The sequence below is a fragment of the Rutilus rutilus genome (genome assembly GCF_951802725.1).
Source record: "Rutilus rutilus genome assembly, chromosome: 16".
In the NCBI taxonomy this organism is placed as follows: Eukaryota; Metazoa; Chordata; class Actinopteri; order Cypriniformes; family Leuciscidae; genus Rutilus; species Rutilus rutilus.
Window position 1 is genome coordinate 7,981,522 of NC_140224.1, and position 144,179 is coordinate 8,125,700.

The 144,179-nt window shown below is 37.1% G+C and overlaps 6 protein-coding genes across 10 annotated transcripts in view; 2 read left to right on the plus strand and 4 right to left on the minus strand.

The window, feature by feature from the left end:
- Positions 1 to 5,544: 5,544 nt before the first annotated feature.
- Positions 5,545 to 8,511, minus strand: cyp26a1 (cytochrome P450, family 26, subfamily A, polypeptide 1). Its single transcript, XM_084433657.1, has 7 exons — positions 8,067 to 8,511; positions 7,681 to 7,905; positions 7,085 to 7,366; positions 6,841 to 6,996; positions 6,602 to 6,736; positions 6,361 to 6,513; positions 5,545 to 6,244 (listed from the first exon to the last, which is right to left on the minus strand). Exons 1-7 carry the CDS (start codon positions 8,253 to 8,255, stop codon positions 5,906 to 5,908), a joined length of 1,479 nt encoding a protein of 492 aa, XP_084289783.1. The 5' UTR covers positions 8,256 to 8,511; the 3' UTR covers positions 5,545 to 5,905.
- A 5,935-nt stretch (positions 8,512 to 14,446) lies between these two features.
- exoc6 (exocyst complex component 6) lies at positions 14,447 to 73,072 on the minus strand. Of its 4 annotated transcripts, none has more exons than XM_084434775.1 (23): positions 72,916 to 73,072; positions 58,080 to 58,251; positions 54,716 to 54,763; positions 54,495 to 54,585; positions 53,980 to 54,025; positions 51,906 to 52,110; positions 50,833 to 50,964; positions 49,724 to 49,792; positions 47,289 to 47,372; positions 47,161 to 47,207; positions 46,934 to 47,054; positions 41,846 to 41,917; positions 41,595 to 41,692; positions 41,386 to 41,491; positions 41,115 to 41,224; positions 35,799 to 35,910; positions 35,579 to 35,713; positions 33,785 to 33,964; positions 33,154 to 33,183; positions 28,624 to 28,765; positions 23,368 to 23,441; positions 18,766 to 18,878; positions 14,453 to 15,947 (listed from the first exon to the last, which is right to left on the minus strand). In XM_084434775.1, the coding sequence occupies exons 1-23, from the start codon at positions 73,044 to 73,046 to the stop codon at positions 15,815 to 15,817; spliced, it is 2,451 nt and encodes an 816-aa protein (XP_084290901.1). In that variant the 5' UTR covers positions 73,047 to 73,072; the 3' UTR covers positions 14,453 to 15,814. The 4 variants fall into 4 exon arrangements, with proteins under 4 accessions (XP_084290902.1, XP_084290904.1, XP_084290901.1 ...); XM_084434777.1 differs by lacking the exon at positions 72,916 to 73,072 and adding an exon at positions 71,684 to 71,832; XM_084434776.1 differs by lacking the exon at positions 33,154 to 33,183 and having other exon boundaries at positions 14,447 to 15,947.
- A 3,578-nt stretch (positions 73,073 to 76,650) lies between these two features.
- adam8b (ADAM metallopeptidase domain 8b) lies at positions 76,651 to 94,405 on the minus strand. Its single transcript, XM_084435151.1, has 23 exons — positions 94,263 to 94,405; positions 93,827 to 93,915; positions 93,575 to 93,681; positions 93,354 to 93,432; positions 92,854 to 92,930; positions 92,546 to 92,729; positions 92,393 to 92,455; positions 91,966 to 92,037; positions 91,239 to 91,408; positions 90,703 to 90,784; positions 90,461 to 90,594; positions 88,960 to 89,137; positions 88,718 to 88,807; positions 85,783 to 85,978; positions 84,449 to 84,551; positions 84,154 to 84,322; positions 83,976 to 84,056; positions 83,786 to 83,870; positions 83,564 to 83,675; positions 82,237 to 82,405; positions 81,479 to 81,514; positions 77,628 to 77,702; positions 76,651 to 77,258 (listed from the first exon to the last, which is right to left on the minus strand). The coding sequence occupies exons 1-23, from the start codon at positions 94,318 to 94,320 to the stop codon at positions 77,202 to 77,204; spliced, it is 2,466 nt and encodes an 821-aa protein (XP_084291277.1). The 5' UTR covers positions 94,321 to 94,405; the 3' UTR covers positions 76,651 to 77,201.
- Positions 94,406 to 112,838: 18,433 nt separating this feature from the next.
- On the minus strand, positions 112,839 to 114,115 carry LOC311305706 (galanin receptor 2a; the record flags this gene model as incomplete). Its single annotated transcript, XM_084433515.1, has 1 exon — positions 112,839 to 114,115. The coding sequence occupies one exon, from the start codon at positions 114,113 to 114,115 to the stop codon at positions 112,841 to 112,843; it is 1,275 nt and encodes a 424-aa protein (XP_084289641.1). The 3' UTR covers positions 112,839 to 112,840.
- Positions 114,116 to 118,792: 4,677 nt separating this feature from the next.
- On the plus strand, positions 118,793 to 134,924 carry tubgcp2 (tubulin gamma complex component 2). Its single transcript, XM_084434881.1, has 18 exons — positions 118,793 to 118,911; positions 119,107 to 119,277; positions 119,348 to 119,476; positions 121,295 to 121,471; positions 121,559 to 121,718; positions 123,984 to 124,191; positions 124,385 to 124,584; positions 125,295 to 125,484; positions 126,487 to 126,632; positions 126,826 to 127,006; positions 128,160 to 128,340; positions 131,187 to 131,359; positions 131,842 to 131,970; positions 132,054 to 132,174; positions 132,293 to 132,436; positions 133,720 to 133,803; positions 133,899 to 134,062; positions 134,684 to 134,924. The coding sequence occupies exons 2-18, from the start codon at positions 119,128 to 119,130 to the stop codon at positions 134,757 to 134,759; spliced, it is 2,613 nt and encodes an 870-aa protein (XP_084291007.1). The 5' UTR covers positions 118,793 to 118,911; positions 119,107 to 119,127; the 3' UTR covers positions 134,760 to 134,924.
- An 864-nt stretch (positions 134,925 to 135,788) lies between these two features.
- The window catches only part of myof (myoferlin), a 33,841-nt gene continuing 25,450 nt past the window's right edge, over positions 135,789 to 144,179 (plus strand). Inside the window, exons 1-5 of one of the 2 annotated variants that reach the window (XM_084435000.1) lie at positions 135,789 to 135,867; positions 136,339 to 136,410; positions 136,507 to 136,562; positions 136,858 to 136,949; positions 143,138 to 143,246. Coding sequence is in view for 1 of the 2 variants with exons in the window: in XM_084434999.1 (XP_084291125.1) it covers positions 136,323 to 136,410; positions 136,507 to 136,562; positions 136,858 to 136,949; positions 143,138 to 143,246 (345 nt within the window). In the remaining variant the exon portion in view is untranslated. Of the gene's footprint in view, positions 135,868 to 136,235; positions 136,411 to 136,506; positions 136,563 to 136,857; positions 136,950 to 143,137; positions 143,247 to 144,179 lie in introns of those variants that run through there. The other variant, XM_084434999.1, reaches the window with a different exon arrangement.

A 144,179-nucleotide genomic window follows, 5' to 3' on the forward strand; every position in this document is an offset into this window, starting at 1 on the left:
CTTCCTTTTCTTAATAACTTTTAGTTTAGTAAAGTACTTTTTTGCAAGGTAGCTTATGATTCAAATTATGAGCGTCTCAGGTCACACTTTATACTAGGTGTCTTTAACAACTTGCATAAAAAAAAAAAAAATGTTCATGTTGTATTGGAAAACACATTTGTTGTTATTAATGTGGGATACGGGTAAGGTTGGCGAACGTGATTTCACGTACAACATGCATAAACATCTTTGTTGATCCTGGAACAACATTTCAAGCAACCAATCAGATTTGAGGGACAAGTTTACAGTTTATGTGAAGTTTAGGTTTAAAACCTTTTACATCTGTGTTATTCACCAATCATTTCCCTCTAGTTTGGTTTAGGGGTAGTGACTGGGTTGGGACAATATTTTTGGACAGGAGTGTTGCTCAAGGATCAACAAAATATGTTGATCTGGGAACATCTTGGCAAAATCATGGCGACTGGGTAAGGCTAGGGGCAAGTTTAGTGGTATTTGTAGGTTTAAAGGGATAGTTCACCCAAAAAATGCTTTTACCAAACTAAACCAAAAAACAAACATGTATTAGTTTCTTTCTTCTGCTGAACACAAAACAACATATTTGAAAGAATGTTACCAGAAAGTTGACGGTAGCCATTGACTTCCATAGTATTTTCCTACCATGGACGTCAATGGCTACCGTCAACTGTTTGATTACCAACATTCTTTAAAATATCTTCAACAGAAGAAAGAAACCCATACAGGTTTGGAACAACTTTTTAGTTGTTTTTCAGGTTTCAGTTGTTTTTAGTAACTTTTCAGGTTTGGAAGTTACTAATTTAAACCATAGTTTTAGATCCCCACTGGATATAGAGTCAAAACAACCTCACTAATGGTTATAGTCATGCAACTTAACCTGAAAGCCACAGGTAAAAGCAATAAATTATCTTCACTTTCAATAGGCACCTGATATTTATCTGCCTAGACTGGAACGAGGTCTTCCAGGAGATTTGGGGAATTTGTTTTCACTTGTTGGATGCTAGCATTGCTGTTATTCTAAGGACTAAATGGTGCATGCTTACTGTTTATGCTCCTGGTGGAGTCAGAAACCTGAGCCGCGTCGCTCGACCAGAGTAAAGCCGCCTCTTGAGCTGTGTCGGGTGTGGACGTATACACGCTCAAACAGAGAAATCATTCATCATTAGCTTTGACCACAGGTTCTCATTCAGATACCTCGTTTGACAAAAGCTCATGCGCGATAGAGTGATCTCACCAAAGAGAGAGTTAAGTGGTGTAAAACTTATATTATGCATACATTTATGCATATATTTCTGTCATGGCAACTCTCTCAGTGTTTGGCATGGTAATGGATATGACAATGTTGATATGTTCTGTCTTGGCGGGAATAGACCTGCTACGCTGCTGCTGCTGCTGTTGATTACCCATAGTAGATCAATACAGGTGGAGCTGGGGAAGGTGGAGGGTTTCTGAAAGCACACTGCAACTGCTACGGAAAATGCTTACCAGTATTTGAAGGTTGAGCAGTGAGCTCATTGGCTACTGATAAAACAGGAACCAATCAGGTGGTGCCCTATAGAGAATGGTGTGATTGCAAAAAGATTGAGTTAATGTAGAGTGCCATGTAGAGGTTCATGACAGAACTTTGTATTTGATCATAACTAAGCAGATGATTTGATGATTGCTGGAGGAAATGTGAATAGGGTTTGAATGGAGATGACAGGGTGGGAAATTGTTGCTATGCACAGGGTGTTCTGGTTTGCTTGGGCTGTGTCCCTACATTACTCCACTAATATAGTCCACTTGAAGGAGTGAATGAAAACGTGTAAGTGACTTCGGACACCGGAAGGCCTGCCGCATTTGCATAGCTTGTGCTTGCTGTTTAATAATTATTTGAAACTAAGTATACTGGCAGCTCCAATAGTAATGAAAAGATTTATCTTGAACTCTGTCATGAAAACGATCTAATATAATATCTATTAATATCTATCTCTAATAATCATTTAAAAGGAATTTATACCTGTATGATATTCCACAGTAGCCACATTGGATCGGCAGTTTGGAAAATGGATGGATGGATCTTCTGACGAGACGTGCGAGTTAATTCGATTCGTGACTCTAACAGTGCATTATGGGTATTCTTTAGGCTCTTTAGTGTACATCGGTTTTACACTCGTTATTGCAGTGCATCGTGGGATTGAATGAGTACACTTGAAAACATGCACGATAGTTTTGGACACCACGACAAATGGCTGTCCCCTCAAATAGTACACTATTTAAGGGTATAGGGGGTGATTTCGGACACAACCTAGAAATTTACTCAAGTATACTTAATAAAATGAATTGAAGTATACTTATTTTTTTGTAAGGGAAACTCCAGTAGCAGGATTGGACACCCCTGCACTAAAACTTCTCCCAAGCTTTTTTCCCCCCTCCACTACTGTCACCTGATGTTTTTGGCTTCTTGCCATTGTTACTTTTGGCTTGCTTAGTTGTGGTTTAAAAGATGATTAATGACTCTAACTTTGCAACATAGACACTGTTATTTAACTGAATTGAACCAACATTGAACTGACTTAAGCTGAATAATGACTCTATTGTCGGCTCTAGAGCTGAATTGAACTAGTTTCATTACTGATGATCTTTGCAACATTGACACAGTTACTGAACTGAATTGAAACAACATTGAGCAAAATTTAGTTGAATAATGACACTGCTATCTTCAACTGCTTACAGCTGATACTGAATGAATGAATTTTACAATATTAACATCGTTATTTTCCTGTTTATCAATGTGAATGTGCTTTGAAACATCTGTATTGTATAAAGCGCTATATAAATAAACGTGACTTGACTAAAGTTTAATATATATTCTTAGAAGTTTGCACAAATCATTAAGCCAAAGTATACACCAATCAAAAAACTGCAAAACTGTTGATCTAAAAACAATGATCTAAAAATAAGTGTGTAAATGTGTCTGAATGATGTGTGCATCACACATGAAGTAGGTCACATATTTCACTCTTTCTTGTACAATTGTAAACTCATTTTCCCCATCAATAGCACTAAAACAGACCTGCAAAACTTCCAGCTCACGAGAAATGGATAAATTAATGTCTCTGTGAGGTCATGCCTCTTTTTGTAAATGACTGAACTTTTCCTGACCCTGCAAACCCGTGAAAAGCCCCCTCTTGATTATAAATAATAGCAATGGGCTGCTAATAGTTAATCCGATTGAGAGCTGGAAAAGTCTGATATGATTCAGCAGGAGGCCAAGAGGGCAGCAGACGTGTAAATGCTTTTAGAAACGTTCTCATTGACCCTTGTGCTAATGAAAAAGTCATTTTCACTTCAGTGTCGGAGAGCCATATCACTCAGACATCTTTAACACTTCCCCTGTGGAGTAAGTTTAGCTGACATTTAAGTTTTTGAATGAATCACTAACCCTAAGTATATGTTATAATGCAGCTTGTTGTGCTAATAAGCAAAGTCGATTCACATTTATTCATATAGCACTTTATACAGTACAGATTGTGTACAGTAATAAACAGGAAAATAACACTGTTAATGGTGTCATTAAGCTCTGTTCAATGTTGGTTCAATTCAGTTCTGTAACAATGTCGATGTTAGGGTTCATTTCCGATATTGTGAGTGCAGTCAATTCGACGATATTTCTGAATTGCAATGCATTGCAATAGCTCTGGCTGCAGTACCATGACTTTTGCACTGGCATCACTTATATTTTGTGCAGAAAATGCATGTAAAAAAAAAAAAACAGGCTTTTCAGCTGAAAATACTTCTTTTATTCCCTTCCCTTATGCTAAATAACAAGCAATTCAGTGTATTCAGGGAAAAAAACCCTGCAATTACACTGATTTACACTGTGTCCAGTTCAGGGGAGTGAATAAAAACAGGCCTCTTTCATTTGCTTGCTATAAATTCTGTATTTACTCACAAATTTAGAGAAAAAATGGCTCTGGGAATAAAACGTTTTGTTGTCGCCCCTAGATGTCAAACAATAGGCCGGACAGACGTTCTTTACAAGGTGATAGGAGGAAAAGTTCAGCTGCATCTCTCCCCAGGCCTGGACCTGCAGCGATAGGGTGGCTGAACATAAAGGTGTCAGCCCTGCGGCGGGACGCGTGTAAATCAGCAGCAGAGAAAAGCCCAGAAACGGCTGAGAGAGGCATCTGCCAGCATCTCACCGCCTTCTCTGTCTCCCTCGCCGTGTCACACAAGGACACGTCCCTTCCACATGACCCCTGTGCGCTGGGAGACGCGCCCCCTCCGGGGGTAATGCGTTTGTGCAAATTTGCCTTTGGGGGTCGTTAGAATAACCGTACGGCAGCGTAATGAGCTTTTGAAACGAGCAATGATGATGACTGTACTGTAACATTTGTCCTTTGCAAGTATACTTAAAACATTATTACTCAAAAAGAAGCGACAGAAAAGCACGGTACCAAAAAAAAACAAAAAAAAACAAAACATGTATCTCTCCCAAAGTACTTGATGACTTGATTTCTGTTTAACTACAAACATTTGGATTGAAATTTAAGAATTAAGTTATTTTCAAAACTTATAGTAAAAATGTTAAGGCAAGAACATTTGTAAGTATTTACAGAGTCAACCTGGTAAAGCCTGACATATGAAATAATAGTCAGAAAAGTCTATTTTTTTCTTAATGGAAGAGTTTATTGAACCTTTTGACAAAATATTTTAATATATAAAAAAAAATTCTCGTTGAGTATCATATTTAATAGATCAGGCTTTTATGGCTCACCTATATGATATATGAGAATATGGAGCTCATACTCAAGGAGTTGGAAAAAATTATTCAGAGGCCCAAACTGAGCAAAAACTGCAATTTGATGCAGTTGCTGATTTTTATATTATCAAAAAATAATAATTTGAGCTTGATCGTAGATAGCTTATGATAATGATAGCTTGTATCGTAAATCAATCAGATATTTTTAAAAGTATAGCAGACCACTTACATATAAATATCAGTTGTCACTCTATATCTCCCAATAATATATCTTAGTAAGAAGATATTTAAATTATATTTTAGTATTTATTGTGGAGGCAGAACACATAAAGGCAATGCAATACAATGATCGTTTAGAGATGAACAAATAAACATTCCTCAAAAGCCTAATGTATCATATTTGATACACATATTTTACATGATTTTAGAAAATGATGTATGGATTCCAGTGTTATTCTTTTTATAAATTGGATATTCACGTATCAAATATGAAACTTTATAGGGTTAAGTACAGTTACAAACAGGGGGTGTTATAGCTCAACGTCATCTACTTCCAGACAGAGAGCAGTTTGGATGTTTAATCTAATTGCCACTGATTATTTACTGTGATGAAGTTCTCTGCATGCAAACAGTTTGACTACGTGTTCTATTCAAAACCATTATCCTTATATTAACGGTTTAACTCCAGGTACTTTCCATTTCATAATGCTTTAGATGTCTGAGATCTCAACGTTCCTGTTTGCAGATTTAAAGCCTTTTCAGAAAACATACCGATTCCTTTTTTTACATGAGAAATGTAATTCTTCAATTTTTTTACATGAGAAATCAATTCTTAAAACATAATACCAGCAATGAAAAACTTGAAACAACTTGTTTTATTAAATAAAACCCATATGATAAAGAGCAAGTTAAATAAGTTGCATACAGTACAAAAGCTATATAACACAACTACATTATAAATATACATCACAGACACTCTGTAGAATTACAGCCATCCATGAAAAGTAGTGCCCTCGTTTTTGCTTTCTTGTATAGACTTATATACACATCTTTTATATAAACAAAATATAAAATATTCAATACATCACAGCTCATCTAAAAAAACATATGTACAAAGCTCATGTTAGTTCAGGACTCATTTCCAGACTAATTTCTGACGTAACTACTGAACTTGGTGGGGAGATTGTCCACAGGGTACACTGTTGGGCCCGTTTTCATTGTCGGGGGTCCGTTAGAAAGAACCCAGTTGCACTGCTGTGTTAGCTCAACTAAAAAGATCTTGAGTAACACTTTGGCGAATTCTTTGCCGACACACATCCTGGAACCGCCTCCGAAGGGGATGTAGTTAAACCTGGAGCCGTCCTCCAGACCTTTGCTCATGAATCTCTCTGGCTGGAACTCATCTTTGTTAGGAAACACCTCGGCGACGTCATGCGTGTCACAGATGCTGTAAATGACATTCCATCCTTTAGGTATCTGGTAACCCTGAAGAGAAAATCAAAGAATTCAGTGTTAAACAAATGGGAGAGTATTTAAATAGAGGACATTTTAAAGCTGTCAACTGTAATATTAAAAATCACCAGTCCTGAAGTTTAACTCACATTCAATTCAAAGGTTTTGAGAGCCACTCTGAAGCCTCCTGGTACAGGAGGGTTGATTCTGAGAGTTTCTTTAATCACACATCCAGTGTACTTCAGTTGTTCCAAAAGCTCCATACTTAAAGAGTTTCCAGGTGAGTAGATGCCCAATTCAACCTGTTGATTAAAAAAAAAAAAAAAGTATGTTAGCCCACACATTGGTTAAGTAATGCAATCAGATTGAGAAGAACTTTTTGGATCATACCTTCTCATGAATCTCCTCTCTAACTTTCTGCACCACCTCTGAATTCAGACCGAGGAACATCACCAGTGAGGTTGCAGTGCTGGCGGTGGTCTCGTGACCTCCAAACAGAAGCTCAGTAGCTGCTTCTTTCATTGCCTGAGGAAAAATAAAACACTTCATTAATGATGTTTGCAGACTGGATCCTACGTCACTTTTGAGCATAAAACAATATCTGGCTATGTCTAATGGGAAATAATTACCTGCAGACTGAAGGGCTCTTCACTTCTCCTGCTGTTCTCAATCAACAGCTGAAGAGCATCTTTGTGTTTTTGCTCATTTTCATTGTCATCGTCTTGAATTTTCTTCCTGATGTTCTCCTCAATTTTGGAATGAATGAAATTGCGCGCTCTCAAACCCTGCCAAACAAATTACAGATTGTTATTACATGAAATTTATTTCACATACTAAAATGCATGTTTAGACTGTTATTATACAATAGCTTACCCTGTACAAGCCACTGAAGGGAACATCAATAGGCAAGGAGAACAAGTTTTTGATCATCTCCTCAAAAGCTTCCACCAGTTCCTGCTCGTCCGTCTTGATTTGCTCCGGCTCGAAACCAAGCAGGATTCTCATGGCTATACGGAACATGAGGCGTTTCATCTCCGGGTAAACCAGCACACATGCATCTCTTTGCAGCCAGTCTTGTATGGCACTCTTCACCTCCTGCTGGATCACTGGGATGTAGTGCTCTAGAGCATCTCTTGAGAAGGCTCTCATAATGGCCTAAACAGGACATTAAAAATTTTAAATAAATCAATGCATCATTTTTCTTTCTTTTCAATACAAAGATTGAGGTTTAAGAAAAAAAAAAAATAATTGCAGAGCTTCTAGGCTCCTTTTTGATGATGGCTTAAATATTCTATATTATTTAAACAAGGAGTATTGAATACATCAAGTTCCTCAAAACCTTTCAAATATAGCAGAGTTCTTGCATGAGTTTGATCTCATCAGTTCCCCAGAGAACAGTGTAGTAGAAAGATTTTATGTAAAGTACTTCCAATATTAATACAATTTAAAGCACTGATTAACATCCTTACCTTTTTCTTGTTTTTGTGTTGAGTGCCATGAACATTGGAGAGGGTGTCAGAACCCAGTATAGTTCTCACTGATGCTGGCCACTGAACAGAGACCAGCTTGTGTTCGCCCAGCAGAATCTGCCTCACGTTCTCAGCTCCCATCACCCTGACAGTCGGGTTCCCAAAGAGGTGCGTTTTGTAGATGCATCCGTATTTCTGGCGTTTCATCCGGAGGAACTTCCTTCTCTGTAAAAGGACAACGTGTTATTGGCACAAAGATTCCAAACGCATGTTTTGATCCACATGTATCCGATATTAAACACAACAAAACATCTGTGAGCATCGCATTTACCAATTAAGTACAATCAGCTGAACTTGTGCAAATTGCAATAAAAGTGCACGCGTACCTGGAGGATCAGCTGGAGCGTTTCTCCAATGAAGGGTAAGCCCATTGTACCTGGCGGCAGTGGTCTACCACAGCTCGGATCGACCCGTCGAATCAATAACATCTCCCACAACTTAACCGCGGCGAGAAAGAGCAAAACGGGAAGCACGATGGTGCAGAGAAAGGTGACTATGAGAGTGTACAGACCCATGGTGAAGCGCGCAACAATCGCAAAAGAGCTTCTGGAGAGGAGACGCGTCTTTACGCGCAGACTGAGAGCGTTCTCGCTTGTGCGCCCTTATATATCTATTGCGCGCAGGTCTCCTCCTGTTACCTTCCTCAGATAAATTAGTTCACACAAAGTTCATCTTTAATTGTGGTGTCATCTCGCCCCGCCCACAGGGCAGAAGCTGCTCCAAACTCTGAACCATTTGTTATAGGCGCATTTTAATACCACCTCCCGTAGAAGGCAGACAATCCTGAGATTTCACTTTGAAAAGGTGTTAATTCCCCCGACACAAAAGGAAGCATCCGAGGCTCTTTTGTTGCCAATATTCCCGTCGTTTACACTCATTACTCTGGGCTTGTGTGCCATCAGAAATGCCGCAGAGGATTTAATTGAGGAGCTTAAACTGTGAAGCTCTACTTTTACATTTTAAATCCCTTAAATGGCCCTCTTTTTGTCTTTCTTTGGCGTGGGGGCCCTTAATAGGCCATTACACAGGTTAGACAGCTTACCTGTAAAGTTAAATTAAAACATTTAATCACTGGGATTTAAAAAAAAAAAAAGTATATATATATAAAAAATTAAGAATATTTATATTAGTGACATTTCTACCCAAAAATATGTCCTGTTTCTAATAATATAAACATGTACAGTTGATTTGCCTAAAAAAAACATTGATACAGAGCTGATTCAGGTCGTTATTCTCTGGTATTTGCTGCTAGATCTGATAACAATATCAGTATACATGGCAATATAATCATGTACTTCTGTCTGTTTATCTAGACATCACTCAGATCAGTGTTTGAAATAAGTTATGACAGATATATGTGTTGTCAGTACTGTGGTGAACTGGATCTGATCTCATATTAGACTTTAACCTGGAACAGTGCCATAGATGTTATGCTGTTTTCATGTGGAGCAGAGTGTGCAGTAATATCATAAATATGAACATTGTCTCATTGCGGGTTCAAACCCGGGTCAGCTTAAAAAGTGACGGAGCAGAGCAAGGTTACGGTACATGAAGAGCAAACACCCACAGCAGTCTGAATTACTGTTTTTACGACAGCCATAACGTGGAAAAAACAAGCTGGGAAGGCAGTCAATTAAAGAGACAGGATGGCTCCAAATTTTTCCCTCTCTTCATTCTTTGATGTGTGTCTGCCCTGCATTTCACCTTTCATCCTGTGTGATGGGATGGGGAAAACTCACGCATGACATATCTATGTTAAGCCGGTATTTTAGGTATGTGTCTATGTAAGCAACTCATTCATATGTTACCCCATTACACGACCGTTGCCATATTTATTCTTCGACATGACCCGACCGTGCCAAATGCCCTAAGCGAACCTTCAAACTTGGCCTTATTTGTGAATTTGTGCAATTATGAGTCCTGTTTTCCCTCGTAAGAGTCGTAGAAGTGTGTGAAATGCTTTGATGAACCTAATAAACTCTTTCAACCGGCGCCAAGAGCAATGCAACCTGAAGTTCAAGGATAGTTCCCTAAAGAAAGCTTGTATAAATTCTTCCTATAGCTTCTTTCTATTACAATTATATTCTATATACAAACTGTGATATACTCTAAAGTGCTGTACTTTAACCCATTTAATCCACTGGTAACATTTGTTACCAAACTTTACCATCGAGTTTGAAAATGGATTTTATATGAATTTATAAATCTGTTTAATTCCATTTTTGCCCTCGGGAAGAAGATGTGATATATGTCATAGATCCATAAATGTATGCATATCCTGTGTCCTGGTAAACCTGGTAAACTCTACATTATGGGGACAAAATGTCATTTTCAGGTCCCCATGAGGAAAACAGCTTATAAATCATACTAAGTGATTCTTTTTTGAAAATGTAAAAACGCAGAAGGTTTTGTGTGATGGGTAGGTTTAGGGGTTGGGTTAGTGTAAGGGGATATAATATACAGTTTGTACAGTATGAAAATCATTATGTCTATGGAAAGTCCCCATAAAACATGAAAACACAACGTGTGTGTGTGTGGCGCCCTGGTATTCCCTACGTTATGGGGACCAAATGTCCCAATACAATTACAAGCTGTAATACCAGTAAATGTTCACCTTGTGGGGACAATGTTTTGGTCCCCATGAGGAAATTAGCTTACAAATCATACAGAATTCTCTATTTTGAAAATCTAAAATAGCATAAAGTGTCCTGTGATGGGTAGGTTTAGGGGTAGGGTTAGTGTAGGGGGAAAGACTATACAGTTAGTACATTATAAAAACCATTACATCTAACCATTACAGTCCCCACAAAACATGAAAACCCAGCATGTGTGTGTGTGTGTGTGTGTGTGTGTGTGTGTGTGTGTGTGTGTGTGTGTGTGTGTGTGTGTGTGTGTGTGTGTGTAAAAATCTGCAATTGGTTTCATTGAGCTATCCAAAGACCCAAATAGACTTTGATGACAAATAATGTCATCAAAATGTTTTTTTATGTTACACAATATTCAACTTTTTTTTCTTCTTCTTTTTTTTTTTTTACGTCAGTTTAATTCAAGTGATTGCACTTAAAAATGTAAGGAAACTATTTTTTTTTACAGCGCATGTGATATAGTTGGAAACACTTGGGATTATGAACTATCTAATAGTCCTGATTTTACATGCCAAATGTTCTATTCTTTAACATTTTAGTCTAAAAAAATCACTTTCATTTTGCATTCAGATGTTTTCAATATAAACTGAAGCTAAATCACACAGTATAAGTTTTCATTACTAAAAAGACTCCAAAGGGAGTTGCCTCAATGCTTTTCCCCCCTCTATTTATTTCTCATTTCGTTGTTTATTCAGCCATCTTGAGAGTAATCTGAGTCATCGCTATCGATACGTGTCTCGTATGAGCTGTAATCTTCAACACTGAGTGTGTGTTGATCTCAGTGCTCCTTCCCGGGTGCTGGTGACCCGCCGGTGACCCTGCAGCGCGGACCCTGACATCTCTGTGAACTCTGGCCACAAAGCTCGCCAAGTTCACTGTCCATCAAATAACGAGATATGCAGCCTGAGCAGCAGTAATTATCCACACTGCCATCTATTCTGTGCTGTCCGTCACAAAAATCAAATCAAGGGCATCATTAAAGCCACTTACAGTAATGTTCTAATTGGGTCAAGAGATAAACAGCCTTTCACTGGTGTGCGAGAGAGAGTTTTAATTGGAGCCTTGGATGTTGGTCGTCGCCTTTATCACAGTTTCTTCATCACAGAGGTCCGCCGCCTATATTTAGCACAAGGAATAGGCCGTTTTAAAAAATGGTGGTGAAAACGAGTCTGCAAATTATATAACGATTTTAAGAAGGGGAAGAATTTTGTAAATTAATTTCTGACAGGAATTTTCGGGGCACAAGATGTGGGTTCGTAACGAATGAACATTAACTATTCGTATTTTGTTAAACGCCAACCATTTGAAATATGTTTTAAACAAAACACTTTTGTGCGCCCTGACTTGTAATTTAACTTTTGTGTTGACTAAAAATGTTGGCTGCATGTAAGCAAAAAGTAGTACCAAGCCTTTAAGGGAAAGTTCACCCAAAAAGTAACATTCTGTCATAATTTTACTCACCCTCAAGTTTTTCCAAACCTGTATGAGTTTCTTTCTTCAGCTGAACACAACAGAAGATATTTTGAAGAATATGGGGCACGTATGGTACCATTTTTACCAAATGGTACCATTTTTATTTGTTCTCCCCATACTATGGAAGTCAGTGGTGCCCCACAACTGTTTGGCTACAAACATTCTTCTAAATACCTTCTTTTGTCTTCAACAGACATACTCATACAGGTTTGGAACAACTTGAGGTTGTGATTTGAGGTTTAAATGATGACAGAATTGTACTTTTTGGGTGAACTATCCCTTTAACAAATGGCGTCAGATTCCTCCATCCCCACATAATTCGGACCGTGATGAAAATGAATCGTTTTCTATATGTACGCTCGGTCGAAATTACTTTATATAGCCTACCCTAAATCATATAAAATTATTCATAGTCAGCTATTTCCGAGTATATGATAGGCTACAACCGGCATTTCTCTACATTGGATGACGTGTACGCATCCTGCTGGAGCTACTGTTTTTTTTTTTTTTTTTTTTCGTTTTTTTTTTCTGGAGCTACTGGTTGTTGTTGTTGTTGTTGTTGTTTCCCCGCATAAAATGACTCGCATTAGTGACACGTGGCACAGCATAGGTAGTGAATTTGTCTTTGATTTATGAGTTTACATGACATATAGACCAGCGAACGCTGTTTGAACCGTGAGCACCGCAGGAGGGGGTCACGAGAGCACAGCCAAACAGTTCACTAAAGGGTCAGACTGAAGACTGACTTTAAGCTAACCTCCAGCCTCTGGAGCCTCATTCTGTCTTTTATTTGCATTTAAAAATACTGCTGCTATTAAAGGCTCTTTCCCTGCCAAACAAAACAAAACGATTAGATGGCAGAATATATAAAACGTTCTTAACTGTGTCACCAATGGGCGAAAAGAACTTATATGGGAATTCCTGTTCTGCAGTGGCTTTGAATGCTCTTGCTTTTGTATAAAATAAGAATGTCACTGAGGTGTAATTTAAAGAATTATTTCTATGAAAGAGTATAGCGGATTAAAATGCTCCTGACAAGATTATAGGCACTTAAAAATGTAATTATATTAGCTATACCTTGATCAATTATAAAATGGGCTGAGCTGAAGCTAGCCTTGCTCATTGCTCAGTGAGAGAGTTTACTTTAGGTGTGTCAACTTGAAGTTCATTTTGATCATTTTTATTTAAGTTTAAGCATGACCAACTTATGTAATAGTGTTGTAAACAGTCCCTGTTTCACATGTACATACTATGTACTTATTATAGTAATGACACTATAACTACTAACCCTGAACATACCCCTAAACCTAACCTTAACCCATGTATTACCTTAGGCTACATTACTCAGTACTTTTTTTTTTATGACTGATGAAGGTCGTGAGCCCGAAACATTGCTAATAAAATGTTGATACTGATATTGTGCGGGAGTTCCTTGTTTTTTTTCTAAGGCATGTTAATAAAAGCAATTTAAATGTCCTAATTGAACTAAAGTTTTAATCTGAGCCCTGTTTGTGAAACCAGGCCTATATACTGTAAAAAGTGATAAATTGAAGTAACTTAAAAAAGTGAAGAAACCCGTTGCCTTAAAATTATTAGGCTAAATGTTATAAACTAGATGCGTAAATGAAAAATTGGAATTGTCAAGTTCACATACCTTCATTTTTTTTTCAATTACACAGTTTATTTACTTAATATTAAGGCAAGTTAAGTTAAGTCAACTGATCACTTTTTACAGTGTACGTAATATTTTATTTTATATTACAAATAGGCTATAGCTTTATTGTCTGGGTGAGTGACAAGGGTACAACAATAAAACATCTAAATATAAAGGCACTTGAAAAGTAACGAAAATACAGGATGAGGGCATGGAAAAAAGTTTTCAAGTCACTTATATGGGAACTTTCATACATCAAAAATGAAAAATTGACAGCTGAAATAATCCTAAACCTAAATAAAAACACCCAAAGTTGTTGATGAAATACCCTAAACCATTTTTATAATGCACTGCTCAACAAGCTATTATTTTCTAGTGTAGACTACTGAATAAAGCAAAGATGCATGAGATGCTGAGAGGAGGACACTTTTCGGGACAGTCATCTCAATGGCTAAAAGTGTCCCAATCCCCCTGAATTCACGCTACCTATCAGAGCCAGTGCAGCATCTCTCCACTGAGCGGCCAGCCCACAGAGCCCCTGGGGAAGGGCAGACGGCTCGAGTGAGTCCCGTGCGATGGTCCAGCCCAGGGCCCAGAGCTGCCGGTGTTGTGCTGAATTCCGACCCCCGCCCCATTATTACCCCCGAGTCCCCAGTAGGTTTAGGATTAGGGGTGGGGTTAGGATTAGGCAACCATAGTGGCTTCAATGAGGGGGTTAATCATTTGTATATATATATATATTACTTCAAATGCATTCTTCTAAAACAAATCAATTAATAAAATAAATATAAAATTGTAATATAATAATTCACAGTAAGTTAAAATACACTTTATATATATATATACACACACACACACACATATTTATTTGACAGAGCGACAAGACTGTGGTTAAGATATTAAGCAGCAAAAAAAATGGATCAAATGTATTTTTGTGATAATATTTTATTAAAGCACACAAATAAAAATGAGTGGGCTTTGAAAACAACTGAAGTCACTTGGGTTTGTGTGACTCCAGGTAATGCCAGAGAGAGATTTATGGATATTGTGATTCTGTCTGCCTTATTGAAATGTTGAATATCAGGGTGACACTTTATAATAACTTTCATTAACAAACATTATATAATGCTCAACGGATCATTGGTCAATGTACATTCAAAGTCTTGAAACCATGATTCATCTGTTTTGATATTTCAATATTATGGAACTACTGATTTGGTAAGGAAGTCTTTTAAATTATGAGAGTTATTTTAAAGCGAAACCAATATTAGTGTTGTTACAGCCATGAAATGGAAATATGGAAACACTCTCAGAGCTAATGACAAATGTTTTATCTTTACATTCCACCCCCCAATTTTAACAAAATATTGTGGTATATACAATGGTACTCTAAATACATAAGCATACAGTTGCTTTTTAAAACTTAAATAATTTTCAGTGCAAAATGCATGTTAAAAATAAATTTTAAGAAACAAAATAAGTGGATAACGAAATATTGTGATTTATTTTTTTCCAATGCAACTTTGCACAGAGTCTGTAGCTGGACCAATTATTGCTTATTTATTTTCACCTTAAAATGAGATTGTAAAGCATTTGAACCCAAAGCTTTCTATTCACCCTGAGAAAATTAAAATTAAATAGAATTCTGTGGCGCATCTGTACATCATCATTCAGTGAAATGTAGCTGACGAGTTTAGATTCTTTTACATGAAGTGCTTGTTGTGCGCACAAGTTTGAACAAAGTCTGCCAATTTAAAAAGAAAAAAAATGAAGCATTCTCATGCAAACGTTTTTTTTTTTTTATCATTTATAAGTCACCTAATCCGAGTCAAATTCAACTCAAGGCAAACAGATGGGAAGCATGATTCCATTGCAGTGTTAAATACATTTAAAAATATTTACAATAAAAACTTCATCCTTGTTACACTAGGGAGAATTTCATACAGGTTGCAATATGACCATCAGCATCAGCAGTCACACACACCTCCGCTCTCTCAAGTGTAGTGTTACAGTCATTGCACTTTCACAACGTACAAAACATAATTCTCAACCTTTAAAAATACATTACAAAAAAATTACTGCATAACTTCTGTTTTTTTTCTCTTCATCAATTTACATTATTAGCCTACAGTGGTGAATATTTTGGCAGAAGACATGGAGGATGCAGTCAAAATATACCACAGTACTTTGAGAGTTGTTACCTTACAGCGACTTAAAAAAAGGGCCAAAGCAAGAAGAATAATATAGTTTATAAGTTACGTTGTCAAAACCAGCCCAGTGTTTGGAGTTCATGTGAACGACTCTAGGAATGCTGGGACATTCCATTCACCAGACTTCTCAGCTGCTTCACCACCGTCTCGATCAATTTCTGCTTGTCACGGTCGTTCTTTCTGAACTGGGAGAAGATGTTGTTCTTTTTACTTGTGTCTTTCATCCTAGAAAAGCAATATGAGACGAAAATATAACAGTTTATAACAGCATTCGAGCTTATGATGAAGACGTACACATATACATACACAGAGTATCTCACAAAAGGGAGTACACCCCTCACATTTCAGCAAACATTGTAGTACGTCTTCTGAAGGGACAACACTATAGAAATGAAACTTGGATATATTTTAGAGTAGTCAATGTGCTGCTTGTATAGTAGTACAGATTTACTGTCCTCTGAAAATAACTCAACATATAGCCATTATTGTCAAAATAGCTGACAACAAAAGTGAGTACACCCTAAGTGAACATGTCAAAACTGTGTCCAAAGTGGCAATATGTTGTGTGAGCACCATTGTTATCTAGCACTGTCTTAATCCTCCTGGGCATGGAGTTCACCAGAGCTGCACAGGTTGTTGCTGGGACCCTCTTCCACTCCTCCATAATGACATCATGGAGCTGCTGGATGTTAGACACATGGCACTTCTTCACCTTCCGCTTGAGGACGCCCCACAGGTGCTCAATAGGGTTCAGGTCTGAAGGCATACTTGGACACTCCATCACCTTCACCTTCAGCTTCCTCAGCATGGCAGTTGTCATCTTGGCGGTGTGTTTGGAGTCGTTATCATGCCGATTGGCCCAGTTTCTGAAGGGAGGGCATCATGTTCTGCTTCAAAATGTCACAGTACATGTTTGAATCCATGTTTCCCTCAATGAAGCGCAGCTCCCCAATACCAGCAGCACTCATGCAGCCCCAGACCATGATGCTACCACCACCATGCTTGACTGTAGGCAATACACAGTTTTCTTGGTACTCCTCACCAGCGCGTCGCTTCTGAGCCAAACAAGTTTATCTTAGTCTCATCAGACCACAGGACATGGTTCCAGTAATTCATGGACTGTTTGCGGGCTTTCTTGTGAGCCAGCTTCAGAAGAGGCCTCCTTCTGGGCAATGGCCATGCAAACCGACTTCTTGTAGTGTGCGGCGTATGGTCTGAGCACTGACAAGCAGAGCTGACCAGCTCTAAAGCAATGCTAGCAGGACTCATGCCTCTGTTTTTTTTTTAAGCCAGAGTCTGCACCTGACGCACAGCAGGAGGACCTGACTTCTTTGATTGACCCTTGCGAGGCCTGTCCGAGTGGAACCCGTCTTGGAAAACCTCTGTATGACCCTGGCCTGCACTGTAACTCAGTTTCAGGGTGTTAACAATCTTCTTATAGCCTAGGTCAACTTTGTGGAGAGCAACAATTCTAATTCTCAAATCCTTTTTTTTTTGCCATGAGGTGCCATGTTGAACATCCAGTGGTCAGTATGAGAGAATTGTACTCAAAGCATAAATTTTAACTGCTCTAATACAAGTTACACAAATTTGTATGGTCCTGTCAAGCAGACAAACCATGAACATGATGAATAGGACATGTGGCTTTGCATGGTTAAACGACGTACAGCTATTATCACTTAGGGTGTACTAACTTTTGTTGCCAGCTATTTTGACTAATGGCTGTATGTTGAGTTATTTTCAGAGGACAGTAAATATATACTTCTAAACAAGCAGCACACTGACTACTCTAAAATATATTCAAGTTTAATTTCTATAGTATTGTCCCTTGAGTAGATATACTAAAATGTTTGCTGAAATGTGAGGGGAGTACTCACTTTCATGAGATACTGTGTATATATATATACATACATGCAGTCATATGTAAATGATAAAAAAAAATCCTGAGTAAATGCATGTTTTGCGATATATATGCTACATCAAATGCTGAATATTCAGAGCGGTTAGAATCATTAGTAATGATTTAGTTAAGATATGGTGATGCATGACTTATGTATCATGATATGTGATTTATTCATATTATATTATTATTCAGCCACTCTGTACAGTATGTATGCTGAAATGGGTGTGGGATGAATAAATGATGGTGAAATAAATGATTTTTATTCTAAGAATGATATTCATGCAGCATTTCACATTTCTATGGAGAGAGAGAGAGAGAAATCCATGTTGGATCTACGTACCCCCTGTTGACTCTGGCATTGGTTAGTAAAAAAGAAAGAAAGAAAGAAAGAAAGAAAGAAGACGAAGATTATATTTTAGATTGAAAGGACAAAGCAGAGCTCCCATTGTTCAGATCACTGCATCTTTTGTTCACTGATGTATGAGGTTCTGTTCCAAAACTAGTGAGCTGCCAGCTGCCTTCTAAGGGTGTGTTCACACTTGGCATGTTCGGTTCTTTTAAAACAAACTCTGGTGTGATTGCTCTGTTAGTGAGGTTCATTTGAATAAATGTGAACGCTGCAATCCGAACCCTGGTGTGCAACAAATAAGTGGACCAAGACCCATCTTTTCAGTTCTAAGCGATGCGGTTTGGATGCGGTTTGACTGAAATATGAACGCAACATGGACCAAATACAGGATGTGATGTCACAAGATGCGACCCAAAAAGGACGAGCGCATTTAGTCCAGCAGTTCCGTAGCAAAATATGCCATAAAAGCCATTTTTTCGAACCAGAACTAAATGTATAATTTTCATAGGTGGAGGGTGAACCAAATCCAGGATAAAGCTAAGGAGATGTGCTTTTCCTTTAAAAACACAAATAACAGATTTCCATGTCCAAGTTACATGTCACCGCACAACCTACACATCCCAGCATAAAGGCTCCTGATATCTTTTTTGGTTTGGATCAAAAGAACCAAGAGAAGTGAACTACAAGTGTGAACACACCCTATGGCAGCATGATAACCATAATGGTTATGTGGAGTTTGATTTTAGCATTTCTTCACTGAGCTGAAGGAAAGAGTAGAAAACAATACGTACTTCTCCAAAAGTGCAAGTGCAGTGGAGGGGTTAACCCGCAGGTACTTTGAGGTGGGTTGTCCGTAGTCTGCAAGGTACGTGGACCAATCCCACACCATAAACAGATCTAGAAGCTTCAACACAGGAAACAGATGGTCCATATTAGCAATGATTAAAAAAAAAAAATCAACAACAGAGTCAAGAACAGAACTTAGTGTGAACCAATAGAATAGGTTGTAAAATAATACTGAAGATGAATAAATGTCATTTGCATTTGTTTTCATTAAGCATATTAATAATCATGGCTGCCACACATTATGACCAATGAATTTATAAAATTATTAATTATTTTATAGAGATTGCATAGAGAATTCAAGCCTGATCACAAGAAACTAACAATATTAGAAGTGCACTATAAAAAAGTCTATTATTTTGTGTTTTCTGAATAAGAATACTCTCTAAACATTTTGCTAACAATTTTGCATGTATTTTTGTTTTGTTAAGTATTACATATTTGATATGTCAGGTTTAGGATCATATAGTATAATAGGATGAGAATATTGAGTTCATATTTAAGGAAGAAAAGATCACCTCAAACTGAGCAAAAATATGCAATTTGGTGCAGTTGCTGATATTTAAATGGCAAAAAAAGATAGCTATTCTGATAGCTTGTAATATAAATCAATGAAAACTTTCTAACAGTAAAGCAACTATTTACATAAAATATAAGCTGTCACTCTCCCAATAATGTCTAATTAAGATGATATTCAAATGTGTAGATTTACGATCAAGTTTTAATCGTGGGGGCAAAACATATAAAGCAATGCAATATAGTGATGATTGAGATATTAACAAATAAACGTTCCTAATTTATATGGCCTAATTCCTCATACTTGATACTTACATTTTATTGTTTTTTCTAAAAATAAATCTGTATGGATAATCAATTGGATAATCAGTCCAATAAGTGTTCATCTTGAAATATTACTAACAATATATAGTTATTGTTACATTTACTTTTATTTTTTGATTTTACAGCAAAAAATACAAATGTACAACAAAGTCTTTTACTTGCAAAAAAGTTTTACGTTTTCAGTTGTGAAGTTTCCTAAATTGTTTTTAGTGAAGTCGTCTTTTAAGACAGTGCTTAAAAAAAGAGCCAGAAGTTGTCCAAAGAGAAGTGTGTGAGGTCATTCACTAATGGTGGGGGTTAGTACTAGGGAACTTATTGGGGAGCCGGGAGCACTTTAAATGCAAAAGGAAGAGAAATCCCTCCGTGACCTCTAGATAACCCACAGAGGAGCTAATCCTGGCTCCACGGTGCTCTGGTCAGTGGGCTCCCTGCCACTTTGCAACTCGGATTCAAAGCAAGGCTCTGGACACATTGAACTTAATTTGCTGGAGAAGGGCCAGATCACTCACCTCTATGTATGCAAATCAATATCAATCAATGGGGGACAATTCCTGGATGGCTCGTTCATTATGGAGGGCTGGGAGAGGAGGGTTCAGGGGGCTAATAGCACTTCACACCTACTATGTGGTCCGTATTGAGGAGGTCTGTTTTTCGGACCGTTATTTAGTGCTGTTTGCTGCTCCTGCTGGGCTGTGACAATATTGCTGCTAAACACACTAAGACCCTGTGGAGCATCACGGGCAACAAGACTATCTGCTAGTAAGTGTCAATATATGCAGACCCTGGGCTGGGTGATATAGCTAAATCAATTGAACTTAAACTTTTTTGTAGACGCTTTTGTCCAAGGAGACTTGTACGTCAGTCAAGGTATACGTGATATGAGTTCATGCATTCCCTGGATATCAAACCAAGCTTGGACTGTTATGAATTCGATCTTGATGTTTTTCAGCCTTTTTAGAGTATCCGATAAACAGTGGAATCCCAAAGTCCGGGACCACGCTCAAAATCTGGGATGCAAAATCAAATTTAAAGCTGAAAAATATTCTATCAAAAATTCTATACATTGCTTCTGTGCCCTTCTTTAGTACCATTATAATCCCAGTAAAGTGTATTTCTTCAAAAGATCCCACCACTACAAGCCCAACATGATCTGACACAGTTCACACACAGTGAGTGTGAGAAAAGTTGAAGATAATTAAGGGGGCATTTATTTTTACAGCGATTTTGTAATGATTCAATGTTGTGTTTTGATTGCCAATTGTTGCAAAAAGTACCTAGTTACTGGACTAATAGAACAACTGCTCTATTGTTACACTACTAAAAAAGAGCAGCGTCGCTACTTTTAGTTACTTATTCGTGACGCCGGTGAAAGTGAAGAACACTAGGCCTGTTCAAAAATGTGCCTTAAGACATTTCAGTCCCTGTTAAGTGATGTGAACAAGTGAATTTTTTACCAGTATTAGCATAAGCATCTGCAGCCCTGCACAGTATCACCTTACAGACAACAAGGACTTAAGGAAATGTTTAAAACATGACAGAGTAAACACGAGTCTCCATTAGCCGCCGCGTGATTGGCAGGGACACTGTGACCTCTCTATTCGGTGTCGGCACATGCTCAAAGGAAAAAACGTTAGCTACGCCACGCCAGCCTGCGATAAGAGCTCTAGGGCAGATCTGCGTCATATTGTGTGATGGGAAGGTTATCTACGCTGGGGGTTGGGGTGAATAGGTAAATCGCCAGCGCTCTGCTCTCCTTATCTCTGACCCCGTTTGAGCTCCGCTCCGTCCGAATTGGAGCCAGAGCTCACTGAGTGCACTTGAGAGAAGCTGTCAGCAAATCCTCCAAGAAACCAGGCGAGGATCAAAGCGGCGTCATGCTAATGGTAATCGAGAGGTCTTGGCGAGTGGCCGCAGTCGTGACACGCTGAAAGACGCCACTCCGACCAGAGCGTGGGATGCAGATAAAACCAGAGCTGCGCGTTTCTTCATTTCCCATGAACAGGTGGTATAATATGTGATTCACAGTGAGGTTTGAAACTGAAGGGCATTCTGAAAGGAGGTCTGTTTTTCGGACCGTTATATGAAACATCATATTCACTATGATTGTTTTCAAAGCCTTCAATTTGCACATTGTTTGTAGGACAATGGTGGGCAGGATGTGAAATACATTTTTGTTAAATAAATACAGAAGATAAGGGTGTAACAATATGTCGTGTCACAATATATCACAATTCAAAAATGCAACAATATGTATCGTGGATAGTGACAATCTGTGTTGGGTGTAGTTCACTCAAAATGAAAAATACTGTGTGAGAAAAAAATTCAAGTTTACAGAGTTTCAGAGTCAGTACTACACTAAAGGTATGGTGCGGAGTAAAACCAACCTAGGGTCCTTTGCACCATGACCTCGAGCCAAACACCCCCCATTTATTGAACATTGAACATTATTAAAGTTAGAGCTTATTTAGGGAAATCAGCCGGATGGCTTAGTGCAGGCGCTAATGGATCCAAGGATGTATCTCGTAAATTACCCCACAGAACCTATTTGTTCTACTGTGTAAGTTTGGTACCATTCTGGGCATTATTAGTGGGGTAATTTACGAGATACATCATAGGATACATTAGCGCCTGCACAGCCATTCGGCTGATATCTCTACATAAGCTCAACCAAGGGAAAAAAGGCTTCTGGGGGGGGTGTTTGGCTCGAGGTCATGGTGCAAATGGTGCTAGGTTGAAATTACTCCGAACCACACCTTTAAACTACAATATATAATGTTCAATATAATGTATAATATTGCAATGGGGGAATATTTGTGGGTCCTGATAATGCCAAATGTCTTATGTTACCAGTAAAAAGTGGCCTACATTATTTAAAAAATATCCAGTCAGTAACAGTGCAAGCATATTCGTCTGATATAATTCTGTATTTTCAGCTTCAGAATCATGAATTCTTTTATTCTGGTGTCACTATTGTCCTGTGCAGATTGGGTTACCAGCACCAAGTCCAAGCCTATTAGTTTCCACACCCAATGTAATACCAAATTTAACATTTTAATCAACAGTAAATTTTTTGTTAACATTTTATCATATGTCTTGGAGTCTCGCAATAACATTGTATCGTGATATGCATCTATGTATCGTTACACCCCTGACAGAAGATAAAATCCAAATAGAAAATCATGGAAAATACCAAGATATATTGTATATCACCATTCAGCCAAAATAATACAGAGAAAATATTTTTGGCCCATATCACCCAGTCCTACATGCAGTAGGTCAAGATGTTCTTGACTACTGTGCGTGTGATTTGAAGACACTGGCCTTTAGCTTTCAGAAGCCATATAACCTCAAAAGAGGTATTAGAAATCAGAGGGGATTTTCCAATTAGTAAAGCCACACCCTAATAATACTTCCTTCTGTGACATAGCTTTGTAGAAGAAACCTTGACACGACCTCGGTTTACACCTTAAGCACCTCAGGCCCAGATTAAAAGTTCAAACTCCAAGCAGCACACAAAAACAGGAGCAAACGTTGAAAAAGCATAATGAACCCCACTGCGACTAAGTGATTTCCCCTCCTGAAGGTAAGAGTGTTCAGGTTGGAATAATCCATTAGTGCCTGTTAATGCTGTACATTCTCCACCCTTCCCCTCAGCTCCACTCAAAAGGACTGTTGATCAAGAATAGTCATGTCTGCAGAGAGGTCTGTACCTGTCGGAGGTCAATGAAGGCCAACTGCAGCGTGTCGCCCTGGAATCCTGGCACGGGCTCTGAACTGGCAAACACTGCAAGTGGAATACAAAAATAGTTCATATTAATTTGGGTTATTTAAACAGTTGGAGCACATCATGTAAATATCAAATCAAACTCTTGAACAATGTTTACAAAGCATTATTATTTCTCTAAAATGTTAACCATATGGCTAAAAAAAGCCAACATACTGATCTACTATTTAAACGTCTTCTAGTTGTTATTACTTCATCTATTTGTAATTGATCAGACTTCAGGTTTTCCAATTGAAGATTGGATTGATTTCCGATTGAATGATGATACATTTTTGGAAAACCATGGATGGATGGACGGATGGACAGATGGATGGATGGAAACTTTGATGTTGATTCAAAAAGATAGTTAGTCAGTCAGTTAGATTTGATCAACTGGTTTTGGAAAACCATAATTCTTCAATATTAGTTAGTTAGTTGGTTTGTTTGTTTGTTATCTTTGATCATCTGTTTGGGAAAACCATGGATGATCAAAAACAGATGATCAAAGATAAAAAACGAACTAACCAACTAACCATCTAACTAACTAACCATCTAACTAACTAACCAACTAACTAACCAACCAACTAACCAACCAACCAACTAACCAACTAACTAACATTACATATACAAATATGGTTTACCAGTTGATCAAAACTGACTATCTTTTTGAACCAACATCAAAGTTTGTTTAAAGGCTTTACTATCTAGTTTTTTTATGCAATTAAAATTATATGAGAAAAAAGACAACCGAGCAAAACTAGCACAACTATGTTGAAGATCTGTCAATTATTCAGATTAGACGAGAACTTCTGCAAGAGTCTCTGACCACTGAATGCTGGATCAACAATCAAATTATGAGATGAACAGTTCAGACAGTGATCGGCACAGGTACACAGCTAGCATAGATAATTTCCTCAGAAGCTTTTATGGTAACATATAAACAGACCCACTATGATTAATCAATAGTCAATCATTGTATGTTCATATGCACTTGAGCTTCAGTAAGTTTTTGCATAGTTGAGCTGCAGTCTTCACCTGTATATCCAAGTATACATGATGCAAAACTGTGCAAAATCATGCTCAAGAGGACCCAGGTTTGAGTCTGATTTAGGTCATCTCAAAACTCAAGTCACCTCTCTGTTCCTCTACTTTCCTGTCAACTATCCACTGAGTCACTATATAGTAAAATAAATTTAAAAAAAAAATCAAACAAATCAGACTGTACACTCACAACATGGGAAAAGTATTTCTGTAGGTGCATCTTAACTCTTGTGCTTTGACTAGTGTAAGATGAACTGCCGCTAATGGGACGAACACCATTCAGACCTTAGAGAAGGGTCAGGCGATCCCTGGCGTACCTGTGCAGTTGAACCCTCACAAACTCTACTTCACCCTGAGACATCTGTGACCCGAGGCCACAGGTACGAGCACGCACACACCGCCTTTTCACTTCAGCTGACAGTGATGTAGCGTGACTGAAACCTTAAATGGTCGAAGAGCAGAAGATGCGATGCTAGAACCAAAGAGCTGTCTACATATTAACATTATTGATGAACACTTTGCTCTGACATCTCTATTGTGCCATTTAGAACTAAAGGCTTATGTGCTTCCCTAGGGAGATATTTAAGAGATGAAACCTCAACAAGATCAGGTTCTACATTTCACAAAAAAATTGAGAATACCATAGAGACTTTGGACTTGGGACAGTGTCATTTTAACCCCTTAACGCCCACTGTCGCGAATTTGCAACAAACCCCTTCCATTCAGACTGCAGGCGAGATAGCGTGTGTTTTCCCCCAATGCCTGTTTGTGCACATTCGATACATACCTAGGAACATTTTGCACGCACTGGTTTATCGTAGGAGCGGTCGGAGTGGGAACTACATCCGGTTCACCGAAGCTAATATTTTGTTTTGCAAAATCCGCATATCAAGTGCGCAAATGTGGAGAAATTTCCCAAAATGAGTTAAGTTGTGCTAAGATAAAAATATGTACCAGCTTATTGATTGCTTCTATAGCTATGTTATTCATATAGACTTCATGTGACGAATATTTTTTACGTACTTTGTAGATTTCTGTTTGTAGCAAATTTGCGACATTGGGCCATAACGGCTGGATTGGGCTAATGGCTACATATTATAATAATGCTGTATTTAGATGGTTTCAGCCAAAAAAAAGTATTTTTTTTTCCCCACAAAAAATAGCATGTTAGGATATAACACTATAAGAATATATAATGTATGCACTGGAGAAACAAGGAAAGAGTTAAACAGAGTGTAACATGGAATGTATAAAAACTACTGTCAATGTTAGGGAGTAGGAGAGTGTTTTGTTTCTTGCTGTTGTCAAGATTCATTAATTTGTCAAAGTTTATAAGTATAAAGTTTATAAGTTCTAACAACTTTGTGCCATGAATAAAATCTACATTCCTGAGATGGGAAAATGTGTTTTATTAATTTTTCCATTTTGTAAAAAAATACCCTAAATGCCCACTGTCGCAAATTTGCAACATACCAAAATTACCCTAAATGCCTGTTGTCGCAAATTTGCAACATACCAAAATTTCTATTTATTTGTTGTGCAAAAGTGAAATTGATAATCTCAACATTATTTACCATCTACTTAAAGTCAAAAACACACAGAATTTTTTTTTTTATATACAGCTTTATAAATTCAGGCGTTAAGGGGTTAAGGTCAACCCCACTAGTGGTCGAGTGTACTCAAAATTGATTCAAAAATTTAAATATTTGTAATATATAAATATGAATTTACGTTACAAAATAGCCTATGGTCTTATTCTCACCAAGGCTGCAATTTAATGGATAAAAAAAATTGAAATATTGAGAAATAGTTTCAACTAGGGCTGTAGTCAAGACCACCTTTGTCGAGTCCAAGACAAGTCCAAGACCAGGACTAGTCGAGTCCAAGTCAAGACCGAGTCCAAAGAGGTTCGAGTCCGAGTCAAGACCGAGTCCAAAAAGGTTCGAGTCCGAGTCAAGACCGAGTCCAGGACAGGAAAAAAAAAAGTCTGCTAAAAAAATATAGGCTATAGCCTATAGAAATTAAATCACTATGAAATAATTAATAATTTTAATTTTATTTAAAATAATTGACAAATTCAAAGAACAAAAAAAATAAAAAAATAAAATAAAAATTATATAGGCCGGAGCACACACATTCGTTTCGACTGTCTGATCAGCCTCACATTCTGTTCCTGTCAATCACGCGATGTCAACCAATTAAACTGCATGAGGGAAGGCCGAGCCAACTCACAGACACACACACACACACACACAAGAGATGCGGATAAACCGCGGATCGGGCGGATGACGTGACGAAAAATAATATTTTAATTAAATTCAGGCGGGTGGCGGCTGAAGCAATCAAATGAAAAAAGTTTGCCACTAAGCAAACCTGCAAGTTATGAGCTGGGTTATTTTGTTTCGATATTAGCTATATTTTAAAACAGCCAGTCATTGGAGCCTAACGTTACCACTCGTGGAATAGGCAAAGTAAGAAAGGTAAGAAAAAAAGTCGGAAACCTTTGCCCATTAATTAGATGTGCAAGGCAAGCAGGCTAGTTTTCGGGGTGTTATGGACAATCAAAAATGTGAATATTCACGTTGCACTAGCGGTGGACTTTCAGCGAGTTTATTTAAACATTTATTTTTTAAAGAGCCGTTTGTGAGTCAAAAGAGCCGGCTCTTTTCAGTGAGCTGATCAAACGAGCCCGTTCACGAAAAAGAGCCGGCTCTTTTCAGTGAGCTTAGTGAAACGAGCCGGCTCACGAAAAAGACCCGAAATGCCCATAGTTATTAAGTGGCCAGTGTTTCACTTTCCCTCCAATAATATTTTGTTTTAATATCGCGGCGACGTATGTGGGATTACTGGGAACATAATAAAGACTCCTGGACTCGTTCGAGACCAAAAGCCATATTTGGCAAGACCAGTGGCCGAGACCGAGACAAGTCCGAGTCCGAATACCAGCGAGTCCGAGACAAGTCCGAGACCATAGAAAAACGAGTACTACAGCCCTAGTTTCAACATTTAAAATAAACGTTTTCTATTTTATTACATTTTACAATAAATGAAAATAAATCTCGCACACCACTCGAACTTGCAGAATCATCAACTGGTTCCCATCAACAGTAGCGAAACGTTGTGTGTTAGTGATTCAGCCAGTTCAAGTGGTGTGCGAGATTTTTTAGTTTACGTTGTACATTTAATCAACTACAGGTTTGGGTGTGCAAGGTATTATATATTTTTACATAATATTTTACAATGTAATTTATTCCTGTGATGCAAAGCTGAATTTTCAGCATCATTACTCCAGTCTTCAGTGTCACATGATCCTTCAGAAATCATTCTAATATGATTTGCTGCTCAAGAAGCTTCTTGAAAAACAAGAAATTTCTTATTATCAATGTTGAAATGTAACATCTTAATGTCACTTAAAAAAAAAAAAAAAAAAAAAACCCTTTAATGCATCCTTGCTGAATTTAAGTATTAATTTCTTTCAGAAAACATCTCATTTTGTGTTCCACAGACTACAGGTTTGTCATATGGCTTTGAAACAGCATTAAGATGTAAATTATTTTTCTTTTTGGGTGAACTATTCCTAATATGGGTGGGTATTGCATGAAAATGCAGCAAAAGAATGAATGTTGACTAAGTGACTAATGTTGCACTTAGTGGTTCCTAATCAGTTCGTATCAGAACAGGTGTGGATTTCTAAGAGCAGGTGGAGTGTGGGTAATCAGGAATTTCTCTTGAAAGTTTATAACTAAGATAACTACTTCTGAGAACAGCTGATAATATCAATAATAGTTGCTGCATGAGTGCATCTACCGCCATGCTGCGCTTCACAGAGCAAGAATCCGACATGCCTGCCTGTTAATGTATAAGCCATTAATAACTCATAACTCTGCTTTGAAAATGGTTTCTGGTGAAGCACAAACTTTCAATTTCAGAATGGACATGTTTTGTAGGGGTGGCTGTATAATTAATTAGTGAATTACAGCAGAGGGGAAGATATATTCAAAACAGCTTCAGACGACTGAAAATTTAATATGGAGATATTTTATGGTTCTTTTATAGTGTACAAGGGCTGGGAATGACAAGAGGGTAAATAACTTAATTATTGGGCTAACTGTTGAAATGACGTGGCGCTGGCATTGTAAATATGCAATTATTAACTACTCACGTTCACACTGTATGACGTCCAGGTTGAACTGCTGAATGGCTCCCATGCTGATCTGTTTGAGCTCAGTATCCAGCAGCATCTGCATCAGCGATGTGGCCAGGTGTTTACAGGCAGACATGCACGCCGTCTGCGCCACCTTACCCTGAGGAGCCGCACACAAACACACCAACAAACCGTTACTACAGGTGTCCTCTTCTACACACGGCAACAGTGTTGGGATCAATGTCTTAATGAATTCATAGTATGAACTTGAAACTGTCTCTGAATAGCTGTTTCACCCTTTTTCTTAAGCAGTCTTTTTCTTAGACTACTGTTCAGAAGTTTGTGGTCGGTAGGATTTTTTATGTTTTTGAAAATAGTCTCTTATGCTGACCACGGCTGGATTTTTATCAAAAATACACTAAAAACTATGGAAGCTTGTTTCCGCCAATGAATAATAAATAAATAATAATAATTGCGACTTTTTATCTCACAATTCTGACTTTTTTTCTCACAATTGCGAGATATGAAGTCAGAATTGTGAGAAATAAAGTAGCAAATCTGAGAAATAAAGTCGCAATTGCGAGATATAAAGTCAGAATTGCGTGTTATAAAGTCGCAATTCTGGGAAATAAAGTCGCAATTGCGACATATAAAGTCGCAATTCTGAGAAATAAAGTCGCAATTGGGAGATATAAAGTCAGAATTGCGTGTTATAAAGTCGCAATTCTGGGAAATAAAGTCGCAATTGCGAGATATAAAGTCGCAATTGGGAGATATAAAGTCGCAATTGGGAGATATAAAGTCAGAATTGCATGTTATAAAGTCGCAATTCTGGGAAATAAAGTCGCAATTGCGAGATATAAAGTTGCAATTCTGAGAAATAAAGTCGCAATTGGGAGATATAAAGTCAGAATTGCGTGCTATAAAGTCGCAATTCTGGGAAATAAAGTCGCAATTCTGAGAAATAAAGTCGCAAATGGGAGATATAAAGTCAGAATTGCGTGTTATAAAGTCGCAATTCTGGGAAATAAAGTCGCAATTGCGAGATATAAAGTCGCAATTCTGAAAAATAGTCGCAATTGGGAGATATAAAGTCAGAATTGCGTGTTATAAAGTCGCAATTCTGGGAAATAAAGTCGCAATTGCGAGATATAAAGTCGCAATTCTGAGAAATAAAGTCGCAATTGGGAGATATAAAGTCAGAATTGCGTGTTATAAAGTCGCAATTCTGGGAAATAAAGTCGCAATTGCGAGATATAAAGTCGCAATTCTGGGAAATAAAGTCGCAATTGCGAGATATAAAGTCGCAATTCCGAGATATAAAGTCGCAATTCTGAGAAATAAAGTCGCAAATGGGAGATATAAAGTCAGAATTGCACGATATAAAGTCGCAATTGCGTGTTATAAAGTCAGAATTGTGAGATATAAACTATTCTGAAAAAAAAAAAAAAAAAAAAAATTCAGTCTTTTTTCTGCCTTAGATTTGGACTTTATATCTCACAATTCTGAGAAAAGAGGTCAGAATTGCGAGATATAAACTCGCAATTGTGTGTTATAAAGTCAGAATTGCGTGATATAAAGTCGCAATTGCGAGAAAAAAAGTCAGAATTCTGACTTTATAACATGCAATTCTGACTTTATATCTCGCAATTCTGACTTTATAACACGCAATTCTGACTTTATTTCACGCAATTCTGACTTTATATCTCGCAATTCTGACTTTATATCTCGCAATTCTGACTTTATAACACGCAATTCTGACTTTACAACACGCAATTCTGACTTTATTTCACGCAATTCTGACTTTATATCTCGCAATTCTGACTTTATAACACGCAATTGCAACTTTATTTCACGCAATTCTGACTTTATATCTCGCAATTCTGAGAAATAAAGTCAGAATTGCGAGATGTAAACTCGCAATTGTGAGATAAAAAGTCGCAATTATCTTTTAAAATGTTTTATTTTGTGGCGGAAACAAGCTTTCATAAAAAACAGTAATGTTGTCAAATAACTGTTTTCTGTTTGAATACATCTAAGCAGAACAGCTGTTTTTCCAACATTGACAATAAGAAGAAATGTTTCTAGAGAATGATTTTTGAAGGATCAGCTTCAGAATAGTTTTTTTAGTTTAGTCTTTGCCATCACATGAATAAAAATTCAGCTTTGCCATCACAGGAATAAATTACATTTTAAAATAAATTCAGACAGAAAACAGTCATTTTGAATTGTTAAAAATATTTTACAATATTGCTGTTTTAACTGTATTAATAAATTAATGATAAATAAATGCCACCTTGCTGATCATAAGACTTCTTACAAAAAACATTAAACATTAATAAATTATTATTCTAGATTTGTAGTATATATATATAGACACTGATCATTTCCATATAATGAAAGTGAATGGGGAATGGGTCTGTCAAGAACTAAAAAGACAAAAAAGAACATAAAAGTTGTCCATATGATTCATACTGTAAGTTCCAAGTCTTATGTCAAAATATAGCTTTGTATGAAGAACAGATTTAAGCCCTTAACCTTAATTCATTGAATTTTTAAAAGATCGGCCTGGATATTGTTATAAATTTCACCTTTTGTGTTCCACTAAGGACAGACAATTTGGAACGACATTTTGGTGAGTAAATACTGACAGAAAAGGTGAACTATTTTTGGCTGAATGTATGAAAGTAAGCATAGCGATAAGTGTATGTTGATTCATTTCCAAATATATACCATAATATCCTTAAACAACCTAAAATCAGTGGACGTAATGGCACAACATGGAGATGACACAGGCCTTCCAACTCTTGAAAATCTCAATTTTCAATTCAGAAACGCACACAAAAACACACAGTAAGTCTCATATCTGAAGCAGTCGCTCATGCAAGCCGACGTGGCTCATAATCAGCAGGGTTGAAAAGAGGAAAGAGGTGAAAGACCAGTCAAACTCGGCAATAACAGACGTCAAACACTCAAACACACGTAAAACTCATGCAACAGCTGCTCCACCAGTACATGCCGACAACTAGCAAAGAAATGAATAAACAATTCCATTTGGTTATTCTACCCAAAGCAAAAAATGCAAACAAAGCTCTCCGCAAGAAACAAGCCTCTCATTATCATGTTATCACATGTTAATTTCCATTAGACACATCATAGATCGCTATAAACAAGACTAAATATGTATTACTTTGTGTGTAAGCAACATACAAAAATTTAGCACCACATCGAACAACCAATCCCATTTACCAAACATATGCATAATTAAAAAACAAAAAGCCCAAAACTTCACAACCTCAAAAATCCATGTACATTCCTTTTTATTTCTAGAGATTTATATAAACAATGCAAATTGAGGCGATAAAAGCAGGCCCTATAAAACATAACATTTCACCCTTGAAAAGATCATTTTTGACAAACAAAAAAAAACATTGTGTCCTAACCAGAATGGCATAATGTCAGAACATACTTTATGTTTAATATATAGTTTTGTGAACCATACCATGATTTCAAAATATATAAAAAAAAAACACTATAAAAGTATCTCAATAATCCTAGAATAACACTGTTGTGAAGTGGACCTTTGGACCAATGAGATATAACTGTGGTTGGGACCAATCACAACACCAGATATAAAAACCAAGCGATCAACAAAATATCTTGTCATTTGTCGCATCCCATTGTGTTAGAAAAATGCGAATTGTTTTATTTAAGCATGAGCTGAACAGCTATCTTGTTTTAAAAGCCCTTTATGCTGTGTTCATATCTCTTTAAACCACAAATGCAATCGTTAACGGCCTATATTTATACTAAGATTGCTTATATTAGTGAATTAGAGTGAATTAAGTTAGCTGCGCTAACATACAGATTATGTAACATCTAAGTATACTTGTTAAAGGTAATGACATACAGCTGTCCTGATAGTGTAGTAGGTTATAATGTTTCATTATGCAGCATTAATAAAGCAGCATTCTGATTTGAGACACACTCATTGTTGAGACTATCATCTTAAAGGGACAGATCAGACAAAAGTCAAATACAGTGCGAAACACAATAGAAGATATTTAGAAAAATGTGCTTTTGTCCATACAATGAAAGTCAATGAGGTCCAGTGTTGTTCGGGACCCCATTCACATTCATTTAATGGGAAAAATGTTATTCAAAATATTTTCCTTTGCGTTCCGAAGAAAGAAAGTAAGTCAGGTTTGGAACAGCATGAGGCTGAGAAAATGGTGACAGAATTTTTGGGTGAACTGTCTCTTTAAATACTGGTACTAGTGAATCTCAAGTAAGAATGTCATGCGTGTTCTGCAGATACTGGTATCAGCTTCAGACAATCATGGGCAGCAGATCAGGGGTAGCATGCCAAATGATCTGGTTTACATTCTGCATTACACGTGAAAAGGGAAGCAAAACAAGGTTGGCAGCAAGTCCACAGAGCTGACATGAACATGCAGTTTTAATGTTTTTTTTTTTTTTTTTTTTTTTGCCTCTGAATAATTGTACATTTTCTGTTCCTCCTCTACAGTTCGAAGAGGGTCTACTTACCGACATTGCAGCATGATCATTGTTGTTATTCTGAGCGGAAACCCCAAGAAAATAAAACACGGACAGGGAAAGAAAGTATAGCGATAATAAATGGACAGACAAAGGAAAATCAGAAATACCAAGCATGCCTGGCAGAAAATAAATCAAAGGATACATTCACTTACAGGAAATAGGTTACATTGTTGAGAAACCAAAGCATAACCAACTTAAACTGGAGGTTAAAGCAATTTGTTTAAGAGGACAGTGCAGCTGAAGAGAAACGCAAGCAAGCTGTATCGTTCTGTTTTAATGGATGAGTTGGGAGTTATCTGTGCTGATTATGTGAAGGAACATACAGAGATTAGACTGGTTTTGGGAATGGATGTCTTTTTGAATATTATATTTGTGTAATGACACCTATAACACCAAACACGACATTCCTGTGCGCTTATGTTAAGATTTACACCTAATGTCAAACAGTGGAAACTAGAAAATGTGTCAATTCTGGAAGGCTACTAGAACATCTGCCCAGTTATGACCATCTAAAAAGCTAAAAATGCTTTTGACGCCACACTTTACATGAACCCACAGGTGGAGAATGATCACAGAACAATGATGAGACTGCGTGTGAATAGGATGACGTGGAACTCACCGGAAGGTGCGTGAAGACCTGGAAGGTGCTGCGCAGGAAGTTGATGAGGTCCATGAGGTATCCGCTGGCCCTGCCGTCCGACTCCGACATGCCCCATTCGTAATCAGCAAGCTGAATGAACTCATCGATCTTCTGATTGAGTTTAGTGTATATCTCTCCTTCAGCTGCATGTCTGGCATCCTAAAAATAAGAAACCATGCATTTAACTTCATCCAGATGTGTACAAACACTGGCACAAACAATTGAATTCTGGAATGCTTTTAAACAGTATTGAAAGATTCATTTTGCAACCAATACATGTCTGCTTTTTTGTTTAAAGGGGTGGTATAATGCCCTTTTCACAAGATGTAAAATAAGTCGTTGATGTCCCCAGTGTGTATGTGAAGTTTTAGCTCAAAATACCCCCCAGATATTTTTATATAGCATGTTAAAATTGACATTTTTGAGGGTGAGCAAAAATGCACCATTTATGTGTCTGTCCCCTTTAAATGCAAATGAGCTGCTGCTCCCAGCACAGTGGGTGGAGCTACAACAGCTCCTTCTTAGCAGCTTTGATTACGTCACACAGACATGTACTGAAAATCCCAAAAACTTGTAGCCTTTTATGTTCAAACCGGAGTCAGACAAAGATGGAGAGACTTAAGAAGTGACAACATGTAGACAACATTTCCGAATGGTTAGTTGATGAATTTATGTAGCTTATGTGTAGTTATCTTCTAGTCATTGATTAGCTTATTCTGTCTTGATCATCTATAAATCGTGTTTCGGGGGCGGGGTTTATGTAAATATTAGGGTTTGTGATGTCACTAACCTGGGAAGAAGCTTGTGCAGTCCCTACCAGCCGATTGTTGTAGTCCTTAAAAAGCAATTTCTTTAAAAGCAAATATCTCCCTTTGCTTTGAACTTTGAGCGTTGCAACTTTGCAGATGTTGTTTATGCTCAAACAGCAACATTACACACTAACTAAAGTTAGAAAAGTGAAATCATAATCAACCACCCCTTTAACTTTTCATGCTAAAATCAAACATATTGGTTTCACTTTTCACTTGGATGGTCCCTTTAACACATTCTGTTGACTACAAGTAGCGTTGCATCTACATGTCTACTAAGTCTCATTAGAGTGTTAGTAGAGTATTAGTAGACTGGTAGGGTTAGAATAAGATGAAATGTAGATGTAAAGTAACTTCTAGTCAGTGGGTCAGCTTAAAGTCAGTTATAGTCACTTATCACTTATAGTCAGTTGGGGAGCATCACAATAACGATTTTGCAGATATTACGCAGACAATCTACTAACACTCTAATGAGAGTTAGTTGACATGTAGTTACAAAGTTACTTATAGTCAACAGAATGTTCAAAAGGGACCATCAAAATGAAGTTACCAACATATTTTGCACGCATATCAAATGGTACACATTTTGTGGATCTTTAATGGTAAAAAAAAATTCTAATGCAACTCCAAGATGTACAACAACAAAATGTGGAAAGGGGGGGGGGGGTGAATACTTATGCAACACATTAACTTAAGCAATGCCAACATGCTGCTGCGTGCTCAATGACTCAAAAAGAGGTCACCTGATAACACCTCCGTTTAAATACATTTAACACACTGGCATCAAAACAAGCTCTTTATGAAGTTCATGAAGCCCGAGGCGGCTCATGTCCCATGCTGTCAATGACAGCTTTACTTTGAGCGCACTGCTCCAGACGGCTGATCTCTGATCAGAGTGTGCCCATGGCGGTAATACGAGTGAGTGAAATGTGTAATTAAAGAACATGTCTGTGAATGACTTTACCTTGAAGGTGGAAAGCCCGTAGAGTCTTGTGGTGTGAACCGTTTCCGGGGAAACATTGGTGATGTTTGTGATAAAATCCTCCAGGTATTTACACGCGTGCTCTAAGTGGGTGGTGTTGATGATAATTTGAACTAGCTGCAAAACACAACAGAAAGGAAGACTTAAGTTATTTTCACACCGGGCTTTGCGTAGAGAAAATAAGTCATTGCATCAACACTACCTCCGTTAATCCTATGTGTGGCTTTTTGATGAGGTTTTGTAAGCAGCTGCTCAACGTCCTCGTCAGCAGCAGATTGGTGGATTTACGGAGCATGTCGTCAATCTCGGTTGAGCTGAAACACAAGTTATCCAAGAAATATGTTCAATCATTGCACTCTTAGTCCATAGTTTTGGCAAGCTTTCTATCCACCTTATTCCTGACGAGCCTACAGTGTTTTGAATTATGGGTGGCACTTTCGTTTTGGGGAACTTCCATTCATAAAGCTGATCCGTTCTACAAATAAAGCTGATCCGTCAGTTTGACTGAATGAGCTGTCAATTCTCCATGTTTTATTTTCAGACATCATGAGTCTTTTATTATTCAGAATAACGTAACACTTGCTATTTTAACGTGACATGTTATAACAAGAATATCTTTGGCAAGTCGGTGTATTCTTTTCATCATGATTCTTTTCTTTTTTTTCCCTTTGTAAAAGTATGAAAAAGGACAACATACTGCACATTTGTGGTCTGTTCTCCCGATTTAATATACGATATATCCCCCATTAATAATTCACTGGAATGCACAAAGAATCTCTCGTTATTCTCCTCAAATCCTCGCGTCTCTTTCCAGTTTTGTTTTCACAGGTAAATACAATTTATTATCTGTCAAAATGACAAAAATCACTTTGAAATAGTATCACGCATTTTTGATTAAGTAAGCAACATGTGTTACATAATACAGTATTTATTACTAAAGAGATATTTAACCTGTCCGTTATTTCATTGGAAAGAATCACGCTTTTGGGGTTATTTATGGTCTGTTGAAAGTACCTTGTTAATGCTTTTACACTTTTAAATGTCCTTTTAATGTTCGATGGTTTAAGGGGGAGTAGAATAATGTCATCATTGTACCAAGATTTTAAAAAAAGTATTGTTGCGTTCATAGAGTGAGCCTTTTCACGGATTGTTTGCCGCTTAACGGAAGTTACACCCATAATTCGCGCAAATCGTCATGGGGCGTAGGAATAAGGTGGATACAGGATACTTTTTTAAATGACGTCTTGTTCTATAATTGGGGGTACGTCTCTCTCTCTCTCTCTCTCTCTCTCTCTCTCTCTCTCTCTCTCTCTCTCTCTCTCTCTCTCTCTCTGAGTTGTTAACCACAGGACAAAATACACTGCATGGTCGTAAAGGTTGTTTATTATTCGCCGACGTGTAATGTCTTTGAGAACTGTCCTTATGAAAAAAATACTTAAGTTTGATAGATCTATAAAATTGAAACATCTCGATTTTAAGTTGAAAGGGATCGGTATGTGTAGGAGGAACATAAGACCTTTGTTCAGCAGTTGCTCCTCATCAGTACCTAAAGGGATGGTGGATAAGTTAAACACTAGACTTTGGTCTTGTACATCCTTTTCCTTCTCATGGGTCGAGTGTCCACTTTTTCTTCCCCTTCTGGGGAATATTGGCCTATATTCGTGTGCGGATCTTTTTTCAGATTTTTGAGTTAATTTTGGATCTACGCACCCCAAGAATATATTACTCATCAGTTTGGGACTAATGTTTGGCGCTACGCCTTTCCTTGACTTATGAATTTACACATGGTTTGTCTTGAAGCATATTAAAAACACCACATAGACATATAAACAACAATAGAAACTTGGAAAAAAATAAGCGAAATATTTTCTTAATGTAAAGAAAATTACATTAAAACTTAATTAATTTTTTTTTTTAATTCTAGAGTATTTAGATTTTAGAAATAAATGTAATATAGATAATGTAGACTAACTTTTTTTTACTCACTATTTTAAACTTGAGACTTCAAAAATGGACACTGCAAACACTGTAATTTAGAGTACATCAAGGCAATTTCAAGCAAACTGATATTAATATTTGTGTGAGATAATATGCTTTCCCTTAATTGATAAATTAGATTTTTCTGAAGATAATTGTTAAAAATATGTATAATTATCATCAATGGACATTAAAATGTACCCTAAATTGTAGAATGATTATTATTTCAATTTATTACAGCTCTCTAGAATAAATTATTCTGATTGTTCAGTTGCAGCATTCTGTTTTTGAATAATTTTGTGTATATAATAAATTAATGTAATGTTTTACCAGGCCACTGATTTCCTACATAACTGTGCTAGTTTTTAAATCAACCACAACACTTACACTCTTTCTTCCAACATAATGAAATCGTTTATATTCAAAACAACATTTCATGTCCATTTATTTATTTATTTGGTAAGTAGACAAGGAATATGGCTTCGCAATGGTACTTCTGCAAGGGAGAGTAAAATAAAAACCATTTGTAGCAATGTAGTGTTTTGTTGTGCTGCACTGCTACTTGCCAGAAAAATTATCTTGCTAACTGAAAGCTATATTGTTTTAAAAACAACTGAGAAATGTAATAAAAAATTATTCGCATGGCTACTTTGAGTTAGTTACTCCCCAAAATGACTTTCTTCTATGGGAAGCAAAATATACTTTTTTTTTTAACATTGGACCCCTTTCACTTTCATTGCATGGACAAATAATGTTTGTTCTTTTTTTTGTTCTACAGAATAAATCTCTTTAACCAAGCAGAGTATGCTTGCCGTCTGCACCAATCAGTGTTGACCGGGTCCACAACTTGCCCTACTGCTGCCCAGAACGCTTGTAAGGTGTGAGTGTTTACAGGACACTGCTGGTTGGTGTTGATTTTACAGTTGGGGACTGTGTCTCAGTGTGAGGTGTTGATTAGGAGGAGTGATCAGGTGGCAAACGCTCCATGAAGAGGTGCAGAGGTCGCTCATTATCGCTTGCTTAAATAACAAAGAAACCATTAGAGAGGAGTGTGAAATCGGCAGTCGTTTGCATTGATTAGCTGAGGGAAAAAGACTGTGTTAGATCAATCCATAAGTGTTCTGACAGCCTCGTGTGGGTCTCCTCACACTCTTCTCACTGCTCAAAGCAAAAGAAGTTTCATCCGTTGGCTCATGGTCTGTGGAAATGCCTAGTGCAAATATTGGTCAAAATATTGGCCATGGCGAAGCACTGGTCAACCACTAAAGACCCCGATATTTAGTACTTTGCATGAAATTGAAGAACAAACTGGTGTGACGTAATTATGAACAAAATCAGGCCAAACTAAGTTTGTTTCTGGAGTTCGAAACAGAACAGCTTGCCAAAGCAAACATTCCAGAAGTTACTCCAGCTAGTAAACACGGTTATAACTAGGTTAATTTCTTCTGTTCAGTCCGTCGAGGTCAGATGAGAGTAAAAACATGAACACACCGGAGAGCTGCTTTATAAAATGTTGTAATTCTAATTGAAAGAGACACTAGCTATGTTTCCATCCACCTATTTTTATGCGCATTTTGGGATATTGCATAAAAAACTGCTGGATGGAAATGGAAATAAATTCAAAAAATGAGCATAAAAAAACGTATGCATTCAAGTTGAGTTGGATAAACTTTTTATCCGATAAGAAAACATGCTCATAAACCACGACTGAAACACATTTATCCAATAAATTCCTTGATGTGCATTAGGGCTGTCACGATGTTAGATTTTACACACCCCGGTTATTGTAGGCAAAAGAATTCACAATATCGCGATATCTATAGAATCTATGGGGGGGGGGGGGGTTTCAATCTGGTTTCAATCTGAAGCGAAACACTGTCTGAAGGTTTCCTGAAGAACTGAAAAGCTCGTAAACCTATTGTTGCGCCGGCGCCAATAAAGTCATGCAGATAGCAGATTTAAACAAAAAAAATCAAGTGCACCCTTTATTAAATATATGAACACAGAAACCCCCTGTTGATAGGTTATTTAATGTCACGTTTCCCATTCCATGACTAGTAAAATAATAGCAATTTACTCTCTGTAAAATGGCGCAATCTCCCTCGTAAACTCCCTTCCAGAACTGTCTTACAAGACTGTTACCAAACAGCAGCATCCGCCTCCGAAAACAAGATAACTTCATTGCTTCTCGTCTGAGTGCTATGAGGCACAAGCAATTTATTATATACTAAATTATTATAAACAGTGGCTTCTCCTACTGCACCAACTTTGTTTTTCTAAGTGATATTTAGCGGCAGTTTTCAGGAAGTGACGATTTTGTTCTCTTCGGCTCACTGGATGGAAAAGGTGCTTTGTTAAAGTTAAAGTTAATTCGCAACTTTGGATGGAAACATCGCTACAGACAGTTTTATCATGTTTAATACAGTAAAGCTGCTTGCTTTAAAGCAATCTATTGCATAGAGTGCTACATTAATAAAAGTGACTTGACTGGATTGCGAAATTGCAGAGCTTGTAAAGACATATCCATGTCTATATGATCAGATGCTTTCTGAACTGCTGTTATTTTGTTGTGTGTTTCTTTTGATATTGAGAGGAAAGTGCGCAGCACATATTTACATATTCACTTAACGTCGGAGTCGGGATGTTCGCTAACAGTATACCACTGCAAACGTATTTCACACTTCCTTTTACCCCCTAAGATAAGAACAAAAAGAACTGCGCAGTGCGTGGGCCATAAAGAAATAGTTCACTTCAAAATGAAAATTCTGTCATCATTTACTCACCCTCAAGTTGTTTCAAACCTGCATGAATTTCTTTCTTCTGCTGAACACAAAGGAAGATATTTTGAAGAATGTTGGAAACCAGACAGTTGATGGAGAAAATAATCGGAAAAAAATACTACGGGGTCCATCAACTGTTTGGTTACCGACATTCTTCAAAATATCTTCTTTTGTGTTCAGCAGAAGAGAGAAATTAATACAGGTTTGGAACAATTTGAGGGTGAGTAAATGATGACAGTATTTTCATTTTTAAGTCAACTATTCCTTTAATCTCTGCTGCTGAGCAACAGGGCTACTCGCATGGAAGGGATGGTGGGAGGTAAAATCCACCGGCTATGTGCACTTCTAACCCTCTGGGAAAGAATTTGAGGTGCCAGTGACAAGCACAACACAGACCCCTCACAACAGCCAGCCGAATGCCACAGAGCTTAAAGAGAACAAATATTGTCAGAAGTGATGGCTGGAGGTGGAAGGGAGGGTGGTGGTTTTAAAGACAGTCCAGACCCGTAAATAAGGGCTTCCCATGAAGACAGTCACGTCATGATAACAGCTCTGCAAGCCCATACTGACAAGAGATGAGCGAAGGACTGAATAACCGAAACTCTGCTGCTAAGTGTTTTCTATTGGGATGTTTGGCTAACAAGAGCAACTCTGCATCCAAAGCAGAATTTCCATCAGTATCTTCATTTCAAGCATGCTGGGATGGAATGAGACTGAAAAGTGTTGAATGTCTGCTGATGAAGATTGTGGAGTCTGCTCACCTGCGATGGAGTGACTCTGAGAACTTCAAGCTGGCGTAAATAAACTCCTTTACTTGAGAGTAGATTTGAGGCACTGACTGTGACATGGGCAGCTTCTTTGGAAATTGTTGCTGTTTAATGAAGAAAAAAAAAAAATACATTTGTGCTTTTTTGAATAAAAAAATCATCACTTTTGGTAAATATATTCATTCTGAGACTATTTTGACACTAAACAAGGCACTAAGTACTTCAATTAATTAGCCAAAATGGCATTTTTGAGTGTTTGACATACCTTTTCTATCTCTGCATCATGGAAGGGGAAGCGACTGACCACAGCCTTATACTCTTCTTCATTCTCCACTGGAATGGGGCTGTAGTTGTCCTGCTCAAAAATATCCCTGTTTCAGCACAGGAAACACAGATGTCATTGCATAACACAAATATAACCACATTGATTCACTAACATCAAAAACAATGCAGTTGTAGTTCAGTTCAGCTCACCTGAACACCAAGGCCCATTTCTTGAGCAATGTTTCATTGTACTGATCTCGGACCTCAAACAAAAGGTCAAAAAGTCTGTTCACAGGGAAGCCATAACCCTACAAAAGCAAAAATAATAATAGTGAGTAAGCAGCCCAAATCTAGAAAAAAATTGACCAGAATTTATAGATACATTTAAGATTAATATAAATATCAATAAAATGAAATGTAATTGGAAAGCAACATGGATATGCCTTAACCAATACATGTACCTGTAAAGTGTCTGCAAATATAACTATCAGGTTCTTCAGTTCTAGGACCAGGTCGGGATCACTGCAGTAGGACTGTTGGGTTAAAAAAGTAATAATGATAGGAATGACAACAAAATGGTGCAACTTCACATTAACATTCTTCCCAAATATGTTTAGAACATAAAGCATCTCTGGCTGAACCTCTCAAAGAAATGTGCAGGTCATATATTCTTATAATATATATAATCCTGGAAATGTGAAAATTCAGCTTTTACATCACAGGAATAAATTACATTTTTTAATTTAATTAATTGACATTTAATTAATTAATTGATAATTCATTATATATATATATATATATATATATATATATATATATATATATATATATATATATATATATATATATATATATATATATATATATATATATATATATATATATATATATATAGTGCAATGCATAAGTGAATACACCCATGCTAAAGTTGACTAAAAAGAGGAATAAAAAATCATATTTTGGAAATTGAACTTAATCCCTTAATTTAAAAAATTAGGAAAAATCCAACCTTTAAGGACACCAATTTTCTTTGTGAATGAATAATGTATCGTAAATAAATAAATGTTCTTCCTTAAAATACATGGTGCATAAGTGAGTACACCCCTATGTTAAATTCCCATAGAGGCAGGCAGATTTTTATTTATTTATTTTTTTAGGATACTATGCATCCTGATAAAGTTCCCTTGGCCTTTGGAATTAAAATAGCCCCACATCATCACATAGCCTTCACCATACCTAGAGATTGGCATGGTTTTATTTCAGTTAGCCTAAAAGCTAGTTTGATTTGCATTGAGAGATGATCTTATGGAAAGTACCCCATGCCAATCTCTAGGTATGGTGAAGGCTATGTGATGATGTGGGGCTATTTTAATTCCAAAGGCCAAGGGAACTTTATCAGGATGCATAGTATCCTAAAAAATTTTTTTTTTTAAATACTTAAAAATAAAAATCTGCCTGCCTCTATGGGAATTTAACATAGGGGTGTACTCACTTATGCACCATGTATTTTAAGGAAGAACATTTATTTATTTACGATACATTATTCATTCACAAAGAAAATTGGTGTCCTTAAAGGTTGGATTTTTCCTAATTTTTTAAATTAAGGCATTAAGTTCAATTTCCAAAATATGATTTTTTATTCCTCTTTTTAGTCAACTTTAGCATGGGTGTATTCACTTATGCATTGCACTGTATATATATACACACACACACACACACACACACATACAGTATATACACACACATATTATATAAACAAAACTATGTTAGAATCGCGATTAATCAAGTTGAAAGCACTAATATATATATTTGATTAATTATCAATTAATCATACAAATCTTCTTTTTTAAGGCCAATTTCTTAATGGTCTTAGATTCAAGCTTAAATTTCTTTCTTTCTTTCTTTCTTTTTTTTTTAATTTTGGGATTAAATATGAGCCATTTCTTTCATTTGATTCGCTGCAACTGCACAATAAAAACTTGTGTTATCCATCGATTCACACAGAGGAACCAATACTCACTGAACCACATTTCTGTGGATCAGATTAGTTTAGGTTCGGCATTTCACTCTAAATGGGTAACTCACAGCCAGTCACTTATTGATCAAATACACTTGTGTCTTAATGAGTTTTTAGGTTACATTAGCATCTAAATGAGGCCGTCCGACCCTCCCCCCACTCGCTGATGGAGGCCTGTCCATGAGGTTAAATAGGAGAGAGCAGTACTTGACCCAGGCAGGGGAGTGATGACTGACAGGGTTAGTGAATGTCTGAGCACACAGACCTGCCCACCCACTGCTGTATGAAACCACACGGCACCGGGCAGCACCATTCCCCAAAACAGCAGCACCGATGATCTGGAAAAATCCTTGAGAATCTGCTTTTGGATTTTTCCATGTGTTCACACTCATGAAACACATTTCATTATCATTAAAAAAAAAACTATCCAAGCTATAACTGCCATAGAAACGTGTTGCTGCCCCAGTTTTTGGCAATCTAACGCAGTTCTCAGTCCATGGAAGTTTGATTCCACCACACAATAAAGAATTAATTTGAGTTTATATCTCACAATTCAGACTTTTTTTCTCACAACTGCAAGTTTATATGTTACAACTGCAAGTTACTTGTAGCAATTGTGATATTTTACTCAGAAATCTGAGTTTGCATCTCTGACTTTTTTTTTGGAATTCTATGTTTACATCTTGCAATTCTGACATTTTTCCCTCAGCTTTCTGAGTTTGTCTCGCAATTTTGTCTTGGAATTCTGAGTTTACGTCTCGCAATCCTGACTTTTTTTCCTCAGAATTCTGAGTTTACATCTTGCAACTGACTTTTTTCCCCTCAAAAGTCTCAGGTTATGTCGTGCAATTTTGACGACTTGTCTTGGAATTCTAAGTTTACATCTCGCAATTCTGACTTTTTTCCCCTCAGACTTCTAAGTTTACATCTCATAATTTTTACTTTTTGTCTTGGTTATAGTTTACATTTCGCAATTCTCACTTTTTTCCCTCAGAAGTCTAAGTTTAGGTCTCAGGTTTTTTTTTTCCCACCATAAAATTAAAAAAAAAGTTCTGCCTGTTTTTCTCGCAATTGCAAGTTTATGTTGCAATTCTGAGATTTCTTCTCAGAAGTTTAAATCCCATGGCGGAAAAAAAGCTTCCATGCAATCAATTACTGATGAGTGTTTTTAAGTAGTTAATGATTCACAGTAAACTGCAGATGTGAGTTTGTCCTAACGCTATGAGATACACCATACGGCTAGCATCTTCAGCATTCGCAAAGATCTCCAGAGCTTTTAACCATGAGCCAGACGAGCCTCTTCCAGGTTGGTGGGGTTTGATAATGAGGGTGGTTGTACAGGAGCTGCAGGTTTGATTTACAGCCCCTTGCACTAGTGTGATTCTCTTGTTAAACATTTAGATAGGGCGCAGTGGCCTGCCTCTCAGACGTGGGGAGTGAGTGCGTAAATCACACGGTTAAATAAGCACTGGTCAAGCTGCAACACACGGCGTCACTCCACACTTCAGGACATGATGTACTTCATTGACAAAGCATGTGAACATGAACACAAAAACACACACATGCAAATATGTCCCTGAAAGAGGAACTAAACAAAGACCTTAGAAATGGACGAAGTCAAGCAAATGTTTTTATAGAGAGTTATATCTCCTCCATTGTCACACAATGTTGCTTCAAGAAAACAACCATATTCAGGCATTTCCTCATGACATACACATTTTAAACATGAAACCATATTTTCCAAACTTACAAGTTTTGCTGTAATTAAAAAAAAAGAAAATGCCTTTTTGATTGTATAAATGCAGCCTGACCAGTGAGTTACACACTCTAGGTTCCCACACATTTTAACCAATGACTCTCTAAGACTTTTCCAGTCATTAATTATGACTTTAAAACATTTTTTATAGAGGTTTCTGGGGCTTTTCATTTTGCATGGCAGGAATTAATAGATTTAAATGACTGTACAAGCATCTCCAAAAACGATCTATTTTTTCTTTTAGGCAGCTCAGGAGCTAAGAGGGCTTTAGTCGTGTCTTTCAGTGAAGTTTATTTTCAAAACAAGGCATTTGGAATGATAATTGGAAGCATTTCCTGGTGAGCCCTTTCAGTGGCCATCCATTCAATCTGATCTAATGGAGAGGTCAGTTGGGCCTAATGAGGACAGATTGCAACAATAACAGCAGATTAACTGTGAATATTCTAAACTGCTGGGGCTGAGAGTGTGTTTGGAGGGCCAGTCAGTTGTAAATCAGTGAGGGATTATGCAAATACCCTGCGGCTGGAGCTCACAGCCTGAGTCCTGTGGCCCGAACAAAGGGGTCAAGCCTGCTCTCTCCCACTGCTAGCTAACTTTCAATCACAAAAAAAGAGACTCTGGCCAGAGTACGGCAGAAAGAGAGAGATTGAGGGAGGGTGGGGGGTGTCAAATCCTTACATAAGACTCCTTAGTGCATCCCCCGCATACTCAGACTCATTTGAGACTAGTGTTGTCAGAAGTACCAGTACTTCGGTACCAAGTTGATACTTAAAGGGATAGTTTACCCCAAAATTTTAATTAATCAATTACTTACACTCATGTTGTTCCAAACCAATTAGACTTTCGTTCATCTTCTGAACACAAATGAAGTTATTTTAATGAAATCTGAGAGATATTGTCCCTCCGTTGACAGTCCACGAAACAACTACTTTGACATCTAAAACAATTAATAAAGAGAACGTAAAACTAATCCATATGAATTGAGCAGATTAGTCCAAATTTTCTGAAGAGAATCAATCGCTTTATATGATGAACTGGTTGAATTTAGGCTTTTATTCACATATAAACATTCATCAACTCACACATCAGTTGTGGTAAACGGAAGCTCAAGCATGTTCGCTTGATGTGCGAGAACCAATGAGGTTCATTCTCGTGTTACACACAACGTTTAAGCTTCTGCAAGAACTAATGAGGTTTGTTGTCGTGCGTCAAACCGTTTCGGGTGAGCTTCTGTTTATGTTCGCTGGTCAATGTTTATATGTGAATAAAAGCCTAAATTCAATTCTCTTCAGAAAATTACTAAACCACTCAATTCTCAAATGTGTTTATGAAGTTTTTGAGGGGTCAAAGTGGTATTTGTGCAGACTGTCAATGGAGGGACAGAAAGCTCTCAGATTTTATCAAAAAGATCTTCATTTGTGTTCTGAAGATGAACGAAAGATTTTTGTGTGAGCTATCCCTTTAAGTCTTGCAGTGTAAATGCAGTAGACCAGCCATGTCCATGTCAATGTGTTTCTCTTTGTTTTTCATTTGATTAATTTTTCATTTGATGTCTTAGTTGAACAATATTTGAAGGCTACAATAATGTATGATTTGCTTATAATTATTTAGTATTAATAATTTCCTAATTTCATTTTGTCATTTTTTATTTATTTAGTTGCGATAGTTTTTGCTATGGTACCGAAATTGATACCAATAACTTACTGGTATTGGTACGGACTACTGAAATTTTGGTATCATGACAACAGACGAGACGAGTGTGTGTGCGGGACTCACAGAGTGTGTGCGGAGCACTGCGATGATTTTGGACAGGGCCATGTTCCACAGCTCATCTGTGAAGGCTCTGGTCACCAGACCTTGTGTGGCGTGTAAAATGTGATCTTCCACCACAAAGAACCTGCAAAGCATGATGGGAGTGGGCATTACATGGTGTAAATCAACTTTGTACATAAAAAATGAACACACTGCCCTGCACTTAACAAATAAATCCAGATTTTACTTACCCAACAATCTGATTAAAGTACTTTCTGTAGCCCTCCACTGTTTCATGCTGGAGGAGAAAAACGTACAATTAAAACATATAAAAACAAATTAAATTGACGGGATTGTTTAAAGAGCAAAGAATACTAACCATGTTAGATTGAGGCTGCAGTACTAGTCTTGCTTGTTTTTTTCTTTGCTTCCTATAGTAATTTTCAAACGTTTCTCTGTCTCCCTAAAAAAAGAATATGGCATTAAAGTGGGTTTAAATAACAAATTATTATCCATTTATACAAGAGCATTTAACGTTTGACTTGCACAGCATCTAATTGTGCATTTTACCCCTGTTACTTGTAGCACGTTTCACTGCACTTTCTAAGTGAAATGTCCAGTGACTGGCACTAAATAGCGTGTTCAGTTTACTCAAAAACAGTTCAAACGTGACTGCGGCAACATTGGTAGTTTGAAAATGAAATGTCCAGTGAGTGGTGCAAAAAAATGTATTGTGCTTTATCATATTTGAAATTAACATACCCTGTACACTAATTCCTACTCTAAACCTAACAGATAGTGTTAACAAAAGCAAACGTGAGGGGGAAAAACACATTTGCTGAACCAATCATGCCACTTTAGCTTGCTTCTACAAGGCTTTGAGCTTTTTCTCGAGTGTTGTGACTCGTGTTTCATGGGACTCGAACCTGAGCGCTCTGCATCGCAAGTGAAATACTGTACCAGGTGAGTTACCGGGCAAGAAAAGCCACACATACGGAATTGGTTATGTGATGCAAATATCAAACTGTATTAGTGTACAAATGATGCACTATGGTTAAGTTATTTGAGGTCATAATAGAGTATTACACAGGAACTGTCTTTATTTATCGATTATTTGTCCAGTAATCATAATTGATTTATCGGTAAGCCCCACCCCCCTTAGTTGCTGTTGCTATCTCGGACAAACAAACAGAGTTTCTAACTGTCTTACAATGACAGCTGTCAGTGTGAAAACCTTGTCCCAAGATGTTTTGGATCAATTTTGGACACAGAAGGACCATCTCTCTTCGAGGAGCATTCAAGTGGGATTTAAATATGCCATGGAAAGATATATAAAAGATTTTTAAATAAATATGGTAGGTAACAAGATTCATTTGGAAGCGAGGGTTTACAGCTCACATCGCAAGTGGGAGAAGACTCATGTCACGGTCGCAGATGGCTGCTTTTGAGCCATCAGGTGTTTTTGACCTACTGTACATGACGTGAGAACAGTTAGCTATTTAGGTTTATACGTTAGCATTGACTCACTAATTTTAATAATAACTTAATGAGAGTATGACAACCAGAAAATTAAAGTTTTCATCTTCATTGGGATTGGGGTTGAATCCTTAGGGAACCAGGTTACTGCGCTCACATCATTGATGTTATAAATAAACCGGGCTTCAGTCATATTGCGCAGATAATTGGTCCGTTCGCGCAAATCTTATCACACTTTTAAAAAGCACTGGTGAACGCGGACCCAGTACAGTGATTCAATACAACCCATCCCCATCCTCTCAGGATACCTGGAATCAGTGTTGCAAGTACCCCAGGCACATTGTTTTACCATTTTTGTCGCAAAAACACCATAAAACCGATGAGAGCTTAGGATCTTCCAATGTTTCTCTATGGTGCTGAAACCTAAAGATGTCCGATTTCCGGTCCCCGTGCAACTGATATTCAACTGCCATTGGCTCATCTGCGTTCCAGGGGAGGGGCTTACCAATAGGTCAGTTGTGCGAAAAAGGAATAGTTGTTTTGCTGCCTCTAGTGGTCATTTTATCTGGAAACTGGATTGAATTGTATGTATAGTTAAGTTTTTGTGGTTCATCAGAAATTTATCAGGCAGAGTCAAATATATATCCAACGAGCATGGGTTGGTTTAAACATACAATCCCTCTGAATGTTAAGCACCTGTGCCCCCTTTCTCTCTCTGTGTGGCTGAAGAGTGGCCCTCGGCCCCTGCCAGCACTTGTGAGCTCTCGGGTAGCACAGCGGTCAAAAGCGCTCGTGTTCTCATTAACTGAACCATTGAGGGGAAAGCGCTCGACTCATCCTACGCCCAGTGAATGCACCACAGTTTGTGCACAATCTGAATGCCAAAGCGAAGAACTTTTTCACTGCTTTGTTTTTATGGCGAAAAGGGGGTTACTGCTCGGTCAATCCCATTAGATGCTGCAGTCTGACCCCTTTTGTGTGTGTGCTGATGGACTCTGGATTAGTTCTGACCAGATGAGCGATGGCACCAAGCGCTAACAAACTCGATTTCACCTCTCTATAGTTTGCGTTTGGTTTAAGGCAAAAATAATATTGATGGCATGACTGTCAAAACTCTGGAAATCCCTTTGCTTATTTAAGCCATTAATGTTTGAGGAGCCACTTGGGAGAAAGCATTTCAGTGAAAACGCACTGTCAACTCAAAGGCTGTGCACCTATTAGAAAAAGATCAACAGGAATGTTTCTCAATAAAACAAATTTCATAACATGGGCAGTTGTTTTATTGGTTGTTCACTGTGTGCACTGTGTGTCTGTAGTGAAGGAGACTCTGGGAATTACCAAAACAGTGTAGATGTGAAGACATCGGTAGACTGGTGAAAAATCCACCAGATCCTGCGCCGTCAAGACCTTAAAAAGAAAACGAACAAGGTTCAAGGAACATTTATTGACCTGAGTGGCTTTGCTGGCAATAGATACCACTAAACAATGAAGCTTCAAGTACGTTTTAAATCGATCAAACAACATATACAAAAACTAAATATTCCTTTAATAACAGGTCCTGTTAAAGGCATAGCAGTTCATTTATGAAACAGATTGCTGTTTACACCTCGTATTAACATACGACTTGAAATAAATGTCTCCAGTGAAAGGTTATATATTTTGCATTAAAATGTTTTATTTTACTAATATTTTTAATACTCGCACATTGACTATTTATGTCGAATACACTGTCCGGCCCAAAAAAAGATGTGTAGCTTTTCATTTCTTAAACAAACATGTAGGAAATGTAGGCAGAGTCAAATATATATTGACTCTTGCATTGTCAATACAACATCTTGACCAAAAATTGATGCACCACATGATGGAAAAACATCACACCAATTGTTTCCATCAAGAGGTGCATCAATTTTTTGTCAACATCGTGTATTGACAATGCAAGAGTCAAGCACTCTGTAAAGTCTATTCCAGCACATCCCAAAGACTATCAATTAATTTAAGGTCTGGACTCAGAGGTGCCAATTCATGTGTGAAAATGATTTTTCATGCTCCCTCTGAACCATTCTTTCACAATTTGAACATGATGAATCTTCACATTGCCATCCTGGAATATGGCCATGATCTTTCTTCCTACATGGTTGTTTAAGAAATGAAAAGCATCAATAAGGGTTTAAAAGAACTGTTGCAAAACATATAACATGCTAGAAACATAATAATCACTGCAATAATGATCCAACCATAGACTCTTAAGCATTTGCCTATTTAAATCCAAACAGCGATTTTCTCTTTTTTGGCCGTGCAGTGTATCATTTTTGGGATGAAATTTGGACATTTTCCCCTGAAATCTGGATGCTGATGCCAGATATTAAACAGGGCCATGGTATAGTGCTTTAAAAAACGTTTATTTGGGACACAATGACGTGTCCTCAAAATGTGACTGTACATCATACCTCCTCATCCATCTCCTCTTCCTCCGGGCTCAGGCCGTTGTGATGGAGGGGTGTTCGGCCGTTCAGAGGTTTGGCACAGCTCAGAGTGTCCTGCTTCTGCACTGTACTATTAAACGTACGGTGCTGCTGAGCCTGTGAGAACAGGGTGACGGAGAGAAGACCAACAGTAACTTCAACAGCCTACAATGCCAGTCACGTCATATGTATTGAACTAGCGACTCACAACTTTAGATTTCTATTAGCTACATGTGCGACAAATTTAGTACACCTTTCAAAACCTAGTTAGGTGTCTACATAGACAGCATTTTAAAGCATCACGGTTTCGCTCAGGCTGTTCCTGAGGTAGGCAGCATCAACATACTAAAGCCAAGCTCTACTGAAATCAATCAAGTCTAATCTCCTATGCACTTTGCGTGATATGTAGACGCACATATGTAGATGTACAGTTACGTTAGATTCTTGAAAGTATCTTAAGTCGGTAACCAGTCAAGAACCAGTTCGAAATGAACAGATCAAAAAGAATCGAAAGATCCAGAGGATAACCTTGAAAAACTTCAGTCAGAACCAGATCATTCTGTTCCTTTTTGTCGGACATGACCAAAAAGCAGACTTATTTTGTACGTCTTATTATGATCTCTGTCGCGTTCTCTTTTTGCAAGGAAGAAGCTCCGATTGGCTTCTCTTTTTTTTTAAACAGGTGATTCCCCGGAGGTTTGAGATTTAGCATGCTCCATGTCAACTTTTCTCGCTCATTGTGACAACTAACCAAAGCCACTCCCACACCATAAACACTTTAAAGTAGTCGGAGCAACTTTTCTCTATTTACGGATATGACGAGACAAGCACAAGTGACGAGTGACGCAAGTATGCAATTTTGCACAAAAAGCATCCCGCTAGGTCTAAAATATAAACACTTATAACAGGCTTACCATAGTGAATCAGGGGAAATCAAGTCACATTTTGGAAGAAAGGTTGATGGTGTATTGACTTTAAACAAAAAAGTTACCTAGTGCGGCTTTAATAGAGTAGGCAAATAAAATAAAATAAAATAAAATAAAATAAAATAATCCCACCTGTCTCATTGCGGTTTCACCAATCTTGTCTGAGTGTTTTCGGATACTTTCCAAGAAGTCTTTCAGGTCGGACATGGAGATGTCCTTAATCTCCTCTCGGAGTTTAGGAAGTGTCTCAGCCATAATTTGGCAAAACCTGTACTTGCTCACTCTGGGAATATAAATGTTTTCTAGCTGCTCCATGGTTTTCAATGCAGAGTAGTATCTGAAATGGAAAAGATTCATGTCAGTCACCACTTTACTAGTCCATAAAACCCCTTAAAATCAATGATATTTCTATATGATAACAGCTAATATTATATATATATATATATATATATTGCATTTTTGAGTTAATATAACTGGTTGTGTAAAATAGGCACATAACTTCATATAAAATACGAACATAAAATAGGGCCCTGAATCTAATCAAATTGAAATGTTTGAGGTACTGGTAAACATTGTATCACTGGCTAAGAGAGAATCGATGTCAGATCATATCATGATGAAACACCCATAATCCAGAAAATCTTTCATGTTATTTGTCAAGAGTTTTTATAGTTAACTAAAGACCATTAATGGCTATTAAACCATTTTGCAACTTTGCTGTATTAATATAAAGTGTCTGGGTATCACAGGTGGGCGTTTATCAGCATTGCACAACAACACTACCACAACAAACTTTGGGAAGACTAGACCAATAACTGAATCTGTCGCATCAAATAGCTGCAGAAAAAAGTTTATAAATGCTAAAGAAGCTTATTAAAAGCTTGTGTTCTTGCTAGCCTGTGCTCTCCACATGCATTTCTTTCTTTATTTTTTACTTGTATTAATTAAGCATGGAGGCCAAATATTCCATCTAGGAGGTATTTTTCCATCTATATCTACACCAAACTATTTATGTTTTCAGAGTATATGCAACATGGACTCAAATATAACAATTTTGCACAATGTATGAATATGCCTGTCCATATTCAACGCATTAATAAGTTTATTAACTTCTACAGCCGGTGCCTCTGAATGCTCCCTGACCTCACCGCTCTGAAGTGCGCGTGCGTCCGTGTGGAAGGCCAAAGTGGCGCCCTTCCCAGCGAGTGTTACATGTGAACTGCGAAAGAATCCCTGCCTGATTAGACCATGTCCCAGCCTAGTCATTAGCGCGCAGTGGCGACACACAGATTAATGGAAAAAAACATTGCGCTAATTGCCTCAATTTGGAGGATGCCTGTCATGGGCCTGCCGGTACAGGACAGTGCTGTGAAGAAGGGCACACACAAGGTCAATTGTCTTTGCGTTTGAATAGTTTATTTATTCATGATGTGTTATGACTGACTAAGTAGACATTAATGGACAAAAAGGGTCATTATTTTCAAGTTCAATGTGACCTTACATTCATCCCTTCTTTCCAGGAGAAAAGATCGAACACTTCTTCATGAAAGGGGTTTGAATGCATTCTTAGCAGAATTATAATAGTTCAATAGATTTTTTTTTCATGAGAACACTGGCACTTTCCACACACTCCTTTACTTTTTAAAGCAAAGGCACAAATATCATGTTCTATGAAATGAAAACTATTAGATAATCTTAGATCAATTACTATTTTACATAAATGTATAACTTTTTTATTATATACACAACATGAAAAGTAGATCACTTTAAATAATGAAGTTTAAATGTCTGCTCAATTCATTATAGAAATCATTTTTTAGTTATTTTAATAGCCAAATCACATATTATTTCAATGCTTTAGGTGCTACCATCACATGACTTTCACCCTATTTCTAATTGTGACACCATGGAAGTGACATCATTTGGACCCTTTCTTCAGCAAGCTTTATTTTTCAAAAATTGTACACTAATTGTAGTTTTGACTACATTCATTCAGTTATTATGACAGATATTACATGGTCATGAGTATAATTATATAGTATAAATATTATAATGCTAGAACATCAAATCATTCAAATAATAGTTTTAAACTGCAAACCTCAAACTTAAAAGCTCATATAATATTTAGTTAGACATCATGAGGTGGATGAAAAACACTGTATTGTTATTAGGCAATAAAGATAAAAATTAATTAGGAATATGTTACCTTTTTGATTCAAGCTGCTCCTTCAATTTGCTGTACATTTCCAGGACTGTAGAAATGTAAATAAAAGAGGATAATATAGAAGAAAAAAAAACATTGTATTAAAAGAAATCAAACTGAAACATTTTGTTCATTCAGTGAATTGAAACCATTTCCTAAGATTCTTTTATTGCTTTTCGAAAGAAACGGACTAAAGAAACCACAACCTAACTTAATTTATCTACAGCATCATCCAACAACAGGTTAGTTTGATAAAACCACTGTAACAACAGAGCATCAAATTCTCTTTCTGTCGGTCCTAACAGTTTATTAAAGTCAGAGAGACAGTAAGACATAAACACAGAGCACTGTTGAATGAGGACCTGGACTCGTTACTGTAATAAGAAACCTGGGAGCATTCACATTTACAGTTTCTTGATTGATTTTACTCGTCTTTTGACGAAATCTCTAGAGCGTTTGCAAGCCATACGGCGAGATTTTAACGAGCGCCTTTCGGTTACGCGAACGCGCCGTCTCACCGGGAATGCAGAGCTGCAGCTTTTCCACCGTGGTGGCCATGTTCCTCTGCTGAACCCGGCAGCGGATGACCTCCTCCGTTTGGGCCGTCACCTTACATAAGGGAAGGTCAAAGAGTGTGAAGCCCTCTCAATTAACGAGACAGTTCTCTCTGCTCTATTGTCTGATAATCGACATTCTTTTCTAACGGCAGACATGCTAACAAAGCCAGACTGTGCCATACCTCCCGTCCGGCGTCTTGAAGTCTTCGATTGGTGTCACTCACTTGGCCCTTAAAACATAATATCACTTTTGTTAGACAAATAAGCCCACAATTCCCTGTTGTAACTGCTCACCCTTGTAATCAGATCATACTTCATGAGGAGTCAAGAACAAAGCCATGCAAATTCAAATTAAATGTGCAGCGGGAACTTGAACTTTTGGTCGGTAGGGAGCTTTTATGGCCGGTAATCACTTCTGACAGCCCTTTCTAACAGATTCTGTGACAAACTTCTCAATTTTACTTGGGATTTTTGAACTTTGGTTGTTCCTCTGGCTCTGTCAAACAATTCAAATCAATGACCCAATTGACCATTGGTCCCTTGTTGGTAACTTCAATGAGCTCTATGTGCCATTCATTGTCTGGGACAAAATGCGGATAGCATTTTCTGGTAATTAAACATTCATTTTTTTCTTCCTTTTTTTGGCTGAACACAAACGCTGGGTGGCTGATTAACATCAAATGTGAAGACCTCCACACCACTGCGCCAGTATAGTGCCCCAGGTGCAGGGACCGCACGGCCGCAGACTTTCCCACATATCAAGTCTCATTAGGTCATCGTAATAAGGAACCGCTTTTTGAGTTTATTTAAAATCTCTTTTATTCGCGAACAAAGGGGGCCAACGACCTCATTGATGCCGTATGTGCTCTCTTGTTATCTGAATATGCTTTATATAATTTGGGTCTAATTACGAGGATTGGTGAGCCACTCCTGTGCCGTTTGGTCACCATATTTCACTCTGGGAAGTGGAAAGGGAGCTAAAGAGAATTGGCGTGCGATTCCAGTGCGAGGTCTGGAGCGCGCTGCTGAACCTCATGAACGCGCAATGACCGATTCGTCGTGGATGAAAGCTAGACACTACGGGCGTCTCTGCATCCAATGGGAGTTTGTGGAAACCAACAAAAAACAGCACAATAAATATAAAAATTCAATTGTGCAACAAACTTTGTTCTGGAGAATGGTGCTTAACCTTTCTTAATACAATTTCAAGGCAACAATTGTCTACTGTATACTCTACTGTAGAAGAATATATGTTCTGTTATGCAACAGCCATTTTAAAGGCTAATACTGTCTAAACATGGATTTAAAATGAAATACCCCTCTCTATGGGCAAAATACCCAAAAGTACTTTATAACAACATTATGCACAAACAATATTGCAAAATAATTGCCTTATGTCAGTAAAAATCATTATGTTTTTTTTTACATTGTTTTTCACTAAATGAACATAATGGAATAATATTTCATTTATTAGCCTATTATTTTCTTTAGCACACTACCGTTCAACAGTTTGGGGTCAGTGAGACTTTTTAAAAATATATATTTTTAGTCTTATTCAGCAAAGACACGTTAAATTGATTCAAAAGTGACAGTAAAGACATTTATAATTTTACAAAAGATTTCTATTTCAAATAAAAGCTATTCTTTTGAACTCTATATTCATCAAAGAATCGCAGTGAATTAACATATGAGAATGATTTCTGAAGGATCATGTGACAAGACTGGAGTAATGATACTAAATATCCTAATACATTTATTTAAAATTGTTTTATTTCAAAATATGTATTTTTCATGAAAGAAAATGCATCCGTGTTAAGCCTAAGAGACCATATAGAAATATTTAATAATGCTTACCGAACCCAAACTTTTGAACAGTGGTGTATTTGTACCATTTTAAAAATACAAAGTAATAATAAGTAATATTATCTACATATATTTCTTATTACAGCATTTTTAGTGTGTAAAAATGCCACAAGAACTAACAAAGCATTTTGAACTGATTCTATGGAACTTCATAAAAAGCTTTTCAACAGGATTTAAAATCAGAGCAACATTCACTTGCCAGAAAAATCTATTTAAATAGTTGTGGTTATCACCAGCTCTGTCTGGTATAATGGTATATTTTCCAGTACCATGATTTTACCATCTGAAACTATCATAATACCATGGTATTGTCACAATATATAGCAGGGAAAAATGTATTATTTCTCAATAATAATGATAGGGGTGACCCCGAATAGTCGAAGATTCGATGCTTCGATAGGAGGAGCCTGATTCGACTACCGATCTCACGGTCGAATCTTCGCGGAGGTGTTATGAAACGAGGATCCTGTCACTTTGGCTATATGAGGGCGCTCAATGTCTGATTTCACATAGAACTACCGGTTTTCTGTCAATACGTTAATATTCAGCCTATTATGACAATGCTGTATATAAAAATGTGCAAAGAAAGAAGCTTTTAATAAATATTTTTTAACGTGCGTGAATAAATCCAAACACCCCGTGACAGATTTAAGTTTCACTTTCGATCCTTGACCGAGACAGAGGAGCGTCTTCGCGGCAAGGATTTAAATCTTTAACAATGTCTGGGATAAGAAAATCTAAAGTGTGGATGTACACCATCAGAAAGGATATTCTGGATTTAGCATTAGGAAAACCATGATCGCACTTCTGCCGGCCAACGTTAACACGTTTCACGCATAGACTGGGTTTCACTTTAGAATGTATTTTATCCGCGCGCACAATTTGAAAAGACTCCAACGGACACAGTCAGAGTGAAAGACTGGATTTGTTCTCTCGATCAGGTAGGGTACAAGTGATTTCAAAACTTTTCAGCCGGTTCTAATTTGATTTTTGGATGCTGTGAACATTTTTAGCTAAAAAGACTGCCTCCAGTTTAGCATTTATTGTTGTTTCTGCAGTTAAAAAGACAAAGTTGAAAATTCTGGCTACTATCGTTATTTTAATCATTTCTTTATTTTAATTTTATTTATTAATCTGTCAGGGTTATCTAATCTAACTATTTGTGGCTTGTGCTTTGAATATGTTCCTCTGCACTTTAGGCATTTTGCACACATTTGCTCATCTTGTGACTTGATTCTGATTTATTTCGTTTTGTATTTTTATTTATTAGAAAGGTATATTCTGTTCTAATTTAATTTAGTAAATTAATTGTTTATTTTTTCGGTGCATCGATGTTGTGCTGTAGGCTGGCCTGCTCGCACAGGTAATTTAGCCGATTTAATTTGATTTGCATGTGAAATGCAAATCCTGTCTGCAGTGTGGCCGTTCAGGAGTTATTTATATTATTTCTTAGTTTTATTGATCCAAAATGTTTTTATACATTTTTTTCTATCTTTGTGTGATTTTCTGTAGCCTACATCGCGGCTTTGAATTGTTAAAGCCCCGCCCCCATACACATGATTCGACTATTAGTCGACTATAGGCAAGACATGACGATTCTGATTCGACTATGAAAATCCATAGTCGGGGACAGCCCTAAATAATGAATAGCTTGAAATAATTTTGATCATGATTTCCACCTACCATCAGTTTCTCAGCATCCGCTCGGACTTTCAGCAGTTCTGTGATGGCGTCCACGAATCCCTGATGATGGAAGTTGCACATTTTCTCAATCTCTCGGTCATGGTTGCGTATTCTGGCATCGAGTTTCTCCATAAACCTTTTGTGTGCGTTGGGCTGATCATCGTAAACGGATCTACAAAACAAACATCAAATTAATACATTAAACTATTTCAAACAACAAAGAAATCTTCATTAAAGATACATCGAAGTGTCCCAGAATTCTTCATGAATGAAGAGAGATGTGTCATCAACATGAATACACAGTTTTTCATGGAGAAGCACTCAACTTTTATTTATAAAGCACTTTCAAAACCATCTGAATGGAACAAAGTGCTGTCAATAAATAGTAAATAACTCTAAAATATATAGAAACATAAAATAACGTCAAAACATGACACCAAGAAAATCATACAACCAATCACTCACAGTTCTCAGACCTTATCAAACGGCAAAAGTCCTTTTTAAAAATATCCATGCTTGACGAGGATTTTAAAGATAATGGCAACACACATTTCAGAAAATGTAAAACACCTATTATTTTAATGTGATTAAAGGGGAGAAACACACTCGGCGCTGATGTCCATATCTTGTGTTTCCCCTGCAGATAACACACACTTCTCCTTCAATACTCTGCAGGTGGTGTTCTCAGTCTCAGAGCATGTGTGTATCAGTAGCTGTGGTAGTGTGTGTACAGCAAGGAGAGCTGGCGAAGTGAGGCCAACAGATGGGCCGCTTCTTCAGTGTGCTGTGAGATCACAGAGTGTTTTGCCCTCCTCACAGCTCCAGATGGCCAAGAGAGCCGTCTCTCTCAGTGAAGAAGAACAGAATAATCCAAGATGATTCAGGGTCTTCTCACTTCCTGACACAGACGGGAAGTGTGAAGGGATCTGACATTGCACAAGTGCTGCATGAATTCTCATTTACAATTAATGTGAGACAGTGAACAGACTTGCTTTATTGGTTTCAAAGCAAAACAGAATGTTCAAAATGTTCTCTCGTTTTTTGGGACTTATTACCCATTAGTGATTGATTGTGTGGTATAATTTGCGTGTATAATTATATTCACACAATATAATTGATTGTGTGACAAAAGTGCTATAAAATGCCATGGTATTACCATGATTCATAACCCAAAGGGGGCTGTAACACATTATTAGAGGATCCATGAAAAATTTGAGAGAGAAAAAATAATTTCTTCTATAAATGTATATCAGATCTTCTATCTATATAAGATATTAATTAAATATGTTAAAGACAATATTTTAACAAATTCCTTTGGTACATTGCAGGTTTATTACAGTTAACTATTAAAAAAACAACATTTGTTACCTGAAATAAAAGAAATGTTAAATAAAATAAAACAATTAATTTATTTTAGATAATTGCCAATGCAATATCTCATTCTCTTTTAGTTAAACTCGATGTACTAAAATAAACTAAAACAATAAAAGTTATAGACCTAAGAAAGTAACAAAATTACTAAAACTTGAGCTAAAATTAAAAATGGAAAATATTAAATAAAAAAATGATTTTAAATATACATATAAACTATAATAGTATTTAAATGATCCTAAAATAACAAATTCTTTTAATTTTGTCTGTCTTTACAATTTATTTATTTTTAAACACCATTTAAATGTTTTTATTTTATTTTGACATATATTTTATACATGAGAAAATGTAGCTGCCTTTAGAGATGGGGCTGGATGGTGGATGCATGAATAGTTCTCCAAGTGCGCCACCCTGTGTGCAACAAGGGAACGATGCATAAACAAACCAGCACTGAACATGACACGGTTACTAATCACAAGTGACAGAAGTGATGTACACATGTAATAAGTAATAAAGCACAAAACACAAAAATTCATTAATATACTGCCATGCATTAAATAGACACAACAATATGACAGTCCCAACAACATTCAGAAGGGGAACGTGTTTTTATACTTCGGAGCAGTATATAATACACCATATCACAAACACATTGCGGTAAGCGGATAATTGAATTAAGCAATTAAAATTATATCCCTATCCTGTGTGCATAAAATAAAATACATTCGTTTTCTTGTCTTTATCAAACGCCCATTCAATTAAATTTTCTATTCACATTTATTTGTATAGCTCTTTTCACAATACACATCGTTTCAAAGAAACTTTACAGAAAGTGCATGGGTCTACATTACATTTTAGAGTGATCTGTTATCAGAGATGATTGTGTCCAAGTTATACATTTCAGAAATGTACATATATATCACACAGTTAGCTAACAATGTATTAATTTAACAGCGTGTTAATTAAGGGCAGAAACAATGAGCTCATGGAGGTAAAGAATACATTTTGTTAACAAATGTTTAGGATTATTGTGTCGCTGCCACATTCCCTCCAGCACACCTTTCTTTCCTTCAAAGCGGTGCGCTTTCGTTCCTCCCTAAAAGCCCAGCCAAATAAGTGAGTGTTGTAAAATGCAGTCTCCTGTTGCTAAACTATGGAACGTGTTTGATATTAAAGCTACACTGTGTCATTTTTTAAGTTGATTCTTAGCGAAAAACACTTTGTTCTTTCAAAATGATACGTGCTCATTAATGTGTAATTACTTCTACCAACTAATCAAGTATTCTCGTAAGCGTAGAATCTGCCATTTAGAATACATACGAGCGAGTCGCTCGAATGGCGGCAGCCATGTTGCGCCTCCATCTTGAAAATACATTAGCCAAAGAGGGACATACCTGGAACCTTTCGCGTTTTGACACTCAGTGGCACCGTGACGAATGCGAGGGGAGATTACTCGCGACTGCCGGCAGATTTTAAATAATACGGCCACCGTAGGAGTTAAAACGCCCTCGGAATGGGAGGGGCTAGTAATATTATGTTGGTAGTCATAAACTATTTCACCGCTAGATGGGAGAAAATCCTACACAGTGTAGCTTTAAAAAGTGGTATTAAAAGCGCAATCAGCCACAAAAGAGACACTAGCTGCTTTTCCATTACCCTTCAAATTGCGCAAATTGAAATTGCGAATTGAAAATACGTCCAAAGGAAACGCGTCAATTTCGTACAAACTACCATATAATCGCAAAAAAGTTTTTACGCTCACATGAGGTGGTTTTCCAGGCAATTCGAAAAAACGATATTTCGCAAAACTACAATGGAAAAAAACATTTCCCCCGCATTTACAGGTCACCTGGCCTACGTAAAAGTCGATCTTTCTTTCTACTGGATTCTAAAAAAAAAAAAAATGCCACAATTTATCAAGACCTCGAACAGATTGCCGCTCCCAAGTATAAGGTGCTTTCCTTGTCATTAACACTTGGATAACACACCTACCTTCGATTAAAAACAATGGCTAGTGCAGTGGCTGTGATATACTTAGACCTACTAACATCCGTTGCCATGATTTTTAGTATGACTTTAAAGGTGAACTAAGTAACTTTTTTTACCTTAACTGAACAGCTTCGGAGTCATTGGAATGGTTATATTACTTATTTCGGGTTGAATGGTGGTCGTTTCGCACCCCCCTGGTGCCCGTGAGCAGAAAATACGCACTTGCAACCCGCCGCCCGCCGCGTCAGGAAGTCTCGCGTGATATCAGGTCTCGCGATGTAAACAATTGCTTTACGGCCAAAAGAAATCTGCTAAAATGCCGTCATTATTGCGCTCCCTCACGCTGTTCGAACCCGAATGAAGAAGACGTTTTAAAGAATATCCCATCTGCTTTGATGTCGTTGATCTGCTAGCCTCTGGTGTCTGAGAATAGCCAATGAGTTTTTACAACAGTGTTGTCAAATATCTATTCCGAAGCTGTGGGGGGAGCTCTAGAGAGAAACCTGCGAGCAAAAAGCGAGAATACAGCGAAGAAATCCCGAAGTTACTGAATGCAGCTTTAATAATATGAAAAATTATGCTTTAGTCACATAACAGCGCTTAATGGAAAACGCAATAGTTCATTTCGCAATCGTTTTTTATCAACATTTAGAGAATATCGCAAAAGTTTTGCGAAAATCTGTAATGGAAACTGCTGCTGTTCCCCAGGCGGCTTTCTGTGCGAACGCTCTGAGACGGAGCCGAATGCGGATAAGCAAATGGGCTTTGTATAAGCGAGTAGAGATATAACACTGTGGGTTATATCTTAAATAAGCGTACACAGTTGTGTGTAACAGTATATTGAATCTGTGCATTCGCTCTTAAAGTGACAGCAGCCTAATACCTGCTGCACTCTCATTAACGTTATGTTAATGTAATTTCATTCTGTTGTATTTATTTGTCTGTTTTGTTTGTAATTACTTTCTGTTTGTATTTGTATTGTATTGTATTGCTGACTGTTACCTTGTCTAATGTAATTATTTTGAGGACCTTTTTCTTACATTAGTTAACCCAGTGTTCATTTGTGCTGAAGTATTGATAATTGTGAAATTTCACTGAGACTTTGATCATATAGCCTACCAATGATCGTGTTAAATAATTGTGATTTCAATATTTTTAATACCAAAAATAATTTGCCATTATCGAGCAGCCCTAGCTGGCGTTGTGCAAAGGAAGTGCAGGTTTGTGCAGGAAGTGAGACTGGAATAAGGCAGTTCTCTGATTTTTTTTAGACTTTGCAGACCTTTTACATTCATAAAGAGCTAGGCCTAGTACAAAGGACATGACAGGTAATATCTGAAAAAGCTAAATGGGGCCGGGGCACTTTAAAATACAAGATAAATAAGAAGAACAAAGTGTGGTGACATGATGTGAGGCTAACAAAGTTCTGCTATTCATTTGCTTCCTTGTTTTATAGCGGTGACTGCCGTAACTGAAAATACAAAGGAACTCATTACAAAACATTATGAATCATGATGAGAATAATAAACTGAACATTTGTTCAAAGGTAAATGGTTTGTCTCTCTATGACTCTGATGTGAGTATCAGCCTGCAGAAGCAGGTGCTTCCTCTGTTCACAGGTTTGTTTGTGTCAGAGAACTTGCTTTGAAACTATTTCATGAGACATACAATGTAGGAAATTACATGGGAAATGAAGCATCTGAACAGTGGCAGCAATTAGCATGGGGTCATATGAAACAAACTGCATTAAATGATCTCAACCAAAACTACAGACAAAAATAAATATATTCATAATAACAAATTAGCTAAGTCTTGGACGGCTCACGGCTAGTAGAACCGCCAGCTGGCTCTATCTATCTGATGCCAAGAAGAAGGTTCGGACGAAATCCAGGTTGCCATTGGCAACACAGTTCTCAACGTCTAGACTGTGAATGGACTGTTTAAAGAACCTTTCAAATGGCCCAACTACACAATGTTGCTAGTTCTGAGTGAATTTTACCACAATGTGATGCAATTGCTCGGATGTTCTGAGTGGCTACTAGCAGGGATGAGAACATTTCATGTTCACAAAATTTTTCCAAAAATCTATTTTCTATTTGAATAGACTAGAGGATATGCTGAGCGGACACCAGATTTTTTTTTTTCAATGGTCCACAGGGGGCAAAGATTATAAACCAAACAGATTGTGTTTATTTCTTGTTTTTGTCAATGTTTGTTGTTTAACGAAATTAGCCTTTTAAAATAAGTCATATTCATTCATTTTTAGTCAGCTGTACTCCAAATACTGTACAAACACACACATTTACATGTGCCAACAAAAATATGAAAACCATCTTTGTTTTGAAAACAATATATTCAACAATGTGAATTCTTTAAGATTAAGTTTAGGTTGTGTATATATCCGATTAATCTCATATAAGATGCGTTTGGTTCTCAATGAACCTTCTGTAAAGTAGGCCTACTTTTAGTTTACCGGTGTTCATTCACTGTTTCGGCTTCAGCTCATGCAGCTCAAACTGGTCAATAGAGTGCATTAGAGCCCGTCCACTAAGAACCTTTTCCGTTCATTTTTCCCATTGAGATTTAAAAATAGTCTTTGTTAAAGCGTTATAAGTCATGAACCAAACCAACCAGATACGAGGTGACTTTTAACATAAACTTTAATTTGAGGTAAAAAGTATTTGAAAATGGGATAAAAAGACAAAGATAAAAGACTGTGTACTTCATGGATTTATGAGGGAAAGAACAACAATCCCATGAAGTATTGGGAATGACATAGGGTGCTTTCACACTAGCACTTTTGGTGCGCACCCGTGTTCGATTAACTAATTGATGACATATGATTGGATAAAGCTGTGTGTTTGTTCTCATTCACTTTCCTGGCAAGCGTGACTGACGCACTGCAAGCAGAGAAAATCACATATTTAATCAACGGACTTCCACGACACAAATCGGCACAATCTCAAATGATTTTGTCTCATTGTAAAACTTAAAATACTCTATTTATGGTTATACAGATAAGATTAAGTCATCATTCGAAACTGAATAAAAAAACAAACAAAAAAAACATTGTGCTTTTGTAAAATAAAGAAAGAAAACAAAAGACAGGATGCCGCTTTCTACCATTCCGGTTTCCTTTCGATGAAGTTTGTGGAGAGCGTCACAAAAATGAATCGAAACTCAGCGTATAGGCTACTAGCAAGCTCTTGCGTGCCATCTGAACTCTTGTTTTGGGTTGGTGCATAGATCATGGCTGTGTCCAAAATCACCCCATATACCCTTAAATAGGGCACTATTTGAAGGGACAGCCATTTGTAGTGGTGTCCAAAACCATCGTGGATGTTACTGAGTGCACTCATTCAATCCCAATGCACCGCAATGCGCTCTATGCACGAACGCTGCTGACGTATTTCCGGTAGAATCTCACCCACGTCTTTACTTCTGCATAGCGCGTTCTATAGCAAAAATGGCTTCCGACGCAGCACGCGATGTAACTGGGCGGGCTGAGAGAAAACGCGGAAGCAATTGTGCATAGAGCCTATAACAATTGTACAACTGATGTACGCCCAACGGCTATCGAATACCCATAATGACGTGTGAGAGTCGAGCGCTGAATGAATTCCCGCGTCTCGCCAGGATATGGCGCCGCAGCGGAATCAATCATCCATCCATTTTCCAAACTGACCAAACAAATTGTGCTGGTCCAGCGTAATATCATACAGGTATAAATTCCTCTTTAATTGATCAATCTAGGGTTGGGCGATGTCCCCTAAATTGGCAGTTGACGATGTTTACAGTAAAACATCGCGATGGACGATGATATCGTCGGGGGGGGGGGGGGGGGGCAAGGTCTTTCACTGTGAGGTTGAGTTACCAACTGATGAGCATAAATCCTCTTTGTGTGTGTGCGTGTGTGAGAGAGAGAGAATGCACACTGTACTTATATCTACTGTGTTTACGGGAATACTCGACTTGGCATTTTGATATATTTCTGTGTTTATTTGGCCGTTTAGGCGCGCAACCGAAGACGAAGGCTACTATGCTTGTCCGTGTTGCGCTCGGAGCGCGCACACAGCATCCTGTCAGTAGAATTAAGTTCTCTTTCGCGAATTATCGTGCTTTTAATATTTATTTTAAATATAACTTTAAGCAAAATCGTCAACTGAAATCTGCGCGGATTATCAAAAATACGACACATTTATAGGACATAAAAGGGTCTCTGCGGCTAAAGAGAAAGTACCAGCGGCCAGCGGGTGGAATGTTTCGAAATGTCTCTGCACAGCAAAGCACCCGTTTCAATAAAATGATATATTAAAGTTTATATAGCCTACTTTTACATTTTCGCTGCTGTTCTAAAATGTTTGTTGCCATTACCTTAAACAAGCTGCAGCTGCTTGAATCCCAGTGCAGGAGCTGTAGGTTACCACAGAAACGTAAGCGGTTAACGTTAACGTTGTTGTGGTGACTCGTGACACTCGCGAACAGCACTGCATGCACTTTTGCCGGTACAACTTGAATATTATTACTATCATAAACTTTTCATTAACTTCGGTAGACTGTACAACAAGGGAATTGTAATTGGCTGCTTTTTCTACAGAGAGCCGATCTCTGTTGATGTGCCTTAATTTTTTTTATCGATCGTTTGTTGGTAAAGGGTGAGAGACCTTGCGAGCCACATGATTTTTCCCAAAGAGCCAGGTGTAGCTCGCTTGGTAGGTTCCCAACCACTGGTATACACAAATCAATAGATTAAATAACGTGACCATTTCACGAACTGCAGTGACACTGGGCTGGTCTGACAGGGTGGGGGGCGTGGCATCACGATGGTGGCTCTCCATCGTGATGTCGGTCAGCCATCACGATGGACGATGATATCGTCCATCGGCACAACCCTAGATCAATCTTTTCATTACTACTGGAGCAGCCAGTTTGCTACGTTTCAATTCATTATTAAACATCAAGCACAAACTATGCAAAAGCGACAGCCCTTCCGGCGGACTCAGTGTCCGAATTCACTCACTCATTTTCATTCACTCCTTCAAGTGGACTATATTAGTGGAGTAATGTAGGTAGGGAATGGTGAATGAGGGTATAGGGGGCGATTTCGAACACAGCACATCACTTTGCCTTCTGCTCTTCTTCCTGTTGTGGCGGTTAGCGAACAGCGTTATATTACCATGTGCGCTTCTTCTGGATAGGAGTGTGGATCGCCTGACTGACTGTATTCGTTGTCTGACTGTAGAGTCAGTACTGAAATTTTAAAAAACGTGACAAACCCAGCATTTCCGCATTTGAGCGCTGTTGAACGGATTCTTAAACACCTCTGATTGGCCATTGTGTCGACACGCTCAACATATATGTCTGTGATTGGTTACAATGATCAACATTTCAAAAACATGTTGTCTTTGACGCTCTTCATCGAACGCTTACACAGATACACACAAGAGCACTTGAAAGTGGCATCTAACAGCGGATATATTAGGGATCTGTTGATAGAAGCCTGCTTTTAAATGCTCCCGCCAGTATCCATGTACTTGGTACCGAAGTCGGTACTTTTGACAACTCTACAGTCAGACAACGAATACAGACATCTGACTGTATGCGTCCCATGACAGCTCAGGATGAATACATGTACCCTTACACCCCATCAAATATCAAATGTAAGTATTTCGACAGCATAGCAAGCAAACATTTGACAACCCTAGCTAGGTGGAATTACTGGCCCAAACGCTGAAATGAAAACTATGCTTGAATTGTAAGGCGTAGACCAACTAAGATGTATTCAGCGTTACAAAACAGTTTGCCCTATTTATTTATTTTTTGTACATGCATCCCCTGTGCGGTTACTCTTTTCCTGCCACCCAGATGGAAAATGCTGAGGGCGATTTTCTACTGAAAACACGCAAAGCTTTCTAAAATCGGTACCCACTTCCACTGCCTTTCAGAAGGTCATATTGCACCCCGTAATGGGATATCCTTTCTGCGAATCTGCACACACGCACACAGAACTACTATCAGCAGGACCATGGTCACAATGAGTTTCCTCCTTCCTGTTATTGAATTCAACAGACCAAAGAGCAGCAAGTTCCGGACAACTGCCAGGAGGTACTGAAGGAAACACAAACACAGAGCGAGTAAAAGTCAAGCCTCTTCACTTACGGCTCAAACACAAAACATAGAACATTATACATCTGCCACAGGGTAGTTAATGAAACCAAACTAAACCCTATTGTAACACAAGCTTGAATGAGTGTCATTCACTGTGTTTACATTTAACAATATAGGCTTAGGAAATAAAGTTATTCCAGGGTTTTTGCAAAAAGCATCATTCTGAAACATCATGTAAACGTGAACAGTGCTCTCGTTTAAAGCAACATCAAAGCACTTTTCCTCTTCGGTCCCCCTACAGGTTGGAAGCGGAATTGTCCATTATCGCTGTCGTAAATAATTTAGCCTACCGCAGCCTACCGTCGCACACACGCTATTTGTTTATCCAGCACCGGCTTTGGAAATAACGATGTCCACAGACAAGTTAGAGTATGTTGCATGATTTTATGAAGGTATGATGTATTGCGACATCAGAAACGAAGAAAAACTAAATAATGACATAGCTTGCTTTTGCTATTGTAACGCTTGCCTTGTTAAAGCAAGTCAAATTTGTAGTTTCTTATGTCTCATTCGAACTACAGATCCGCTACCCGATCTGGCAAACATGCATAGTGCGGTTATAGCCGATAGAGGGTCGCAAAGCGAATGCAGAAGTGCCGTTCACCCTGTTACGAGTTGATGAACCACTGAAACGATTTTGGAAACATTATTCTAAGGTACAAAATAATCTTTAGTGTTGCTTTAAGACTAGATGGTTTACCACACCCAGGTTTTTGACAAGAGAACACAGCACATGTGGTCATATAAACACATAAGTGACATTTATTACAGGTTTCTATAGATAATCTCTAAATTAAATGGCTGAAGTTATGGAAAAATATGGAGAAAGCTGCTTGATGATGGCAGCAAACAAATATTGATAGGCTAGTTCACCCAAATATTTTTACTCTGTCTACATTTATTCACACTCAACGTCAATCCTAATTTCAAATCCACAAGACTTTGATTAATCTTCAAAACACAAATTATGATATTTTAAATGAAACCTAGGATTCTATCCATCCGTCAATGTAACCAAAACTGAAAATATTCAAAAAGGTTTGTCGTAAAATGAATCCATATATATAGTAAGTGTATATTAGGGCTGTCAACATGGCTGAAAATCTAAATTCTAGTTACTTATGGTTAATATTCGAATTATATTCAAATTTAAATGGAATAATTTCAGTTTTGCGGAAAAAAAGCTTTTGGCTTGTCTCCTGAGGCCACAATGAGCAAAATATTAATGCACTGCATTAAATTGTTTGTTTATTCAATGAAATAACTGTCTGTAAAAAAGTGCATAACGTATAAACTTATGTTCATAAATCAAATATAATTTCATAAATTACATAAACAATTATTATGAACATAACAGCATCATGACGTATTTATGCATAGTTTAATACAAAGAGCCGAAGCACCGATCACAGAGTACTTATTTTGCATTTAAAAACATGACATACAGTGGAATAAAATAAAAAAAAAGTTTAAAAAAAAAAAGTCTCGAGACATGTTTTTATTTACTTATGTGGCAAGTAGCCGTGTAATAAGCGGGATAATGTACATCCAGTCGGTTGTTATTTCAGAATAAACCCTGACAGGGTGATCAGGACGGATGTACATTATCACTTACATGACATGTCTTTACATAACTTTTTACTTGATAGTTATGGTCGGCACTTGACCTTTTTAGTCATGAAATAAAAAAATATGAATAATTCATTTTAATCTAATATGACTGATTCAGTGGGGAAAATCAGTTGCTCCAAAATCCTCCTTTTTTAATCAAACTGTGGAAAAGCTGAGGCACATCACGATAAAGCACTTTCCCTGCACACCTTTGAGCTTACAAGGTGAAATTATTAACAGCAGGTGAAGCTTTCCTTCAAAGACTTGATCATATCTGTGGAATGAGAAAATACAGCTGTCGCACTGGTAATGATCAGTGTGAATGTCAGTACAGAACGTGTGGCCTCAGGACATGATAAACAAGCTGGAATGTCGACGAATTTGCATGTCCTGAAGATCTGCATTCTGGAGGCCTTTTTCAACAGCTGGTTTGGTTAACATTCAAATGAATGAATTTCTCACTATCGTCACAACTGTGTAATATGAGCCATCTAGACCTTCTGTTGCCACAACAAATTGCAAACTGAATTATGGCTTCCAGAAGTTTAAGTTATGGCCCAAAGGGCTACTGAGTTTTCTGACAATATTCACAATCATATTCAGATATAGATAAGAGCTTCCAGTCATAGTGAAAAAAATGGTCAGCTGAATTCTGCTGAAATCAAAATTTCTACTGTAATGATCAAGCCAAAGGCCTCACAATGAGATGCAGCGGAGTGCTACTGAAATCTATAATTTCATAAATGCATGGTGTGATGTAGCCAAACTTAAATAAAAAAATCATAACGACTAAAGATAACAATCTCATGATGGGATACAGCCATGCTCCACTGGAATAAAAAAAAAACTAACAAAAAGTCATGTCAAGATCATGATTCACAACATCACAAATATTAGGCTAATGAAATAAAAATCAAGACACAGATGTCATCATTCATGATTTAGCAACTGAAGTGCTACCGAAATCATGATTTTATCAGAAATCATAAAGCCAAAAATCACATGAATGGTAACAGCTGAGCGATAACGAAATACTTTTTTTGAGAATTCATAAAGCCTTATGTCATGATGGAATCCAGCTGAACACTACAGAAATCATGATTTTATCAGAAATCATAAAGACAAAGACGTCATGACAAAACGCAGCTGAGCACTACTGACATCATGATTTCATTAGAAATCATAAAGCCAAAGACGTCATGACGAAACGCAGCTGAGCGCTACTGAAACCATGTTGTTGTTGTTTTTTTAAATCATAAAGCCAAAGATGACATGATGGGATCCAGCTGAGCGCTACCGAAATCATGATATTATCAAAAATTATGAAGCCAAAAATGTCATGACAGGATACAGTTAAGCACTTCCACAATCATGATTATTATTTTTTTTTTTAGAAATCATAAAGCCAAAGATGTCATGATGGGAAATAGCTGAATGCTACCAACATAATTATTATTAATTATTTTAATCATAAAGCCAAAGATGTCATAATGGGATACATCTGAGTGCTAACAAAATCAAGATTTTATCAGAAATCATTTTAACTCTAAAGTTATGGGATGTAGCTGAATGCTTCTGCTTCTGAAATCAAGACTTTATGAGAAATCATGAAACCAATGTCATGACAGCATGTAGCAAATGTCTACTGGAATAAAAAAAAAGCATCATCATGAAATCATGATTTCGACTGAAATAGTCAAGCCGAATTTCTCATGATGAAGTCCAAATGTGCTGAAATCATCAAATTGTGAATGACATCATGATTTCTACTGAAATGATCCAGCTACAGCTGAGCTAAGAGCAGAATATTAATATCCAGCTCAACCCAGACTCATTTGCTAACGCCACACCCACCCATATTTCGTCAGCTTTCATTCTTCCGTACTTGAAATGTGTTTGGAAAAAGGAAATAGAGTGTATATTGGAGTATTTAATCTGACAGCTGTCCATTTGGAAAAACTAAAGCTATTTTGCTTCAAGCTTTCCACCTGTCAACAGCTCCATCATATCCATAATGCAGTGAGACCGTCACTGGGCCTGTGCTGCTTCACCTCAGATGTTTACATCTTATATTATTAAATCACAACAACACCAGACAGATAGATAGACAGACAGACAGACATGTCATGGTACATTATGACAAATATTTCACATACGCTATAACATCTTCATTACTAGCTGAATGACAGGAAAACGGCGGTCAACAGCCTGTGTCATTGAACGTGTGTGTGTGTTTGAATTAGTGTCAGGACAGCATACAGCGACCATTCAAATCATTCATGTGGAAAAACACAAAATCATATCGAATCGGTCATCACTTTATTTTATAGCTTTATCAGCAGTGGCAAAGTCCTGCTGAGCTGCATCTTTAGCAAACAAAGGCCTGCTTTCCATCCATTAGACATGAGAAAACATCACATCACCATCTGAAGCTTAAATAAGAGCAGATGATGCACATCTCTCACCGTAGCGTCGGCCCCACACACGCCGTGTCCGTGCTCTCGATCTCCTGTAATATTCGTTCATGTTCGGTGATAGTCTCCAAGCTCTCGCTCTCCGCCATGTTGGCTCTAATCGTCACAGTGTTCATTTGTGACAATGCCGAGAGAGATGCAGTAACACGAGTCCGCCGACAGGGGGAGCCAGTCTGCGCCAGTCTGGCAGGGTCAAGCTAAAATAAGTGGGACCTTATCAAAATGTGTGCAACTATCTTTTCTCTTGACCGTAGATGGCACAAAGTCTAATCTCAACACCGTTTATGAATGGATTAATTTTGTCATTTCATCTGAATATCAACTTTTGTAAGATTTAGTTAATCAAAAAGATTGAGGTTAATTGGTATAATTTAGTGTCTCTGGAAAATGTTCTATGGTATTAAAGTATGAAATCAAAATGATGGTTTTAGATTTGTGGGGAAAAATATATATTTTGAAGAAAAAAGAAAAAAAATTAGACCTCATCCTTGCTTGATGAAAATATTATTATTTCAAAAAAATAAAAAATAAACTAACCCCTCAAACATTTGAAGCAAAAATAAATAAATAATTAAAAATTGGTAATTATAAGAAATTTCTTGAGCAGCAAATCGGCATATTAGAATGATATCTGTAGGATCAGACATTGAAGACGGGAGTAATGGTCTGTAGAGGCTACCTTTCAGATTACTGGGATTCTGCTTTGTCTGTTATTCTTTATTCAGTTATTCAACTAAATTGTCAGAACACCATTGCCTCTTTGAATACTTTTACATTTTGTGCTATGACAACTCTGTTTACTTCCCTTATCAACACACTGGCTATGCCTCATCATTAGTGTTGGGTAAAGTTACTTTTAAAAGTACTGCCGAGTTATTCCCTTTAGAAAAAGTAACTAATTGCATTACTTAGTTACTTTTTATGGAAATCGATGCGTACGGCCATCTGCCGGAAGCTTTTAGTCGATAAAGTTTTAAATATGGATATTTTTCATACACGAACGCATCGCTTCACTTCAGAAGGCCTTTATTAACCCCCCAGAGCTGTGTGGAGCACTTTTATCATGGATGGATGAACTTTGATGGACTGATGGAAAAAAATATACGGCCATTCACTGCCATTATAAACCTTCACAATTTGGTTTCCATAAAAAACACTATTAATGTCAAATCATAAACGTTCCATATGGTAACGCAATGCAACCATAAAAAAACACTCTTTACCTTAAACTCGTTCCTAGGGGCAGGTCTACTGATTCCAGTTCCGCAAAAACATTCCCATAGACCTTTCCTTCTCCTTTGTCCTCTTCTTGGGGACTTGTGGGAGTCTTGAGACTGCTACTGCTGCCGTACATGTCTGTTAGTCTGTGTGTTGTGTTGGGAGAGGACATACACATACTACAGTCAGCAGAAAACTGCAACTAAGGAAAAGGGACAGACCTTGTGATCCCTAGTACTTTGAATCCAACAAAACAGGCTTAAGTGCTGTGCTGTTAAATATTTCCCAATTGTGCTTCAAGATTTTTTCACACTGCTGGACTGGGATCTTTATTTTATGGTACATAAAGTCATAAAAAAACACAGAAAAGGAATGTAATATTGTAAAAATGCTTTACAAATGTTTATGACAAGTTCATTTATACATAAATAAATGTATTATAAGTATTGCAGCATATGTCTTAAATATATCCACTTTAATTACCATTCAAAAGTTTGGAATTTTTTTTGTTTTTATGAAAAAAAGTATCTTATGCTCACTAAGACTGCATTTCTTTTACTGCATTATTCAGCAAATTAGAGGAATAAATAACATTTAAAATATATTCACATAAAAAACAGTTATTTTTTTAATTGTAATAATATTTCACAATATTACTGTTTTTATTGTATTTTTGATCAAATAATGCATCCTTGGTGCGCATAAGAGACTTTAAAAAAAACATTTAAAAATCGTAATGATTCCAAACTTTTGACCAGTTGCACAGATTCTGCTCTTGAATCTGAAACGTGAACAAAGAAAGAACTAAGCAGAGAATAATTTACGGCATTACAACAGTGTTTGATTAAATGTACGGTTGTTAATTTTACATCATCTTACAAATTACACAGATTACAAAACACTGTTTGCTGACGATGTCTCAACAAATGGTTTCCTCACTGCTTCACAATAACAAGAAAAGGTTGTGACCTAACTTACAGGAAACAACTAGATTATCCTTTTAAGGTGCTCTTTTCTTTAACTTCTCTTTAAAAGCAACACACCTTTAACCTGTTTTTCTTTCTCTTGTTTTTCTTGTCAGTTTGCGACTGGGCTGGGGAGGGTCACACTGCCTAAAAGCAATCTGTACATTTTTGTTCGTCACCCTGTCCTAAGTAATAGGCACATTGTTTCTTAACATGGGCTTATCTGGTTCTGGTTAGTATTTAACATTTAATATATAAAAAATTTAAATGGGTAACACTTTAGTTTTGGGACCAATTCTCACTATTAACTTTGCTCATTAGCTTGCATATTGCTATAGGATATTGACTGTGTATAAAGCAGATATTAATGCCTTCTTCTACATGGCCATATTCTACATCTCTTAAAGGTTGTATCAGTGATTTCAGGCCCCCAAAAAAGATCACATTCATCTAATCTTTCCTAACGATCCGCTAGCTGCCCGCCCCATAAGCATGCCGTCAAAAAAAAACGCATCTCTGTAGGCAGCCTAGGCTCTGAGATCTGCACACAAAAACAATTGGTTTCACCAACCACTCAAAACCAAAACAAATAGTGTTCCAACCAATCACCGACAGGGGGAGGGTGTTGTGAGGTTTTGTGCTCGTGCACGGCTGCACGTGAAGTCAGAGCTGAAGAAGAAGCTGGCTCAAAACCTCACAACACCCTCCCCCTGTCGGTGATTGGTTGGAACACTATTTGTTTTGGTTTTGAGTGGTTGGTGAAACCAATTGTTTTTGTGTGCAGATCTCAGAGCCTAGGCTGCCTACAGAGACACGTTTTTTTGACGGCATGCTTATGCAGCGGGCAGCTAGCGGATCGTTATGAATGTGATCCTTTTTTGGGGGGCCTGAAATCACTGAGACAACCTTTAATCCTACCCAATTGCTAAATAACAACTATAACATGGCGAAGGATCCAAGGAGACGCTGGAGAACACGAGGGAGACACTAACGTTAGAGATCGAAGGAGAATAACAGGGTTGCCGGAGAACAAGTCAAGTCACCTTTATTTATATAGCACTTTTTACAATAGCCTACAGATTGTTTCAAAGCAGCTTTATAGGTAATAGGAAAATAATGCAACAAAGTTTGATTCTAGGATAAAATAGATTCTAATGCACAGTCCAGCTTAAGTAGCCTACGTTCAGTGATGGTTCATTTTTGTTGTAATTTTAGTTCATTCATATATAGCCTATAGCCGCTCTGGAGGAAACCGATATGTCATCGTCCAGCTCAGTTCAGTTCTCATATGGTGTCAATGCAGGCAGATCAATAATATTGTTGAATATTAAGTTCAATGTCCCCAACTAAGCAAGCCAAAAGCCAAAGGCGAAAAAGGCGACAGTGGCAAGGAGCCAAAACTCCATCAGATGACAGAATGGATCAAATAAAAAAAGGCAAGTTCTCCTGTGGCCAACGAACGAACAGTGAATGATTATGATTCAGGCAGCATTACAGGAACATTCAGAATATTATCCACTCCAGTTCCATTTGGTTAAAGATCGGAATCATCACGCGGGTATGGAGACGGGTTTGTTGAGGATCAGTGCCGATGGCTGTCGTGTCGATGAGGCCTTCACAGGGGAGAGTCAAGTTGACACAGCCTCTGCTGACACTTCAGGGATGCGTTGTGGTCGTGGGGCCAAAATCACCCCTAAACCCTCAATCAGTATTCCCTACATTAGTCCACAGTTCACTTGAAGGAGTGAATGAAAACAAGTGAGCGAATTCGGACAGCTGTTGAGCGTACATCGACTGTACACTCGTTATTGCGGTGCAATTTGGGATTGAATGAGTGCACTCGATAATGTCCATTACGGTTTCGAACACCACTACAAATGGCTGTCCCTTCAAATAATGCCCTATCTGAGGGTATAGGGGGCGATTTCGGATTCAGCCTGTGATGCAAAACCATTATTACTTCAGTCTTCAGTGACACATGATCCTTCAGAAATATTTCCAATATGCTGATTTGCTGCTGAAGAAACATTTCTTATTATTATCAATGTTGAAAACAGTTTTGCTGCTTCATATTTTTGTGGAAACACGATTAAAAAAAGAAACATTTTCAAGTTCAAGTTCAGAATCAAGAATCAGAATCATTTTTTTTTTTAGTCACTGGTCATATAATAAAATCTTCTGTGTTTGTATTGATAATTATAATTCAGTGCTGAGTGCTGACATACAAGTGACTTTGTTAATGTACATTAGAGAATAGCTGAATCACATCACATGAGGATAGAGTTGTGATAACAGCACAGTTTACAATCACAAATAATACCACTGTTTTTCTTTAAGTAGCCTATTGTACACTTCTGTTTTATGAACTTTACTCAGATAACAAGCATCTAAGCACAACATCAAGACAAGCACAGACAAGTGTATCACTTATCCTTTCCAAATGAGCCCGGGATGTACAGTATTTCCATTTTCACCCACAGGAACATTAAACAGCTGCACCTATGAATCACAATGAATCACACCTCACAAAGAATCAAAAAGGCACCCGTGATTCAGTGTACTGCCCGTATCTCAAAGGTTAGGGAAACATTCTTGCACTAAATACAGGATCAGTCATGTACAACATTATCTGGGCTGGTCAGGAGTTGTAGAGAAGGTTGTGAGGGCATTATGGGTGCTCATTGTGTGTGTGTGTGTGTGTCTGTCTAACTTTTCAACAAGTTTTTTTTTTGTGTGTGCAATTTTGCCAAGAAAAAATATGCCAAAACATAGACGTTACATTAAGAATTTTTTTATTTAAATGTGTACAAAATCAAATCAAACTAGAGGGAATGTAGCCTCTAGTTATAACACGTGGCACACCAGAAAAAGAACACCATATTAGTTCAAAGTTTTGTCTGATTAAGTTTTGAAACTTATAGGTTCCCAAGTGACCAAACCAGTAGAACATATTTCTTGTTTTGGTTTCATACTTTAGTTGAGTTTAAGGCATATCAGGATATGTTAAATAACTTTTATTCAGAATTAAATACACGTGAAAACAGTCTGTAAATGCTCAATTAAATTAATTACTGTATAAAACATTTTGGCCTGTTGATCATTTCTCCAACCACACATTAAGATGTATTACATAAATATACCATCATAAATACTACTTTAAAAGATAAAAACCAGCTCTTACTCAAGGCCAAGCACAACAGTGTATGTGTGTTTTTCAAAGCATGGTTTAAAAAAGCATTTTGTGATTCAGCCACCCCCACACTATAAAAGTGAACAAGAAGGACTGTAATTTGTTTGAATGAGTCACATGATGATTTCACGTCTGGTCATCTTCTTGGAATAGTGGGTGGTCTCAACACAACCTTCACTGTATCACCTGTGACCTGCAATGTAAAAGGTCTACAGTTTACTAATAGGTGAATGCGAGAATTATTTTACACTCTTAAAAATAAAGATCCCAAAAGGGAGTTTTCACAGTGATACCATTGAGTAACCAATTTTGGTTCCCCAAAGAACCTATCATTGAAGAGAATTTTTTTTTCTTAGTATGAAGAACATTTTAATAATCTAAAGAACCTTTTTCCACTACAAAGAACCTTTTGTGAAATGGAAAGATTCAGGGTGTTAAAGGTTCTTCATGGAACCATAGGTGCCAATAAAGAACCTTTATTTTTAGTGTAGCTTATATTAACATTACAGGACAAACTGAGCGTACAATACAATCACTTTCAGAGTAAATGCAAGTAACTTACTTGATCTTTTCTCCAGGATCCTGTTGCTAAAGATGGCTTAAATGGTGGAACAGGAGGTGCAGTCGGCTTGATTCCCTACAATTACATAGAGGGTTTTTGAGATGAGAAAACGTATAAACAACTATTGTTTAACACAAACATATGTTACAAATCCTATATCCTAACTGAAATTTTACATAAGGTGGATAATGTGTCAATTTTGCACAATTAAAAGTCACATTATCAAACTGAAAATACAAGCTTATGCAAACTGGGGAATGAGTCAATTCTTTTCAGTGGTAATTGACAAGACTATGCGTTTGTCTGAACAATGTCAGAATGCAGGAAAGGGGTTGCAAAAAGGTGGAAAATAAAAGAGCTTGATTTATTTGCAAGCAATATCTTTAATGAACACAAACTCAGGATAACGCTTCTCTCAGGATCTCAAGAAAGAGAACACGATGAACGGAACAACCACATTAAACAAAACACAGGGCTATAAATACAACGGTAAAGCAGAAGAGACCGGGTGACACCTGGAGACAAAAGCAGAGTCGGGGTGACAAGAGGCTGAAGTGGAGCCAGGGTGCCGGAGGACTGAGGCAGAGTCGGTGTGACTGAGGACGGAGGTGGAGCCATAGGGATGGAGGAGCCCGACGAAAACGAAGAGCTGGACGGCCGAGGCGTAGACAAAGGCCCAGAAGTTCATGGCAAAGACAGAGTGACGACTGACCAAGACAAAGCCGGAGCAACGAGGAAGCCCCATGGAGCCCGTAAGGACGGTGGTCCCAGGTGGAGCCGACTGGTCGACGGGCTGAGGTGGAGTGACAGGCTTGGAGGTTCGAGGTGAAGCCAGAGGGATGACACGCCAGGGTGGAGCTGGCGAACAGGAAACCTAAGGTGGATCCAAGCTGCTGATAGGAGCCAGCGAAGGAGATTCAAAGGGCTAAAGGAAGCCAGTGGAGTACAGGGCCGAAGAAGTGAATAGCACAGGCAGAGGGTTACGAGACGGCCTCCTTGGCCATGACAGAGCAGGCAGTGAGTCCAGCTCGGGCACTGGGACGAACATGGCCTCTGCAGTATGCTCCTTTATGGAAATGACCACAGCTCACAAACCTTGTCAGACTAGGCTTTCTTAAGCTCTTGGTTTACGGTGGGCTCTGACTTCACCTCCTCACGGGGTTTCGGCTCTTTATCCATTTACACTTACATTTATTCATTTAGCAGACGCTTTTATCCAAAGCGACTTACAAATGAGAACAATAGAAGCAGTTAAACTAACAATAGGACAACAATATGCAAGTGCTATGACCCTTCCCAGTTTAAGTACATGTACTTTTTTTTTTATATAAATAGATATAGAATAGAAGAGAAAGTGTTAGTATTAATGGATCAAGTGTTGCCGAAAAAGATGCGTCTTCAGCGGTTTCTTGAAAATGGCTATGGACTTATCCGTGGCAAGCTCGGGCTCTGAGTCTGCAGTGGTCTCAGTTGTGTGGTCCACTGGGGGCGTGACTGCTGATGCGTTGTGTGCTGTGGGCACAAGTGGGGCTGGGTCTTCCTCACTCTCTTCTGTGTGGGGGAATCCACACTGATTTAACACCCACTCAAATGGTGGAATGTCCCTCTATGGCCATCTCCCAAAAACATGCAGAGGCTGATGTTGTTGTGCTGCACAAAGGGGACCAGATCTAGAAACCTCTGTGTGTACACCTTGAGGGACTGATCCCTCTTTGAGAATAGGCTCTGAACTGCAACTACCTCCATTTGTTAGGTCAGATCTTCTATCAGCAAGGGGTTGCAAGAAGGTGGAAAATAAAAGAGCTGGGTCAATTTGCAAGCAGTATCTTTACTGAACACAAATTCAGGTTAACAGTTTTTAGGACCTCAAGAAACAAAACACGATGAACAGAACAACCACTTAAAACTGACGAGATCTGACAAAAGCGGAAAAAAACAAAAGGCTATAAATACACAGGGACAGACTAGGGACTAAACAAGATAATTAACTAGACACAGGTGTGACACATGAGGGCAAATCAAAAACCATGGCAACTGATGAACAAAGACAAAGGAAACTGAACTGGGAAGAGTGCAAAAAGAACCAAACTCAAACCCAAAACAGGTGTAACATTAGCTGGGTTTCCATCCAAACGTGAAGCGAATCTTTTTAAAGTTTGCAAAAAAACAAAAACAAATGCAAATTAGGTGTGTTTCCATCAAGTTGTTCAGGTCAATAAAACACCAACAGCGGACACAGCCAATAAGTCATCTCCCATTATCTGCATTAACTCAAGTCAAAAGCCACCTCAAGTGAGCGTATTAAGGGATTTCCCCCAAAAAAATTTTGCGTTTCCATCACTCATTTCTGATGCGATACTTCAAAATGCGCATTACATGGGGCCAGTTGTTCAAAGGTAAGCTGATCGGATTTTGGTTATCGGATTGGATCAGATCTTGAAAATGGGTTGTTCAAAAGGGAAAGAAGGAATCTGAAATCAGATTAGATCCAATCCTAGTTTTAATCTGGATCAAACCTTCAGTTTGTGTTGTTCAAAACTTGTCAGTAGGATTTGGATAACTTTGATCCAAAAAAACAGGATTATCCTGATCCCAACAGGGGGTAGGATTTCAAGGTGGATTCCAGCAAGAAAATGTAGTAAAACTTTAAAATTGGTCAAAATACAACATTTGTATCATGTAATATACACACACACTCATATTTTTATTTTGCTTTTGATTAGCTTAACTGTTAAAGTAATACATCAGAAGTAGACATTAGGCCTTTCGGTAGCCTACTGTAAAGTAAAAAAGAGATTTTGGCGCCATTAAATAATCCCCAAACAGCTGTAAAAATCAAACAAAAACATTACTGTATATTCAATTCAAAGTGTTTTATCACGGTTTCTAAACTACATTGGCACAATCATAAGAGATGAACCAGTCAAACGATCTTTGCAAGCGGACATTGAAGCATTGAAATATATATATTTTTTCCTATCTCATATTTTTTACATGACCATGTCCCTTTGGGGGTTCCGTAGAGCACCAGTAATCCAGATTTGGTAATCGGAAAAAGTTTACATCCAGATCAGGGTGCTCCAATCCAATTTTGCTTTGAAAAACCGGCACAAAAGTAAGATGGATTACCTGATCCTGGATAGCAAAACATGGGTTTTCCAAATCCAGATCATTCTGATCCAGATTAAACATTTTGAACAACTGGCCCATGGTGATGTAAACAAAGCTACAGACAGGGCTGAATGGACAGTCTTTACTTGACTAAATGAAAGGACTAAATGAAAGGAGTAAAAAGTAGTATCCATTATTCTTCTGAAAAGTAATTGTGCAAGAGTACAAGTATTCAGTTTCAATTTTACTTGAGTAAAGTACAAATTCCCTGCAAGAATACTTAGGTAATGAAGTAAAATCACTCAAGTATTTTACACCCCTGATTACAACATTTTGGAAATAGCATGTTGCTATGTTAACAATGTGTTTAATAAGTACTAATCTACTGTAACTGCACTATACTACTTTCATGATACATTTATTAGTGCATGTGATGATTTTGGAGATTTCTATATTTAAAATATATGCTAAATATATGCTGTAAACAGGAAAATGCTAAAATAATTTACAAAATGTGCAAGAAAATGCATTTCTAATAATAAAATACAATTTGGGTAAAGTTTTTTTTTTTTAACAGTAGATTTAAATGGGAATATTCCATTTCCTTTCATGTTCAACAGAAGACAGAAAGTCTTACAGTTGACAGGATTTTTATTTTTGGGTAAATTTTAAAAATCATTAATTGTATTTTACACAAGAACAAGAAAAGGCAAATTTCTGCTATCAACCGTTCATCTTACCTGTTTAACTGCAGTCTGCTGCGGTTTTTCTGGAGGCTGCAAGCAGAATGAGAACAAACTTATTTTTATCTTTCTAGAGAAAAGCAAAAAGACTGCTTGACTCTTTCCTGTCCCGGAAAGGCATGATATGTGAAACTAAAAAAATTTAACCTTTTAGTCTGTCCATATGCCTGTTGTATAAAACTGGAAAGCATTGCTGTAAAAATTGTGGACTCAAATCTTTGAACAATACTTGAGTTACGTTTGATTAAGTAGTGATTAACTAGATATCCATGAGAAGAACTTATATTCAACTTGTTCAAGATTTAATCAGTAGCCTACTAGTTAAAACTTTTGGACAGACAGAAATCCCAAGTCCATTCACAATTTACACAATTTTTGATTTTGGGAGAGTTTTTTTTCAGCAGGCTATTATTCTTGTATGAATAATTTTAGATTTACCCAGCCCTAAATGGCATGTAAAAACTGTGACTGGGGTGCATTACATGTTGGCCAGAAGGTCTATTTTCAACTAGATGGGTGGTTCCAGACCAGAATAAGCTGCAATGTGGCTCACTTCATGCAAGACATTATGCAAATAGCCATAAGTGTGGTAACATTACTAATTTGACTCTATCTCCTAACTCCAGTTCTAAATTAATTTCACATTCAAATGTCTTAAATGGGGGAAAAACTTTTACATTTCATGCAGTGAGAATAGATTTTTTTACTTTAAGATGATAATGAATGGGCAGCATAATAATGAAGGTTGTACTAACTAGGGGGGCAGGACGAGCCGGACGGGCCGGACCCACTCTAGCAGTTAGAGGGGTGCAGGGTTGAGTTACGGTGGTCCCCATGAATATGGGCTGGCTGATCTGAGGGTGGTCCTTCTTGGCACTGTTGTTCTCAATAAGAAGGCTCAGCTGCCCTGAAGATGGAGCTTTTCTGTAAACAAACAGAGACGTAAAATAAACAGACAGATTATAATTACATAAACTCACAGCTAGCCACACATTCTGACCAATGAATTTCCAAGGCACTTCCAGGAAATCAGCTGGATGTAACACTAACATAACATGTTTTAAAGATACACTCAGTAATCTTGTAATCAGCAACTTGCATGTTATCTGACAGCACTTACTTTCAGAGTTTAAGAACTCTGGCGCAACACATTTTGAGGAACAAAATCATGATGAGTCAATACTTATTTGATCACACATTTGATGATGTCTAAAATATTCCGAGAAAAACAGCTAAATGATATACCCACTGCCATAGGGTCCAAAACAATCCATCCAACCATTTATTATCAAAACCACTTGTCATTTAGGCTTGAACAGTAATGGCTCCTTGACTGAGCCTAGTTTCTCTCCTAGTTTTTTCTCCACTACTGTCACCTGATGGCATTTTTGGCTCCTTGTCACTGTCGCCTTTGGCTTGCTCAGCTAGGGTTTAAAAGACTATTAATGTTCTGTAATAATATCGATTTAACTAATGACATTATTAAGCTCAGTATGGTTCAGATTTAGTTCTCATTTGATAACACTAACTTAGCAACTTTGACAGTTATTGAACCAACATTGAACTGACTCAGTAATGAATAATGACACTATTGTGGGCTCTAGAGCTGCTATAGCTGAATTGAAATTGTTTCATAATTGATGAACTTTGCAATACTAACGCAGTCACTGAAATAAATTAAAACAGCACTGAGATAAAATGAGTTGAATAAATGACACTATTATCTTATTCTGAAATTGAATTTGTTTCATAATTAATGAATTTTACAACATTAACACTGTTATTGTTCTGTTTATTAATTTGAAGCTGCTTTTCTGTATTGTATAAAGCGCTATATAAATAAATGTGACTTGACTTATCATGGTCATGGGGATGCTGGAGCGTATCCCAGAGTTTTAAGCCAAAGGCAGGGAAACACCCTGGAAGGATGTCAGTGGGTCAAAAAAAATAAAATAAACACTTTGCAGAGCGGTTTTATGACCACTAAAAAATACGAATGGTTGGGGGAAAAAGTTAATTTGAGTTAATTTAAGACCATGAGCATGATACATTTAGCAAAGCAAATCAAATTACACAACTCACGTTTTGTGGCTGATGATCCCTTTTCTTTTTTTACGATAAAGCACTACTCCACATACTAGCAGAAGCAGAGCGATTGCAACTGCTACTGAGATGCCAATGATCTTTCCTTGTCCTAAGAAATTGCAAACAAGAGTCAAATTTGTAAAAATGGTACATTACTGCAGGTCATTTAAACGCACTTATGAATTTTTCAGAAAAAAGAGCCAGTTTGAGTTTGATTACCGGATGGCAAATCAGAATATTTGACTTCACAGAAAGGAGGTGCCCAACCAGGCTCACAGTGGCATTGATTTTTGTGATTACATATCTGTAAAATAAGAGACAATAACACTCTAAGCATGGCTTTTTATATTATAAATTATAAATATGCCATTTTCCTGTTGGTTTCAATGAAATGGAGATTTGATCTCACCCCTCTACCACTGCATTTCAGTGAGCAGTGTTCATTACTGCCGTAAACATTCAGGTCTTGGCACATATAATCATAGCAAACCTGTTGAAACATAACCGAGTGATTTCATAGAATTTGTTCTTCCTACAAGACAGAAATACCTGCTGTGATAGTTCAAATAAAAATTTTACAAGCTTACCTTATTATGTTCACATTTTGTGCCAGTAGGAACCATGCTGAGGGCGTCCTCCTCTGATTGGTCCCCAGCTATGTTGCACATGTCCCTTAATGTTTGTATGACAGCTTTCTGACCAGTAATAGGGTATTCGTTTCCTCCATCACAAAATATCTTTCCACAAAGCATGCTTCTATATAAGGAAAAAAGTAAATCATGTCAAAATCTAGTTTGGTCTACACCGGGTGCTACAAATACTGATGCTGGAAAAGTCATTTTGTGAGCTATTTTACATAGAAAATTATAAAAGATCACATACTCTTTTGTACAGGCTCTGTAGCCATTTTTGGTTTTTCCACAGTGAGAATCATTTTTTCCAAATGTGTTTCGTAAAAAGCATGCATCAGAAGCCACTTTGGAACCTATTGAAAAAAATCAGACAAAACGTTGAAGCAAACATCAATTCTTTTAGTTTTGAAGAATGAATAACTGGTCCTTTTTGGAGATTTGGTTAAAGAATCAGCTCATTATAGTCAAACTTTCTTTTGTCACATTCAATTCAGACTGTAAAAGCATTTATTTTGCTATGGTAATTAGAAGCAGTGGTGCAGTGCACAGTACTTTGAATGAATGAATGAATGAGGCATTTATATAGCGCTTTTATATGTACTACTGTACACCCAAAGTGCTTTACAATCATATCAGGGAATCTCTCCTCCTTACTTTAGTAAGCTCCCAACCCTACACCCCAGATTTGAACCCTGATTGTGCTTTTGAACAAAGTACTTACTAGGCCTAGGTTACTTTAGGGCAGGTTATTAAAATTACTTGAACTTATTACTTCAATAATTTAACAACACATTTGCATGTTCACGGTTTTCTGATGTCGATGAATATGACATGGAGACAAAATATCTAATCTTTTTAGCCAGTGTTTTTTATTTTTATTTTTTATTATATATAGGGCTGCACGACTTGGCCACAAATTAATATTGTAAATATTTTGTCATATATTACGATTTGAGCTGCGATATGACATTTCATACAGTACGTATCATACATGACATTTGCATCATATCACACATGTAATAATTGCAGTGTTAAAAATTATTCTTCAAAGTACTGAATAAAATAAAGATCGATGAAGTGCATTTTACAAGAAAATACTATTTCAGTCTTTGTCCTTAAAAATGCAATGTTTAATTCAATGTGTTACTTGCCATTTATTTGTAATTAATTGTGACAATTTCTTGAAATTTCTATTCATACTTGGGTTTGCGCTTTACAAGAACCAACAAACACTACAAGTTACAATACAAATACTTATTTCTCAAATTCTTCCGTTTTAAAAGTTCAAAGCCTTGAGCTTTTAACGTCAAATCATCAAGCTTTTATTTTGGCAGAATATTGATGAAATGCTGTAAACGTCTGTCCACAAAATTTTGGGCAATTATGCAAATGTGACAGTAAATAAAATGAACCTAGTGCACAAATGCATGTTAAACTCACAATGCACATGAGTTTGTGAGAAGCAGCATTTACTGCATTTACTGTGAACTGTAAGCAGCATTTCCCTAGTTCACTAACCCTGTGCTAGGAAATGTCTATTAAAAGATGACATAGATGTTGGAGAAATTTTGGACTCATGCTTACTTGTTCCCCAAAGTTTTTGGCAGTGCTGGAGGTGAGTGGGGCATTGGCCATTGTAGCAGTAACCCTTGCCAGTGCTGCAAGGTATGCCATTCATCTTAAAATCATCCTCTGGGCACTGCTCTGAGAGCCCTGTGCAATACTCTGGAACGTCACACTCATTTACAGCTGCTCGACACATGCGTTCAGCATCTTTTATCTAGCATGGAAAGAGAGAAAAGAAATAACAATAATTGTAAATAACAATAATTTTTAACCACAGCCTACTATCACATTGTCTAGAGTTAATGTTAACACAACACATATCATTAACTTCTAGAAATTTTCATTTCATCCCACACGCTTGACAATAAATATAAAAAAGGCATTGGATTACTTGCGCAGCCGTGTCTCTCTCACTCATTTTGAAAGTGCACAAGTTAGAATAATACAATAATAGTTACAATAAAAGATAATCGAAAATATTAAATATTACCCTGTACCTCACTCAAATGGGCCGGAATTCGCCTTTCCTTTTAAAACACTTGTATTTAACCAGATGTCCTGGTGCTCCGTATTCCAAATTTACTGCAAGACACTTTACACGTATTGATTAATTTGCTTGAACTCTGATTTATGGATTTTTGTTACCTAATATTGCTTTGAGTTTGCTTGATTTTGCATTAAATTCAGCGATCGAAGAATCAATACACTGGGTTTGTTTCTTTTAGGGTGGGTTTGCTATGTGTTTAGATCTGTTTCCTTTTCAGTTGGTTAACTTGGTGATTATTCATTGTTTGATTATCAGTTACACCTGTGGATTTCATTGATTGGTTTGTCTGTCTATTTAGGCTGTGTGTTTCTTCTGTTCTTTGTGTGATGTCGTCAATATTAGTTTGGTTGTTCTGTTCCCGTGTTTTTGCATCTAGTTTTCCTGAAAAGTGTATTTTGAGTTTGTTTGCATTAAACGTCCACTGCATGTGATTAGATCCAGCTCTTTTATTATGTTCCTAGTCGGCCAAGAGAGCCATTCCTGAAATGTCTGCCTGTTCCATGTTGAGACGTCTATCTGTATTCTATCGGCCAAGAAGGCCGTCTCTGAGAAGTCTGTCCATTCCGCTTTGGCCAAGGATGCCATTCCTGAGAAATGTGTGTGTCCAGATTGTTAAACCTCTGCCTGCACTGCCCAGTCCTTCAGCCCTGTCCTCACTGTCTTACTCCAGGCCTTCGTCTCCTCCTACTTTGCCCGATGCGAGCATCGTGGATCCGCCTTGTACTGTTGTTCGCCAGCTCAGCCCTGGACTGTTGACCCGACTGTAGAACCTCCATCCCCTTCACTCCACCTCTGCCAGTCAACCAGTTGGCTCAACCGTTGCTCCTCGCCCCTACGGCTCCGCTTGGGATCATCGTCCCTACGGCTCCACCGGACTTCCTCATCCCTACGACTCCACCTTGATCAGTCGTCGCTTTGCCTGTGTCACGGACTTTTGAGCCTTCAGCTGTGCTTTGTCCCTCCACCCCTTCAGCTCCGTCAAGCTCAACCTTCCTTTTGGCTTCACCTCAGTCCTCAGGTGCACTGGCTCCGCCACAGTCCTCTGGCACCCTGGCTTCGCCTCAGCCACTTGTCTCCACGACTCTGCCTTGTTCTCCAGGACCGTCAGTGTTACCGGGGCTCTTCGGCTACCCCTGGGTCTCCATCACCATCGGCTTCGTATCAGACGGTCGTTGCCCTGTTTCCGTCTGCCAGGACTCCACCGTGGCTCCTCCCTCCCTCGACTCGGCTTGGGCTTTCGTCCTGGGGTTTCTGCTGGGGATTCCACACTGGCTCTTCCCACCATCATCTCCGTCCTGGTTCCTCCTGTCATTTGCTCCGCCCTGGCTCCTGTATTTGTCCCCTGTGCCTGCCCAGCGCCTTCTAGGCCCCCTCCCGCCCTCATCCATTGGACCTTCTTGATGGTGGGGGAAATGTAAGGGATTGTCTGGGTTTGTTTCTGTTTAGAGTGGGTTTGCTATGTATTTAGTTGTGTATAGCACTAAAGTATAGCACTTTAGTTCTGTAAAAAGAGGCCATTCAAAGGTTGTTCATTCGAGTCACTCTGAAAAAAATTTAAGTGCATTTTACCACTCTTACACCACCCAAAATACATCTAGTAAAGAGTCTATTTGACATTTGCAAACTCTTTTAAGCTTTCTAGCAACTGTTCAACAACACTTTTACCTCTTTACTGGATCTTTGCTTTTCTGAGTCACCCTTTTTTGCAACAGTTGGTGCCATTGCCCAGTTGGTTGGAGTGTGTGTCTTGTAAACATGAGATTCTAGGTTTAGTGGTACCTATGAAGGGGATTTTAGGTGGGCTCTATGAATGTTCAGTGAGGCCCTTCAAAGGTTATGGAGTTAAACTTCTGGCAATTTGGTAAATGCATTTTGCCCCCTTCTCCCACACCAAAACAAAAATAACATCTAGAACAAAAGCTTGCGTGACATTTGCAAACTCTATTATGTCTCCCACACACTATATGACAAGTCAAAGGCAGCACTCAAGTCTGATTTATGGATGCTGGGTTTCAATCCCAACAGTGCTTCTCTACCAAATACTTTTCTCTCTTGGTTTACTCTTGGAAAGAAGGCCACTTTTGAACCTGGCTTTTGTTCTGCTGAGACTCAATGAATAGCACATTGGAATTCTAGAGTGTAGAATGATGCAGTTCAAAGGTTGTGGGTTTGAGTCTCATCAGAGTCATGACTAATTTCATAGGTGCATATAATTCCTTTAATAAAGACATTCTATAGTGTAAGTTCATAGTGATATTTTGTAATAAAAAGGGCTTGAAGAACTTTTCTAGAAGTAGCACAGAATAATTTTCTTCCATTACTCACACAAGCTTACTTCATCCCAGTCATTTTATCCAAAATGCTCTACAGTGAAATTAAAGACACAAAGTCACTTATGGACATTACCTGGCAATTCTCACAGCAATCTCCGTAAGCACAACGTGAGCCTTCAGTGAGTCGGCAGGTCTTGGGATCACAGCATGGATTTTCACATTCCTTAGAAGACGGCAAATCACAGTCATCAATGAGATATCAGATGTGGGTAAAACGTGAACCTACATTAATGCATTAATGATGTCATTTAAGAAGGATAATTTCAAGGCCAGGGTTGACTGAGTCACTACAGACACAGGATGTGTGCGCAATACCTCCACTGTTCCACAGTCACACTCCTCTCCAGGGTCCAGGAAAGCATTACCACAGACAGACCCACTGTAGAGTTTGTCTGAGCTGGGGATGTCCAGCAGGCAGCTGGGGTTGGCGTTGTCTAGAAATACACTCAGCTGTTCTAGGCTACAGTCACTAAACATCTCCGGGAACTGCGTGCTAGATAGACAATTTCAGAATATGTCATTTTCAAACAGTGCACACTTTAAACTGCTACAAGGCAGAGCAGTCCACATACATTGTTGTTTTTTACAACGATCCATCTCCAACAGAAGCCTCACATTGTGTTTTCAGCATAGTGAAACTTAAAGGTTTAAAGAGTTTCTTGCACTTGTACTTGTACATGTACTACCCTTGAAAAAAGTACGCTTAACTGTACTGAATGTGCGCTTGCAGTGTACAATGTTGTAGTGTAAAAGTTTTTTTTTATTATTTACTTGCATATAATATAATATTAATGAAATAAAAGGCCACTTAAGTGTATTTAAAGGAAGTATATGACGTTTCACGTTTTCATGAAGTTTCTTAACACACTTAAGTACACTTTTAAAAGGCGCACTTCGTAATTGTCAAATTAAACATTTTACTTTAGAGTACATTTTAAATCATTGTGTTTTAAATAATAATCTTTTGTCATACTCTAAGGATAGGATAGGTAGACTTCATTTATCCCACACCGGGGAAATTCACTTATTACAGCAGCTCCCAAAAAAAAAAAAAAAAAGTACACTTATTTTTTACGCGTTGACTAACACACTAAAGCACATACAGTATAAAATACTTGATTATAAATTTAACAGTAATTTGTTGTTTGCTGTTACATTTAAAGGTAATATGGCATTTTAACTGTACAAAACTTCATCATTACAAATGTGGAATTACAAATATATTTAAATGCATGACATACAAGTTTCAAAAGATATTACATTGAAGTATATTTAGGTTTACCATAATTGCTTGTCAGCAGAACACTTAAAACATATTTCAAAGACAAAAGTAATTATGAAATTATATATAAAGATGTACTTAAGTTCTACTTAAATGTGGGTAAAAAAAAAAAAAACATCCTATGTTCAACTAATTGCATTTTATATTTAAACTATAATAGATTTTAATTTAACTGTAAATAACCTTCAAATTGTAAAATATTACATTTAATTCACACTTAAGTATATTCTAAATATATTAGTATATTATATTACTTCCATAATAAGTCGTTTTTTCAAAAGTGTTATAAAGTGGTTTGCCGGGTGGTTGCTTGGGCATTGTAGGTTGTCGCTAGTTTGCTTTTATGTGGTTGCTAAGATTTTATAAGTGGTTGCCAGGGCATTCTTGGTCTTAGGCATTGATCGGTAGTTGCTTATGTAGTGAGTGTTTGGTAGGTATACAGATGGCAGGCAGTTACTAGACAACCAGATCTGACTTCTAAATAATTAAAATAATCAGTACATTTAAAAGATGTTACACACACATACTGCTTACCCCACACGCTCTGTCATGATACAGAAGTTTGAAGAACCACACATGCAGTGATCTACATCGTGGGACATGCCCATGTTATGACCCATCTCATGGGCAATTGTAGATGCCAAGCCCAGTGAGTTTAGATTATGATCCTGAAAAATAACAGCATATAGCCATTTAAGGAATAATATGTAATTATAATGTCTTTATAGTCTTTATATAGTCTTTATATAATCATTACTAACTCAGATCATGAATACCTGATTGACTCCCACTGAGCTTTCCGCACACATTGCAAATTTGTTTGCCAGACCAACTGTGTCCCCCAAAAAATCAATTCCACTGGAAGAAAAGAAAACCAACAACTAAAACCATAGCACTTTACATTATGATCTTGTTTCTTAACATTAGTTAATGCATTAGCTAACATGAGGTAAGCAATATATATTTTTTACAGCATTTATAAATCTTTGTTAATAATATTAGTTAATAATACAATTGTTCATTGTTTGTTCAGGTTAGTTCACATTGTATTAACTAATGTTAACAGATACAAATGGTAGATAATTATATTAATGTATTTGTAAATGTTGAAATTAACATTACATATGATTAATAAATGATTTAGAAGTATTGTTTATTGCTAATTCATATGTAATGTCATCAACTAATGATAACAAATGAAACCTTATTGTAAGCGTTATATTAAAGTACGCTATAGGTTCTGCTATGCTATAGTGTAGTGAAGGTCTTAGTCATCCAGCTGAGTAAATGGTTAATTAGATCATATACTCACGTCACAAACTGAGCGTTGTCATGCCTGACCCTTTTAAGCAGATTGCTCTTTCTCCACTTAATAAACCGACTAAGAGTGTCATCAGAACTCACACTCACTACAAACTGGTCCTGTGTTGTCCAAACCTCAAGTCCCACTAGCATAACCCGAATATTAAGGGGTCGATACAACTGAGAAAAGAATAAAGTGCTTATTATATATCTTTATGACATTTATTAAAGGGGACCAATTATGCCCTTTTTCAAAATATAAAAAAAACACATTATTTTTCATATTGTTGCAGCTCCTCTCTTCCCAGGCTGTCAGTAACGCTCTGTTTAGTTCCTGTATTTGTAAAGCCCCTCATTCTGAAAAGCGCAATGTGCTCTGATTGGACGGCTGAACCTGTGTGTTGTGATTGGTCAAGCTCTTTGAGCGTGTTTGGGAAATGTCACGCCCCTTACCTTAACAGAGAGTTTCAACACACTACTAACGATACTTAACCAGGCTCTTTTTTTGCGTATGCCTTGGGTGGGAATTATTTAAATGAGGAATATTGTGACGTGTACATTTCCAGAAATAAACTCAAGATTACAATAACTCCCTTTGGAGTGACTTTGTAACAGCAGCATTACACAATACAGAAAGTTGAAAAAACACTTTTAGCTGATTTTCAAATATTGTAAATCAAAAAAGTAAATATTTGTAGGTTTGAATATATATTAGAATAAAATATATGAATATGTACCTTGTCAACGTGATTTGCAACCTCCAGCATCCTGGCTTTAATATTGTCCATGTTAGAACCATAGGTTTTGTACTATAAGAGTAAAAAAATAGCAATCATTTGTTTGCCTTTTTTTGGAAAATTTACTTTCAGCTTTTGCTTGACGTATCGTGACTAGCACTACTGGCCTCAGTATGAAATATGTCAAAATCTATAAGGCATAAATATTAGTGATTCACTAATATATTATCTAGGCCAATCAAATATCAATCAATATTTGTATATTTTTGAGTAAATTGTAAAAAAGGTGTTTATTTCATTTCAGCATTTTTAAAATATCAGCAAGATTTTATTGCCTGGATATTTGCACCACCATCAGTCATTGAAAAACGGTTGATATATACATAAAAATACTTAAAAACTAAAATATTTAAGGTAAAATTCTCACCTCAGAGTTATCGACCACAAGAAACAATTCCACAAATCTTGGAGTGTGAAAACGCTTCACTTTCTAAGAGGATATATCAATGTTTTAGAATCTATATATAATTTCTTTCATACGCAGAACATTTGCTAGAATTGTGCTAGAAGATGTTATTACCTGTCTGCTGGACTTTAAGGGGACAGCCACTGGTGGTTCATGCTCATAAATGGCGGTGTTTGGTTCACCACAAGAGCTTCTCTTCCACCTCAGATGTTGGTGCTTATAGAGCGCATGATCTCCATCAGTGTGGTTGGTCAGGGGTTCAATCAGGTATACTTGCTTTTTCACCCTAACAAAACCTCTATGGACAGAAGACAGAATGCTGCTGTTCAAGAGCATACAAACATGGCATCTAATACTACTGCATATCCATTAGGAAATGTATGAAAAGTGTCTAGTAATGAACATGATGTTGTGCATGATACCTGATTCCAGAACAGATTGTCACACTGACTGAGGAATCTTCCAAATCCTGAATATGGCCATGATAATAGCAATTTTCCTGATACAAATGATACAAAAGTTATATTTATATGTATATCTAAAGCTTATATCAGGGCACTTCAACCAATCCTATGTGACTTTAATACATGTTTATAATAGAATACTAGCAGGAACTACGCACTATGCAATGTATATACTATTTTAAATAGCATGTGAACAACAGTTTGCTACATTGCTGTAACATGACCTCGCATGTTTAGTTCAAGCGATTTCTGATCATCATCTTAGAAATTCAGATATGTTTAAAATCCTATACATAATTAATTCCAATTCTTTTAGCACGTGGGAAATGGAGTTGAGTGCAGATGTTGGTAAAGGTAGTAGTTTATCTACAGTATGGATCTAGAAAATACTACAGTATATACTGCATAAATAGTATGAAAAGTTTCTGTTCTGGTATTGTTCTATTACAGTAAGTTACCTTTAATTTTGGATTGCTGCTCACAATCAATCCATCATCTTGATAGTATATTTCAGTATAATTATGTCCAATGAGTTGCCTAAACCACAGTGAACATTTGTTTAGGCCGACTTAAGAGTACAATGATGTATTTCATACTATTAAACATCAAAATGAAATGTACAGACATCTTAAGAGAGAAACTTCAAGTGAAATATAACACACCCAAAAGCAACACTCACCTGTTCTTTTCCAAATGAATCATGTGATTTTCCCCTCCAAAGAATAATTTGTATGTAAGTCTATCAGGATACTTTTCATGGCTTTGTGGACTTTTATCAGACTGTACCTGCATAGGATTGATATGTTAATCCACACATAAACAGCACAACTCCACTGTTGCTTTTCCACAAATCTAAGAACTAGACAGGTTGTTGTTTTTTTAGGCATTTCTTACTGCTGTAACTAATATCCCGGTGGTATTACGGATGTACCTTACTGAGGCTCAGTCTTTTAGGTCTCACCACATCAAACTGCTCTACGTGAGGTAAAGTATGGATAACGTTACTCTCTGCAACACATCCTGATGAAGAATCAAAATATATTTCAATGTTTCACAAATGCACTATCCAAGAGTTAACAACATCCTTGATTAATGACGTTCTCTTGCTAACAACAAGAATAAAGATAATACACTCTTTAAAATCAACTTAAAGGACAGAAAAGTTCCTCATACAATATGTATACACTATATTACTATAAGTATATCCCATTCGCATGAATGTAAATTGCCTTTACATGAATAAATTATTAAAATAGACTAAAACGACCGGTTTAATCTTTCAGCGCAAATATGCTTTATACCGGTAATTACATAAATTAATAAGTAAAACAGATTTCTACTTAATTAAAAGAATATAGCGTACGTACCCCAAAGACAAAGACAGCAAAGTAACGTTACATGAGCTGTGAAGGTAAAACAGTGCATGGTTACTGCGCGTTATGGAAATGGAACATGTCAGGGAAAATGCATGCTAAAAGATAAACTTGAGATCCGCCCAAGTGGGATGCACTTTTACTTTATCAGGACAGACCAGAATAAATAAGTAGAATGGCCATTAGCACGACACTGAAGTTTTGAAAGGGGCGGGGCTAAGAGACGTCATGAATGATCAAAATAATAATTATTTTAATTTGACTAATTTAAATGCTTATTTTAATTCTATGTCAATGCACAATTTCTCAGTGTCATTATGGAGGTGTAGATTATCGTCCATACTGCTGCTGAAATAGATCCCTGACAACGTTGTCACGTGGTAACTAATACTTTTCTCGACGCTGATCTTGGTGGACCAATCACAACCGTTTGTGATTACAAGAAATATATTTTTAAATCGTCTTGTATCGAACGATGGGTTGAATTTGAATGTTTAATGCTTAACTTTTTTACATCAAAATCTTTGAAAATTAAAAAATTAAATAATTTTAGGTTTTAGTGTGCAAAACAAGACCTGAGATTTGAATGCGTCTCAATGAAGCAATCGGTGATTTGGGCCTCGCTCCGAGCGCCCTTCTATGAACAGTTGTGTTTCCTTTTTAACCACCCAGTGGGGTAGACCGCAACATATCCCGTAACGACAGTGACTCATGATATTACAGGAAACACATGTAATATCAAATGTTTAATATGTAGGCTAATTATAGCTTTTACCTTTAGAGTTTGTTTAATTCCTACGTAATATTATTATTACAATTGATGTATGTACGTGATTTTAAACACTATGTATTAATGTAGACCTGGACACAGTCACCTTCAGTATTCAGTATTGCCAGAATTGACTGAAAATAAGGTTCAAATAAATCCAAAATGTATTAATGTTTTCTTCTCCCCCAAAATAGGCTGAAAACACATCAGTGCATGTAGGCTTAATGTTGTGACTTGAATAAATAAATATGTATAAGCCTATATATTCCTTGATGAAAAAAAAAAAAATTCACTTGCAAAACACAACCACTAGAGGACAGATCACAGACACAAATTTCTGCAACACATCACACAAGTAGACCTATCCTTGGTGTCTCTGGCAGTCATACAGTAACAAGCCTCTTACCTTTCACACTAATTCACTATACATTTATTTAGGCCTATTTATTTATTGATAGATTAGACACTATTTTATTTGGTCTCTTCTTGAGAAATTGCTCTGTTATATGAAACAGAGGAAATTGTTTTCTGTTTGCTGATTGATTGTTGAAGGATTTATATTTTGGCATTTAGTCTTTGAATGCTCATTTTCTGAAGACGACCAAATTTAGAATAATAATATCTTGGGGCAGTGGCTGGCCAGTGCCAAAAAGCATACTCTGTGAATGATGTGAAAAGCAAGAATATTGTTTAGCCTGCTCTCCATACACCATGCCAGAGAATCATTCAACAGTAAATCAAGACAAACGACAACAAAACAGATGGTTCCACTAAATTAAATGTCATGGAAAAATAAAAATGTTTGTCTTTATAATCTGGTGTGGCACTTTACTTGAAAAGTGAATATCAAGGGAGATATTAGCGTAAAAATGGCTGTCACACCCGTGTGTAAAGAGTTGTACATTTTGTACCAGCATTTTTTTTAATAGAAGTTGATGTAAAGGTAGCCTATGTTACATTGCTTCAGCTATGAATTCTTAAGTAGCTATATGCTGTGCAAAAGATGCTTTTTATGTTTTTATTAAATGTCCCTTTTAGCTATAGTTTCTTTGCCAGAAGCTTGGATTTTTGTCCAATTTCCTAAACTGCAATAATTATCATGAAATTGCAGCTGGCGTTCACTGACTCATTAAATGTAAAATGTGTCATCAAAAGTTTTGCAATCAGAGACTAGGCTTTCTGAAGAAGTCCATCATATGCACAAATCCTGCTGATGTCAAAGATATATTATAATACATCATATTACGGCAGATGGAAATTATCCTTTCAGAAAGCACAGTGAGTAATCTGCATTTTCCCAAGCTGAGGAATATTTGTGTGAGCTTTGGCACTGCGGTTCAGATCCTGTCACTAAGGTTTTAGTAGTTCTTTTATATTATTTTCAGACTGTATTGAATGGGGCCATCTGGCCAATCAGAGCAGAGTATAAATTGCGGAAAGGAGGGATTAATTGAGAGACCAAATTGACAAGTCGTTTGATAATCATTGAAAAATGTGGTGATGTGCAATGTACATTATGAGAAAATGAAAGTGTTTTTTGACCTTTGATGCATGCAAATCTGTTGTAGAAGGAGACCTCCAAAATGAAATTAGGAACCTTTAAAATAGCATAATAGGGCACTTTAAAGTCCCCCGTTTTTAATGTTGTTTATGTATGTGGTGTTTTTAATATGCTTTAATGCAATGCTTCTGCAAATACATCAACACCACTGCTGAATATTTTCTCTTTAAAACTGCAGTGAATCAAAGACGCGAAATCGCTGATGTTTCTGACATCACAAACTACCTTGTAACCAATCAGGGCAACGTGTGCCGGGGCTAATTTGCATATAAATAGAACCGCATATATTAAATGAAGCAAGGGTGTAGTTACGTACTACGGAAGCCCTGAACCGCAAGGTGAAAAAAAAAAAAAAAAAAAACTTATCTCGTTATTTCGACTTAATAAGTCGTTATTTCGACATAATATCTCGTTATTTCGACATAATATCTCGTTATTTCGACTTAATAAGTCGTTATTTCGACATAATAAGTCGTTATTTCGACATAAATATCTCGTTATTACGACATAATAAGTCGTTATTACGACATAATATCTCGTTATTTCGACATAATATCTCGTTATTACGACATAATAAGTCGTTATTTCGACATAATATCTCGTTATTACGACATAATAAGTCGCTATTTCGACATAATATCTCGTTATTTCGACATAATATCTCGTTATTTCGACATAAATATCTCGTTATTTCGACATAATATCTCGTTATTTCGACATAATAAGGGGACATTCTAATATGCATTAAGCTACATTTAACGTTCTTATAATGAGTTTCTATGGGAGGAAAATGCTTAACGTCAAATTAAACGCTTTGCGTTCATATTCTGGACTTATCTGATTTTTGTAGTAGCCTATACTTTATTATGATTTTAGTATCATATTGATTAATAAATGCACGCACAATTATCCGTGAACTTGATAAATGTTGCAGATATGTTTTAGGCTACTATCCACAAACAAATTGCTTTCAATTATTTGTGCAAAATTCAGAATTCAACGAATGCAGTGCAACAACAACAATAATAGTTAAATTAATATTAGTATTATTAATAATAATAATAATAATAATAGTCGCAGTAGTGCTAGGCTAAGGCAGTGCAAGCCAAGTCAAGTAAAACAGTTTCTTTGCGTTCATAGTCTGGACTTATCTGATTTTTTTGTAGTATACTTTATTATGATTTTAGTATCATATTGATTAAGAAATGCACGCACAATTATCCTTGAACTTGATAAATGTTGCAGATATTTTAGGCTACCCATAAACAAATTGCTTTCAAATGTGCAAAATTCAGAATTCAACGAATGTGCAGCAATTTGTACAAATAGAGACATTTTTGTGTATAAAAGACATTTTTGTTTTATTTTGTAGTAGCCTAGTGATTATAATTTGCGCGTCCATTTATTGACGTCTGAGTCGATCTCATTTGAGTGTATTCGGCAATTTGCTTATAACGTGGAATTAAACGCGTATATTCTGAGCTCATCAGATTTTGTTGTACATATACTTTATTAGTATGATTATTTACTGTGTTTGGTCTGTTAGTAAATATGTTAAGGTTTGTATTCATTTCGATATGCCACTAGAGGGCAGAATAAGACCGGGAATTATAAAATGCATTGTAGTTATGTTGACCAACTGTTTTCATAACACTGGATATTCTACTAATTTATACTTTTCTAAAACGTTGCATATTAATGGCAATTAACTTTGGCAATTATTACACTAATAATAATAAAAATGATAGCCGCAGTAGTGGTATAAGGCAGACAGTGCAAGTCAAGTAAAACATAGTTTCTGATCTGGCCAATAATGACCAAGCATGAAGCAAAATAGGCTATCTGCGATTGACTTGTGTTAAGTTAACAAATAAACCAAATCTAGATAAACTATAAAGCTGGCTGAAAGAGCAATACTGACAACAAAACTAGCACAAAACTATGTGTAATTGCCAAATGTTAAACAGTTTGAGAATTCATGAGTAGGCCTACGGTTTATAAACTGAGCGGACGGGATGGGTACTTTTCAATCAACATCTCTACTACATTCATAATCTGGACATCTGTTGGGTACGCACTGCGCAGTGTAACGAAATATTGTCTCTGCTAGTGTCTCAAGGACACTTCTCTTCACTTCAAAATCTTTTGTTTATTTGTGATAATCTTAGCACTTTATTATTATTGTCTAACCTGTATTATGATATTTGACGAATTGCCTTGTTCCTTTTTTTGTAAGTTTTGGACAAAAGCGTCATCTAAATATGTAGCCTAAAATGTAGGCCTATTTTATCCAAAACTGTAAAAGCGTTTATAAAAATAAAGCATTGATAAATCATATTATTAAATTATATTATGACAAACATATTACTCTATTACTAAGTGAACTCATTTATAGTTATAAACTCTAATAATAATAATAATTATTATTATTATTAAATTTTAGTCTACATATTTAGAAGACGCTTTTGTCAAAAACGTACAAAAAATGAACAAAGCAATTCGTCAAATATCATAATACAGGTTAGACAATAATAATAAATTCCTAAGATTATAACAAATAACCACAAGATTTTGATGCCCATCATTCATATTAAATCGTCTATTCCAACATATTCCACCATTATTGTGGAGCGCACACTGCATGATAAGTCCAGAATTCCACTGTTGATAGGAAGATGCAAGTGATCTCGCCGGCATGGAGGCGCCGGCGAGATCACTTGCATCTTCCTATCAACAGTGGAATTCTGGACTTATCTGATTTTTATAGTAGGCCTAGGCATATTCTATATTACGATTTTAGTATAATATTGATTAATAAATGCACGCACAATTATCCGTGAACTTGATAAATGTTGCAGATATGTTTTAGGCTACTATCCACAAACAAATTGCTTTCAATTATGTGTGCAAAATTCAGAATTCAACGAATGTGCAGCAATTTGTACAAATAGAGACATTTTTGTGAATAAAATACATTTTTGTTTTATTTTGTATTTATACACACACACACACGCACACACACACACACACACACACACACACACACACACAGTAAAATACATTTAAAATTCAAAAGCATATGAATTATGTTGTTAAATAAGGTTAGATGTTAAAAACATGGTTAATTTAATATTCGGTTTAAAATTTCGACTACACACTGCATTCTTACAATAGCCGTTCTTACAATATCACTATGTGTAATTGCCAAATAAGTTATTTGCCATTAATATGCAACGTTTTAGAAAAGTATAAATTAGTAGAATATCCAGTTATGAAAACAGTAGGTCAACATAACTACAATGCATTTAATAATTCCCGGTCTTATTCTGCCCTCTAGTGGCATATCGAAATGAATACAAACCTTAACATATTTACTAACAGACCAAACACAGTAAATAATCATACTAATAAAGTATATGTACAACAAAATCTGATGAGCTCAGAATATACGCGTTTAATTCCACGTTATAAGCAAATTGCCGAATACACTCAAATGAGATCGACTCAGACGTCAATAAATGGACGCGCAAATTATAATCACTAGGCTACTACAAAATAAAACAAAAATGTCTTTTATACACAAAAATGTCTCTATTTGTACAAATTGCTGCACATTCGTTGAATTCTGAATTTTGCACATTTGAAAGCAATTTGTTTATGGGTAGCCTAAAATATCTGCAACATTTATCAAGTTCAAGGATAATTGTGCGTGCATTTCTTAATCAATATGATGCTAAAATCATAATAAAGTATACTACAAAAAAATCAGATAAGTCCAGACTATGAACGCAAAGAAACTCTGTTTTACTTGACTTGGCTTGCACTGCCTTAGCCTAGCACTACTGCGACTATTATTATTATTATTATTATTAATAATACTAATATTAATTTAACTATTATTGTTGTTGTTGCACTGCATTCGTTGAATTCTGAATTTTGCACACATAATTGAAAGCAATTTGTTTGTGTGGATAGTAGCCTAAAACATATCTGCAACATTTATCAAGTTCACGGATAATTGTGCGTGCATTTATTAATCAATATGATACTAAAATCATAATAAAGTATAGGCTACTACAAAAATCAGATAAGTCCAGAATAATAACGAGATATTATGTCGAAATAACGAGATATTATGTCGAAATAACGACTTATTATGTCGTAATAACGAGATATTTATGTCGAAATAACGACTTATTATGTCGAAATAACGACTTATTAAGTCGAAATAACGAGATATTATGTCGAAATAACGAGATATTATGTCGAAATAACGACTTATTAAGTCGAAATAACGAGATAAGTTTTTTTTTTTTTTTTTTTTTACCTTGCGGTTCAGGGCTTCCGTACAGGGCTTCCGTAATTTCTCATTGAGCCAATGTTAACACACTATTGCAACAAGAATTTCACGTGGGCCAATTGAAAAATTTAGATGTTATCGGTCACTTGAAATTTTTGATTTGGGAGGGTTAGAAATTTTTTACAGAGCAAATGAACAATCTATATATGTAGAATATCTATTGTGTTAATTACTTAGATGTTTGTAAGTAAAGCGTATACTTTAAAAGTGCGGTTTAACAATGTTACATTTGTGAAGTGAAATGAATTGCGAAGGAAACTTAAAGTAAATAGATATTTACTAGCCAAGCTAATATTACTAATTTCCTTTGTTACTTTCACTTAACTTAGTTGAGTTTACTTAATTTCACATGTGAAATTTACATAAAAATATGCATGTGAAATTTACTTAACAAATATTCTTGCAAAAACTTGCCAAAGAAAAAAATTCAGTGCAGGTATGCATCCCTTACAGGTGTTTAAAGCTACACTGTGTAATTTTTTTTAAGTTGATTCTTAGCAAAAAACACTTTGTTCTTTCAAAATTATATGTTCTCATTAATGTGTAATTACTTCTACCAACTAATCAAATATTCTCGTAAGTGTAGAATCTGCCATTTAGAATACATACGAGCAAGTCGCTCGAATGGCGGCAGGCTCGGCAGCCATGTTGCGCCTCCATCTTGAAAATACATTAGCCTAAGAGGGACATACCTGGAAATTCAAGCTTCGCCCTTCATGTTTTGACACTCAGTGGCACCGAGACGAATGCGAGGGGGAGATTACTCGCGACTGCCGGCAGATTTGAAAAAATACGGCCACCGTAGGAGTTAAAACGCCCTCGGAATGGGAGGGGCTAGAAAGTAATATTCAGTTGGTAGTCATATACAATTTCACCGCTAGATTCTACACAGTGTAGCTTTAAAATAAATGATCCTATCAACATCACTTACCTTCCTCAGATAGTGGCAATTGCACATCCAAAAAACAGGCAGTGAGATGATATATTACAGAGTTCCCGATTTGCTTGTCATGTGGTGTGTTATGAAGACTAGAGTTTTGGGAGTCTTTTCCCAGCTTGGCCTAGACCCTGTGTGCCTGACAGCGGGATTAAAATGACATTATATTCTCCACAGATGGGCAAAGACTTTCGAAACTGCAGCCTTGAGGATTTAGGAAATAAACCAGAGAAAGTGAAGCCTTCCATTGCCTCTTCTAAACGCATACATGATTTTAAGGTAAAATTTCAACGAAGTCTATCTTAATTGCTGTAAACAGCTAGCATTACTTTTAAATTTCAATACTTTTGACTACATTTACATTTACATTTACATTTAATCATTTATCCAAAGAAACTTACAAATGAGGAGAGGAGAGCAATAGAAGCAATCAGACCAACAAGAGGGCAACAGTATATATAAGTGCTGTAACAAGTCTCAGTCTTGCAATACACATAGCAAGGTTACTTACTATACTATTATACTGTTATAGTATTATACTTTGCTATAAGTGACTACTATTTCAAATTTTGACTGTACTTGCAGATAATATAGTTGGCATGAAAGCTTTTCTTCCCTATTGTGATATAGGGATACTTGAACGGTATGAAACGGCTTCACAAACAAGAAAAACATTTAGGCCGGGTTTGTTGCGGTTTGCTATTGGTCAATCTGATGTGAGTGACAGATTGTCCTGCCCTTGCACCAGTATCACTTCATCGGAGAAGAGATGAGGGAGGGGGAGATATTTTGAATAAAGAAAATAAAGTAAAAGCACTGATTGTCACGTGTATGCTCTGTTTTGTTTAGTGTCTGTGTTCCCGTGTTCCCATCACCCTCTGTGCATTTAAGCCCTCAGTTTCCTGTGTTTCATTATCTGGTATTAAACGTGGTTGTGTTCATTATTTTCCTGCGATCTCCTGAGTTTTAGTTTGTGGATTAAATAAAGACTCTTTTGTTTTCTACTCCGTCTTGTGCATCATTACAGCCACACCCTGACACTGATTAATCATTTATAATAAACACTGCAATATTTCATATAAATTCATCATTCATTTCATGATTGCTTTAATGAAGTATGTACTTAAAGAGAGTACGCTATCATCACTGTGTTTAGCACACTTAAGGAGACTTTTAAAAGTGATGATGTCAAATTAAAAGTTCCAATGTTTTAATAATCTTTCATCAAGCTTTAAAGTACACTTATTTTGATGTTTTTATTAAACTAAAGCACATGTGAAGATTATAATTGTAACTGTATGTTATTTGATATTACATTTAATGTTAATATACACTCACCTAAAGGATTATTAGGAACACCATACTAATACTGTGTTTGACCCCCTTTTGCTTTCAGAACTGCCTTAATTCTACGTGGCATTGATTCAACAAGGTGCTGAACTCATTGTCATGTTCAAGAAACCAATTTGAAATGATTCGAGCTTTGTGACATGGTGCATTATCCTGCTGGATTTAGCCATCAGAGGATGGGTACATGGTGGTCATAAAGGGTTGGACATGGTCAGAAACAATGCTCAGGTAGACCGTGGCATTTAAACGATGCCCAATTGGCACTAAGGGGCCTAAAGTGTGCCAAGAAAACATCCCCCACACCATTACACCACCACCACCAGCCTGCACAGTGGTAACAAGGCATAATGGATCCATGTTCTCATTCTGTTTACGCCAAATTCTGACTCTACCATCTGAATGTCTCAACAGAAATCGAGACTCATCAGACCAGGCAACATTTTTCCAGTCTTCAACTGTCCAATTTTGGTGAGCTCGTGCAAATTGTAGCCTCATTTTCCTATTTGTAGTGGAGATGAGTGGTACCCGGTGGGGTCTTCTGCTGTTGTAGCCCATCCGTCTCAAGGTTGTGCGTGTTGTGGCTTCACAAATGCTTTGCTGCATACCTCGGTTGTAACGAGTGGTTATTTCAGTCAAAGTTGCTCTTCTATCAGCTTGAATCAGTCGGCCCATTCTCCTCTGACCTCTAGCATCAACAAGGCATTTTCGCCCACAGGACTGCCGCATACTGGATGTTTTTCCCTTTTCACACCATTCTTTGTAAACCCTAGAAATGGTTGTGCGTGAAAATCCCAGTAACTGAGCAGATTGTGAAATACTCAGACCGGCCGGTCTGGCACCAACAACCATGCCACGCTCAAAATTGCTTAAATCACCTTTCTTTCCCATTCTGACATTCAGTTTGGAGTTCAGGAGATTGTCTTGACCAGGACCACACCCCTAAATGCATTGAAGCAACTGCCATGTGATTGGTTGATTAGATAATTGCATTAATGAGAAATTGAACAGGTGTTCCTAATAATCCTTTAGGTGAGTGTATATTAAATGTACTAAATTGCAATTTTCAATTAAATAACATTTAAATGCATGACATACAAGATTGCATTCTACAAAGTACAGTTAAATAAATAAATGTTTGTCAGTTGGCAGTACACTAATCATATTTCAAAGACAATAGAAGTGCTCATAAATTACATATAAAGTGTATATACAATCTATATTTAAACAATACATTTGCATGTAATGGCAATCATGCAATCAAATGTCCAAAGACATTACATTCAGTTTGGATGTATAGTCTTTATTTATAGTATAGTAAGTTATTTCCATACTATTTTTAAAAGTATGGTATTTTTCACACGCGTATGCATCAGAAGCAAACAGATTGAGAGCTGAAATTGCTTCTGTATCTTGAGAAATGCTTCATGAGAGTTTAAAACAATAAGTTTTCCCTCTATTTAAAAAAATAATCGTAAAATTTTATCTTAAGAATTTTTCAGTGTCAAGCCAACAAAATGAAATGTGCCCCAAATAACCCACTCATCTTTACCCCTCTCTTGCATTGATTGTAAATCCAGAATGCCAAATATAAGCAATTTATCATGCTGCAGAGAAACCACTTTACAAATTCAAATGTCTCTGACACTGGACCAAGACTGCAGCATTTGCAGCGCTGTTTAACATTCATCTTTTTCTGCTTCATTGAGGAGCCTGAGTCATTCATTTTCAGACTTGAAATATATATGGTTTCATATCAGCTTCTCACTTCTGAGACAGACGAGGCAATGAATGTTTTATTGTGCTGGTTCTTTAAATGACCTGACACATTAAGAATCCTATTTGTTCATGTCTGTTCTAAAATTAGTACGCATGAAGAAATGATTGTGATGAAAGAATCATTAATTTGTACTTAAAAGCATTTCAGTGGGAATAGAGCTCAGTATCTTTCTGGGAATTAATTTCTTGGCTAATATACAGTAAACTTTGTGAATTTGTGAAGTATAAAATGAAGTGAAGTATTCAGGTCAAAGATAAAGCTAACTTGTAATATTCAGCAGGCAAATGCATAATAACATAATCACTGTGAAACTGAATAAACATTGCACAAAATAATGATGCGCAATTATGTAAGTGTGCCTGATTTATCTATTAAATTCACATTTATATGCAAATCTACTCCTTTGTGTCATAAACCTCATTCTCCTGCTTCTGTGCAGCTCTTTGCAAATGATTCCAACTCAGTTATGGTTGATTAGCTCTCAGGTTAAGTTATTAAACTATGCACCTCTTATTTGACTATACTCTCAATTATCATGATTAGATACCATTTCCAATTTTGATTGTTGTAATAAAGCTATGCAATTATCCTGGAAAGATCGAGAGGATAGATGATAGAATAGAGAAAATGTGACTTTGGGAAAAGTTTGTTTGGGGACAGAGCAATTTTAATTGCAATTAAAATAACTAGATCCATGAAGTCACTGCATGCAAAATAAGAATAAGTCCCCATGTAGTCAATAATTGTATCCCTTAAAACTCATATTTGATCACAAACATATTTAAGCGTTTTTTTCCTGTGATTTTTTTTGCCTTAAAATAGCTTGAATGTAAATCTACACCCTTGCTTCATTTAGTATAAGCTGACCCATGAATATTCTAATTAGCCCCGCCTCCTCTCACTCACACCAGGTTCACTCTGCCAACTTACTGAGGTAAACGCTTCACAATAGTATCGCGCTTTACAACATCGGACTCATAACGGTAATTAATATGATTAGCCTTTTGCTTTACTGTTATCAAACAGCTAATAATGTGGTTCTAATGTTACACAAACCATGTTCCCGTTCGCATCTCAGAGTCAGACAGCTGCCTTCTAACAATTATCAGAAACGCTTTGAACAATTCAGAATGTCAGTGGAGAAAGACATATAGTTCATCATAAGTTATAACATCGTAATATACATGCATACACCCGCTAAATTGCTAAATCTACATGATTTTTTATATCAACTGAAAAATATACCAGGATAACTTGGCTTCTCGCGACTCCCCTGTTAGTTCGCTGTTAAAGCCCGCCAGCACGGTGACGTGATTGGTTACATGGTAGTTTGTGACGTCAGAAACACCAGCGATTTCAAACCGCGTTTTTGAGACTGTCTTTGGTTCACCGCATTTTTGAAGAGAAAATACTCAGCAACGGTGTTGACTGAATTTGCACATGGTTTGTCTTAAAGCATATTAAAAACACCACATACGCACGTCCGCTTAGAGTTCCGCCGTTTGCATTCCGTCAATATTACGTTATTAGGAAAAAAATATATATATTTTTTTAGAAAATCGATTTTTGACATTTGTGAATCGATTCAGAATCGTCCACGTCCGCATCGCGATGCATCTAAGAATCGATTTTTTCCCCCACCTAGGAATGGGGGCCAATCAGGGGCCAATCAGATTTCAGCAGGGGCCAGGGCCAGGGCCAGGGCTAGTGGACTGAGACACTATAAAAAGAGATTTGTGTCCACTTTAAAGACCAGCTAAGTGAAAATAATACAATTACTAATAACAGATTAATATATTTTATCTATACTTGTATCCCATGTTACTTTCAACCAGCATCAGAGAACCTTGAATATGCGAATGTGTCGTTAAAGTAATTCAGGTATTAACTTAAAATTTTAGGGGATACTTTAAAGTAATTTGACATAGTTCGGCTGACAAAAAAGTTTGGGAATCCCTGCCCTACTACATATTAATAACATACTACATATTTATAAAAGTTGGTCTTCAGCTGGTCAGTTGCTATTATTATATGACAGAAGAAATAATAAGGGTCAGTAGTTTCAAAGGACCTTTGAAAAGAACCCATTGGGTGGACTGACACATTAAATTAGACTCAGCAGCCGGTCTTAAGAGATACGAGGTAGGAAGCCCATTTCTGGTTTCACAGATGGATAGCTTTAGATGTCAAGATGAGAGAGAGTGTGTGACTGCAGCAAAAGTCTGATGAGGAAGCAAACTATAATTTATTGAGTGTGCTCACAAGTGTCTCTTCCATCCTCAGAACGTGGCAGTAAAGAACAACCGCACTGAATAACAAAAAGACTCAGGATCATGCAGGACATTTCAGATCATTTAAAGACTGTAAAGAGTGTAAAGAGTAGCCTACCTGAAAACTATACTTGAGAAAAAGTACAGATACCTTACAGCGAAAATGACTCATGCCAATACGACTACAGTAAAAGTCTTAGAATATCAGAATTTAACAGTACTTAAAGGCCCACTGAAGTGCCTTGGAACGGGCAGCATTATTCAATGTGTTTTGGCCATTTCCAGCTCACAGCTCAGCCAGAGCCATTGAGCTCAATAAAGCCACAGTACACTCCTAATCTATAACCGTTTCTCAACCTAATATCCTCCATATTGTTTTAAAATATAGCATTCTGTGCAGAAGTCAAATGGGTCCGATACATTTTGCGGTCTGCTATCATGTCTCTGGACCGGAGCAGACTGTGTGGGCATTGCAGCGGATCGCGTGAAACCAGACTTCATTCACCCCAATGGGAAGCATATTTACACTGTCTGAATCGTTCCCTACCCCCCTATATAGTGCACTATGTGGCATTCACCATGTAGAAAACAGTAAATCTGTGAACAAGTGACCAATTTTACCTGCAGCTTCAGCGTCTAATGTAGGGGGCGGGACGCTTTAGATTCTAAAGGGCATTTGATTGGACAGAAAATCTAATGAGAAGCTTAAGTGCAGAGTGATCCAGAGTGATCCATATTGGCGGAAGTGAGAGACTAAGTTTTGAATGTTTATATCTGCTAAATGAGAATGTTTTCATTGTTTTGGAGCACACTAGGTCTAGATAACCAGTCCATCCAGGATTTCATGATTTTTATGTGTGATTTTTGCGATCAAAATGACTGATTTTTTGGTGGTAATTTCCAGAAATTTGTGAAAAAATTTGCGATTTTTATATTTTATAATTAGGACATCACATTTACCATAATAGTATGTCAGATGCACAATAGTCATACAAGACACAAATCACAAACAAAATGCATAAAGCTTCTAATCAAATTCTCATCAAATTAACTTTTAAAACAACCTATGGGCAATTTTTCTACCTGACCTATGTAAATATTAACAGCAGGTATAGTAATTTATACTGTAGAACTTTGTGTAAATCCTGAGTTGAGGGGTCCTGAGCTGCAGTAGGCAACCAGTACTTATAGTGCAGCGTTTTGCATGGCGTCCCCACTGCGCAGGCTATAGCTACGCAATACGAAGTGACCGTTCGAAAGGGAACTACTCGGTTACTATCGTAACCTCAGTTCCCTGAGAGTAGGGAACGAGTATTGTGTAGCCGGCCGCACTATAGTAACCTGGCAAGTTGTCGCTTCAGTCGTTAAACCTGCTAAAACGGCGTTTTTCGGGGACTAATATCATATCATAGACAGTAAAAGAATAATATAAGCTAAGGCCGCACCCCCTTGGCGGGCTCTGACGTGTAAGGGCGTGATGCTAGCTCATTGGCGCACACGTCAGAGGCGCCCGCGCCATTGGATGTGCAGTTGCCGCAGCACAGCCAATGAGTGAGCCAGACACTCACTGTGCTAGCTGTGCAGCTGCAAAATGCGTTTTACATTACAGGCTTCAGTAAATCGAGCAAAAGGAGTTTCCCCTTTTCCCGCAACATCTGTATCCACGTAAAAATGCATTGAAACTGTAATTAAACTAGAGATATTTCAATTGGGTGATTATAATTTAATGTTTTGTGAGGTCTTTTTCATTATTGTGAATATTTTGCGGTTAAATGAGGAATTATGCAGGATCGCAAAAAAAATTGACATTTTGTTGATTTTGCGTTGTATTCAGCGATCGCAGAATCGCGAAAAACTGGAGGGACTGGATAACAGCAAGCTATAACATTTATACTAAAAGCCAAAAAAATCTGTTTTTGATTTCATGGGGACTTTAAGTAGCCTATTTTACCCATCCTGAATAGGCTCAAAGATGCACTAGTCCTGAACACAGAGACATGCCAGTGAAAAGTGAAACAGTTGATTTGTGAGGAGAGCAATCACATGTTTATTTTCTAAAATTAAAAAGGTCGAAACAACAGCCTTTTAAAGGTCAACAAACACTCAAGTCTCGGTTAAGTTTGAGAGCTCAAAAAGGGCAAAGCTAACCAATATCCATCAAAAACGTCTCTTCAAGAGTCTTCAATAATTAAAATAATGTTAAAGCTGCAGACCGTAACTTTTTTGGGTTAAAATTATCCAAAATACATTTTTGAGCAAGTACATAACCAGCCAGTGTTCAAAACGATCTGCTTGCCTTAACTCAATTCAAAACGGTAAGCTTGTAATAGGCTAATGTTTTTAGGAAAATGTTGGCGTTATTTTGTCTCTTATTGGGAGCAGTATGCTAGCTGGAGCCGTTTACCTCCAGTCTTTGTGCTAAGCTAGGCTAGCGGTGGGTGCATCAGACAGAGTTACGGCACGCACGGAGATGAAAAGGGTATGTATGAACTTATTTAACTCTGGGGGATACGGTGAATAAGCTAAAGTCACAAAAAGTTGGCGTGTTCCTTTAAGTAAAATTAAATAGTCAAAGCCTACTGGACGTGCTGGTTTCGGCTGCAGCCATGTCCTCATCTCAGATATGTGAACACCTGCGATTCACAATTACCTAATGCACTTGCATTCGTATAAAGTTGACTTGTTGACAAGTTTGGGTGAGTTTGGTCAAAAACGCACAAGATATAGTACCTGCCTTCAATGCCCTGTAGATGGCGATATCGTTTCTTTCTTAGCAGAAATAAACTGCTGCAGAAAAAGTTAGATGCCATGCAAAATGTAATGACCAATTGCATTAGCCTACTCATCACAAATTTATTGGAGTAAAGAGTATATATTCAAAAATGTAGTTAAGTAAAGAGTAAAAGTGTCTAATATTTTTTATACTCAAACTAGCCTGGTCAACCTGGCGGTGTGCGACATGATGGTGGTGTGCGTCTACATGCCAGTTAATTTAGGACTATCAAAAAGATACTTATGTTCAGTAACTAATTACATTTACTCCAATACTTTACAGCTCTTCTTCCTTGGATATTTTATTCAAATGTGACTGCTATCTATAGGATTTTTTCCTAATTGTAGGTTTTAAAGGAAGCGGTTAATTAACCTAAACACAATCCACATTTTTATCAATCGATCTTATTTTTTACAGTAACTGTGCCTGAAATGAAAAGGTCAAATTGCTACTTAACATATAGATTACTTTGAGGATAGATTGCTTTGTTATATAGGTTCATTAGGTGTGACTTATTAAGCTTCAGCAACCGACGTTCCTTTTGCTTTGAAACAGGTCTGGATTGTTGAAAGCACAAGCTCTTTGAGGTTATTAACAGAGGCACTACATCCATTATAGCACTCGTTTATTTTGAATGACTGATGGGAGCCCATTTGTGCTAGACATTCAGTTTAAATCAATGTAATCATAGGACACTTTTGAGATCTTTTAGAGCAAAGAAGAGGTCTTAGTCCCTCTATTTCCATCGTCTATAAACGGTGAAAAATGTAAATAATGATAATGATTCAGGGCTATTCAGCACTCGTGTAAGAGAAAAAAGCTGTAATATATGTGCAAAAACTGATCGTTTTTTTTTTCTTGCTGTGCTTCAAACAAGAAGATTTCAATTGCTTTATCAATCATGAAACAACACATTATTCAAATGCAATGTTTTTACATTTAAACAGAATTTGTCTATTTTGCAAGGCAGAGATTCTCCTATTGTTGATGTATGTATTTTAAGCTTAAAAGACCCAATATTATCCTGGCAACACCATCGTTTTACTGTTTAATTGAAAATTAAATGCTAAGTTTTGTCTGGAAAACAATAAAATGGGTTGAATGCAGAGCATTAGAAAGGCTTATTCAGGTATTTAAAACAGCATCAGCACCTAAAGTGATGCTTATGTCACATTTACAACAATCAGCACTCATTTGTTCTGATCTATTGATGTATCGTGTTTGGATTCATTTAAGCAAATCATGCACAGTCAGTGTTCAGTTAATGATGCAAAGCTGCCTTAATTATTATTTCTGAATATAGCCAGCATGCTTGCACAGATCACATCTTCATGCACAGAAAATCTGTTGCGCTTGAGGATAATCTTAAAATGCCATTGGTCCTGAATAATGCAAAATTAATTCAATTGCACAGAAAATTACAGAGATCTGTTTGTCAAAATTACTGGGTTATTATTCACTGGCTTTGCTCCATCTTAGTGGCAACAAATTATCATCTACTGTATATTAGTCACACGGAAGAGGGTAATTACCTAAATCCATTACTCTCTGACACATTTAGCATATGTGATGGCAAATACTGAAACAACATATGGTTCATTTTAGATTTCCAATTTGTCACTGATAAAGATTCCAAAAGGGGTTTTCACAGTGATACCATAGAAGAATCATTTCTGGTTCCCCAAATAACCTTTCAGCGCGTAGGTCCTATAAAAAGAATCATTTTTAATTAGAATTTAGAATATTTTAAAGAACATTTTTAACTACAACCCAGCTAGCAAAAGAAAGTTTTGCTGAGGTTCCCATTACATTTGAACATTACTTTGTAACGTTTTCTAAATGTTCGGGGAAAAAAATGATACAAATGTTAAGGAAACATTACATTTTATCATTCTGCAGACATTATGGGAATGTTACCTTTGAAAAAACGTCATTTTTGTGCTAATGTTATGAGAGCATTATTTAACACCAGATAACTTTGAACGAACGTTCCAGTAATGTTACTGAAAAAAGTGCCAAAGTTCTGAGAATGTTCTCTGTTAGCTGGGGGAAAACGCAATGGTGAACTGGAATGATGCCATGGATCTACAATAGATGCCAGTAAAGAACCTTTCTTTTTAAGAGTGTTGAACTGTTCTGCCCACCAAATATAGGAGCTTCAGAAAGACTGTAAATGTGGTGCACTGATCAAAATGTATAACAGAAGGAATATTTATGTGATCTTTAGATTTCTGGTGGGGAGGAGCTGGTGGAATAACAGACAACCACACGACAGGGCTAAAGCCCCTCAGCGGTACCATTAATCCTGCTTGAGCCACACATTCTGGGTTTGCAATTTTCCACTCATATATTGACTATATTCAGAACAAATCTGGTATTCGTTTATTTAACAGAAAATAATTACAAAAGAAAACGACAAAACAGCCAAGATAGATATAGCCTATAATTCACAGTAACACTTTATAATAACTTTGATTAATAACTGTTATTACTCCTTTTTTTAACTCAAATTGTAATCCTGAAAAGTATTTAAATAATGCAAATAATAAATAGTATGTTCACTAGGTTTCAGACTTTTGTTCGCTATTCTAACAGTAAGAAAAGCAAAGAAACTTAAAACATATTGAAATGTAGGCCAACATGAACTACTCTATTACGCGCATGATGTTTGTTAATGATGTATCAATGAAAGTTATTATAAAGCATCACCCTTTTCACATTTCCATGATTGTTTCAAGTCTGTCTGTAGTAGGCTACATTCTCCTTCTCCCCCAGTTAAATACTCTCACACACAGTCGTTGCAGACACGCTTTTACTTCTGGTCAGTCTGAAAACAGTGTAGCTCCTTGTCTCTGAAGAAAATCTCCCGGACGAGCCAGAGTTGCGCTGCTGGATTTTAGAGGCAGAATTTCTTATTGATGACCTATTGGTCAAACTCATGACAGATGAAATCTTCTCTCTGTAGCTCTCTCTGAACCTTTTGGCCGATCTGTACAAGTTTCCGATGAAGCAGTAGCAAAGAGGGTTGAGGGATGAGTTGGTGAGACCCAGCCATTGCGCAAAGGGTCTGCTTTGGAGAATCCAATGATGTTCAACGTTGCTCATCTCGTCGTTTCGATCAGGAGAGCTGGGAATGTTGGAGTCGATCCAGATATCCACGGCATAAAGCGGCAGCCAGGAGAAAGTGAACAGCAACACGAGCGCAAAGACCATTTTGGCGATCCTCTTGCGCGTTTTCAGGCGCGAACTCGAAGAGGTTTGCGCGAACTGGTTGGGATCTGATATTGATGATGTGCCTCCTCTACTCAATTTCCAACCGGTCAAAAAGCAAATGACCAGGTTAAAGACCACCGGGAATCCATACAACGCGCAGAAGAGCAAAAAGTTGTAACCCTGGCGCAGTTTGATTTTAGACCAGCTCTCCACGCACACAGTCACTGTATGCAGTCCGTCTAGTAGGGAAAGCGTCTTAGTCGTGTTCATGAAGAACAACGGCAAACACAGTGCAGAAGATACGATCCACACCACAGCTATCATGCATATCATTCTGCTGGTCGTAAAGAAAGATCTGGCGTGCAGGGGACTGTGGACGCTGTAGTATCTGTTCAAACTGATCGCGGCCAGACTCAGAACACTGGCAGAGACTGATACCGCTTGAACGAACGGCACAGCTCGACACAGAAACTCTCCAAACACCCAGGCGTTGTACACCTGAAGTCCTAAATTAACCGGCATGCAGACGCACACCACCATCATGTCGCACACCGCCAGGTTGACCAGGAGTCTCCTGGTGGCTGACGCTCCAGACAAGCGGTTCCTCCGGCGCGTCAGGACCCACAGAGCCATTATATTCCCCACCAGTCCGGTCACGAATGATAGCACATACATCACCATTAAAACTATAGTGTCCGGTTCATGTCCCGCAAACAGAAAGTCGACGGAGAAAGGCGTCAAATCATGGGTAGTCCAGTTCTTCTGGAGATGCCCCCAAAGAGAAAAGTTGTTAGAGAACAAGCGTTCGAATGTGCTGTAAATGCTCGAGGAGTTCATGTTTCCTCTGTGTGCCATTTCATCTGACCATCCGCTTATTGAGGATCTCCATAACGCCCCCACCCCTCAGGAATATGATAAAAGAGCAATGATTCACCAAAGGAAATATCTATCTATCTATCTATCTATCTATCTATCTATCTATCTATCTATCTATCTATCTATCTATCGAATGTAGGCTCTACCTTATATAGGCCTACCTTAAAAACTTAACTGGGTGTCATGTCTATCTAAATACAATGAGATATGACATTTAAATGTTTTTTATAATTCTAAATATGCCCAAAATATTATTTGTGGATAAGAGAGTATAAGTAGCATTGTATATAAAAACAATAAAAGTAAATGAAAAGCCCTTATTAATAAATAATAAATGAAACGTTTTTATGTGTGATGCTGTTTCACATCTTTAAAGGCAAATAGCCGCCATACAGGAAGAATTATGGCAACACACACAAAAAAATCTCTCTCGCTTTCTCTTTCTCACATCTGACAGTTACTGACCAAATGTAGAGATGTATGATAAACAAGATCATGAAGATGTATTTTCAGTCATGAACACATATTCCAGACATCATACCAATCCTGACTGAAATGTTTTCAGATTCACTCACTGAAAGCAGTACTATTTATATTTAGGCTACTTAATGCTTTGTCAGTTAACAGACAATATCTAAATTACAGAATTGGTATATTATATATCATCAAATCAGTTCAATCAAATGCTTGTCACTTTTTACAGTGATTTTGCAGGTACGATAGTTGCAGCACATTTATAATGTTAAAACATTATAAAATTATTATTTCCGTCTATAATATCTGATTGCATTAGTCATGTTCGAAGCTGTTGCTATATACAGCCACATGTCGAGGCTAATGAGCTATTTCACTTGGCAGAAGAATCGTTCATTATGAATTAATGTAATTATCTTTTCAACATTTGTGTCTTATCTTATTGCTGTTGCCACCATTTATAAAAGCAATAAGCCACTCGAGGCCACCTTACATGTTTTCTTAAAGAAATGTGTTTCTATTGTGTTTTTATGCCTATTATTACATTTTAGGATACTTTGAATGGATGATGAAATGAACGAACATTTGCCTTATTGCCTTTGCTGTGTTAATATTTATGAACAAAAAAGCATTATTTCTTCACACACCTCAAAACTAACACATTGTGTTCCAATCTACCAAGCAGCAGTGATGAACACTTACATAACAGGCCTGCTGTCAAAGTGTTTTTATCCACTTATTCACATCACTGACATGTCAGCTTCAGCCTACAACATGACTAATTTGAGAACTAATAATGATTTGTTCATTATATCAGACACTAAAAGACCATTTCTTGAGTAAGGTGGGAAGGCGCATGATGTGATTTGAGCGTCACTGTCTGGCAAACAGATTCATCTTACGATTTCCATCACATCTGATGGAACAAATTGATTTCGCCCACATTTTTATTACTTTCCCTGCATCATAAAGCAATGCCTGAGCTAAATGCACTGCAGTGGTGTGGTTTGTCCTCCACTCAATAAACTCATTGCATTTAATGGTGACAATGATGATCTTTCGCTATCTGCTAAAGTGTCATCCTTCATAAATAGTGTTTATCACTCCTTTCTACATGTTAAATGTATATGCAAATTACATATTTAACTGATGTTTTGCATTTTCCTGTCATTTATCCATTTTTGTTATTAAAAGCAGCATTCACTACATGCACCATGAGGGAATAACATCAAATCTTATGACATTTTGTAAAGAAGCAGGTCTAGGCTCAAGAATTAAATGTATAACAGTTTTTCTCAATCACTTTGGCATTGAGATATCAGACTCGAGAGAGAGAGAGAGATGGATGATTAACACCTCAAAGCTTTTATTGAACAGTGTCCAAAAGGGTATAGACCTGCAAGTCTACAGTGCAAGTAATTCCAGGCTTTGTTTGCAGGAGATGAGAAAGGATGTTACTTCATTGGTATGTAAACCCTGCCGTTATAAATAATTAAATGGTTTGAGTAAAGCCAACTCAAATTAAACAAATTAGTTCAATCAAATGAACTTTTTTGAGTATTTAGAACTTTCTTTTTCTTTTGCATTCACAAAAAAAGGACACATTTTAAGTCATCTGAATTGTTTTGAGCTTCATGAACTTGTTTCTTTTAATTTAGACAAACTGAAATTTAACTGATTTCTATTTCCCAGCATGCTTTTCCATGACACTCCCAAAAGGGAGAGTAAATGTTAAAATGAAGTGTTATATAATGTTTTTGGTGCAAGATTAATGTTAAGTGGGAGATTTAGTGTTTAATGTTTTGCTATGTTAGTTTAGAAGAGTTTCTGTTATGTTGTTTTTTTGTTTAAATTATGGTGATGAGAACAGATATATGTTAAAAGTATTGTGTCACCAATTAGCAAGGTAACATTTATTGAATTAGCTAGTTAAAGATAGTTTCTACTACTACAAATATTTAATTTGAGATTGCATGATAATTTTAAGTTAAATGTATGAATTAGTTTACTCAAATATTTCAAGTTAAGAGCAATTAAAATATGTGAGTGCAAAACAAGAATCTGCAAGTTATGCTACTTAAACTTTACATTTCTTAACTTAAAAAATTGTATGTAACTGATTGGCGAATTTTTTTTGAGTTTTGCCAACTTATTCGGGTTTACAGTGTATCCAAATACACACATCTTTTGGTTGCCTTTAGATCGATAATGTCTTTGTCTTACAGGCGGGAATGCTGGAGGGACGCTGAAGATGGAGAGCAGACAAGGGAACTTACTGTGGTTCAGGTGCAGAACATGGATGCAAAACTGTCCCTCATCCAATAAGAAACTTGTCATGCATCTACACAATGTCAAGAACCTAATCATATGTCAAGCAGTGTAGGAGTATCATTCATTTAATCCAATACTCTAGAGCAGCACAATCGTCAGCAGTCAAAAGGGTCATGTGAAATTAAAATGCATCATTTGTTTAATAAGTCTCGAGGGCTCAGGTTTCATCTCTGCAGATGGTCTCATTTCCCAGGCTAGTGACCTCGAACTATAAACTAACAACAGCACTTCAGTTCTTTCACCATCCACCGTCAGTTTCAAGATTATTTGTGGCTTGGGAATGGCACCATCTCTATTTTTTATTCACCGCCTGCTTCTTTCACACATTATTCTTTGAAGGATCCATTTGAAAGCGCCATAAGACATTTGGATTAGATTGGAGAGATGGCACTTTTTTCACAAGGTAATGCCTTTTAGTGGTGAGTCAGTTATTGTGTTTATCATCCTGGCAAGCTGTGCTCTGTACTGGGCTAGACATTATAGAGAACCATTGACATGAGTAATCTTCTGGCCTGAAACATCTGCATTCTTTAGATTAACACCAGAGTGCAAAATGAGACCAAATTAATCAATTAAATAAAAGAAACAATGCTTTTACTTAATTAATTTGTCATTCCAAAAGTTATACTAAACCTTAACACAATTTATTTGTTTTTTTAAATGCCTATTCTGACAGAAGAAAACTCTTACAAATCAGACATTTTTGCCCACGAATACAGTTTTTTAAGTGAGTTTACATCAATGAAACCATATCAGTGCCATCAGAAAGATAAGTCCTTGTGTCACTGTTCACAAACAAGATAGTCAAAATGTTTAGCCACGTTGTTGCTCAGTGTTTTCAGATGTAAGCTATGGCTATGATTTTGATGATTGAAAAGCACAAGACTGCACTTTCTCTATGGCGTATATCAATTTTAACAGTACAAATTGACACATTACTGTATAGGATACTAATTGCAAAAGACTGGACAGGATTCACAGTTACGCTTCTACTGTTGGTTTGTCAACAAATTACAGTACAATGTCATTGCGATATACAGTAAAAGAAAAAGACAAGACTATAGATACACAGCATGTATACATGTGTATATTGTGTGATATGTATAAAGTGTATATTTACTGTATACTGTTCAATACAATTCAAGTATAATATGCTACTGTAATATGAAGAGTTACAGCAAGTATTAGAGTACAGTGCATATTATTATATTGTTATTATTACATAAAACAACAACAACAACAATAATAATATTTGTTATTATTATCATCATCTGAAATATTTTATTATGTGTATTATTGCTGTAAATATAAACATCTAAGCCAACATATTGTACAAATTAAACAAGTAATCATGGCTATTTTAAAATAATGTTAACAACAATAATAATACATTTAATTTGTAATGCACCTTTCTAAAACTCAAAGCGCTACAACATGTACAGAACAAAATAAATCAAACAGGGAAAAAAAATCATGATATAAAAAATACACAGTAATAAATTATAAACTAAAAGCTTGACTAAAAAGATGTGTCTTAAGAAGTTTCTTAAATAATCCACAAAAGCAGCATTCCTAATAGATACAGGTAATGAGTTCCATAACTTTAAAATATTAATAACATTTACATAACATTTTACATAACATAACATTTACATAACATTTCCATTAACATATTATGTATTTTAAAATACATGTTATACTGATTGTAAAAATCTAACATTTGAAATATATACCTTTAAACAAAAACAAAACAAATACATTCTGTTTTATTTTATCAGGTGGATAACAAGTAAAGGACCTTTATTTTGAAAAATAAAGTCTTTTGGCGGAATTTTACAAATTGACACAGTTTCCGCCTTCCTTCCTATTATTATGGTGTTGTCAGTTACGCTGCAGTTTTATCAACAAATGCGTTACGTGTTGTTCAGAAGGACTAATTAGACAACTACTAGGTAAAATAACGAAGGGTATTTTTATTGGTAAACAAAACGTTTTGTTTATGAATGTATAGATAGATTGCTAGCTGTAAATAAATACCATCAGCAAATTCGGTGATCTAGATCTAGTGTTGTTTGGGAAACGTAAACTGATGTATTCATTCATTGAGCTTGCTCTCGTTTCTCAAGTATGTCTATTTCTGCTTTCAGGGTCTGATTTCATCTGAAGTCATGAGTGAATTCAGAATTCATCATGATGTTAATGAACTTCTCGGACTCCTTAATGTCCGCGGAGGAGATGGTGCTGAGGTTTATATTGATTTACTGCAGAAGAACAGGACTGGATATGTGACCACTACAGTCTCTGCACACAGTGCTAAGGTGACCGTGTTTTATCTCCCGTTACGCGTTTTCTGAATGCACTACTAGACTAATTCACATTGTCTTACAGGTCAAAATGGCAGAACACTCCAAAACACCTGAAGACTTCTTGAGGAAACATGATGAACTGAAGTCAAAGAATGCACGCAACCTTGATCCACTAGTGTATCTGCTTTCCAAACTCACTGAGGATAAAGAGGTATGTTTAATGAAACTCATTATTCATTTCTAAGCAAAAAAATTTGAATCTTCCAAAAACGTGTGAAGAATATTCATAGCCTAGGTCACATAATTTCACCTCAAACACAAAATAAGAAATAATATTTTGCAAGATGAAGATGAAACCTATTTTAGGACCATTAAGATTCAATTACTATTTTTTACAGTGTTCTATCAAAATTAGCATTACAGTAATGTTAATAAATGATGGTATGTTATTTTAATTAAGAATGGTGCAATCTGTTGTACTGCCTTCAATTTATGCTTATTTAAACAAAAAATTTATTGTATTCAGTTTTACTGTAATAACCATATAATAACAGTATTACAGTAATAAAAATCACATACTGGGCTTACAAAAATAAAACTTCAAAAGGAACATCCATAAACAATATGGAAATTAGAATTGGGAGGGAAAATGTACTTAAAGTCAGCATGAAACAGAAGTTACGATTGTCTTTTCTTCCCTTTTGTGACGGATGTCAAAGTGAAACGGCTTCTCGAAGAACATGTAAATGTAGGGCGGGACCTGCTTTTGTTCATCAGGAATTTAATCAGATCGTTGGATGATTGTGGTTTGCTGAGATCTTGTGAGTGACAGGTTGTTCCGCCCTCACGCCAGTAAGCACATCATCAGAGAAGAGAAGAGATGATGCTGTTAGAGGAAGTGGAAGTTATTTTGATCAAAGATTACAAGGACGCGTGATTTAAAAAAAGTAATGAAGTCACTATGAATAAATAGTTTATAATAAATACTGCAATATTCCATAAAAAAGCAAACAATAATTGTCCATTTTGATTTCATGGTGACTTTAATTGCCATGAAATGTCGAAACAAAAAAAATCAGGGACCAGTTGCATAAACATAGCCATGTTAGACAGTGTCATAAAGGGTTAGTTCACCCAAAAATGAAAATTCTGTCATTAATAACTCTGTCATTAAGACCTTCATTCATCTTTGCAACACAAATTAAGATCTTTTTGATAGATCTTCTCCATAGACAGCTACACAACTGACACTTTGATGCTTCAAAAAGTTCATAAAGAGATCGTAGAACTAATCCATATGAATTGAGTGGTTTAGTCCAAATTTCCTAAAGAGACTGAAGAGATTGAATTTATGCTTTTATTCACATATAAATTCATCAACTTACACATCAGTTATGGTAAACGGAAGCTCAAGCATTTTTGCTTGACGCACGAGAACCAATGAGGTTCATTCTCGTTTTACGCAGCACGTTTGAGCTTCAGCAAGAACCAGTTAGATTCATTCTCGTGTTACGCAGCACATTTGAGCTTCAGCAAGAACCAATGAGGTTTGTTCTCGCGCGCCAAGCAGTTTCGGTTGAGCTTCTGTTTATGTTCGCTGATCAATGTTTAAATGTGAATAAAAGCCTAAATTAAATATCTTAATCATATAAACTGATGGAGTCTCTCCAGATGTGTTTATGAATGTTTATGAACATTTTTGAAGCATCAAAGTGGTAGTAGCATAGCTGTCAACGGAGGGAAATGGATTAAAAAGTATGTTACGGGTTTGGAACGACATGAGGGTGAGTAATTAATGACAGAATTTTCATTTTTAGGTGAACTATCCCTTTAAGATGTAGTATGACCCATTAGTCAAGGTTAAAAAGTTATGAACAGTCTTAAAGAAACAAATTTGATGACTAACTTGTAAGACTAGTCTTAGAAAGTTAGGACCTAAAACCAGGCTTTTTTTTTTTGTTGATGTTGGGGTGTTGTGGAATTGTGATCTAGACATTGTTTCTAAACCATGGCTGCTTCTACTCTTCAGACTTTGAAGTTCCTGCAGCAGAATGCCAAAGAAAGATCAGAAATGTCTGCAAATGCAGCATCCAGCACCACCACGTCATACAGCATTCCTGCAACCAGCAGCAAAATGTCCATGCAAGAACTGGAGGAATTGCGGAAAAAGCTGGGAAATGTCACAGCCAGCTCCAGTGTGCCGCAGGTATTGTGACGAAACGCAAAGATGATATTAATGTCCATTAATTCTGTACATTGCATCATTTAACGATGGTTTTGTTTTCCTGCACAGTCTTCTGAAGTAATCCGTAAAATGCTGAGAGACAGACACAATAAGAAGAACCCCACTCAGCCGAACCCTGTGTTTCCAAACTGGGTGTATGACCGTCCTGCACTGATTGGGGATTTCATCACTAGCCCCACCCCTGTGGGAGATCCCGTGGTGGCTGTTGGTATGTGACAGGCCTTTCCAAAATTAGAGCCTTAGATGAATAGGGAATTGTTACAGAGGTTGATTAGAGATTATGGATAAATATGGACACTTTTGATTTCACTTAAACTTCAGTATCACAGAAGAAACAGTAGATACCAAATCTGGTTATAGATGCGACTGAATTGTTCAAGACAGTATGAAACAGAAGTTGTGATTATTTTTTTATTCCCCTTTGTGATGATTATCCAAGTGAAACAGCTTCTTGAGCAAAAATAATGAAGGGCAGGACTTGATTTTGTCAATCTGGAATTAATTGGATCGTTTTGGTTTTTACTTTATTGTTCTTGAAGGCAATTTGCTTTGTAGACACCAAGTAAATCCATATACAGCGACATACACACACAATACCACACATTAATAATCAGCCGTTGTAATCAACCATTTAAAATGTGATCGCTACCAGAGTAAACTCAGTAAATTTCCTAGCAACGAAGAACCGTGCTAAAATCTACTGGGAAAAGTAAACACTCACAGTCACAGACTGATGTTCTCTCCTGTTGTTCGACTGCTTCTTCTGTTAGAAAGATTATATCTATATTTATATTATAGATTATATGACTTAATCAGTCCCCACTATCTTGTTGCATTTTGATTGTTAAATATGTTTACATGAATCCAAGATCAAAAAACACTTTAATTTTCTCGTAATACACATTTCAGCACCATTTTTTCTCACAGTGTCTGAAATGGTTTGATCAAGGATTCGGTCTCTTTAAGCGCCTCCTTTCTGAGAGCCGACTTTGCTTTGATTGGTCAGATGGCCCAATATGTTGTGATTTGTCTACAGCTTATAGCGTGTGTTGGAAAAGAAACACCCATTATCATATCTGAATTTCAGCTCCGGAGGCTTCCTCAGCACTTGTGTACACAGTGATACAAACAGTAAAGATGGCATCGCTTTTACCGCCAAGTAAAGTGGATTTGCATTCGCAATGCAGAAAACAGTATCTTCTCGACATGTCAACGACATAAACCAATCTCTTACAGGCCTCAGCTACAAATACAGTGTTTGAGGACGGGTCAAAGTAGACGTTGTTCGTGAGCAGCCAATGAAGACCATTGGCTGGCATTATGCAAATTTGTTTTCAAACCTTCATAGGTTTGTGCAAGAAGTAGGAATGGAATTACTGACGACTCGTTTAAGGAAGTTAACTCCATTTATCAGGCACTTTGATCTTTGAAACTTTGCAGACATTTTACATTCACAAACAGCTATATAACACACTAAATAGCATCTGGTAGTTTATAGGTACGTAATAGGGGCACTTTAAGACAGGTTCAGTTTCAGGTATAAAACATGTTCACAGTTTCCTCAGAAAATGCACACGTTAAAGGGTAACTCTCACCAAATTGCAACCTAGGCTATTTTTGTTAATCTACCCGAGTCAAACATTTGTGTAAAAGCATAATTAGAATGGAAACGCCACTTTTAAGATTGTATTTTTGTTTTCGGTCAAAATGCCTTTTGAATGGGAGTGTCGATAGTAGTCGAAAGTAGTTGATCTCCGAATGCAACGTAATGAACTAAGCTTTCCATCTTTACTCTCCTCATGTTACATTGCATTCGGAGATCGACTACTTTTGACTGACAAAAGTCCACCCACCGGAAACACCAACTGATAAAGTGAGTTGTACAAAACCTTTCTTTTTAGTAAACTCTGTGTACATAAACAATGTTGTCAGTGCTCAAGTTCATGTGTAGAGCCCCTGGTGTAGAGCCCCCTTCAAGCACAGTTTCATGTTGTGTCGAGCCTTAGCGATTTTGATGCTATCACTGTAGTGCCCCAAGAACTCCCATTCAAAAGGCATTTTGACCGAAAAACGAAAATACGGTCAATCTTAAAAGTGGCGTTTCCATTCTAATTATGCTTTTACACGAATGTTTGACTCGGGTAAATTAACAAAAATAGCCTAGGTTGCAATTTGGCGAGAGTTACCCGAGAGTTTTTAGAGGTGAATAAAATTGTATTTCCTTTGAGTGACTTGTTGGAAAAGAGGGTTTATTGTCCTGCCTATGTTGCCTATGTGGCAGTGCACATGTCATAGAGAAGAGATGTTGTTGCATGAGGAGGGGAAATGAATATTTTTGATTAAAAAGGCACATTAATAAAAATAAAAAAAGTAATAAAGATGTGCTCGACTCAATTATTTATAATAAACACTGTAAAATAAGAATTGTCAAATTGAATTGATTTCATGGTGACTTAAACAAGTTTAATTTCAGGTACAATGCCGCTGGCTGCACAGGAACAAGCTCTGGTTGAGGACCTGCTTTTCGTGCTGATTGGTGTGGATGGGAGAGACATCACAGCTCAGCCTGTGCTTGGCAGACAGAGCCGCTCCTTCATAGTAGATCCTTCCCTCGACATGTCCGTCAAAGAGCTGGTCAACCGAATATTGCCGGTCGCGTCTTGTTACTCCACTATCACACGGTCTGTGAACGATATTACGGTTGATAGATATATTAGTCATGTGTTTACACCAATATTAAACCAGATTTGTTAATAATGTCAGGGGATTTTATTGGCCCAGTGAAATTATTCTCTGAAAAGATATTTGATATTTCATCATGATCAAATTTTGCATGGCGTGCTCACACTAATCATTTGCATAATCCACGGCCAGCTTCACAGAGGAGAAGTCATCATTTGAGTACGGTCAGGTGAATCACGCTCTGACTGCAGCCATGAGGACTCTGATGAAGGAATACCTCATCCTGGTGACGCAGCTGGAGCATCTCCACGGACAGGGCACGCTCTCCCTGCAGAAGCTCTGGTTCTACATACAGCCCACCATGCGCACCATGGAAATCCTGGCCTCCATTGGTAAAGCTTTCAACATGTGTGGTTACTGTTAAAAGAGCAGCGCTCAGCATTTTGGATGTGTCAACAGGAGTAATGAGTTCATTTGTAAATTGTCATAATATATTTTTCATGTTCATTCTTAATTCATTACCTTTTGCAACAGCATTGTGGTCAGGACAAACTTTGATGTTGGCTTGACAAAAGCCTTATCTGAAAAGTTTAGTTTGTTTGAAGTTTAAAGTTTGATGGCTAGGCATACAAAAATCATGATTTAGCATGGTGGTAGCATGGTTTAGGATGTTGCTAGTATGTTCCTACCATGTTTTAGAATATTGTTAGCATGTTTCTAGTATATTTTAACATTGTGCTAGCATGCTTTAACATGTTTCTAACATGTTTTTTTTAGCATGGTGGCAACTTGTTTTAAGATGTTGCTAGAATGGTTTAACATTTTGCTCGCACGTCTTAGCATGTTGCTAGAATGTCTCAGTCCATTGGATTAGCATGTTGTTAGCACGTCATTACAATATTGTTAGCAAATTGCTAGCATTATAAATATGCTTTACATAATACACTGTACAATTTTAGTACAATCAACTTGGCTGTATAAGTCATTTCAACTTAAATTATATTAAACTGACGTAAAAAAGTTTGTCAAAGTTTGTCCTGATCAGAATTGCATTGTTGACAATGACATGCTCATGCTAATGTGCTTGGTCTCTTTAATGCAGCCACCTCTGTTGACAAGGGTGAGTGTATGGGTGGCTCGACCCTCAGCCTGCTTCACGATCGCACATTTAATTACACCGGAGACAGCCAGGCTCAAGAGCTCTGCCTCTATCTGACTAAAGCAGCCAGCGTCCCCTACTTTGAAATACTTGAGAAGTGGATCTATAGGGGCATCATTAAAGACCCATACAGGTACAGTGTGACCCCTGACCAACAGGGCTTTGAGATGTTTAGAACTCTATTGAGAACACCTTTTAAATGACAGTTTCTGAATTTGAATTGAGGTTGCAAAGGATGCAGAATTCTAATTGCAGACTGAATTTAATGTGTTACTGCTGTAAGGGTGGTTGTTGTTAATGCATTTCACTTGTTAGTGTGAATTACCAATAAACATGTTATACACAATATGGACCCTTTTCACATTTCTGGGGTTCTCAGAAGCGGAAGTCATCATAGCTGGGTAGACTTTTTTTAGTGGTGAATAGAAACTACAACAAATATTATTTTGTTGCATTCCCATTTGCTTTAAAAGCAAAAAAAAAAAAAAAATCCAATATAGTATTTCTGTGATTTTGAGATGTCAAACTTGCTGTTATTTCCTTTAGCCGTTAAAGAGTTAATTAGTTAGAGTTAGTTAATTAGAATTAGAGTTAATTCGTTTTCTGAAATTTAATGCCAAGGTAAAATAACACAAAGTATAGTGTTATAACCGTACATTACATTTATAAAAAATCAAAATATAAAAAAAACGTTGCTAGATTTACGATGTTAATAACTCTGAAACCCCGTCATCACAGTCTGTGAAAAGTGTCCATTGAGTATTTCCAGAAACATTAGAGGACATTAGTAAGATATGTTATGAAATGCCACCTATTGAAATTTGTATTTCATTTATATTTCATGTATCAGGTAATTTGAGAATACTCCAGTTTATATTATATTATAATGTTATATTATATATATTATTATAATAATTAGTTTTGATGCTTCCTGTCATCCCATTTAAATTCCAATTCAACATCCTGTAGATCTTGGGCAATTCAAATCAAATTCACACTCGTGGCTTGAAAGGCAACCAGTTCTTAAATTCAGAATTTTGCTGACCATGAAAAAAACATTTTATTGGACCACATTGTACCACATTAAATTAAGTGAAATAAACTTCATTACATTCTATGTTTTTTACTTTTATAGTGAATTCATGGTTGAGGAGCATGAGCTACAAAAAGAGAAGATTCAAGAGGATTATAATGACAAATACTGGGATCAGAGATACACTATCGTCCAGCACAGGATCCCATCATTCCTTCAGAAAATGGCAGATAAGATATTAAACACAGGTGAGGCCTTTTTTATACAAAGCAATTAGCTCAGTTCCAAAATGTAGATCGTATACAGCATAAGATTTGTGTCTACTAGAAAGCAATTCTGGAACAATGGTATGAATGAAATTTCCTATGATTTCAATGCCCATCTGAAAAGTGACTAAATGCGTTTTTTTCATGAACAGTCCTAACGTCTTTCTAATTTCAGGCAAGTATCTGAATGTTGTGCGAGAGTGCGGCCGTGACGTTACCTGTCCAGATGCTAAAGAGGTTCTCTACACACTTAAAGAGAGAGCATATGTGGAGCAGATTGAAAAAGCATATTACTATGCCAGCAAGGTTCTGCTTGACTTCCTGATGGAGGAAAAGGAGCTTGTTTCACGCCTGAGGTAAAACTTAAGGTTTGAAATTGTTGTGGGTCTCTCTGAAATCATTCACACAAATGTTGTCAGCGCTGGCATCGGTTGTTGTTGCCATCTCCAGTAGTTGGTTGTCGTTTGCTCTGCTTCTTTTGTGACTTTGAAACAAACTAATTAGTGCAAAAAAAATTCAAGGTACACATGCAAGCAGCGCGTATAGAGCGGTTAGAAAAATCAGGCTGTGCACGTACAGTACGTACATACCACACATTTTCCCATGGTCATTGAGTGACTCAAATTTTGTAGGAATTTGACCCAATATTGGTTGACACACGCACAAGTACACTTTACTTAATATACAAAAAAAAATTGTAATAATATCACTAACACTGATAAATACACTATTAAGTAGCAGTCCCAAACTAGTTTTTGTTAATACAGTAAAGTTACTAAATTGGTTGCCACCACAGTCATCAAAAATAAAGAAAATAATACAAAGTAAAAATAAGGTGGAATTATGGGTTAAGGTTATGGAAACTACTGTTACCGGTTTAAATACACACTACTAACATGAACAGTTAAAAAAACATGGAAATTGCTCCTGACGAATCGAATGAACATCATGCTGCATGCAAATCCTTCCCAGCTAAGGCACGACGTACTAGTTACTAAAATTATTGGTATTGTTTTTGGTAAGTTCACGACTTAGAAATTGACAGCGTAAATATGACGACGTGCGCTCGTAATTTCTTTTGCTCTTTGTATAAAGCGAATTGATATGCTGTGCACAGCCTTGCATTTGTGCGTAAAATTGAAGAATGTGTGCCGTAAACACAATGTATCTTGACAGGACAGGAAAGCTTGTTTTTCTAAGGTGAGACTTTTTATTTTATTTTGCAAGTAAAATAATGACAACAACTGACAGCAGATACTAAATCAGGAGTTTTCTGTCTTACAAAATAAAAGTCTCACTTCAGTAAAACATTAAGAATGAAGTTTTTTTGGACTACACACTCTGCGACCCACTCAAAACGGTCTTGCAACTCTCTTTTGGGTCATGACCCACCAGTTGAAAAACATGTATACGTGCAAAAACCAAAGTATTCTCGTAATATTTGGTATTGTTTAATAGTTGTGTGCTGAATATCTCAATATCACCTTATTTCTTACATTTGTGGTGCAGGTCAATCAAGCATTACTTCTTAATGGATAAAGGAGACTTTTTCGTGCATTTTATGGACCTGACGGAGGAGGAACTGAAGAAGCAGGTTGATGACATCATTCCTCCACGGTTGGAGGCTCTGCTGGAGCTGGCCCTGAGGATGAGCACTGCCAACACAGACCCCTTCAAAGACGATTTAAAGGTTGAACGCTCATCCGTGTTCTCAACTATTACTTCGAAATTAGCACTTTGTAATACATATGTTGTCAGTTTGTGCATTCTACATAACATTGTTGATTTCAGGTGATAAGCGTATTTGCTTTTGCAGTAGAAATCCAAATGAACAGCAAATTCTAGTTGTTTAATTTTTTATCTAAAGATGTGTTTGTTACTTTTTTTATTTTGTTTGTTTGTTTATGGTGCGCTGACTAATGAGGCAATTATCCTAAACAGATGTGATGCAACAAGATTCCAGCCACAAACTATTTGTCTTAAATTTGACTTAAACTGCAATTCCTCGACTGGCCGCTAGAGACAGGCTCCAAAAGAGAGTCAATCCCTTAGACCCCCGTGTTAATATGCCCAACTTTACAGCAGAAAAAATGTTTACAGCCTGGTACAAAAAGTGGTTTTGGTCTATATAGCTAATTTTGCTCCGCCCACTTTGGGCTTCTGAAATGCTCTTCAGAAACCTACGGGTGACGTCACGGACACTTCGTCCATATTTTTTTTACAGTCTATTGGCCCGACACAAGAAACTACAGCTGCACGATTAATCAGAATAAAACCGAAATCGTGATATAGCTTAGTGCAGGGTTCCTCAAATCCAGTCCTGAAGGGCCACTGCCCTGGGCTGCGTTTCCAGATAACAATGGATCTCAGAACTTACGAGCATTTTCTACAAGCGACTTTATGAACGTTCGTGTTCATTTCACGTGCGTTTCACAAAAACGCACTTAGCACGATCGGCCAATCGCACGCAACTGTGCTTTAAGTGCTACTTAAGAGTCGCTGTCCGCATGTCAGTGCTGAAATGTCATCTTGTAGAATGGCAAGTAATTGTAGCACATGCTTGTATTTTGAAATGTTTAGCCTAATTGTTTTAATCTGATGTGCATTTTCTACGAGGCCAATAATCTATAAAAGCACAAACCTACGGCTGGAGACACCAGCAAAATGGCTGAACCATAAAAACTAAGAAAATACATTTTTCAAAAAGAGGAGATTAATGTCATTTTAGAGGAGGTGGAGCTATACAAACATATTATTTTCAGCAGGTTTAAGGGCAGTCGTACAAATAAACATAAAATGTAGATTTGTCTACAAAACTGACTGCAACTAGGGGCATTAAAAGATCAGGGAAGGAAGTCAGGAAGAAGTGGCAGGACTTTGCAGCCTTGCTAAAAGGAAAAGAGCTCTGCAGAGGACAACATTTAATAAAACAGGTGGTGGGCCCAATGAGTCCCCCCTTCTCACAGCAGAGGAAGAAAAGGCCTTGTCACTACTTGGCACAAGTGCTTCAGGTGGCATTTGTGGTGGTATTGACATCCATGGAGGAGTAGGGGTAACTCAACCTGAGTCTGATCAGGTCCTTCATGCTCAGAGGAACTATCAGTTTCATCTGCCATCTCCCAGCACCCTACCATCTCCTAGTCCTCCAAACAACCCTCCCAGGCCTTAGCCTCCATCTTCTGTTGTCCAGACTGCAGCCACAACACCTCAGCAGTTTGAGAAGGTTTGTAGTTGTAGTCAGGACATTTGAGAGTGTCCTTGCTTAACAGGGAGGAAGATGAAGAGGTGATGGAGGAGGAGGAGGAGCACAAAGATGGCATGGGACCACATGATGGCCTCCCAAGAAATCCCCAATACATGGCTGGTTTTTGTGCATGTCAGCAAGTCATTGACACAAGTCTTTGAAGCATATTACATAGTTTATCTTTTTTTTTTGTTCTTTCATTTCATTTAGATTCAAATTATTAGATTAAATTATTTCTATATTTTCGCTGCCCTTTTTAATTATTTCATTTATACATTCATTTAAACAAAAAACGAGCAATAAAGTGTACAATAAAGTACATTGCACTTGAATAAAGTTAAAGGTGTATCTGCCGGTTGTCCTGCATGTGACCTCATAACTCTGTCTTCTTTCGATGCACTTGGGGATTTACGATTACTCCAGAGCACTCGTAGATCTACGATGATTTTCAAGTGCTACTTAAGTTACGATGCTTTTGGGAAACAGACCGTAATATTAAGATCAGTCGTACGATCGTTTTAACGAACTTCTTAGGCTTACGATGCTTTTGGGAAACGCAGCCCTGCAGAGTTTATCTCAAACCCTGATCAAACTCCCCTACCTGTGATTTCTAGTGATCCTGAAGACCTTGATTAGTTTGCTCAGGTGTGTTTGTTCAGGGTTGGAGCTAAACTCTGCAGGGCATTGGCCCTCCAGGGCAAGATTTGAGGAACCCTGGCTTAGTGCAATTATCAAATTGCAAAGGCTGCCATTTAATTAAATAAATATATATGCGTTGTGTGTTTCAGAGTAAAGCGTGGCACTGCGTTCTTATACATGAGCAGCTCATTATCCGCGGGTGTTTTGGGCATCTTAGGGCTCTGTACGGTTGTCCATCAAAATAAAAGTTGGTGATGTTTAATATTTGAAAGTTAAGAAATTAAGACGGCCATAAATATTAGTTTTGCAATTTTACAGTTATGTCAAAATTATTATTATATTTTTCTTAAATACACTTTTTATTTTATTTTACTGTACATTTTTATTTATATTGTTACTTAGTGTTAATAAAAATCATAAATTTATCATAAAATTCCACCACAAATCATGCTGCCCTATAAGAGAAAACACAGAAAAAAATCCAAAGGAATAACATCTGCCAATTTAACACATTTCGTGTATGAAAGTGGCTATTTTCACCCATCTAAATGGTTGTATTATTTGGAGGGATGGTTGAGAATGGAAAATGACGTGCAAGTGCCCAAAAATAGGCAACAGGTCATTGTTTACTTAACGTAATTGTTCTCTTCCAGATTGACCTGATGCCCCATGATGTAATCACCCAGCTGTTACGTGTCCTTGCTATAGATACCAAGCAAGAGAAAGCCATCATTAATGCAGAGCCCACAGAGGTGTCACTTAGCGGCCTGGAGGCTTTCTCCTTCGACTACATCGTCAAATGGCCACTTTCACTCATAATCAACAGGTACAGTTTTCCTATATGGCTGTATAGCCTTCATTTCGAGCAGCTTCAGCTGTGGCCCTGTACCTCTTAAAGGAACTGTTTTGTCATCATGTACCCTTCACATGTTGTTCCAAACGTGTATTCCATGCGATTAAAGTGTGGTCACATTTAATGTTGTTTGGTGAATTTTACCTGTCCAATACCAGTCATTGCGATAAGAATCCATGGGATCAGAAATGTCACACATTACACACTACGCGATCGTAAATGTTTCAAATCGTAAATGCACATCCATGTACATTTAACCAGTGAGGGCAAAATATTTCCCTACGTAGATGTTTCAGTAGGTTCAAGTAACTCACATGAATGTGCTGTTGACCAACAGAAAGCTGCTTGGTTTGAAAGTGACTTCTGTGTTAGCTGTGCTTCATACAACACTATTTAAAATAAAATATGGACTATTTGAATGAACTGCTCCTTAAAAACAATGCTCTGTTATACAGGAAAGCGCTGACAAGATACCAGATGCTCTTCAGGCACATGTTCTACTGCAAGCATGTGGAGAGGCTGCTCTGTAATGTGTGGATCAGCAATAAAACAGCTAAGCAATATTCACTTCACTCTGCTAAGTGGTGAGACTACATATATTTAGTTTTTGTCTTAGTCTGTGTATCTTCAAGTGAGCATCTTATTAAGTAGCTCTTGTTGATTGTAGGTTTGCTGCTGCCTTTGCATTAAGACAACGGATGCTCAACTTTGTTCAGAACATTCAGTACTACATGATGTTTGAGGTTATGGAGCCCACGTGGCACATCATGGAGAACAACTTGAAGTCTGTGAGTCAATGATTCAATCTGTCTGTCTAGATTTATGTATGTTTAGAAAGAGATTTATAATACATAATGAATTAAAAATGAATTCACAGTGTGTGCTTAAATCGCTTGTCTTTTTTAGGCCTCCAACATTGACGACGTGCTGTGTCATCACACCAGTTTCCTGGATAACTGTCTGAAGGACTGTATGCTCACCAATCCTGAGCTGCTTCGGATCTTCTCCAAGCTCATGTCTGTCTGTGTCATGTTCACCAACTGCATGCAGGTAAAAATACGGACATTATGGAGAAAGAACTAAAAGTACTAAAAACCTGTTCGCAAATATACTGCCATTCAAATGTTTGCTGTCAGTAAGATTTATTTAAATGTTTTTGTAAGTCTCTTATGCCTACCATGCCTGCATTTGATCAAAAGTACAGTAAATATTGGGAAATATTATTACAATTTAAAACAATTGTTTTTTATTTTAATACATTTTAAAATGTAATTTATTCCTGTGATGCAACGCTGAATTTTCAGCATCATAAGATCACACGATCTTTCAGAAATATTTCTAATAAGGTGATTTGGTGCTCAAAAACATTTACTAGAAATGTTTAAAATTTACTGCCATAATGCAGTTTTATATGCTGAATAGAAAGTTCAGATTTAGTTCAAGTAACATTTACTAAAAATATAAATCTTTTGTAACATAATTGTCTTCACGGTCACTTTTGATCATGCATTCTTGCTTAAAGGTGCTCTAAGCGATGTCACGCATTTCTTAAGCAGAAAATTTTTTTGTCACATAAAGCAAACATCTCCTCACTATCCGCTAGCTGCCTGTCCCCTGAACACGCCGGAAAAAAACGCGGTCTCTGTAGACAGCCCAGGCAAAACAAACAGCAACAAAAACAAACTGGCCCAGCCTGGACCACGAAACATAACAAACAGTGTTCCAGCCAATAACCGACAAGAATGATTTGGGGGTGGGGGTTGGGGGGTTAGTGCGCGTGCACATGAAGGGGGGTGTGGGGAGTAGAGGAGAGGGAAGTTAGCTAGAGGAGAGATGTCCTAGACAACATCAACGACTTGCCTTAGAATTACTGTATATTCTCTTGAATTTTAATATGGCCGACACACGACCAAAGAGACAACGTTCCAATGAACAAATAGCAAAGAAGAGGGAAAAGGAGAAGGAACGTGCGAAGTCCCGAATTTACATCTGAAAAGCCTGTTTCAGGAAGCACGGAAGGAAGGGGGAGGGGACGGGATGAGGAGGAGGGTGGGTCGAGCTAGCCTCCGTTTTGTTTGACAATATTTCGAACGTCAACAAGAAGTGACGTCACCCAACATCGCTTAGAGCACCTTTAATAAATACAATTTTTATTAATTTATTTAAAATAATAATAATCTTACTGACCCCAAATTTTTGAATGGTAGTGTACATAATTAGAATATAGATCTTCTAGTATAACTTGTTTTTTTGTTTTGTTTTAATATTTAATTATATAGTTTATTCTTTAATGTCAGGATGATGCTGGAGAGTTCATGTTGATTGTTTTGCAGCGGTTCACTCAGAGCATGAGGATAGACAGCGAGATGAAGGCTGAACGCACAGACGAGGCAGAGAAAAAAAGACTGGCCACTAAAGTGAGTCATCACTCACACCGTAATCTTCCAAAAGATAATAAACCACAAACAAATGAATCTTTTTTTTTTATGTTATCTATTTGTCTTTATCTCAGTTCTTAGCTGAGTATGTGGATGCCCTCCAGTCTGACTCGGGGTTTGAGGGGACCATCAGCAAGTTTGACAGTAACTTCAGCACCTTATTGCTGGACCTTTTGGATAAGCTCAGCATTTACAGCACCAATGACTGTGAACACAGCATGATCAACATCATCTACAGGTGGGTTGTGGAAGGAACCTTTCAGTAAATCTTAATTGTATTTACTGCATCCTGATTTAACCTGGTCTTAAAGGGATAGTTTACCTAAACATGAAAATTCTGTCATTAATTACTCACCCTCATGCTGTTCCAGACCCGTAAGACTTTCATTCATCTTCAGAACACAAATGAAGATATTTTTGATAAAATTTCTGTCCCTCCAAAGACAGCTTCACAACTGACACTTTGACACACACTTTAAAAGTTAATCGTAAAACTAAACCATATGAATTGAGCGGTTTAGTCAAAATTTTCTACATGATGGATGAACAGATTTAATTTAGGCTTTTATTCACATTATTCAAGCGTCAAAGTGGTAGTTGTGTAGCTTTCAATGGAGGGACAGAATGCTCTCAGATTTCATCAAAAAGATCTTCATTTGCATTCCAAAGATTAACAAAATCTTATGAGGATGAATAATTTATTACAGAATTTTCATTTTTTGGGTGAACTATTCTTTTAATAGTGATAATAGAAATGTGTAGCACAAGCTTTTGAAATCTCTTACTATTGAAGAGCTTAGACAATCCTCGTTTAAATTCATGATGAAGGTGCTATGAATAATGAGATTTTTCTTTATAGGCTGGACTTCAATGGCTTTTACACAGAGAGACTGGAGCGAATGGCCATTGAAAGGAGCCAGAAGACTGCTTCGTAGCATTGTCCATCTTAAAATCTTCAGTGTTTTTAAAGTGTTCAATGTACTATTACATGGTGCTGTAACAAAGCACTTAAGAATTTCTCCTCTCTATTGGAAATGTATTTAATGGTCTTACACAAATTCCACCCGACTGAAAATCCAATATAATAAAGTAAAAATGTAGCTTTGTCTTTTGTTCTTTATTTGTTTTTCTCCGCCTCTTATTCTAAACCCAGATTACTTTCATAAACTTATTTTGACTAACAAGAGAAGGCGTAGGCACAGTGTGCTCATAGTATTTACATGATGCTATACTTGAATATGTCTCTGACAAGTATTGGATGGGATTGGATGATCCAGATACAAACTTTTCCAGATTACCAGTGCTCGAACTGAGAATACATATGACAATGTTGGCGACTAGCTATGTAAAGAACATAAATATTTATATACATAAATATTTTTGACAGCTGTTTGGGGGATTATTTTAATGGGACAAAATCTTTATTGTACTTAAAGGCTTAATAGCTTACTTCTAATTGATCAATCTAACAGTTAAATCAAGTGTGAAACTAAAAATGTGTGTATATATAGTGATACAAACATTGCATTATTTGACCAGTTTTAAGTTTTATAAATTTTGTTTCTGAAATCCACCCTTGGGATTTTTGTATTATCATTATTTTTTAAGATCAAATTAATGGATCAAATTCAAGATCAAATGGATTATGTCATCTAATCACATTTCAGAAAATATAATATTTTTCTTCCTAAGAACTAATTTTCACAATTTCTTTTGACCAAATTGGTTGAGTGAATTATTCAGTTACTAAGTAATAATACAGATAAATATGCAAATTTCTGCCATTATTACGTAATTTAAACTGCAGAAAATAAATCGCCGCTACTAATGCACACAGACTTCCAGCCAGTCTGGTCTGAACGCGTTGGCACAAGCGGAGTGATACAAACAGTAGAAGTGTTCCGCCCATATGGGACTCCGCTCGGCCAATCAAATTCGAGGACTGGAACTAAAAGTTCGGGTTTGAGGAGTGTGATGCCATCAAGCCGAAGCTGCACAAGAATCTCCTCAAGTGTCCAGAATCTGAACCCAGGCTCTCTGAAGGTAGTAGAAGAATGAATGATGTCCAATTACTTATCCCTCATAACATACCACACACCCAAATTTACAATATGAGAGTATGCTCGTTTGATGTGTCCAACACGAAGTTGATCTATGTGATTCGTTCAATGCACCGCTAGGTGGCGCTGGTGTCTCATCTCTCAAACTTTAAAATTACTGAGATTATCATTTTACGTGTATTTGGGCAAGCATGCAGGCAATATTCTTTATGTTATATCAAAAAGAATTTCATAATTTAAAGCCAATATTTGCGCATCACTTCTGCAAATATAAGTTAACTTGAACAGGTAGGCAGTCTGCCACATAGTGTCAGTGAAGTCCACACCCTTTACAAACTCAAAAGGATACGGGCACTGCATTGAGCCCACAGTCTCACATACAGAGAGACATCGCTATGAAAGTGCATTGAATGAAAGCGTGTTGTGCTTTTTACTGTCATGTTGCGCGTGGCAGTGGAGTCTGCGGCGGGTTTGCCCAAGAAGAAACTGGGCAGCCCAGACCCCGTCGTATCTGTGGTGTTTAAAGGTAAGAAATCCTGTTTGGCTTCATGTATAGCCATTTAACTGCAAAATAACGGCACCGAGTGTTAGTTTTGACCTGTTGGCTTTCGTAAAATTTTAGACGAAAAGAAGAAAACCAAGTCCGTTAGCAATGAAGTGAACCCAGTGTGGAATGAGGTCTGTTGAGTTTTTGTTTTAAACACTTTAACGCTAATTACAAATGAATTAGATTAAAGTTGCTGTGTATGACATAAAAACTGAATGCAAAGTATTTGTAATTTGACTGTTGTCTTTGTTTTCTTTAACTTTTTTTAAATAATTTGTTTATGTGTTGTTTTTAATTTCATATTATTTAGGCTACCTGAGCCAATGACGGCATGCATATTAACCTTGTGCATAGCACAGTTTAACATTTCTCCAGTCCAGTGGCTGTGAGAGTTTTTGAAGTTTTGAATGCTTTTTTCCCCTTTAGACACTTGAGTTTGATTTAAAAGGGGTTCCTCTTGATTCTTCCTCCTACATTGATGTGCTTGTGAAAGACTACGAGACTCTTGGCAAGGACAAGTGAGTGTTTTTCAACTGCTCAATTGAGTCATACGCCAAACAGTGTGGTGTTGAACTCTTGCTCCCACCTTAATCAAATACAAGTTGTGTGACTAAAGAAGTATTAGCTTATAGAATTCAAGAGATTTGACCTTCTGGAATGGATTCAAAGTGACTTGCCATTCAGTAAAATGCAGAGTTCAATACAAAGTTTTGCATCAGTTCTTTCTCTTGGTTAGATTCACGTCTATTCCCTGTCTCTTCTGTATTGATGTCGCAGTTTAAAGTAGTCGCTGCATTTCAGGGTAATAGTGAACCATGTTAATCTTGGTTTTCTCAGTCTGACACTGTAATACCATGCACCTCAAACACACCCTCACGGCTGTGTTCAGACCTGCTCTACAATGCCATGAGGGGTGGAACTGAGGCGTTTGGTTCGCAGTGCTGGATGAATAAATGATTGTTAGTTACTGAAATGCAGTTCTTGTATAAAGACATGACTTGAAGTAAATAGACATAAATAGAATGGTCTTACAGCTCTTTATCACCATGTTGGGCTATAAATTTCATGCATTTCCAGTTATTCTAGATTTTTTTTCTTTTTTTTTTTTGTGAGAAAGGCATTGGAAAAAATCCAAAGGCGAACACAAAGAGGAACATAACTCTCACTGAAATTTACATTCATGCAATTTCATGCAAATTTGTCTTGATGACATCATGTGGGTCTTTCATTCATTGCATAACTTTTTCATTTTCATTTCCCTATGATTTTTGCAGACATTCTTTGTCTTTTATGAAGGAATTTTGTTCTGCCCATTTTAAATCATTGTCATACTTTGTCAGTTTAATTTATTCCTTCCTCTTTCGAATAGTTATAGGGCTTTAATCAGGAGAAATTTGTATGGACATCAACAAAATAGTTTGCAATAACTGTGTCTAAAACAGAATATAATGTGTGTTATATGGGAATGAATGACAGTCCCTTAAAGAATCTGGAATGGCATACATTATAGTAGATTTTACCTCCGATCCCTGATCATTTCTGACTCACATTATATAAATATGTTGTCAAATGCTTCAGTTCATTGTGATATTTCGATATACTGAGAAATTACACTAGTGACATTGAGATGCTTTCAAACCAAGTCAAAGGAACTGAGGTGTATTGCAAGAATCTCTCTCTCATTTTATTATTCTGACAACTATACTTTGGTTACCAAAGTAAAAGAAGCATTATGTTGAAGATACAGGATGAAAAAGCAAATATTTTGGGCCTTGACATGTAGCTTATGTTGCTGATCTCATAAGAACACCATTATACTGATGTTTCTTTGTTTACCTGTTTCTGTGTTGAAAGAGCACTAGTTATGGTGTTGCAGGATAGCACATAAGTAGTTCATATGGGCTAATCAGAGTAAAACAACACGGTTATTGCTCAGTTTACCTCTAATATCAGTGGGATTTAAAGTGTCTCCCAGACAGTGGCAATGTATTGTGTGTTTAATGACTATGAAAGGGCTGGACTAGCAGTTTTCTTTCCTGTGTTGATGTAATCCCTATCGAAACGGGAATTTGGAGCAGCATGTATCTTATAGCCTTTAAGTTGCATTACAAACCTAATAGACATGAACTACAAGCTCTAAAAACAACATTTTAAATTTCATGGGATCTTTAACTGATTTTGTTGGGCATTTTCCTGTAGGACATGTTCCTGGATCAACATCTTTGTTCGGTTTGGAACAATATTGTTATCAATTAATCAGATTTTAGAGATGGGGCAGGCTGATCAAATTAAAATTTTGGACTGTCTGAGAATTTAGCTCCAGAATGTTGAAGAGATGTTGATCCAGCAACGTATTTGGCAACATTTTGTGGGACACGTGCATTTTTCTCTATGGAACAAAAGTAGCATTGTGGCATTCCAAATCAATTCTGTTTGAGAGTCTGGCAAATGAAGAACACCACGGCACTGATCTAGTCTGCGTCCCACAAGGCCAGAGTTGTAGTGAGCAGTGCACTTAGTTTGATTCCCAATGAAATACTTTCAAGTGTGTTCTTAAGTACAGGAAGTGTGTTTGATCATTGCTGTTAAGAGGCTAGTAAATATTAATCATACTTGGAATCACCTTAAGGATCTCAGAAATAACGTTCCATAAAGGAAATGGAATGAGGCGAAATGTTGGAGGGTGTGGTTACCTTTGCTTTAAATGTTTGCTTTGACATGTTTGTTTGAAACTTGAGATCCATTAGGTTGTTTTAATTGTCATAAGATGTTGTGAGACTTTCCCTGAAAATTTTGTAAGAACTCATGGGCTTAATTCAAGAAACCCAAGCAGAGCTGGTATAAAATAGTTTGAAAACCAATTACATGAATGTTGCATAGAATTAAATACAATAAATGAAATACTTTATAAATATTATAAATTAAAGTTTCATAAGCAAAGATTTACTAGGCAAAATTAATTTGGGTGTAAATTGTTGATAAAACCATTCTTGAATAACTGTAAATTAAGGCAAGACACTACATGCAAAAAAGTGCACTGACTTTGGGCTATTTAGCATTTAATTACTTGCTTCAGATTAGTGGAAAGAAATGTAATTAGATTTCAATTACAATAACACATATCTTTAAAGGCCATTTTCTAAAAAAAAAAAAAAAAAACCTTTCCTCGACACCAGCCAGAAATCTCCACTTCAGTAGCATTTACATACACCAAACTTTACAGTTTTATCTATATTCTTAAAGGGATAGATCCCCCAAAAATGAAAATTAACCCATGACTTACTCGCACTCAAGCCATCCTAGGGTGTATATGACTAATCAGACTAATACAATTGGGAGTTATATAAAAAAAATCTGGCTCTTCCAAGCTTTATAATGGCAGCGAATGGGAGTTGATATTTTGATGACATCATAAAAGTAATCCATGCGGTTTCAAAGGTAAACCTGCTTAATAGTTAAACTAGTTGCTCATGTGTAATGGATTTAATCATATAAAATAATAATAAATACTCATCGCTAAAAGCTAGTCTGTCTGTTACTAAGGGGCCGTTTACACTAAACTATTTTCAACCAAAAACGGCCATTCATTGACGGTTTTGGCCATTCATTGACACAACAACTGCATTTGGGAACCTGAAAAAAGTCTTTGAAAACGATACCATTATTGTCTCCGTGTAAACTGCAAAAAACTAGCCTAGAAATCTAGACGCACCCTAGCGGCAGCAAAATGTATTTTGCAGCCAGGTGGGTCTAACGTTAGACACTCTCAATAGACCTTCTAGCTGCAAAAACCCAAATTGGGTCAGGCCAATCACATGCGTATAGAGTAGGCGGGGCGGGCTTAACATAATGACGACAGAGATGTGACGGTTCCCTGGCTTGAAAACAAAGAATGGCTGCTGGCGAACAGTCTTTCGAATCGGCTTTGGCCGCGACTCTGGAGGACTTGGAGTTAAGTTTTTCTTTGAGAAAAGAGCAAAGAACGGCACTTAAGTCATTCTTTAAAAAGGAAGATGTGTTCGTAGTTTTGCCGGTGTTACACCAGATTCTGTGACCGTCATAATATGTGACCGTAGTGGGCGCGGTTGTCACTGCGTGCTCCGTGATCTACGCAAACAGCGTAACTTCTGACTATAAGCCAAAGGTGAAGTATTTACGACACGTTTGTTTAGAAATGCTTTTTTTTTGCCTGTCAGATATGGCAAAAGTTGAATCTATCATCTAACGTTAGCTCAGCTGTTGGGAAAACGCTCTGGTTGGTTGTAGCGCTGTCCTATTGCGTGCAGAGGGAATTTGAAAGACAGCCGTTTATCCCGCCCCTCGGATTGAGCCGTGTCTATGGTGAGTTTCCAGACCTAACATCTTGATGTAGGTCTGGCTTGCCAGGCTAGCAAAAAACAGGAATTTGTGCAAACAGTGACAACATGCGCATGCGTAAAGACGGAACATGTAATAGGTTCCTTTACAAAGTGAAATCGCCAACTACTGGCCTGACATGCATAATACAGCGTTTTTAATCTGTTTTTAATCCGTTTCGCAGATCCATGTGAACAGGGATAACTTTGACAGCGTTCTCGTCTGTATGTGAAAAATGTTTTAGTACATCGTTGTCGTACCCTAAAAAAATTATTTGTAGCAAGAGCAACTGGGGCGAGTGACTTTTGAAATACTTTCATTTGTGTGCTAAAGTACAGGAAGTGTGTTTGATCAGTGCTATTAAGAGGCTGGTAAATATTAATCATGCTTGGAATCACCTCAGGTTATAATTAAGGATCTCAGACATGTAACATCAGACATGTTACTTTGCTCACAGCTGGTCCAATTTCGATTAGAGATCTCTTACCCAGAACATAACCTACCCAGAACATAACCTGCCCCGAAGCAGGTTAAAGGGATACTCCACTTTTTTAGGAAATAGGCTCATTTTACAACTCCCCCAGAGTTAAACAGTTGAGTTTTACCGTTTTCGAATCCATTCATCCGAACTCCGGGTCTGGCGGTACCACTTTTAGCATAGCTTAGCATAGATCATTGAATTGGACAAGACCATTAGCATCTCTCTCAAAAAAATTACCAAAGAGTTTCGATATTTTTCCTATTTAAAACTTGACTCTTCTGTAGTTACATCGTGTACTAAGACCGACGGAAAATGAAAAGTTGGGATTTTCTAGGCTGATAAGGCTAGGAACTATACTCTCATTCCTGCGTAATAATCAAGAAACTTTGCTGCCGTACCATGAGTGCAGCAGGCGTAATGATATGACGCAGTGCCTGAAAATAGTCCCCAGCTCGGTAACTTCCAACGTGACCGGGACTAAGTTTGTCTAACCTATTAGACCTATTTTCAGGCGCTGCGTCATATCATTACACCTGCTGCACTCATGGTACGGCAGCAAAGCATAGTTCCTAGCCATATCAGCCTAGAAAATCGCAACTTTACATTTTCCGTCGGTCTTAGTACATGATGTAACTACAGAAGAGTCAAGTTTTAAATAGGAAAAATATCGCAACTCTTTGGTCATTTTTTTTTTAGAGAGATGCTAATGGTCTTGTCCGATTCAATGATCTATGCTAAGCTATGCTAAAAGTGGTACCGCCAGACCCGGAGATCGGCTGAATGGATTCGAAAACGGTAAAACTCAACTGTTTAACTCTGGGGGAGTTGTAAAATTAGCCTATTTCCAAAAAAAGTGGAGTATCCCTTTAAGCCATGAAGCGTAAGTTACTATAGTGATGATCACCGCTAAAAGCCAAACCACTTTCATGGTTCTCAGGGTTGGCACATACTAAACAGAAACATACCTGGCTAGCCACCTAAACTGGCTTCATGGCACTGGCCCCAGGTCTAATGTCTGTGGACGCACCTTTGTTATTATTGTGAAATGATACAACACCAGCCCACTAATAATCAAATGTGTAGAGGTAGCATGTCAGTGTTTTCAGTAGGAAAATGCTGAATGTGCTGTTGTTTGTGGCTGAACAATGTATAATCAAAGCGTTTTATTGCAAATGTTTCTCTTAGCCAGGGAAATGCTCAGATGGAAAATGGTCTTTGAGGGTGTTCCTGGATCCTGACCTACCAAGCGTCGCATTCACATTATTAATCTGGGTGGCGTTATTTACTTTTGGAGGAGATCTCTCTTGTGACTTCAGAGTTAGAGCACACAAAGGATTTTTCTCCCATGTATAATATTTATTTACGCATTGTGTTGTGTGCCACGTCTGTTTATTATGTAGCATTTAATGGACTGACAGAAAATAATTAAAGTCCCCCTGTGGTGAAAAGTTTAATGTTGTTTATATGTCTATGTGATGTTTTTGAATGTTTTTTTGTTGAGAAATAAGAGGAATTCATGATGTCAGCTGAAAATAAGTTGTTTCAGAGGTGGAGCAAGTTTGGGCATTTTTAAAAAAGGTTATAAAGGCAAATCTTGTTTTTGTTGCTTTTTTTAAATAATATTAACTGATGAATAATTCACAGTCAGACCAGGAACATGAATTATGAAAATAAGTTTTGATTTCATGGTGCACTGCACTTTGTTTTTTAAATGCAAATAAAGTCACACGATTCACACAGCAGTTTTTGAAACACTGTATGAGACAGATATTATGTTCTACAGAAACATGGGACATCAGGTGACCTGCTTGATTTTCCACAGGCCTTTTTTTATTTATTATCTTTTGTTTGTTTGTTTGATTGTTTTAGGTTGATTGGATCTGCTAAAGTCTCTTTAAAAGACCTTGCCAGTAGCCAAGTTAAATCTCTCCCGGTGAAAAACTTGGCTCTAGTGGATGAAAATGGCAAGAACTTTGGAGTAAGTGTTTTTTTCAAAAAATGTTTCTCTTAAATCAAATGACACACACATTTATATTTTTGTTATATTTTAAATACATTTTCTTATAAGTAGGTACTCATATAATCTGCACCCGCAGAACTAATTCCGTCATTCACACAGTCCCGTACATCCTCATCTTTTGCATTTTCTTTTATTAAAATACTTTCAGCTACCAAATAAGTATTATTGGGTCTCATTCACTAATAATTGCGTGGATAATTCGTATTTATGCTCTGGAGAACTTCTCACGAAGATTTTCGGCTAATTCACAACACGTGCGCACAACAAACCCAACCCATGTCCATACAAGGACTTTCCGCACACCCTTACCTTTCATCACTCTCAACAAACACAACGCTCTGTAAAGTCACATTCTAGCCTGAGAACGCGTGCAGCAAGATCCTCGAGCAATGCCAGTTGTGCCATCCTCAAAACCAGTTCAAACAAAACAAACCCCTTTAATAGACTTCTGATTGGCCAGCTGTGTATACGTATATTATATGTGTACATGTACATGATAAAATATATTTAAGATCTATATCTAAGTGTTAAATTTCATCTAGGTCACCAAGTGTATGTGAATTTTGTGTATGAGTGGTTTAAATTTAGAATACATTTTACAATGAAAGTTATTGATGAATTATGATTTGTTCGTGAAAACATTCGTACGCAGATTTCAAGAACAAAGTTAGTGAATGAGACCCATTTGGTCCCATTTATTTACAACAAACTTTACTGGCTTAATTGACTAGTTAACTTGAATTAGGTCGTCACCTGTATTAAACCTGAGAGGCATATTTAAACAGCTCTTACAAAAATAAAAATCAAATGTAGTTTTGTGATGATAGCATCACTGTCAATATTTACACATTCGAGGCACTTTCAGTATTTATGTAATCAATTTGACACATT

Bases quoted from the DNA above. Each gene is read 5' to 3' on its own strand.
- cyp26a1 (XM_084433657.1), bottom strand. From the start codon at position 8,255: ATGGGTCTGTACACTCTCATAGTCACCTTTCTCTGCACCATCGTGCTT. The intron at 7,367-7,680 runs GTAAGGATGTTA...TGTCCTGTTTAG, and splicing joins AACACAAAAACAAGAAAAAG to GCCATTATGAGAGCCTTCTC. The intron at 6,737-6,840 runs GTAATTATTTCC...ATTTTTCCTCAG, and splicing joins AAGAGCCCTTCAGTCTGCAG to GCAATGAAAGAAGCAGCTAC.
- exoc6 (XM_084434775.1), bottom strand. From the start codon at position 73,046: ATGTACGGCAGCAGTAGCAGTCTCAAGACTCCCACAAGTCCCCAAGAA. The intron at 58,252-72,915 runs GTAAAGAGTGTT...TTTGTTTTGTAG, and splicing joins CCCCTAGGAACGAGTTTAAG to ATCCGTTTACGATGATCAGC. The intron at 52,111-53,979 runs GTAACATATTCC...TTTCCATTTCAG, and splicing joins GAGCAGCTTGAATCAAAAAG to ATACTACTCTGCATTGAAAA.
- adam8b (XM_084435151.1), bottom strand. From the start codon at position 94,320: ATGCACTGTTTTACCTTCACAGCTCATGTAACGTTACTTTGCTGTCTT. The intron at 92,931-93,353 runs GTAACTTACTGT...CATTTGTATCAG, and splicing joins GCAGCAATCCAAAATTAAAG to GAAAATTGCTATTATCATGG. The intron at 81,515-82,236 runs GTTAGTACAACC...TTCTGCTTGCAG, and splicing joins CGGCTCGTCCTGCCCCCCTA to CCTCCAGAAAAACCGCAGCA.
- tubgcp2 (XM_084434881.1), top strand. From the start codon at position 119,128: ATGAGTGAATTCAGAATTCATCATGATGTTAATGAACTTCTCGGACTC. The intron at 126,633-126,825 runs GTGAGGCCTTTT...TTCTAATTTCAG, and splicing joins AGATAAGATATTAAACACAG to GCAAGTATCTGAATGTTGTG. The intron at 127,007-128,159 runs GTAAAACTTAAG...TTTGTGGTGCAG, and splicing joins GAGCTTGTTTCACGCCTGAG to GTCAATCAAGCATTACTTCT.